This window comes from Ochotona princeps, chromosome 17 (assembly GCF_030435755.1).
Source record: "Ochotona princeps isolate mOchPri1 chromosome 17, mOchPri1.hap1, whole genome shotgun sequence".
In the NCBI taxonomy this organism is placed as follows: domain Eukaryota; kingdom Metazoa; phylum Chordata; class Mammalia; order Lagomorpha; family Ochotonidae; genus Ochotona; species Ochotona princeps.
In genome coordinates, this window is record NC_080848.1 from 17,958,117 (window position 1) to 18,081,261 (window position 123,145).

The following is a 123,145-nucleotide window of genomic DNA, read 5'->3' on the forward strand; positions in this document are numbered from 1 at the left end:
GGCCAGAGGGGTGGAGAGTGGTAATCCCAGGATGGCACTGAGACCTACGCTGAGTGCCAGCACTGACTTATTAACACCGCCTGCCGTTACACTGAGAGCGCATGAGGCTCTCCAGACCCTGCAGGAGAGAGAGCCATGATGGATGACCCTGCCTGCCCATGGGTGCAGGATGAAGGAGTACAGCCAAGGATTTGCCATTTTTGGTATGTGTCACCGGTCTAACTTTTACAGTCTGGTGAGTTTGCTTCCAGGTGGGGACCATCCTGAGCAGAACTGGGGTGAGGAGGCTTGCTATCACCGTGATTTGTGTTGCAATCCCAAGTCACAAACTCTCTGTTGCCACCAGCATCTTGCCGCAGCTCAGGGGATGCCTGCTTCTCTGGTTTCACCTAAAACATCCTTTACCCATTCCCTCCTTCCACAATCACTGGGCTCTCCTCCCCCAGCTCATCCTCACTGCCATCACCAGCACTATCCGGTCACCAGTAGCATCTTGTGCATTCCGTGTTAATGACCATCATGAGCCTGGGTTTTACCCTTGGATTTCTGCTTAAAAGTGACAGAGCTGGGCCTGCATGATAGCCTAGTGGCTAAATCCTAGCCTTACATCTACCAGGATCCCATGTAGGTGCTGGTTTTTATCCCAGCAGCTCCCTTTCCCATCCAGCTCCCTGCCTGTGGCCTGGGAAAGCAGTAGATGATGACCCAAAGCCTTGGGACCCTGCACCTGTGTGGGAGACCTGGAAGAAGCTCTTGGCTCCTGGTTTTGCATCAGCTCAGCTCCAGCCATTGCAGCCACTTGGGGAGTGAACCAGCAGATGGAAGATCTTTCTCTCTGTATCTCCCTCTCTCTGTAGATCTTCTTTTCCAATTAGAAAAATAAATAAGTCTATAATATAAAAAATGGCAGAGCTGTCTTAGTTGTTTCTCCGTGTTGAAATCTCATTAAATGACAACACAGCAATAAAAAGGGGTCAAGGATGAGAAGAATGTGATAGCAGGTAAGGAATTTTTTCCTTAAAAAAACCTTTTTTATTGTGTTTTTTTTTGTTTTCTTTTTTGTTTATTTAGTAGGTAAGAAATTTTAATACCTTGGAAGCTAAGGGGACAGGCTGAAATGTAGAGAGGAGCAAGAGAGATTTGTTTTCATTTTAAACCTTTCACTTCTATTGTGTGATTTTAAAGGAAGTGTAACTAAATAGGCATGGTAGCCTAGTGGCTAAGTCTTCACATGGGTATCCCATATGGGTGCTGGTTTGTGTCTCTGCAGCCCTTCTTCCCACTCAGGTCCCTTCTTCCCATCCAGCTCCCCGCTTGTGGCTTGGGAAAGCAGTCGACGATGGTCTAAAGCCTTGGGACCCTGCACATGTGTGGGAGACCAGGAAGAAGTTCCTGGTTCCTGGCTTTGGATCAGCTCAGCTCTGGCCATTGTGGCCACTTGGGGAGTGAATCATTGGACAGAATATCTTCCTTTCTGTCTCCCTCCTTTTTTTTTTACATCTACCTTTCCAATAGAAACAAACAAGCAAAAATCTAAGAAAAGAAAAAAAAAATAGGTACTTGTTATAAAAGCATTTCAAACATGTCCTAGATATAATGGTAAAAGTTACAGTGCTTTGTAACCTTCAGTGTCTTTCTGGAGACCTAGAGAGGGGAAGTGAAATATTAGTATACTGAAGTAATTTTGACCTAAGTGAGGGGAGGGGGTGGATTTGTATTTGCAAATCCAGGCAACCTGGGGCTTCTATTTGATGAGCTTCATAGATTGGTGGTTCCAGAAGTCTAGACCAAGGACCAACCTATCCAGGGTGGGGAGTCCAATAAAATGAGGCCTTCCCTGTATTAAGTGGTAATCTCAAAGGGCTCCCCTATCAGAGTAAGGGAGAATTGGCAGTAAGCCCACAGCTCTTAGCCAATCCCCAGGGGATTGCAGGGAGGACTTGCTTGGCACTGAGTTAAGAAGTTAACCAACAGAAACCATGACCACAGCCCAATCTTCTCACAGAACCTCGTCTGTGTTTGCATCATCTGAACGTTTCAAGGATTTATGAATTGTGGACTTGGCTGGTGGGATTCTCAAATTGTCTTCCCAGATGCCTGTCAGAAACAGACACAAATCATCTTTGTAAGGAGTCATCTGCATTCCCACAATTTTGTTTAATTAGGCAAAAGAAATTAAGCTTTACTAGTAATTAGTGAGTGGCTTAAGTCATATATATTCTATATACATGATGTCAGCATATTGGTGGTATGTGCTTAAAATCCATTTCTCTTTTAAAATTCTATTTACTTAGGATGGCCCAAGGACTTGGGACCCTGCACCTGTGTGGGAGACCCAGAGGAAGCTCCTGGCTCCTGGCTTCAGATTGATGCAGCTCCGCCCATTGTTGTGACTTGGGGAGTGAATCATCGGATGGAAGATCTTCCTCTCTGTCTCTCCTCCTCTCTCTATATATCTGCCTTTCCAATAAAAATAAATAAATCTTTTTTAAAAATTCTATTTACTTGAGAGGGAGATGTACAAACACAGGATTCCTACCCACCAGCTCACTCTCCAAATGTCCATGGCAGCTAGAGCTGGAATGGGTTGTGACCATTCCTACAATGTTTTTAAAAAAGATTTATTTATTTTTATTGGAAAGTCAGATTTACAAAGAAAAGAAGAAACAGAGAGAAAGATCTTCCATCTGCTGGTTCACTCCCCAAGTGGCTACAATGGCCAGAGCTGAAGCCAGGAGCCAGGATCCCAAAGCTTTGGGTCATCCTTGACTGCTTTCCCAGGCCACAAGCAGGGAGCTGGATGGGAAGTGGTGCAGGCAGGACACGAACTGGCACCTGTATGGGATCCTGGTGGATGCAAGGCGAGGATCTTAAGCACCAGGCTACTGTGCTGGGCTAATATATATATATATATATATATATATATATATATATATATATATATATATATTTAAAATTTGTTTTTTTAATTGGGAAGACAGATTTACAGAGAGAAGGAGAGACAGAAAGAAAAAAATCTTCCGTTTGCTGGTTCACTCCTCAAGTAGCCACAACAGCTGGAGCTGAACCGATCTGGAGCCAGGAACAACTTCTGGGTTTCCAATGCAGGTATAGGGCCCAAGGCTTTGGGCCATTCTCTACTGCCTTCCCAGGCTACAGCAAGGAGCTGGAAGGGAAGTGGAGTAGTCAAGAACCAATCCGGTGCCCATATGGGATCCTGGCGATTACAAGGTGAGAATTTAGCTACCAGGCCAATGCACCAGACCCCATTTCCATAATTTTTGAAGGACAATTGAGTGGTAGCTACCAGTAAAAAAATCAAAAACCAAACCAAACTCTAGGAGATTTTTTAACTTAACAACAACAACAAAAAAGTCTGCAAAGGCTCGGCAGCGTGGCCTAGTGGCTAAGGTCCTCGCCTTGATCCCATATGGCTGCTGGTCTAATCCCAGCAGCTCCACTTCTTCTCTGTCTCTCCTCCTCTCAGCATATCTGACTTTGTAATAAAAATAAAATAAATCTTAAAAAAAAAAAAGTCTGCAAAAGAGCGTACGATATCCTACCTCGGGGGAAGAAACTGGATGCCTTCCCTCTAAGATTAGGAACTAGGTAAGGAGGTCTTCTCTAACCATTCTTATTTAACATTGGACAGAGTCCTTAACTGATGCATTAAGAAAAGAAAAACAATATACAGATCGGGAAGGAAGTAGTAAAACTGTCTTTGTTCACAGATGGCATGATTGTTCATATAGAAAATTCCAAGGAACTGAAACATTCCTGGGACTAGTAGTGATTAGTATGGACACAGAATATAAGTTAATATATATAAGCCCAATTCTCTCCTTACATACCAGTAATAAACATTTAGAATTTGAAATTAAACCCACAATATCATTTGCATTAGCACTAAAACATCAAATTGAGAGTATACTTGCAAGCTCTGTATGAGGAAAATAATTAATTTTCACTGATGGGAAGATTTTAAATTGCTGTCAGTTCTCTGCACACAACTTGACCTAGAGAGTCAACGCAAGCCCTGTCCGATTGGCTGCACTCCTTTCTGGGGACCGACAGACTGAGTCTGAATTTGCATGGAGATGTGAAGACCCACGATAATGCGCACTTTCCTACATAACAAGTTAAAGGACTGACACTGGCTATCCATGACAAACCGCAAGACCTCGTTGCCAGGACAGCACATGGCTGGTAGAGGCCTGTAGCCGCAATCGACGAGGCCCCAAACAACCGCAGTCTTGGCTCTTTCACAGAGAAGCAAAGACCATCTCACAGAGGAAGGACAAAGCTCACCAACAAATGGACATTCATGTGTGAAAAAAGGAGTCTGGACACACAACATTTAAATGAACTCAGAATGGATCTTACATGTAAACATAAAACACCAAATGCACGGCTTCTAGAATGCACTATTGAGGGGACTGCAGATCTGGTGATCAGTTTTCAGACACCAAAAGAAAGAAAAAAGATAAGTATATTGGACTTTATTAAAATGAAGATCTGCTCTGTAAGATACACTGTTGCAATGTTAAAGGAATGGAGATCTAAAGAAAAGAAGTATCTAAAGAAAAAACTTGAATCTGGAGGTCATCTTTGTGGCATGGGGTTAAGCCACTTCCTGTGAAGTAAGTGTCCGGTTTGATCTCTGACTGCTTCACCTTTTTTTTTTTTTTTTTTTTAAGATTTATTTATTTTTAGGCCCAGTGTGGTGGCCTAGTAGCTAAAGTCCTTGCCTTGAACGCACCAGGATGCCATGTGGGCGCCGGTTCTGATCCTAGCGGCCCAGCTTCCCATCCAGCTCCCAGCTTGTGGCCTGGGAAAGCAGTGGAAGATGACCCAAAGCCTTGGGACCCTGCACCCACGTGGGAGACCTGGAAGAGGCTCCTGGCTTCGGATTGGCTCAGAATTGGCCATTGCGGCCTCTTGTGGAGTGAATCATCAGATGGAGGATCTGTCTCTCCTCCTCTATGTATATATCTGACTTTGCAATAAAAAAAATCTTTTAAAAAATTTATTTATTTTTATTTGAAAAGCAGAGTTGCGGAGAGAAAAGGAGACACAGGGAGAAATATTCCATCTTTTCCCCAAATGATCAGAGTTGGGAAGCAGAGGGCTAGGAGGTTCTTCTGAGTTTCCCACATGGGTGCAGGGGCCCAAGGCCTTAGGTCATCCTCTGCTGCTTTCCCAGGCTATCTGCAGAGAGCTGGATTGGAAGTGGAGCAGCTGGGACTTGAACTGATGCCCATATGGGATGCTGGTGCCGCAGGCACAGACGCAGCCTAATACACCATAGTTCTGGTCTCTGCTCCATTTTGGATCCATCTCCCTGCTAACATACTGGAAAAGCAGCAGAAGATGGTCTGAGTCTTTGGGCCCCATATCCATATTGGGAAGGGCTTTGGCCTGATCCAGCCCTGGCAGTTGTAGTTGTTAGGGAAGTGAACCAGCAGATGGAAGCTTTTTCTCTCTGTCTCTCCTCTTTATAATTCTGTTGTTCAAATAAATAAGTAAATATTCTTAAAAAGTCCAAAATATACAAAAGCACGTAGAACTCAACAATAATAAATAATACAAGTAAAAATTGGTAAAATATAGGGACAGCGCCCAATCATATAAAAAGACATTCAATATCAGATGTCATTAGAGAAGTGCAAATTAAAACAACAATAAACTATACTATATACTTACTAGAATGGCCAAGATCCAAAAAACTGACAATAACAAATGCTGGGCAGGATGAGGGCCAAAAAGAACACTATTTGTTGCTGATAGGAATGCAAAATGGCAAGCTACTTTGAAAGATCATTTCTTGGTTTCTTACAAAACATAGTCTTACCACATTCCTAGGTATTCACCCAACTAAGCTAAAAAGTTATGTCCACACAAAAACCTATACACACAGGGCCCGGAGGCGTGGCTTAGCGGCTAAAGTCCTCGCCTTGAATGCCCCGGGATCCCATATGGGCGCCGGTTCTAATCCCGGCAGCTTCACTTCCCATCCAGCTCCCTGCTTGTGGCTGGGAAAGCAGTTGAAGACGGCCCAATGCATTGGGACACTGCACCCGCGTGGGAGACCCGGAAGGGGTTCTAGGTTCCCGGCTTCGGATCGGCGCAGCACCGGCCTGTTGCGGCTCACTTGGGGAGTGACTCATCGGACGGAAGATCTTCCTCTCTGTTTCTCCTCCTCTCTGTATATCTGACTTTGTAATAAACTGAATAAATCTTTAAAAAAAAAAAACCTATACACACAGGTCGGTAGCACCATATTCTTCAAAAATTGGAAGCAGGTAGGATTCCCTCATGGGGGAATGGATAAACTCTACGATGTATCCTCACAACAGAATATGATTCAGTACTAAAGAAAAGTGAGCTACAAGTCAGAAAAAGAGAGACAGAACTTAAAAACATATTGCTACATGAAAGAAGCCAGCCTGAACGTCTACATAGGAGGAAACTCCAAGTACACGGCATTGAGTAAAAGACAAAACCAGAGAGCAGAGTAATCAGTGGTGGCCACAGACCCCAGGAGGGAGGGATGCAGAGGTGAAACATGGGAAGTTTATGAGGTGGTGAAGTTATTCTGTATGAAATTGTAATGGTGGACTTGTGACGTTTCACCTTGGTGGAAATCAACAGTGTGTGTGTGGGGTGGGGGGCAGCCCTGTAGCACAGTGCATTAAGCCTCCACTTCTGATTCTGGCATCCTGCATCGAAGTACCAATATCCCATATTGGGGTTCAAGTTTGCATCCTGACTGCTTCAGTTCCGATCTAGCACCCTGCTAATGTGCCTGGGAATGCAATGGAAGATGGCCCAAGTATTTGGACCCTTGCTACTTATGTGGGAGCCTTGGATGGAATTCCAGGTTCTTGGATTCTATCTGGCTTGGCCTCTGTCACTGTGGACGTTCAGGGAATGAACTAGCTATGTAAGATATCTTTGTCTCTTTCTCCCTGTTCCTCTGCCTATCAAATAAAATTCTTTCTAAAAAATAGAATCTCACTACATGGAGAATGAAACTTAATGTAAACTAAGGACTATAGTTAATAATAATGTATCAATATTATTTCATTACTTGTAACAAATGTGCTACAGTGTGCAAGATGTTACTAACAGGAAACTATAGGGAAGGATAATTGTGTGTGTGGGGGGTGGGTACACGGAACACTGTTATCTGTTTAATTATTCTATAAACCTAAACCTATACTAAAACAGTCTATTAATTATTCAAAAAGAAAGAAAAACAAAAAATAGTTTTGTTCTAGTTATGAAAGTGATACATATGTCTTTATGTAAGTGATTTCAAACAAATTATTATATGGAAAATACAGAATTTTTATTATATTTTGCTACTCTTCTTGACCTTAATATAATCTTAGGTACAGATTCAGTTTGTAAATAACAAAACATGTTTCATTAAATATCACCCATTAATAGATTTTCCTTGGTTCACTGGAGATATTGCATTCAGTAACTTCTTAGAAATACCATGCCAACTTTTTTTTAAACGCATGTTTCTAAAACGCACGTTTTCTCATTTTTTTGGTCTTGTTGATCTTACCCAATGGAACTAACTGTCCATGATGCTCTGAAACTTGAACAGTCATCATAGGTCATCCCTCTCCACAGCAGGCCAGTGACAATGCCTTCCACTCGCATCTTCGGATGACTGATTTCTGGGTGGAGTCTATGGGCAAGATTTAGCTCCATAGAAATGGACAGAAACACAGGTCTGACAAGTAACGTCAGCGTCAGGGCTAAAGGTGCCAGGACTGCAAACCACTGCAGAGGAAAACACAGGTAACAGATGGTTACAAGCAAGTGGTATTTTATACCAGTAATAAAAATCTGCCTTCACCGTCACACTGTTTCTATTTGCTTTTGGAGTAGTGCTCAGCCAATTAAATTCTGCAAGATTGATTATGAATTTCAAACTTTGTAATAGGATGATCTTAAAGATAGCAGAAAGCTAGAATCCTAACTCTTTTTAACTTTAGTAACAGCATTTGTAGTATCTTTTACTATGCCCCATTTCCGCGTTCCTATTTTTTTTTTAAAGATTTATTTTTATTACAAAGTCAGATATACACAGAGGAGGAGAGACAGAGAGGAAGATCTTCCGTCCGATGATTCACTCCCCAAGTGAGCCACAACGGGCCGATGCGCGCCGATCCGAAGCCGGGAACCAGGAACCCCTTCCAGGTCTCCCACGCGGGTGCAGTGTCCCAATGCATTGGGCCATCCTCAACTGCTTTCCCAGCCACAAGCAGGGAGCTGGATGGGAAGTGGAGCTGCCGGGATTAGAACCGGTGCCCATATGGGATCCCGGGGCGTTCAAGGCGAGGACTTTAGCCGCTAAACCACGCCGCCGGGCCCCGTTCCTATTTCTTTGTTCTCTGTGTGATCTTTTGGTTTTCTCTCATAGAAGCTTAAACCATAACACTATAAGAAATATTCTATAAAACAAGAGGGCATGTTAAGTAGAATTAATATACATTAAAATAATTATATTTAAAACATGAACTTTGAATTTTATTTCCTTTTCCTAAATATTTTTACTAAGAATATCAGTATAAATACTCAAGAATCATGAATTATACATCTATTCTTCTGATGTTATATTTAAATATTTATATTCTATAATTACCGCAACAGCTAGCGCAATTACTGTGTAGACCTTCATTTTTTCCAAAGCCTGGTCGACAGCTATCCATACGTACTACTTGAAAACTGTGGTCTACAAAATGCATGGCTGGTACAGTCTCATTAAAGTGATGATAGAAAATATATGCTTGACTTCGAAAAAATTCTTCTATACGATCTCTTGCCTGAGATTTAAAAATACCAGAGGAAAGTGCAATTACTAAACCGTGAATCAAATCTCCCCTCCTGATCAGAAGCCATGGGATGTAGTACAAGCAGCCATGCTTCAAGTAACACATGAATTCCTGAAAACTCGTTATTACCTCTGAAGTTATTCTAACCTTGACTTCATTAACTATGGTCAGTTCACATGTACAACGGTGACAAACAAAGCAAAAGGACTCACATGGGAGGTAGGATCTCAAGTCCTCGAGCATCACCTGCTGCCTCCCTGGTGCATTCTCAGGGAGCTGGATTGGACGCAGAGTTCCAACCTGTGCTCAGATATGGGATATCAGTGTCCCAGGCGGCAGCTTAGCCCATTGTGCCACAATGCCCTGTTTTGTTTTTTTGAGCATAGAGTCTAATAATAGCATGAACTGAGCACTTTCCATAAGCCAAATAAAACACCAAAGGCAGGAAGTAGATCAGGAGAGCCAAGTTCTCAGCTCCAGGGGAACAGCAGAGAAGAAAGCAACCATTAGGATCAGTACAGACATAATTTCAGAAGGACCAGCGGCTTAACCTAGAATGACATGATAAGTGAGGTTGTTTTTTTCCCAGCTACTTGATCATTGTTTGGGGGGGAAAATCAGGATTCTATCTTTACAATCTAGCTAAAAATGCATAATAGCAACCTGAGGAGTGATAGCAGTCCAGATGTATCACTCCGAGGTGAACATCTTCGTATAGCTAAGACTCTCACAATCTTAGCTTAATTTACTGCAACAACAACAAAAAATCAATGACACTTTCAAAGATTTTTTCAAGTACATGTATTTCTTTTTTTTTTTTTAAAGATTTATTCATTTTATTTCAGCCAGAGATACACAGAGGAGGAGAGAGAGAGAGGAAGAGCTTCCATCCGATGATTCACTCCCCAAGTGAGCCACACGGGCCGATGCGCGCCGATCCGAAGCCGGGAACCAGGAACCCCCTCCGGGTCTCCCACACGGGTGCAGTGTCCCAATGCATTGGGCTGTCCTCAACTGCTTTCCCAGGGCACAAGCAGGGAGCTGGATGGGAAGTGGAGCTGCCGGGATTAGAACCGGTGCCCATATGGGATCCCGGGGCGTTCAAGGTGAGGACTTTTAGCCGCTAGGCCACGCCGCCGGGCCTAAGTAAATGTATTTCTTAAGAAATGTTTTTTAAAAGATTTATTTTTATTGGAAAGTCAGAGTTACAGAGAAAAGGTAGCGAGACAGAGCAAAAGAGAGAGTGAGCGAGCGAGAGAGAGAGATCAGAGAGAGGCCCAAGGACTTGGGCCATTCTTTGCTGCCTTCCTGGGCCAAAGCAGGGAGTTGGATTGGAAGTGGAGTAGCGGGGACTCAAACCAGTGCCCTTATGGGATGCTGACACTGCAGGAGGCTTTAGCCACTGTGCCAGCCTGAGAAATGTTTTTATTACTGATATATATATTTACAACATAAATACATTCTTAAAGAAATTTTAGTGAGATGAAGTATTTAAAAAAATTCAAATAGCCTTTTTGACTGCAAGTACTTTTATCTTAAAATGGGATTCTCACCTGGAGGATGTTATGATTCGTGGTCTCTTCACAGTCATTGGATGTGTTACATGCACCTCTCCACCCTGGTGCAAAGGGATTAACTGGAGAGGAAGAAAAGATGGACTTACACGGGATTAAATAAACACTGAACTAAAGCTCCAAATGCCCAAAGTTAGTATATATGTGTGCTTCATCTCGCTCTCCTAAAAACAAAGGTGCACAGTTTAAATGACTTCTGCATCATGACTTTACTCCACCTGGGGGCTAATGGAAGTAACTACAAGGTTTAAAATTAATACAGGTACAGTAAAATGTGGTTTAGTTACTTGCTTTTGTTCAGTTCTTAAAAATGCAATTTGAAATTTTATGATATGTCGTAAGTGGAACATTACCTGCTTAGATGCTAAATTATGAAAGCAATATTGACTTCTAAGTTATAAGCAACCAACAACATGTCATATTTAATTAGTGTGTTAATTTTTAAAACCACAATCAGGCTAATAAAACTAATAATAAATCTACTATTTATATCATATCAATGATAAATAATTTCATAACATAATTTCATTAACAGCTTAGGACTACATCCATAACATTTTTTAAAAAGCTACAGGTTTTTTTTGTTTTGTTTTGTTTTTTTTTTTTTTACCTTGAAAGGCTATAAACAGTTCATGTATGAGGTCACGTTCTGGAGTTTTAACATAATGGCACTTATATGATGGTTTTACGACATGACATGACAAATCAGAGATTAAATTATCCAAGATTTTCTTTAGTACTCTGAAGAGCAGGTCATTGTATCTTCCTACACAAGACTTGGTGGTAAAACGTACAGCCATCTGATATGAATAGTCAGGCTCCCGATAGGCTTAAAAAAGAATAAAAACAACTTGTTTCTACCAGTAATTTCTTTTACCAATGTTCAAATAACACGTCATACTAAATCCTATCAACTTTGCCAATCAGCATAGACTTTTCACTTATCTAGTAAAATGATCTGCAGTTCGTCTTTACAAAAATACACAAAGCTAATAACATGAATGAAAACATGTTATTTTTTTACCTGATACATTTTCTACCCAGAGTAGGCATGGGGAATGTTTTTTTCTGCCAAGGCCTTCTTAGATATTTAGAACATTATTTGAGGGCCAAACAAAATTATCAGCTTAAGGATCAGCTTGCTAGAGTATATAGACTTACTGAGTTTTGAGTTCTACCTGCAGTTGTCTTGGCAGGGCCAGACTTACCTAGTGGGCCTGATCTAATGCAATTGCAAACGGTTATATGCACTGGCTAAACAGGTAACACTGCTAAGAAAAACATAAGTTTTTGAGGAGCTTTTTTGGTCTGTTTTTGTTTTTAAAAGACACATATAAATTAGTTAAAAGGTAGATTTACAGAGAAAGGAGAAACGGATATCTTCTATCTGCTAATTCACTCCCTGAACAACTGGGGCTGAGTTGATGTGAAGCCAGGAGCCAAGAGCTTCCTCTGGATCGGCCACATGTCCAGGGTCCCTAGGACCTCAGTTATCCTCCACTGCTTTCCCAGGCAGTAAGCAGGGAGCTGGATCTAAAGTGGAGCAGCTGGGACACAAACTGGTTCCTGTATGGGATGCTGGGGCTTCAAGCATAGGATAAGCCTTAAATGCTGACGTGCCAGCTCCTAACGGGGGGTTTTAATTTGCAGAAAGTGTCACATTGCTGCTGGGACAGTCCTAGTGGGCAAGTTATTAATTTGCTTTTACATATACTTGGCAAACTGGTGATAAAAAAGATTATACTTGCATATGGAGAAGAGGAAAGTGGAGAGTTGAAGAAATTATTTAAGGTCAACGATCTGGTGCCAATTAAAGAGTCTGCTTAGTCAAACACAAAAATACTCTTTATTTTTGGGGTTTTTTAATTTTAAAAATTAACCTATTTACTACAGGCTATTTGATGTCTGCAAGATGGCACCTGTCCTGGCCTTTCAATTCTTTGTGACTGTGCAAGTGGTGTTTACACCCAGGCACCGCCAGCTACTGTTTTTCTGCAGGAACCACAGTGCCAGATGCCCACACATGCCTCTCCATCTTGGTTTTGCCACAGAAGGAGCAGGTGTACTTGGCATGCTGGCTGATTTCAATCCATCTTCTCCATCTTCTGGAGGGAGGTCCTGCCATAGCAGTCTCATGCTTTCTCAGCATCCCGACCTTCCTGCTGCATTCAGCCAATTACCACCACCCAGGTATGAGCCCACAGAAACTCCATAGGTTCTAAGGATCATCTCTAAAAGACTCATTTTCATTAAAGAAGGAACCTGATGCTTCATTCTAATCCAAACTAAAGGTATGTGTTGACATTCTTACCAAATATCATAAAATCATATCTCTTCTTTATTACAGTTTCTTCTTGGGTTTCTACTTTAACAGTCTTATAAGAAAGAGTGCATGTGTAAAGTCCAGACAAGGTCTCCATAAAATCTTTCACCATCAATGTTCCTGTTGCTGTTATATTTGTCCTATTATTTCCTAAACAGAAATGGGTTATTTGGTTATTTAACACAAAATGATTTAAAACACTAATTTCAACCTTATTTAAAATTAAAAATAGACAAAAAAGTTTAAAAATTATTATTTCAACTTCAAGAATACAGGAAAATCTTAAACATTTAATTTTATTGGAAAGTCAGATTTACAGAGAGGAGGAGAGACAGAAAGATCTGTCTGCTGGTTCACTCCCCAAGTGACCCCAACAGCAAGAGCTAAGTCATCTGAAGCCAGGAGCCAGGAGCTTCTTCTGAGTCTCCCATGCAGGTTCAGGGTCCTAAGAGTTTGGGTCATCCTCGACTGCTTTCCCAGGCCAAAGCAGGGAGTTGGATGCGAAGTAGAGCAGCTGGGGCATGAACCAGCACCCATATGGGATCCTGGCAGATGCAAGATGAGTATTTAGCTACTAGGCTATTACACCGGGCCCTACAAGAAAAATCTTAATTCTGTGATATTATTAGATGGTAACTCACAAAAGTACAGTTTTGAAACACATGTTTGATTTTTTTAAATTGTTTTTCTGGCATCTAGTTTTGACTAGTTTATACCAGTATCCAGTAAATGAAATTGCACTGCCCTCTATTACCATTTTTCTTGACATAAAGCAGAAATGAATAATGCTTACATTTCAAAGCACTCCTGTAACAATCATGAAAAATTACACGATGGGTATTTCATCTCATGTTACTAGTGCTATGAGGTTGAGTTTTAGGTTTTACAAAGGCTGTTGAACTAATATATCTAATATATTCAGCTTTGGGCAGTAGTGGACAAAAACTACTGCTTGTTTTTGAATAATGAGAAAATAAGACACAGACCAAACTATAACATTCATTGCCTAAGTATAGGGCAAGTAAAACTGCAGTTAAAATTCAAGTTCACGTTGTTCTTTCCAGTAAATTATGGCACCTTTCTTTAAAAAAAAAACAAAAGTTTACATCATTAAAAAAGAATGACAATCGAACATTTTACCTGTTAATGTCTTTTCATTAGGCCCAACCCATAAGTAGGTGGGATCCACTGTTTCTTTTCTAGAACGTACAAAATCCATACAGATAAGGACTGGGCTGTTTTGATGTAATTTTACATATATTTTCACTGTGACAAAATAAAATTTATACATTCATTAAACAGCAAATTAAATGAAGACACAACCCCCAGCCTTTCTGTCCCAATGGTACTAATTAGTTATTTTTGGGGTTTGCTATTTCAAAAATAAATACTTGGAACCGAAGTCCTTCTTGCTTCTTACAGTATGTTTTAAACCTTTAGGCTGCTAGTCATTTTTTTCTGTGATATTACAGTGTTACCAAAATGTATGTAATAGAAGTTCATTTTAATGTACAGATTTAGACCTCAAATCATACTCTTTTTTTTTTGAGGTCTTGGTTGTGACCCCTGTAAAGTTTAGAAAAGGACTTGAGTGTGGTGGCAAAGTGTCAGTATCTCCAAGTTGACGATGCTCATCGCAAAGTAATTTAGTATTTTAACTGTAGACTTCCTCTGCTTGAAGTCTATCTACACGGCGTGGGCTAGGAGACAGGGCTGCAACGACCTGTTCTTTCAGATTTGGTGGCAGCTGCCCCTGGAGGCTTGGAGCCAAACGTAGTCCGACAAGTCACCGATCTGAAAGAGTTCTGAGCACCAAGCCTACAATTCGGTGGGGACAGGGTCGCAAACGTGGCAGGATCTCAAACATGACTAAGGCTAAGTGGCTGGAAGCTATCCAAGGTGACTAAGGCTGTAAAGTGGCTGGAAGCTATCCAAGGTGACGCGTGTTCTAAGCACATGACCTGCTTTCCTGGGAGGAGTGGACTAAGCCCCAGACGCCGAGGGACGGAGGCCTCCCCACCAAGGGGCCTCGGCGTGAGCAACCTCCCTTGCAAAGCCACGGAACCACCTACAAGGGAGGGGACACAGGAAGGAGAGACCCGGCTTGTATCCCACTGGGTGGCAGGAGGCGAGGCGATTCGACTAGGCCTAGGGTGGCTCTGCGGGATAACAGCATGCAACATTCGGCCGGTGGCCAAGCACACAGCAGGCATTCAGAAACCTTAGCCAATCCACGACGTCCCAGCTCTGCCGGCAAGGTCCTGCGTGGGAAGAGGACCTCATTACCTGGCTGTCCTGTCTTGCCATAAATGAAGCCTTTCTTACTGAGTAAGGAAGAACGCGGCCATCCATCTGCGGGAGGAAAAGAAACCACCGAGTTTTTAAAGTCACCAGAGGGGCCGGGCGGGAAGGAAGAGGAGGAGGAAGTGAAGAAGGAGGAGGAGGAGGCTGGAAAGGGAAGCCCCAAGCAGAGGGGAGAAGCCTGGGACCACGCAAGAGGAGCCGCACTTCCTGTGAGGTACCAGAGCACCACGGAGACAAGGACCCACGCTCGCATCACGGCTCAGGAGCTACCGTCGTGGGCCGGGCCCCTACCGGTCCATCGCTACTCCGCTACTCCGGGAGAACGCAGGCGTGCCCCGAATTCGCGCGCGTGCGCGCGGCCAACGCCGTGAGCCGTGCGCATGCTTCGCGCCTTGCGCCGGGCGCCATTTTCTCTCGTTGCTGGCGGCTTCGTCATCTGCTGGGAAGGAAGCAGGGCGGCAAGGACAGGAAGGCAGGGGTTGGAGTGCCGAGTTTTCCTTAGGCCAGGGGCTCAGTTGGCTGGCGGGCAGACACAAGGACCGCAGTGAGGGTGGCGGTTGCGGAGCGAGGCGATGAGGATAGGAGGAAGGGATTTCTCACGTGAAGTGGGGCGCCCCACGAGAGACTTGTTTAAGCCTTGCTTGGCGTGAACTCAGAAACCATGTGTCTAAACGCCTTGTAACTGGAAACACCCAAAACTATTTTTAACCTGATTGGATTAATCTTTTCTTAAAACCGAACCCCTGACGAACCTCTCTAGTAGCACCCTCAGGTTTCCTTAGCCCCTAAAAGAATTTTGGATTATCTTTTTTCTTTTAAATTTTTATCTTTTTTTTTTCTCGAAGTATAATTTTACACAGAGAAGAAGATACAGAGAATGACCGCTATGGCCAGGGCTGAGCTGAACTGAAACCAGGAGCCTTTTCCTGGTCGCTCACGTGGGTGCAGAGGGGCCCGAGAACTTGGGTCATCCCTCACTGCTTTCCCAGTCACTTTAGCAGGAAATTGGATCAGAAATGGAGAAGCCAGGACATAAACTGGTATCCATATAGGGTGCTGGCGCCACAGGGTGGAGGATTAGTCTGTTGAGCCACAGCACTGGCCCCTGAATTACAGTTTTTATCAGTTTCACCGCAAATTGATCTGGGCTGTTGAAGTAACCTTGCTTTAGAAAATGGATTCCACCGAAAGACAAGAGCCCAAGATGGCTTTTCCCGTGGGATAGCTGATCAGGCAAGCACCGAGTGCTCGAAGAGAGAGGGGCACGTCGCTGTGTTGGCTACTGGTTGGGTAGCCTGCAGCACACAGGGCAGCCCGTGTGTTGTCTAGCTCTTTGCAGCGGGACAGCACCCGCAGTTCAGTAGTGGTTTTGAGTAGGTTGGGAGACAAAGCCCAAGGTTCAGACAGGGTGTAGAATGGTTATTTAGGGTGAGATCTAGAGTTTTCGGTTTTAATTTCCTTTGAGCCTCGTCAGTACTTGGACAATCTCACATGGTCCAGGAGCAACCTTTGTCAGTAATTTCATTTTGAGTCACTGTTAATTTTGCCTATGTAGCATAAACCATAAAGTGCGATTCAGTGACTCAGATCCACCCATTAGCAGTTGCCATGCCTAGATTCTTGGTTTAGCCTTAACTGGTTCCCTTCTTGAGGTGATGATAATGAAGACAAATTTAGGCATTATCTTCAATTCCCTAGAAGCATGTCATTCCAGTTTTAGTCAGAGTACATTTTTTTTTTTTAAGTCTACAGCATGTTTTTGGGCTTCCCAGGAATTGTTACATACTAGATTCTGGTAAGTCTTCAAGTGATAAACTGAATCCTGCAAGAATTAACCAAATGACTAAATAGCTATATCTTGAAAGTATGTATCCATTGTTTTAAAATAAGTCTTTGAGTTTAAGTTTCAGATTTACAGAAAAATGTCAGTACATGTAGACTCTTACGACTTTTTCCTCTAAATGACATTTTTAAAAAGATTTTTTTTTTTGATTTTTTATTTGAAAGGCAGATTTACAGAGAGGAGAGACAGAAAGATATTTTGTCTGTTGGTTCACTCCCCAAGTTGCCCCAATGGCAGGAGCTGAGCTGAGCAGGAGCCAGGAGCCTCTTCCGGGTCTCCCATCTGGGTGCAGGGTCCCGAGGCTTTGGGGTGTCCTTGACTGCTTTCCCAGGCCACAAGCAGGATGCTGGATGGGAAGTGGGGCCGCTGGGACAGGAACCGGTGCCCACATGGGGTTTCGGTGCTTGCTTGGAGGATTTAGCCACTGAGGCATAGCACCAGGTCCAACATTACATTTTTCACAAACACTGATGCATTACTATTTTGAATTCTATGCTTTAATCAGATTTCATTAGCTTTTAGCTATTGTCTGTTTTCTGTGCCAGGGTCTCAGCAAGATTGCCTTATTATATTTAGTCGTCATACCTCCTTAGAATATTCTTGATTTTGACAACTACTTAGACTTTTCTTGTTTGCGGGAACTTTGGCCTGGTCTCATGTGGTCAGGTGTTTTGTAGAATGCCTCTAATGGAATTTGATGTTTTTCTCATTATTAGACTAGGGTTGTGGGTTTGGGGGAGAAAGACCACAGAGATAAAATGACATTTTCATCACATCACGTAGTGGGTCTGTCCACTATAAAGTATCCCCCACCGCTTCTTTGAAAGAGTTGTGCTGTTTGAAAGAAAGTTACTGTGTGCAGCCCACAAGGTAGGGGTTTTAAGCTCCTCCTTTTTGAAGACAGAATAGTTGAGTTAGTTGCTTTTGTTTCACTCTTTTGCTTTTTCATCTATTCCCCTATGCGTCACTCTATGGAGCCTGAGATACCATAGAATTATAGGCAGAGTAAATATGGAAAAAATTTGTAGAAGATAATAAAGTTTTTTTATAGCTTTTTAATAATCAAATTGCTATTAATCCTCACACCATCCCTGTGAAAGTTTACAGTTCCTCTTCTGCTTCATTTGATGTGCTATTTTTGCTTTCAGAAACTAACAAACAACAAATTTCCCCTTTCAGTACCAAAATTAGACCTAGTATTTAGAGTATTTCTCTGAAATTAATACTATCCTGTGGGACTCCCAACTCACACAGTTATAGAGCTGCTGTTTTGGTTCTGTGATCTTAAAAACAAAGCCAGTGCAAGTTAGGCACTCAGTCAAAACTACCTGCGGCAGATGCTAGTGTATTACACAGACTGGCTGTACCAAGGCACTGGCTAACATAATTCACTCAATCACAGCATGCATTCTTTAACCTGTAAGCATGGTTCCTTGTGATGTGGTCAGCTGGTGCCCAAACTCTCAATCTTCAGTCTGAAATATATTTGTGTACACTTAATGATGTACTTTTATGTTGTTTATGTAAGTTTCTATGAAGCTGTAACTTTCCAACCAAAGTAACAGTGTCATCATTGATACACTGACCCCTTCAACACATGGGGTATCTTGAGGCCTCTCTCAGATCTCCATGGAAAGAAGAAATTCTGCTTTGAAAAATTGTTTTGTGGTCACACTGCCCTTTCCCTGCAATTAAATGTATATGTCTCCTCTATACACTGGAGAGGGTGTTGGATAAAGATGTCAACTGGTCTCCTCTTCGTACATACATGTTGTATGTTAATTTTCTCTTGACTACCCCTGCCCCCTTGACTCTGCTGACTGACTTGCTCTTAAGGACTATATCAGCTTATGCATTGTTTTAAGGTGTCCTGGTTGAAAAAAAAAAAAAGCAAAATAGAAGAAAAATAAACGCAGAGTAGCATTTTGTGAGTAATGGCAAGTAAATTAGACAGTTCCAGAAGGGAAAAAACACATGAGATGGCTTCCAAAAATTAAAAGTTTGAATGGACGAAAGTGCCAAAAGTCTTGAAAAATAAGAACCAAGAACTTTTTACCCCTTGAAATCAAAGAGCTGAAAAAAAAAAAAAAAAGGCGCACAAACGCTGTTTCAAATGAAGTGAGTTCTCATTGATGTGTACTCATTGATGATTTCCATGGCCATCATTCCAGAATCCTGACAGAAACTTCCAGGTCTTGCTCAAATTAAGACCTCTTTTAACTTTGCTGCCACCTTTCCCTTGCCACTCCCGTCTCCGTGATAGTTTCTCTCTCTCTCTCACATCCATCATCCTTTTAAAACAGACATTCTGAGGCAATTTTCTGATGCGCCATTTCCACCTTATCGGGGTTCCTCGGGTTTGACATTCAAAAGGGGTCTGAAGGCGCGGAACCTGCGGCGATCCGCAGCGAGCGTCCTTCAGAGCAGCCGCCAGCCAGTGCCGCTATAACCCCGTGCACCCGCAGGTCGCCGCTCCTGCCCCTTGCAGTCTGCGCCGACGCGGCGGCCGGATCCCGGGGAGTCCCCGCGCCGGGAATCTCCCGCCAGCTGGGCGCTGGGTCCCGGCGACGACAGGAGCACGTGGATCGGCAGGGCAGGCAGCGCGGCAGCTCCAGCCCAGGCCGGCGGCGATATGGAAGGTGAGCCTGCAGCCCGTTTCTTTTCTTGATGGGGTCTTTGAGAAGCTCAACGGGTGCGCACAGCAGAGTTCTTTTGAATCTCGGTTTTGCTTCTATTTATTTCTTTAGTCAAAACTACGTAGGTATTTCTGAGGACAGAACACGCTGGCTCTCATTTATCCACCCCCCCCCCCAACTTTGAAAAGTGATAACTTCTCCCAAATTTTATTTCTTCGGGGTTGTTAGACATGCGGGCAACCCTAAGTCTGCAGAGGAGGAACACGTATAGGTTGTCCCTGAGTGGCGACAAACCTGGGTGGAAAACCTCGTCCTCTGGGATTTGGGGAGGGGGTCTATGCCTCCATGTCCTTCGATATTAGGCTAATCTGAGTGACTTGTTTTGATGGAAAAGTGGCTACTCTTTTCTTCTAAGGGTATATGCAGTCATACCGGAAAGGTGGATTTTGAAGAGGTTAGCGTTTGCAGTTCCCTTGGAACTTCATCTAACAAAGCTTCTTTACCCAGAACCTCGCTAAAACAAATCATTTGGATTAATTTTTGAGAGTTATAAAATTAACATTCTCAAAAGTTTTTCATTTGATATTTCACTGGGATAATTAAAATTTCACTTTGCTATAGTAAATTGTTTAGTAGTTTTTTTCAACAAGTGTTTCTAAAACTTTGAAAAATGGCAGATACATCTCAGTGTGGCAGAGGAGGTCGCATTTAGAAAGTAGAAATTTATGAGAAACATTCGTTCTACTAAAAGATGACATACCGACACCTGACTCATTAAAATACTGGTTTGATAAAGACAGTGGATGTTTTCCTCTTAACAATCAAAGGAACTTCCATGACAATGAATCTCAATCTTCAGCAGCTTCAAAAATTCTAGTCTATGAAATTAGCAAAACATGGTTAGGTACTTTGGTACACAGATAAATATGGTAAAACTTTTGTTTGGTAATACAACTGAATGCAATAATGCCGCCTAAACCCTCAATTTGTATATGGATATGCTTGTAAGTTTTTTTTCATACCTTGACCTGTATGAACATTTCTCTCAGGAAAGCTCTGAATGAGAAGTCAATCATATGTATTTATTAAATAGACACTTTTAAATGGTCACTACTTAAGAGTGTTTCATTTGTTTTCTCATCTGAGAAACTATACCTTTAATATTTAATCAAGGTTTTTTTTTAAATATGTAGTTTGAAATTAAATAATAGCTTATGAAATTTTACTTTTAACATGTAAGGGTTTCTTGGCCAAGAACAGAAAAGATAATTTTTTAAAGTTCTCATGTTTCAATTATTGCAAATATTTAAATTTTTATGAAGTCACAAATAATATTGTGGTAAAGTCATAGAACCTGTAGTGTTTTCTCTGTAAATGCTATTGCTTAAAAAGAAAAAAATGCCCACAACCAACTACTACCTTTTAGCACATTAGTGTCTTAATAGACTTAGATAAGACTGCGTGAAGGCACTCTGCAGAAGAAATGAATGGAAAGTTGAGTACAATTTCATTCAGAATGCATGAGTGTACAGATTATACATGGAAAGGGATTGTAAATCAGTGATTTTAAAAGTTGTGAGTTTAGATGACTAGATTAAATTTATAGGCCCATAAAAATAGATGTTATATACAATGTTTAGTGCAAAAACTTCAGCATTTAAGTTAAAATGGAAAGGTTAAAATATGAGTTTGGTTATTCTAACATCAAGTACTTGAGGCCAGAATATTTGATGTTGTATAACATCTAGTTCTTTATAATCATCCATGATTGACTAATAAAGCGTTCTTCTAATGTGTTGATATTTTGATCTCAGTCTAGGATAGATATTTGATTGATACTGTATACTGCTGCTGGCAATGTAAGAAGTAGACTATTACATAGAGTAACTTTATTTTCTGCCTAATATGAGGGTCAGATTAATGCATTGTAGTTCATTGTGACATGTGAGGTAATGTGGTCGGTCATTCTTTCAGCATGTATGATAGAAATCTTGTCACATAAAATGAAGTTAATAAGTGATAAATATGATAATTATAAATCATAAGATAGACTTTTCTTATGATCTATGACCCTAGATATTTTGTATGCAAAGACTGTGTATTGCTGAATTTTTATTATTTGTGCTGTAAGAACATCTCCTCTAACTGGTGTGATTGGGAAGTGAGGTGGTTCAGAGGTGATGGGTGGGTTTCTCATTTAATATGAACCCGTTTTCTGTTAATATTGGACAGATTTTTTCCCTAAGTTTCTATTATACAGTCCTCTGATTTATAAGCAAGTTACACAAGAGGTATCTTTATCTTAGTGACTATTTTGCTTATCAGGTAATGTATTATTCTGTTGTATCATCTCACAGGGAGTTTTAAACTGTGAAGAACTAAATGCCCCTACCTAAGTATTCCCAGGTTGTTTTGCAGTTTTTGTCTTTTTTAATATCAGCTTCTACTTTCACCACAAATTTTGTAATAATCATTTTTGGTTTTCAGGTTCCTTTCCATGTTCTGGCTGGTTAATAGAGAAATAACCTCCAGATGGTGTTTACTTGCTCTCTCTTCTGAGAGGAGGGAGCATGAAATGGTAACGTTTTGAGGAGAACAAAAGCCACAGAAAGACCTTGGATGGTGCTGGGATAGAAGTTCTCAGAATTCCTGTTTATGGCTCTCATAGTCCAGTTTGCTATCTCACGCTTGTGTGTGTACACAAATGTTTTCAGCCTGGTCTGCCTGGCCGTGCCTACTTACCATCTAAGTCTCTACTCAGGCGTCCTCACAGGGTTCCATGGAAGAGCTCCACCTGATGCCTGTCTCTTTCCGCTTGCTCTCTGAAGATCACCCTTTCCCAGTAGCCACCTCCCTCCCCATAGCGGAGGGATTCTACTGTCGGGGTATACTTCTACTGCACTGTATTCAAATTATATATTGATTTAGGTGTTTATTTTCCTTCTGGTCTTTACACTTCTATTGCTTTTTTTTTTTGTTTTTAAATGTTCTGTGTCGTATAAGGCCCTAGGAGTTTAGGAAATAATACTGAAAAGTATTCTTCATTATACATTTTAACCTAAATATCTTTTGTGGTTAGAGATTGGTGCTAGCAATTGTTTGATAAAACTCAGTAATTTTAAAAAAGTGCTTAAACGATATAATTGAAAAAAGAAGCTTGGGAAACAAAAATCTTACTGAATTTTTTTTTTTTTTTTTTGTTTAGGCTTTCATTTAAAACCAAATCTTATGAAATTTACATGAGCAGATTTCAGGATCACATATTAATCCTTTAAAAATGCATTGAATATGAGCAGTAAAATATGAATGTGCACAAAATTAGTGTTAACTTTTCTAGTGCTACTTTTTAAATACGTTACTTATTGAACATCTGTAATTTGAAAATCTGAAACGCAAAATATGCCAAAGTCTTAAAACTTTCTGAGTGCTAATGTGATGCTCCATGTGGAAAGTTCCATTTGTGATTGTGTGGTAGGTTTCTTCTTAAACCCAGGTATACTAAAAATAATGCGTCCAATTACCTTCAGTCCATATGTATAGGGTACTTATGAAACATTGGTGAACTTCATGTTTAAGCTTGGGTCCTGTTACCAAGCTATCTCATTTATATGAAAATATTCCAGAAACTAAAAACAAAGTCCAAAACATTTCTGATCCCAAGTATTTTAAATTTTTATATTCAGTCTTTAGTGACATTGAAACTGATTAATTTTGCTAGCTGACTTGTCAAGGGTGCTATAGAAAATATTGGATGGGCATTGATGAAGTGGTTAAGATGCTGCCTGGGCTGCCTACATCCCAAATTGGAGTGCCTGAGTTTGAGGGCTGGTTCTGCTCCCAATTCAGACTCCCTTCTGTGATGGAGTTCCAGGCTCCCAGCTTTTTGTTTGGCCTAACTTTAATAACTGGAGACAATTTGGGGGGCACAGGACAGATAGTGAACCAGCAAGTAGGAACTTACTCTCCCTCCCTCTCTGGGTTTCCCTCTCTCTGCTTTTTCAAATAAAATATTGTAGTAATAGCTAAGTCCAATATGATGAGTACTACCAGCTTTTTCAATTTAATATTGGCCTCACTCTAGAAAAAAATATTACAGGGCCTTCTAACTTTTGGATTTGTTAAATGGCACTTTAACATTTTGGTAATACAGTATAATTTCCACAATAAATTATTTCTTCACAGCAGCACATGTTTAAATTCTTAAAATTGCTGAGAAAAACTTATTTCACTTAATTTCTTTATCACAGCAGTATTAAGTCATTTGAGGAGCCCTATGTATTTCAGAGACTATTAAGCTACCACCATATTTGGTTCCACAGAACAATTTCCTGTAGTAGTATTCAAAGGATATCCAGCGCTGTGGTGTAGCATGCTATACCGCTGCCTTTGGTGTCAGCATTCCATCTGGGCACTGGTTCTAGGGTTAACACTGTTTATACTCAAATAATTTTAGATGGCAAATATGCACATAAGGAAAAAGATCAGTGCAGAATCAACATGTTAAGTCACATTTAAACATTATTAAAATACTTATTTTTATTTGAAGGGTGAAGTTAGAGAGAAGAGACTGAGAAACCTTCCAGCCACTGGTTTACTCCCCAAAATGGTTGAAATGGCTGGGGCCGGGCTGGTTTGAAACCAGGAGTCAGGAGCTTCTTCCAGGTTTTCTGCATGGGTGCATGGGCTGCATGGGCTCACGGACCTCTGCCACTTCCCAGGCCAGAAACAGGAACCTGGATCAGAAATGAAGCAGCCAGGACTTGAATTGGTGCCCATTGAGATGGTGGCACTGCAGGTGGAGGCCTAGCTTGCTATGTCACTGCGCCTACCGTAACATTTCTAGCATTTGTTTATTAAGATAACCTTCTATTTCTCACTGTTTGTCTTTGAAAGGCAAATTTTACAGAGAGAATAGGATGGAGAAAGTCTTCCATTCTCTGGTTCACGCCCCAAATGGCCACAATGGGAACAGCTGAGCTGATCCAAAACTGGGAACCAGGAGCCTCCTACAGGTCTCCCAGGTAGTTGCAGGGTCCCAAGGACTTGGGCCATTTTCTGCTGCTTTCCCAGCCCACACGCAGGGAGGTGAATGAGAAGTAGAGCAGCTGGGACATGAACCGGCACCTGTATGGGATGCTGGCACCACAGGGTGGAGGATTAGTCTCTTATACCACCATGCCAACTACAGTAATTATTATTTATTTTAAAGTATTACCTCTTTACCTAGTAGTACTTCATGTAAAGTTTTATATGAAATGCTCTTTGAATAAAAGTTTAAAACTATTGATATAGAAACAGATGGTTTCCTACTAGGTAGTCAGTTTATGGGAACCAGTATTGTCTAAAATTCAGCAAGTTCTGCAGAGATTATAACTCTTCCCATGTTATGGTCTTGCCAGAGCTTCTGGTTTCATTTGGATACCATTGATGTTTTCTGTACTATTCAGACTTTGAGAAATAGATGGAACAATAGCTTACAGGAAATATTTGTTTTGTAAATATTCCTTCAAGAAGTATGTGTACTAATGGATTCAAAAGGCCAAATGAGAGAAATTATCTGTAATTGGTAGAATCCACTGGTTCTTCACCTCTTGGTTTGTGAATCACTTCAGTAAGAAAGGAAAAAAAAAAACCTTAAAGATCTTCCTAACCAACACACTTCTGCTTGCTACTGCAAAAGCAAAACCACCTAGAATTAGGGAGAGTATTTTTGTCAGTGAATGAAAGAATTACAATTAATATATCATTGAAACTTTTTCTGCGTTCTAAAAACAATTGTGAACTTCCTTAGCAAACAAGAATTCAATATATAACAGACCTTTGATATTTATGAATGTACTGTTTTTCTTGTCAAAGACCCTGAAAAACTTAATATTAAATGGTAATTCATAAATGTTAATAACATATGTTAAGATTTAAAATTTTGTCTAAAATTTTTAGTTTTTGAGAGAGACAGAGGGATAGAGATCTTTCATCCATACTTGAAATGCCTGGAACAATTGAAACTGGGCCAGGAGCCTAGAACTGAGTCTCACACATGGGTGACTCTAACTCAAGTACTTGAGCCATCACTTGCCCACTTCCTGGGTGAACATTGTCAGGAATCTGGAATCTGGAGTGGAACTAGGCCTGGAACCCAGGGACTTCCATAGGAAATGCAAATGTCCTGCGTGGGATATTAACAGTGGGCCAAACGCCCCACCCTAGATTTAAATAGGGTATTTTATATAAGATTCCTAGTACAATTTGAATTAATATGTCTTGAAGACCAGAGTGCATAAGCAAATACACAGCTGCTATGCACAGCTTCTATGTATGCCAAGCCAACAACAGCATGCTGATCCCACTAAAAGATGTTTTTCAAAGGACTCCCACAGACACTGTTTCAGCTATCAGTGACTGGATGTGAGGGCGATCTGGCTGCGACATCTGTCACCCCATTGATCGCCAGGGCTGATTAGGCTAATCTGGCTGGCTAGGTGGGTGTCCCCTTCCTCCCTCACCATTCCATGTGCGTCCCTCCCAAAGCTGTGCGCTCGGTCGGAGAGGATGACTGTCCCCACTAGAGGAGGACAGGTGTTTGGTCAAGGGTCTACAAGTAGCTGCGCTCCTCTCCTAGACCCTCCAAACAAGCTCTCAAATATCAATGACTTACTGGGGTCTGAATTGTTTCACACCTAATCAACTAGAAAATTTTTAAGGGTAATCTAATTTGGAGACGGATGTAAAATTTTTATAATAGGACACATAATGATTAAACAGGTTGGTATTAAGAACTCATATAATGCTTATAGATTTGCCCAAAATATCAAATTATACCCCTACACGAAAACCCTTCTAAGTGTTTCCTAGTCTAACAATTAACTCATGTCCAACCCAAATAAACTTTCCCTGATTTCCTAGCATTCCCGGTTGAAATCCTCATTCAGTCTATTACGATCCACTTCCTTTGTCATTTGTTTTAGAAGGAATCTTTCCCTTTTCGAAACTTAGTGACATTTAGTGTCTTTATGGTGACTTCTAGATTCTGCCTTTCATTTTACGTTTAGAATATTTTGTGTGATTTTTTAATACGATCTATGCTGTGTAGGATTGCAAATATTATGTAAATTGAGGATGATTTTTGTTGTCAGTTCAGAACCTGTACTCTTACTATACCAGGGTAGCTGGTAATCTCTGCATTTAGGTGTTTCATTTGTGGTAATACTACAGAGACACCTGACTACCATGTTCTGCCTTCAAGGATATTTGTGCTAATACATTTTACATCTTGAAATACAGATTATGCATTATCATTTGTTTTGCATGTACATTTAAGTCAGAGCTTTAGTTTGAAAAGTGTGGATTAGGCTATATTTGAGTTCTGATTGTGAAAGATGTAGATGCTATTAATCTATTATAAAAGGCATGTTATAAAATAATTTTGTAAACAGTTTTGATAAAAATGAGAACCACTCTCATTTTTTAGATAAACAGGCATTTATAGTAAATGTACCAAATAGCAGCTTAACTAAGATACTATGTATCAAGTCACCTTTGCCCAACACTAGATTCAGGGTGCGAGTCCAACTGCTCAGGGCAGTTCATGGGACACTTGCACAGATCATTCTTAGATTCCTTGCTGATTTGGATGTTGCCTGGGGATCAGCCATGTCGGCACCAGTTATAACACTGGGAATGGTTACAAACACAGAATCTCTGGTGAGACTGGCCAAATCAAAAATCTGCATTTTTCACCGTAACCCCAGGGAATTCCTGTACACACTGCAATTTGACAAGCCTTGCCCATAGTTTGAACATCCTCAGAACCTGGTGTCACTCTTATAGCATTTATGGTGTTTTATAATCTTCATATATGTGCTTTAGCACATGTTTTTGTCTAAATGAAAATGAAGGGCCTGGCACGATAGCCTAGTAGCTAAATTCCTCACCTTGAATGTGCCGGGATCCCATATGGGCACCGGTTCATATCCCAGCTGCTCCACTTCCCTTCCAGCTCCCTGCTTGTGGCCTGGGAAAACAGTCAAGGACGGCCCAAAGCCTTGGGACCCTCCACCCATGTGGGAGACCCAGAAGAAGCTCCTGGCTCCTGGCTTCAGATCAGGTCAGCTCCTGCCACTGTGGCCACTTGGGGAGTGATCTAGCAGATGGAAGATCTCTGTCTCTCCTCCTCTCTGTAAATCTGACTTTCCAATAATAATAATAAATCTAAAAAAGTTCATTAAAAACCAAAATGCTTATGTTAAAAGTTGAACAATGAAAGCTTTTATAAAGTTAATTCTGACTCATCTTGGAGAACATTTATTACAGATTACAATTTAAAAGAAACTTTCTTTTTGAAAAGATTTATTTATTTATTTATTTTTAAAGATTTACTTTTATTACAAAGTCAGATATACAGAGAGAGGAGGAGAGACAGAGAGAGGAAGATCTTCCGTCCGATGATTCACTCCCCAAGTGAGCCGCAACGGGCCGATGCGCGCTGATCTGAAGCCAGGAACCAGGAACCTCTTCCAGGTCTCCCACGCGGGTGCAGGGTCCCAATGCATTGGGCCGTCCTCAACTGCTTTCCCAGGCCACAAGCAGGGAGCTGGAAGGGAAGTGGAGCTGCTGGGATTAGAACCGGCGCCCATATGGGATCCCGGGGCTTTCAAGGTGAGGACTTTTGCCGCTAGGCTATGCCACCGGGCCCTGATTTATTTATTTTTATTGGAAAGGCAGATTTATAGGGAGGAGAGACAGAGAGAAAGATCTTCCATCCGCTGGTTCATCCCCCGCCCCCCAAGTGACTGCAACAGCCAGAGCTGAGCTGATTCCTATGGGTCTCTTATGTGGGCGGAGGGTCCCAAGGCATTCGACCATCCTTCGCTGCTTTCCCAGGCCACATGCAGGGAACTTCTTTATGTGAAAGAATATTTCTTTTTTAAAATTATTTGTTTTTATTGGAAAATTATATATACAAAGAGGAGGAGAGACAGAGAGGGAGATCTTCCGTCCATGGTTCGCTCCCCAGTTGGCCGCAATGGCCAGAGCTGAGCCTATCTGAAGCCAGGAGCCAGGAGCTTCTTCCAGATCTTCCATGTGAATGCAGGGTCCCAAGGTTTTGGGCCGTCCTCAACTGCTTTCCCAGGCCACAAGTAGGGAGCTGGATGGGAAGCTGGGCTGTCGGGGTTAGAACCAGCGCCCATATGGGATCCCAGGGTGTGCAAGGTGAGGACTTCAACTGCTATGCTATTGCTCTGGGCCCAAAAGAATATTTCTTAGTTGCCTGTTATGTGCCATGCTTGCAAAAATATTGGCAATACCGTGAACAAGACAGAACTTTGACACTCGTGGAATTTAGTTCAGGAAAACTGATGAAAAAACAAAAATTAAAAATGAGATAATTGAAATAATGACAAATGCCACAAAATAAATAAAAAGAGCACCAAAATGGAGAATAGTGTTAGACTTCTAAAGAAGAAATTTGACTAGAAATAGAAATTTGGTCATCCCCCGTAAATAAATATTTACAGCCAACTGAGTAAATATAAATGACTACATTAAGAGGAGGGGCTTGAAACAGGAGCTCTGAGAAACACCTTAGTTAGACAGCGGGTGGATGACAAGTAAGAAAGCAGCAAACTACACAGCAGGAGGCCCAGCGGAGTGTGCTGTGGTGGAGTTCGAGAAAGGAGAGTGTTTCATGAAGAATGGGTGATCAGCTGTCCTGAATGTGACTGGAAAGTCAACCAAGAGGAAGACAGAAAGTGTACGTTGGTTGCCAATGACCTTGACAAAAGCGGTTTTTGAGGAGTGGTGAGATGGAAACTTGAAGTCAAATTGATCTGAGTAGGAATGGGAAAAGAGAAACAAGTGTTAACAGGCTGATTTCCTCCAGAAGTTTAGCTGTGAGGGAAAGAAGTCAGTGGGGTATTGCTAAGGGGAAATGTAGATCAAAAAATATTTCTTGTTTTACTTTATAAAGATGAATGACATTTGCATTAGCTATATGAGATTTAGAAATTATAATTATCAGGGAAGTTTGAGGAATTAGCTATCATAATGTGTGAATCAATTTCTGCAGTGTAAGAAATTTTGTGTGGAGCCCATTTAGTAGCTGATTGGTATATAAAATACAGATCCTATAGCAGAGCCATTAGACCCTTGAAAGTCGTTATATTTATTAGTTTATTCTCTTATTGCTTTAAAGTATGAATGAATATCCCATAATTTCTTCAATCTGATGAACTTTTGATTGTTTCTAAAGTGTTTGGCTACATCCAAACATTTTTATGCATATCTTTTGGTAGACATATATATGCATGACTCTGGAATTTATACCTCAGATTAGCATACACTGGGTGTATGTTTAGCTTTGACACATACTGCCCGTTGCCTAAGTGGTTGAATGAGTTTGTCCTCAGGAGAGCAATGTTCGAGATTCCATCTAGTCACAAACTATCAGCACTTGGTATTTTCTATCATTTCTAGTTTCAATCACTCTGGAGGGTGGTTAGCAATATTTGTGGCTTTAATTTGTGTTTTTCTGACAAATAAGGATGTTGAGTATTTTCCTTTATGTTTCTTTATGTTTTCTTATACCTTTCCGTTTGTATATCCTCTTTCCCAAACTTCCCAGAGACTTCTGAGTATTTGTTTTTCTTTTTTTACTTTAATTTTTAAAATTTGGAATGTCTTATTTAAAAACTAATTTTGCAGAGCTGGTATAGTGGGATACAGGCATAACAGGCTCATCTTTCACCTGCAGTGCTGGCGTCTCTTATGGGCACCAGCTGGAGTCCCTGCTCCACATCCAACCCTGCTCCCTGCTGATGGAGAGGATGGCTCAAGTGCCTGGGCCCCTGCAGCCATGTGGAAGAGCCAGAAGAAGCTCCTGGCTCCTGGTTTCTCTCTGACCCAGACCTTCTGTTGCAGTCATTTGGGGTGTGCACAAGCAGATGGAAAATGTTTGTCTCTGACTCTCCCTCTCTGTAATTCTGACTTTTAAACACATTCTTAAGAAAGTAGAATGACATTAAGTGCCTGATTTTCCTTTTCTTTCTGTATGTTTGGTTGCGTGTGATATTCAAGATAAAATAGACATATGTTAATTTTCCTATAACTTTAGTGTAACTGACCTTTGAAGGAAAATAACCCCAGATATTGAATTTGTTGAATTAGCTACCAATGTCAGTAAGTCACCTGCTCCACAGTCTGTAATTTCCTCATTAGGTACTTAATCTAGAGGGAAAAGTTAATACTTTATTGAAAAAAAAAGAAGAAGAAAGGGTAAGGAGAACTGGAATGCTAACATGGGCTATAGTTGATGTGGTATCCTTAGGCAAGACAAGTGTTGATGTTTCTTTTTTTTTTTTTTTTAAAGATTTTATTATTATTGGAAAGCCGGATATACAGAGAGGAGGAGAGACAGAGAGGAACATCTTCCATCCGATGATTCACTCCCCAAGTGAGCCGCAACGGGCCGGTACGCGCCAATCCGATGCCGGGAACCAGGAACCTCTTCCAGGTCTCCCACGCGGGTGCAGGGTCCCAAAGCTTTGGGCCGTCCTCGACTGCCCTCCCAGGCCACAAGCAGGGAGCTGGATGGGAAGTGGAGCTGCCGGGATTAGAACCGGTGCCCATATGGGATCCCAGGGCTTTCAAGGCGAGGACTTTAGCCACGAGGCCACGCCGCCGGGCCCGTCTTGATGTTTCTTAACCTTCACCTCCTCCACGGAAGTAGGGAAGCATGTATGCTGGTGAGATGACTTGCTTTCAAGGCATGGTCTTTGGTTCCTTTTTGTATGTTTGTTTTTAATCGTCCTTTCCTGTCAATCTACAATAATGCATGAAACTTGTCAGTTGAAGTGTTTGAAATTAATTGGGTCTAAAATATTTTCTAAGCTACCCTTCTGGGATCTGTAATCTACATAGAAAGATATTGTAAAACATAATTTAAGTCCTCTGAAACAATGACAAAACTCAAAATATTCTTGTTTCCCTTCTTCACTGACATTGTATCCTTGGTCATACTTTTTTTTTGTAATTATGTCTTGCATCATGTCTGTACAAAGGGGGAATAATAAATAGTATTGCTTCTGTTTATCTTCCAGGATTACTAGTAGATAAAAAGGAGTCTCAGTACACTACTGGGCTGAGTATTTGGTGGCATATTTTTGTACAACAACTAGCAAATATTTTTGGATTTAGAAGAAACTCTTGTTATAGTCAGGGAACTGAATGGTGGCATCCAGTAATCAAATAAACTGTGTCTTTCCAGAGAGGTGAACTAAGGACTTAACATTTCAGGAAATGTGAGTTCAGCTACATTTAAGAAAATTTTTGTGCTGTTTTTATTTTTTCATTTTTTATTTTAAATTTTGAAGTTTATGGTATAATTCTGTATAGTCTGGCGTTCTCTTCCCCACAATTCCCACCTCTGACTGATTTTCCCCATGTTGTCACAACAGTATTCTTTCATAAGGAGTCACAATTCAACCATCAGAGTTTTAGAGTTTTTCAACCATTAGAGTTCTTCCAAAATGTAAAGGGATAATTTTTCTATCCCTTTTGTATAATTGGGAATGCCTAAGCAGAGGCTGTACAGTAGGGAAGTGTTAGAGGAAATTCAAACATGTGGCAGGGAAAGAGTAGTAAGCTCAGGAAGACATATACATACATTAAGTGAATATATTAATATTACATTAGAATATCTACTTATTTTCCTAGTACTTTAATTGCATTGGTAATAATGGTCACTTAAAAAATATTTATTTGAAAGACACAGTGCAAGAGGAGGAGAGAAAGAGAGAGATCTTCCATTTGCTGATCTACTCCTTAAATATCGGCAATAGCCAGGTCTGGGTCAGCTTAAGTCAGATGCCAGGAACTCCATTTGGGTCTCTAATGAAGGTGGCTAGAACCCAAATACTTGGGCCATCATGTGCTGTTTCCGAGATGCATTGGTGCTAGATCAAAAGTGTGGAGTAGTCAAACCCTCAAACCATCCGAATATGGAATGCAGGTAACCCAAGTGACAGCTTAACCACTATGCCAACAGTACCTGTCCCAAGGATTAGTTTTAATTATGCAAAACTGTTCTTGTAATGGAATCCCAGTAATGTATGTGATAGTGCTAAAAACAATTAGTAAAGAACTTCTCAGAAATATTAGGTAACACTTCTCTGCCATGTGTATGTACTCCCAAATGTTAATGTAATTGTGAAAGCATTTTGTAATTTGTGCCTCAATTTCCAAAGCTTTTAGTTAAAAAAGCAAAACTAGGAAATTTAGATAAGCTAATTTTAAATAAGAGGAAGGAGGATAAGGAATTCAATATACTATTATGAAGAGAAAAAAAGACTGTCAACATTCAGAGACAGCTCTCTGGCAGCTGCCAGGCATCAGAGCTGTTGGCAGCTGCTGAATTTAGGAGAGTTTTCTTTTGGAAATTTGACATTTTTCTCACCTTTGGTTCCTAAACTTTCTACTGGGTAAACAGACAAGAAAGTAGAAATTGGAGTTTTAAAATGAATAGGGGAATTTGTTAGCTAGTACTCTTAATTGAATGAAATATCATTTTTTAAGGTTTATTTTATTTATTTGAGTGAGCAAGACCAAGATTTTCCATTCCTCTATTTATTCTCTAAATGGATGCAGTGGTTGGGGTCGGACCAGGCTGAAGCCAGGAACCGAGAACTCCAATGTAGCCTCCCATTTGGATGGCCGAGATCCATGCACTTGGACTGTTACCCGCTGCTTTCCCAGACACATTAACAAGGAGCTGGATTGAAGGTAGAGTATCTGGGACTTCAACTGGTGCTCCAATATAGAGTACTAGCATTGCAGGTGGTGGCTTAACCCATCACTCAACAATGCTGACCTGAATGAAATTATTATTAGAAATAAATTGCATTAAAAACAAAGGCAAGTTTATGATCATTTTAGTTAAAAGTATTGTTACAGGAGCTGGCACCATGGCATAGCACTCTGTGCCTTCACCTGTGGCAGCAGCATCTCATATGGGCACCAATTCAAGTTCCAGTGGCTTCACTTCTGATTCAGCTCTCTGCTAATGATCTGGGAAGACAGTGGATGACAGCCCAAGTCCTTGGACCCTGTACCCACACAGGAAACCTAGAAGAATATCCTGGAAGAAGAATCCTGGCTTCTGACCAGCCCAACTCTGGCTGTTGTGGCCATTTTGGGAATGAACCAGCAAATGGAGGATCTCTGTAATTCCACCTTTCAAATAAAAATAAATATTTTTAAAGTATGTAGTTACAAGTGTTCTTGCTAATGTAAATATTTAGTTTTATTCATAATTTTTAGAACAGAAATAAAACTATTCTCCTCTGTTTCTGTGACATAATTGTTTTAGATCCCATGTATAGATGAGACCATGCACTATTTGCCTTTCTTTTTTTGTTTGTTTTTATTTAAAAGGTGAGGAGATCACAGATGTGTATGGAGCATGTACAAGCATGGAGTGGGCTGTGAGGGCAAATGTGGGGTAGAGGGAGATGTTTCTGCCTTCCATTCTGTGTCTGCAGGAAGACATAGATTGCTCCTGCATGTTGCCAATCTTCAAGTACTCTGGGGAAAGGGAGCGATTTCATGATACTACCTCATGTCCCCCATGAGGGGAAGTATATCCTGGGGGAGGGGTTGTTTTACTTACAGATAGGCAGGAGGGATTTACACAGATCAGGGGTGTGACTTCCAGCTTGTGACCCTAAGCTAGCTACCTACCTGGCCCATTTCATTTCCCTCCACAGAGATTTCTGACTCTTAATCTAAGGGTTGCTGAAAGGTGCATATTCATCCTATCTTCTATATTACTTCTTGCTGATCAGGGGCATAGGGCTTGCAACTCTGTCTCACCTATAGGATCCCCTTCATGAGCCAGAGTGCTGTGTGCCCTATGTCTTCATCAATGCTTTGAGATGTTGACTCATTTCTATAGGAGTTAGGTATGTAGGTGGTCTAATCAAGCACCATATGTGCTGAGGCCAGACCATACACTCGTGGATTCTGGTTCCTGACGTTGGAGATCCTAACGTGTCTGAAGTCACCATGAGGTGAAAGGGTTGAGTGTTTGCTGACACCCAGAGCCATTGGTGGACCTCCCCTATAGCAGTTGCAGTGGCCTGGCTTAGAGAGCCATGATGCACTGGCTCTTCAGGCCCCTGTCCTGTCTTGTGCCCTGCCTCTTGCACACATCAGCAGGTGCAATGGCCTGGCCCATGGAGGCCCAAGTATTTGCCTTTCTGTGCCTAACTTGTTTCACTTGACGACATCCAGGCTCATCCATGGTTTCACAAAAAGCATGATGTCCTTCTTTTTAAAGGCTGAGTAGTATTCCATTGTGTACTGATACAGAATTCATTTTAGCCATTCCTTTGTTGATGAACACTTAAGTTAATTTCATATCTTGGCTATTATGAATAATGCTGTATTAATTGAGATTTTAAATAGTTATTTTAAATAAACAGCTTTGCAGTAGAACTAAACATCATTTAGATTCTTAGATTCTAGAATCCAGAGTAGTTCTGTTCAGTAGAACTTTGTGCAGTGATGGCAGTGTCCTTTTTATGCACTGAACAATGTAGCAGCCACTATCCATGAGTCCTTGAAATATGGCTGGTGTGACTAAAGCAATAAACCTTAAATTTACATAGTTACATGTGACTAGTGACTACTGTATTGGACAATATATTAGTTGTAGTAGCAGCAGATATAGAACACAGCTCCACAAAGTTGTTTTTTCTAATAAACAAGATGGTGAATATTTTAGGCTTTGAGAATCATTTAATCTTTGCTTCAGCTACTCAATCTGCCTTTGTATGAAAGCTGTCATAGATAGTACATAGATGGCCTGATTATATTCCACTGAGCCTTTATGGATGGATACTATAATGTGATTTAATTTCACTTTTTAACAACAGTTTTATGAATTGTATTTGAAAGGCAGAGATACAGAGAGAGAGGGAGAGAGGGAAATAGAGAGAGAGAGAAACCTATTTTCTGAGCCACTCCCCAAATGACAGCAACAGCTAGAGCTGGGCCAGGCTGAAGCCAAGATTTCTTAGGTGGGTGGCAGGGGCTCAAGTACTTGGGCCATCTTCTGTTGCTTTCCCAGGCACATTCACCAGGAGTTGGATTTGAAGTGCAACAGCTGGGATTTGAAACAGTGCCCATATGCTGGCATTGCAGGTAGTATCTTAACTCAATATGCTGTAGTGCCAGTCCTAATGTAATTTACAAATGTCATGAAATAAAATTATTATGACTTTTTTCAATACTTAAAAAATTTAAAAACCATTCTTAGCTCACAGGCCATGCAAAAGTAAACGATGAGCCATAATTTGACAAACCTTGCTTTTGAATTAAGAGGGATCAACGATAACGATGTAAACGTTTGTGTGTTCATTCAGCAATTATTTATTGAGTGTTCATCATGAAGAAGCACTGTTTGAGAGAAGCAACAGTACCGAAGAGACACAATCCCTATTTTCATGGCACTTACCCTGTGGTGGGGAGAGAGAGAAAAAAATATGAACAATGGTGGTAATGAAATTTTTTGAAGAAAAACAGAATAAGAGATAGAAGAGTGACAATGGAGGGTGACATATAGAATAGTTATTTAAAGCTCTGATGAAGTTACTTTTGAAAAGACACATTAATAAAGAGAGGAAGTAAGCTAAGTGATTATGGAAGAACATTAAAGTCAATGGAAAGAGCAAATAGAAAGGACCCAGAGCAGAAGCAGTTGTTACCTGTTTGAGTAACAGGAGAAAATTCAAAAGATTTCTATTTCAACAACAGCAATCCACTTCAAGCTTATTTCATCGTTTGTACTAGGTATCTCTGAATATTAGTATAGGAAACTGTTTTCTTCTCCCCTCCTCTCTCCCTTCCCTCTCTCCCTCTCTGCCTCACTTTCTTCCTTCCTTTTTCCCTTCCATGAGATAGAGTGCACAAGCATCCCCATCTACTGGTTCACTTGCTAAATACCCACAGCAGCTGCAGCTGGAACAAGGCTGGGTCAGGGCCAAAGCCAGGAGTTGAGAACTCAGCTCAAGAATCCAATACTTGAGTCATTACTGCTGTTTTCTAGAGTCTGCATTGGCAGGAAGCTGAAACCAAAATCTAGATGTGGATATTGAATCCAAGCACTGTGAGGAGGGATACAGGCATATTAACAAATGTCTTAGCCATTAATCCATACACCTGCCTTTAAGAAATTAATTCTATAAAAAGTAATATAGGGATTCTTCCTACTTAGCTTTCTAGAGCCTCATTAAGGAAAATATTTTAAAACTGTGTCTGTTACTTACACATGAGAAAGATCCCAATAGGCTCTGTCAAGTGGTCAGTTTTTCATGTTTTTGTGGAGTGGGGGTGTGGTGCCAAAGTGTAAGGAGATTTAAAAATTATTAAAAGCTAAAAGGTGTTGCTATACACAGAGGTGTTTATCAAGCTTTGGTTTTTATTTGGGAATTCCTTCACCATCTGTCTAATATCAGTTTAATGGGCTTCATGTTCTAATAGTGACCTCTAAGTTTTGGGGGAAATGTACCTCAGTCTATTTTGTCCTTGTGTTTTAAGTACTTTTTAGTACCTAAGTGAAATATTCACGCAACCTGGGTATAGAAGGTTTTAATGTCTCTTAAGGTGTTAGTTACAGTACACAAAAGGTACTTGAAAAAGTAAGAGCTATTTAGATGTCACTATCAGATTTAAAAGGACTTTTGCCTTTAGGTCACCAAACGAAAAACCACGTTGCTGTGCAGTAACTAAAGGATATTCCCACATGAAGGTTGCTCATGTGAAACCTTTGTGCTAGTTTTCTTTCTTTTTTTCTGTTAAGAATTCTTTCAGTATGCAGTTGAAAGTTGCATAGTTAGCTTTTTCATTTTCAATTAAAAAACACTAAACAACTTGCAGAAAAGTTGATAACAGTACAAAAATCTATCTTTTCTGGAAATTTCGAAAATGAACTGCTGACATGATGCTCTGTCATTGTCTAATATATGGTATGTTTGTCCTTCCTTCTACAAAAACGCAACACACCAATCAACCCAGGAAATGAATGCTATTACGAGGGTATTTACTCCTCACACCCCTTCTAGTTTTCTCCAAGGATTCAGGTCAGAAAGACACATTGCATTTAGTTGTTGTGTCTTCAGTTTTTCAGTTTAGTTTTTGTGACCTTAATACTTTTGAGGGGGTTATAAGCCAGTCGCTTCATATACTATACTTCAGGTAAAATGAGTTTGCTTTTTGCTAGTTTGATGTGTGATATGGGCATGTATTTGGAAAGGAATGTCCCAGAAGTGATTCTGTGTTCTTATCAATCAGCACATGTCCCCTGTGTGTCCCATTCATGTTGATAATCACATGTAGCTTTGCTCAGCTGTAACAGTGTCAACCATCCATCAGCACCATCAAGTTGCTGTTTCATCTTTGTAATTTATAGGTATTTTTGAAATAAGCATTTTATACCAATGTAAATATCCCATTTGTTATCAAATGTTCAATCTATTTGCTTATTGACAAGGGGGCCAGCCAGCACTGTGGTAAAGCCACCATCTCTGGAACTGGCATACCATTATGGTCCCCCGTTCAAGTCCTGGCTGATTCACACTTCCTCCTGGCCAGCTCCTTGCTAATGCTCCTGGGAAAGCAGTGGAAGGTAGCCCAAATCTTTGAGCCCCTGCATCCATGTAAGAGACTCAGAAAGCTACTTGCTGGCTCCGTCAGTCCAGCTCTGGTTGTTGCAGCCATTTGGGGAGTAAACCAGTGTATTTAAATAAATAAATCTTAAAAGAAAAAAGAAAAGGCAGACCCAGAAGGAGAAGGAGTTCCTGGCTCCTGGCTTCAGATCAGCTCAGCTCTGGGTGGCCATTTGGGGAGTGAATCAGTGGACAGAAGATGTTCTTACTGTCTCTCCTTCTTTCTGTGTATTTGTCTTTCCAATATAAATAAAGAATTTTTTAAAAAGTCTTGCCAAAGATGATCATACCTGTCTAATCACAAGAAACAAATCCTAATTGGAAGGCATTCTACAAAATAAACTTCTCAAATTATAAAGATAATCCAAAGGGAGAAAGAATGTCTAAGGAAACTGTCACAACTAGGAGCTCAAGGAAGCTTTATGTCTGAATATAATGTGAAACACAAAAAGAGCATTAGGTAAAACTAAGGAAATCTGAAAGAGTAGTTGTTTAGCCTAAGGTTAAGATCCTTACACCCTTACACCTGAGTATCTGGGTTTGCTTCTCAGCCCCTGTCCTCAACAGTCTAGTTTCCTAGTACAGACCCAGGGAGGGAGCAGTGATGGCTCAAATAACTGACTTCCTGGTGTCTACAAGGGAGGCATGGATTGGGTCTGGAGTGTTATCTTCAGCCCAGTGCAATCCTGACCATTGTGAGTATTTAGACAGTAACGCAGACACATGTATATTCTCTCAATTAGTAGAACTTTAAGGAAGATGGAATTAAAAGGAGACCTGAATACTTAAATAGTAACAATATCAATATTTGTTAGCTAATTGTCATCAAAGTGGCATACTAATGTATCAGTAGAGGAAACTGATATGAGGTGTATGGAACTCTGTAGTATTTTGTAGTTTCTCTATAATTTAAAACTATTCTAGTGCCCAGTAGCTCGATTGGCTAGCTCTCTGCCTTGCAAGCGTCAGGATCCCACATGGGTTCTGGATTGTGTCTGGCTATTCCACTTCCCGTCCAGCTCCCTGCCTGTGAAAGACAGCCTGAAGCCTTGGGACCATGTGGGAGACCCAGAAGAAGCTCCTGGCCTCAGATTGACTCAACTCCAGCTGTTGCGGCTTCTTGAGGAGCAGCAGATGGAAGATCTTTCTATCTCTCCTTCTCTCTGTAAATCTGCCTTTCCAATAAAAATAATTAAATCTCTAAAAGAAACAAAACTACTCTACAGTTTAAAAATTTATTTTTAGAGAGTCGTAGTAGTAGTGATATTCATAACAGCAAAAACTAGAAACAGTCTAGATGTCCATCAAAAGGAAAATGGTTAAGCAAACTTGGATAGTTATACCCTGAAGTACTAGTTAGCAGTAAAAAAATAATTAACTACTGGTTGAAAATGACACAAAACAGATGTATCTGAGAAACAGTGAAAGAAGCCTCAGACAAAAGAGCTTATACCATGTGTCTTCCCATTTCACTGAGTTTCTATAATAGACTAATTTATTGGAAACAAACAGAAACCCAGAGTGGTTGTCTTTGAAGCATGTGGGACACTATATCCCTGGAATATCTTGACTAGGAAGGGACTGGAGGGAACTTTTCTGGCTAATTGTAATGTTCTGTCTTAAGAGGGAATTTCATTACATGAGGATATACAATTTTGAAAATCAATTGAATGCTGCACTTATGATCTCTAAAATCTTGTACATGAGTGTTTGATTCTAGTTAATAATATACATGCTGTAGGCCTGGCATGATAGCCTTAGTGGCTAAAATCCCCGCTTTGAATGCTCCAGGATCCCATAAAGGTGCTGATTCTAATCCTGACTGCTCCACTTGCCATCCAGCTCCCTACTTGTGGCCTGGGAAAGAAGCTGAGGACAGCCCAAAGCCTTGGGACCTTGCACCCACGTAGGAGACCTGGAAGAAGCTCCTGGCTCCAGGCTTCAGATTGGCTCAGCTCTGACTGTTGAGGCCACTTGGGGAGTGAACCAGCAGATAGAAGATGTATCTCCTCTCTGTACATCTGACTTTCCAATAAAAATAATCTTAAAAATTAATATGCATGCTGAAGTGGTAAGAATGATGTATATTTATATATGCAACTTATTTTGAAATATATTTAAAAGTCAGTGGGTAGATAAATTGAATGAGGAATAGGAGAAAAGATACATATCAAAGCAAAATCAAAATGTTAACCATAGAATCTAGTTGCTATGAAGTTGTTGTTCACTGTACAAACCCTCTTTTTAAAGAAAGATGTATTTATTTTTACTTGAAAAGCAGATTAACAGAGAGAACTAGAGACAGGGAGAGGGAAAGACAGGAGAGAAAGGTCTTCCATCTGTTGATTCATCCCCCAAATGGCTGTAATAGCTACAGCTGAGCTGGTCCAGAACCTGGAGCCAGGAGCCAGGATTCTTTTGGGTCTCCCAGGTGGGTGCAGGAGTCCAAGGACTTAGGCCTTTCTTTACTGCTTTCCCAAACCACAATCAGGGAAGCAGAGCAATTGGGACATGAACCAGCACCCATATGGAATGCTAGTACTTGGAAGTGGAGGATTCAGCTGTTGAGCCCCAGTGCCGGCCCCATCACTGCAGACCTTAACTTTTATTTCCATGTGCTTGAAAATGTTTGTTATAGAATGGAGGGAAAAAATAAAGATTATCAGATTCTGTCTGTTGGGATCTACTGTTTTGTTCATTGTTGTTGGTATAAGTTGACACAAAGTTCTCAGTGTGACATTTTGCTGTGACAGTGCCTCATTTTCATTCTCTTTGAAACTCTTTTAGGGATGTCATAAGGGAATAGTCCTGCTTTGAAAGAGGGATTCTGCTGCTCAGGTTTCCAAAGGGATAGCTTTTTTAAACAAGTCTAAGAGATATATCCTAAGAGTTAATATTTTTTATAACTCATTTTTTTCAGATATACAAGCAAATGCAGACCTGAAAAGCACTCAGGAGCAGTCTGTGCCTGCAGGTAACATCACATTTGTAGATGTGCACCTTTACTGAAAAGACCCCAAAAAGAGAAATGTTCTTGTTCTGGCTGCAATAAAAATACTTATGGAACTGTGTATGTGTGTGTGCATATAGGTTTTTTTTTTTAAGGTTTGTTTGTTTGTTTGTTTGTTTATTTTAAAACCAGAAGCCACAAGGAGAGACAGAAAGAGGAAGTGACAATGGAGAGAGAGAGAGAGTGTGAGAGAGAGAGATGTCTTATATCCTCTGATTCTCTGAAATATATGCAACAATCAGGGTAGGAGCAGACCAAACCCAGGAGCCAGGAAGTCCATGCTGGTCTCCCTGCGTGCCTGCAGGGCTCCAGGTACTGGGATCACCTTTCATTGCCTTCCCAGGTGCATCAGCAAGATGCTGCATCCAAAGCGGAATAGCCAGAATTCTAACCAGCGATCTGATATGGGATTCAGGAATTGCAAGTGGTGACTTAATCTGATGTGCCATACCAGTCTTAGAAATGTAGTTTTTAAAAAAATACTGTTTTCTCCTGCTGTTAAAAAAATTGTCCATCTTAGATTATACAAGTTTTTAGGATTATAGGATCAAATCATACCCTATGTAATGTTGATCAATTTTTTTTTTAAAGATTTATTCATTTTATTACAGCCAGATATACACAGAGGAGGAGAGACAGAGAGGAAGATCTTCCATCCGATGATTCATTCCCCAAGTGAGCCGCAACAGGCCAGTGCGCCCCGATCCGAAGCCGGGAACCTGGAACCTCTTCCAGGTCTTCCACATGGGTGCAGGGTCCCAAAGCTTTGGGCCGTCCTCAACTGCCTTCCCAGGCCACAGGCAGGGAGCTGGATGGGAAGTGGAGCTGCCGGGATTAGAACCAGCACCCATATGGGATCCCGGGGCTTTCAAGGCGAGGACTTTAGCCACTAGGCCACGCCGCCGGGCCCGATCAATATTTTTAAAATTCTTTTTAAAAAATTTCAACTGATTGGCTCGGATGTAGACATTTTTTGTTGAATAATATAGGGGCCTGTGTTTATATGATTTGTGTGTTTCACACTAGAATACTGATTAGTAAATTTCTTTGCTAAGGACCAAAACAGAGACGTTTTAGATTTTGCAGGTCATATGTAGTCTCTATCACATATTCCTCTTTGTATTTCTATACAAGCTATTAGAATGCAATAACATCTCCCTCCTAGGCCTATTACAGAAACAGGCCATGATCAGACTTAACTCTTGGGCTGTCATTGGCTGGTCTCTGTTCTAGGATGAGTTATAAACATTTAAAATAAAACATTAAAATAAACCAATGCTTTCTCCATTGGTTCACTTGTTTTGTTTGAGTCAAAGCTTATGTTGTTACAAAATTTATTACTTAAGTGCCTTTCTGTGTTACTGTGAGTTGTAATGTCATATTTCATTGACCCTGAAGCTCATAATGATTATTTAGGTATACGTTATATTTAGTCATTTTGGCTTGAGAAAAGTGGACCATTTTTTAGAACAGTATCACAGAAGATTTTGTATTGTGCAGAAATTAGAAACCTTAGGCATTTATAAACCAGAAAGTAACTCCACAGTCATCACATTTGCAGTGTTCTTAGTCATAGATGTTATAAAATAGGTTTCCATTTTAGTTCCACATTCCAGTAAATGCCCTGCTCCATGTGTTTGGTCATGGAATAAATGTTGCTGTAGAGTTTCTGGTTACCTCTCCTACTTTAGATCAGTCTAAATGCTAGAGGAGTTAATTAGACTGGTTCATATTTTATTGAGCACTGCAAAGGAGCTTGGTAGGAAACAGTGAATTTTCAGTTCATTGTTCTGCTGTTATCTTTTTATTAGGTTACTATCCTTTTTATGTAGTGCTCGCTTTGGCAGCACAAAATAATTGCATTGTTCCTTTTTCTTACTTTTGGTATTATCAATATTTATTGTACAAAGCTGTATTTTCCTTAAGCCTGATTTTTTTAGGCAAATTTGCTGCTTGTTTAAACATGCTTCTCTTATATCTATTTTCTTTTACTTAATTAGCTGCAAAATACTGTGTATTTCTTTTAATCCCTTCTCTGTCTCTGCATTATAATTGAGGTCTTTTGTCCATATTTGCTAAATATAAGCTCAATGTGAACAGACATTATATAGTTATATATCCTTGTTAGCATGTAGTAAATGTTCAAAGAAATAAAGGAACTTTAATTTGGCTCCTAATGTGTTTTCCACAGAATCACATTTCTGATGTGAACAAGAGGGAAGAGATAGAATTTTGAATACAGAAGCTTACTGGCTTTCACTTAGGAAAGCAGTCTTCCCAAATCTAATTATGCCATTGTTTTCAGACATAATATTTCTCAAGCTAAAATTAATAATACATCTTAGGCATAAATAATGGTGACGCTAAATATCTTGATATATCTCAACAGAGACAGAATTTCTCTCCAGAAAGAATATAGTGTGTTTAAAAAAATGTTTATTTTCACCTACTTAAAAGGCAGAGTAGGGCCCGGCAGCGTGGCCTAGCGGCTAAAGTCCTCGCCTTGAGCTCCATATGGGCGCCGGTTCTAATCCCGGCAGCTCCACTTCCCATCCAGCTCCCTGCTTGTGGCCTGGGAAAGCAGTCGAGGACTGCCCAGGGCCTTGGGACCCTGCACCCACGTGGGACACCTGGAAGAGGTTCCTGGTTCCCAGCTTCGGATCAGCGCGCACTGGCCGTTGCGCTCACTTGGGGAATGAATCAGTGGACGGAAGATCTTCCTCTCTGTCTCTCCTCCTCTCTGTATGTCTGACTTTGTAATAAAATAAATAAATATTTTTAAAAAAAAAAGGGCAGAGTGAGAGTAACAATGAGAGTGAGCAAAAAGAGAGAGCTCTTCCATTTGTTGGTTCATTCCCCAAAAGCCCACAGTACCCACGGCAAGACTGGGCCAGACCAGAATCAAGAGTTAGAAACTCTGGCTCTCCACAAGTGAGTAGCAGGGATCTAAGCATGTAAACCATGACCATTGCCTCCAGGGACTCACAGGAGTAAGCTGCATCAGAAGTGGAGCAGCTAGGGCTTGAACTGACACTCGTGTATTGGATGTGAGTATCCAGAGAGGCATCTTAGCCATTGTGCCACAGTTCTCGTGCCCATAAGTGCATTTTTTACTTGAGTGAAAGAAATACACAACTTGTGTGTAATGAAAAGACACATGAACCCTGAGCACAGTTGCAAATCTTAACAAGTTTTTGTATGTCCCTCTTGGGTGTGAAGGGGCTGCTTTTAACCACTAGGGGATTATATAGAATTTAACATTAAATGGAAGTCTACTTAATACTTATACATACTTCTAAATATTTCTTAAAGTTGACTGCATATGTAAAACTTTTTGTCTTTTAGAAAGTCCAGCAGCTTTGAATGACTATAACTTAACCAAATGTCATGAAATAGAAAATGTGGACAGTGCAGAAGGCCCAGCCAATGAAGATGAAGATACAGGAGGTGAGCTGTGGTGGATAAACTAAAACCTAATGGTTGTAGGTGTGGTAAGTTTTGGTGTGAAGAAGAAATTAGTTCTTTAAGGAAAACTTGCTTTTATGGACTTCTTAGAACTGATAGGTTTTATTATTTCGTGAATATTTGAATTTAGCAGCTTGTTATAGAATATTAACAAATATTGAGAATTTAAGATGCTTATATTATGTTCAAATTATATTTCTTTTTTTCAAATATTTATTTATTTGTATTTTCTCTTGGCCAAGATCTCAGTCCAGCAGTCCAATTTGTGAGTCCTTTGAGAAACCCTAAGTTCCCCTATAAGACCCATTCCCAGCCCTGGATCCCACATATGCCATTGGGTGCTGCTGCCCGAATTGATATGGCTGGGCCCCAGTATTGATACTCACCAATGGATGCTACAGCCTAGCCCAGCCTGGTCTACTCCAAGACCTAGCTCTCATGTGACACAGCAGGTACCACAGCCTAGCCTGGCCTGTCCCACACTCATTCTGACTCTCACAAGCATCAGCAGGTGCTGGAACTTAGCCCAGTTTGGCTCAGGCCAGGCTGTCTTGCCTGGCCTGGCCTGGCCTGTCTGCCTGCCAACCCTGACTCCCATGCTCCCCAGAGGGAGCTGCAGACTAGTTGGGGAGTTCCCCAAGTTCTTATACCAGACCTGCTCCCAGCTCCAGATCTCACATGTGCCAGTGGGAGTAACAGTTCTGCTTGGCATGGTCTGTCCTCAGTCCTAGCCCTTGCATGCGCCATTAGGTGCTGCAGCCTGGTCCCACCCAGCCTTCTCTCAGCCCCAGCTCCTGTGAATGTCGGGTAGTTTCCTGTCAGGTGAGTTCCATGGTCCAGCCTGGCCCGACCCACCACTGCTCCCCAACGCTCCACATAAACTGGCAGATTCTACAGTTCCACAGAAGTGAACCTGCAGTTATCTCACAGAATCTGTTACTAGATCCTGCTGTTTCGTGATCTTGTGGATGCTGTGGCTCAATCTGACATGGTCTACCCCCTGCTCTGACACTCACGGGCAGGTACTGCAGCCTGGCCTAGCCAGGCATGCACCTAGCCTCAGCTTTGCTGAATGCCAGTGAGCGGCAGGTGATGCTATTTAGACCAGCCCAGGTTTCCCACGTGGGTGATGCCTTGGCCGACCTAGACATGCCGTCTGGTTTCCTCCTCTAAACTGCTGAATCTAAGCTTCCTTGCTTACCTGTAAGTGCAGAAACCTGATCCATGGAAGACCTAAGAAATCATTCCTTCCTTGTTAAACATGCCCTCAGCCATGTAGGCTGATCTACCCCATCGTGCCCCCAGAACTCTTTCCTGGGCAATGTGCAACCCCCTAACCTGGAGGCCAGAGTGGCATGTCCTGAGGTGCCTGGAGTTCCCTGCCTTTCCTTTTTATCTTGAAAAAAAAAAAGTGGGGGTGGGGTGGGGTGGGTGGGTAGTGTGATGGCTCAGTGGCTAAATCCTTGCCTTGCACATGCTGGGATTTGCCTTGCACATGCCTTACACATGTTCCCGTATGGGTACTGGTTCGTGCCCTGGCAGCTCCACTTCCCATCTAGCTGCCTGCTTGTGGCCTGGGAAAACAGTGGTGGATGGCCCAAAGCCTTGGGACTCTGCTCCTTCGTGGGGGACCCAGAAGAATCTCCTGGCTTCTGGTCTCAAATTGGCTCAGCTCTGGCCGTTGCGGGCACTTAGGGAATGATTAACCAGACAGAATATCTTTCTTTCATATCTCCTTCTCTCTGTAAATCTGCCTTTCCAATAAAAATAAATGAATTAAAAAAAAAAAAAAAAACAGGGCCTGGTGGCGTGGCCTAGCGGCAAAAGTCCTCGCCTTGAAAGCCCTGGGATCCCATATGGGCGCCAGTTCTAATCCCAGCAGCTCCACTTCCCATCCAGCTCCCTGCTTGTGGCCTGGGAAAGCAGTTGAGGACGGCCCAAAGCTTTGGGACCCTGCACCCGCGTGGGAGACCTGGAAGAGGTTCCTGGTTCCCGGCATCGGACCGGCGCGCACCGGCCTGTTGCGGCTCACTTGGGGAGTGAATCATCAGATGGAAGATCTTCCTCTCTGTCTCTCCTCCTCTCTGTATATCTGGCTTTCCAATAATAATAAATCTTTAAAAAAAAAAAAAAAAGAGGAAGCAACTCCATTGGCATACTGGTATAATAAACACAAATTTGGCAGTAACCAGGTTCAGAATACCTGCAAGCTAATGGCTGTTTTTTTCCTAGTAGTGCAGCACTTGCCTAGGCACAAGGCAGCCTAGGCAGTTGCTTATAGCCGGGATGATTCATTTTCAAATGGCCACAGTGGCCAGAGCAGACCTACTCTAGAGCCAGGAGGCAGGAGCCAGGAAACAGGAACTTCTTTTTGGGTCTACCGTGTAGGTGCATGGGCCCCAAGGACTTGAGCCATCCTCCATGCAAGCAGGGAGTTGGGTCAGATGTGGAGCAGGTGGGACAAAGTGGGGCCCATACAGGCTGTTGGCATGCAGGTAGAGGATTAGTATGCTACACCACCATTCCACACCCCCAACATGTAAATTGTTAAATATATATATATATGCTTTATATATTTATATATATATATAATTGGAAAGGCAATATACAGACAGAAAAATCTTCTATCTGCTGGTTCCCTCCCCAAGTGACCACAATGGCCAGAACTGAGGTAATCTAAAGCTGGGAGCCAGGAACTTCTTCCGGGTTTCCCATGCGGGTGCATGGTCCCAAGGCTTTTGGCTATCTTCTATAACCCTCCCAGGCCACAAACAGAAAGCTGGATGGGAAGCGGGGCAGCCAGGAGCACAAACTGGTGCCCATATGGGATCCTGTCACTTGTAAGGTGAGGATTTAGCCACTGGGTTATTGTGCCAGGTCCTTAGCAGGCTAATTTTTAAGTAGATAATTTTGCATGGCCTGCAAATGATGTTGTAAGTATCCAAATGACTCCTCACAAAAAAAAAGTTCCCCACTCCTGCTGTATAGCCATCTGTATTGTTCCACCGTGAGCTGTAGATCAACCTAAACATGTTGTCACACTCCTCAGCATTTGAAAACTTAAATGCCACTCCTAAATTCTCAAAATCCATTTTAGTCAAAATTTTTAAGAAAGCTGATTATAGGGCCCGGTGCTGTAGCCTAGTGGCTAAAGTCCTTGTCTTTCATCTGCTGGAATCCCATATGGGCACCAGTTAGTGTCCTGGCTGCTCCACTTCCCACCTAGCTCCCTGCTTGTGGCCTGGGAAAGCAGTCAAGGATGACCCAGGATTTTGGGATCCTTCACTCATGTGGGAGACCCGGAAGAAGCTCCTGGCTCCTGGCTTTGGATCAGCTCAGCTCCAGCTATTGCGGCCACTTGGAAAGTAAACCAGTGGACAGAAGATCTTTGTCTCTCCTTTTCTCTGTAAATCTACCTTCCTAATAAAAAATAAAATACATCTTTTTTTAAAAGAAAGCTGATTATACAGTTCTATAACAGACAGTAAATCATTTACACTGTAATCTCTGGTTTCAGTTGTTTCTTGGTTTTCTCCTCTCAAATTGGACCACCTTTTTGGTGACCGGAGATCTCGTAGTTATTCGTTGTTGTTCCCACACAATGCTTTGCTTTGAGTCTAGTATACAAAGTTCAGTCCAGCTGGGATCTGAACTTGGTCCAGCATCAAGATCCAGTAAAACACTCTTCTAATTTCATTTTAACTACTTTTTTAAAAGATTTGTTTTATTTTCATTACAAAGTCAGATATATAGAGAGGAGGAGAGACAGAGAGGAAGATCTTCTGTCCAATGATTCACTCCTCAAGTGGCTGCAATGGCCGATGCTGTACCGATCCAAAGCCAGGAGCCAGGAACCTCTTCCAGGTCTCCCACACGGGTGCAGGGTCCCAAGGCTTTGGGCCATCCTCTACTGCTTTCCCAGGCCACAAGCAGGGACTTGGATGGGAAGTGGAGCTGCCGGGATTAGAACCGGCGCCCATAGGGGATCCTGGCACATTCAAGGTGAGGACTTCAGCCGCTAGGCCACGGCGCCGGGCCCTTCATTTTAACTATTACTGTTAAGAGTAACCAAGAGATTGGATATTTCACTATTTTCTTATTAGTTTTTGTTTCCTTGTATGTACAACAAACCATATATCTGGGAGTTGTCTGTCTCCAAATTTGACTGATGAACTCTCTCTTTTTATGTATATATAAAAATGAAGCTATAGCGTCCAGTGTGGTAGTCTGTTGGCTAGAGTCCTCGCCTTGCATGTGCCAGGATCCCATATGGGTGCCGGTTTGTGTCCCAGCTGCTCCACTTCCCATCCTACTCGCTGCTTGTGGCCTGGGAAAGCAGTAAAGGATGGCCCAAAGCCTTGGAACCCTGCACCCACGTGGGAGACCCAGAAGAAGCTCCTGGCTCCTGGCTTTGGATTGGCCCAGCTCCGGTCATTGCAGCCACTTGGGGAATAAACCAGTGGACAGAAGTTCTTTCTGTCTGTCTTTCCTTCTCTCTGTAAATCTGCCTTTCCACTAAAAATAAATAAATCTTAAGAAAAATTAGGCTATAATACCAGAAGTTATCATCACTTTTTAAAGAGTTATTTGTTTTGATTGTAAAGGCAGATTTACAGAAAAAAGGAGAGAGAGAGAGAAAGATCTTGCATCTGCTGATTCACTCCACCGGTGGCCTGAATGGCCAGAACGAGGCTGAATCAGGAGCTTCCTCTGGGTCTCCCACGCAGCTGCAACCAGTGCCTATATGAGTTGCTGGCACTTACAGGTGAAGGATTAACCTGTTGAACTATTGCTTTGGCCCCTAAATTTTCTTCTAGTAATTTGCGGCAGTACAGCTGCTACTCTTTGTCATGGGGGCTCATATTGCCACTTAGGAGTCAGAGTTTCCTCATTCCCTACCTTTGAACTTTTTTCTGACAAAATCATGTTTCTGTAAGTCAGAGATGGTATAGCAAATCCCACTTTTGACATTAATTCCAGGTTTTTTGAATTTTTTTTTTCACAATTTGTAAGGGTACAAGAGCAAGACAGAAATGAGACGATACAATACAAAAAAAGAGACCACACATTCAGCCAGTTCATATTTATTCAAACTTGAGAGGCACCCACTACCCATGAGGATAGAGAGTGCAGGTTAGAGAGCACACTGTTAGACACATGGGATGATGACTGAGCTCTTCAGACAGTGGTGTGGCTGTGTGGCAGCCTCATCCTGTTTGCGGTCCAGCACCAGTAAGCGTGTCTGCAGACTGCAGATCACTGTGGAGTCCAACAATTCAATTTAATTTTAAGACCAATTCCTGGAGTTAGTACAGACCTCACAAGTTAAGATCTTAGACCCCCTAAGACTGTTTGCCCTTTGGATGTCAGTCACCAGAACCAAGTCTAGATTACTTGTCTTTCCTGTCAATCTGGGGTTCTCACAACTTTCTTCATGGTTGATAATTTGCTAGAATGATTCACAGAACTTAGGACACTACTTTACCTACCGTTACTGGTTTATGATCTGGGATAAAATTCAGGAGCAGCCAAACGGAAGAGCTGCATAAGGTGAGGTACGGCAAAGAGGAGGTCAGCGCTTACCCCTGCGAAAGGCACCCTCACCGTCCCCACGTGTTCACCAGCTACCCTATACTGAGGCTCTCTGGAGGCCCCATGCTAAGTCACCTCATTAGCATAAGTTCAGATGCTATTGACCGGAGCTTGGACAAGCATTGTGGCACTGCTTCCTGGAAAACTCATATGCCATGTCAAAGTGCTCGCTAAAGTCCCCCTCTTCTGATCTGACTTCCTACTAATGAACCTGGGAGCCAGATGATGGTGACCCAGTGACTGTGGTTCTTTCTCTTTATTTCTTTTTAAATATTTGCTTTTTAATTTGTGTTGAAGAGTTATACAGAGAGAGGAAGAGTGAGACTGAAGGAGAGAGAGAAATCTTTCATCCAGTGGTTCACTCCTCAAATGGCCGCAATGGATGGGGCTGGGTCAGGCTAAAACCAGGAGTCTGGAATTCTATCTGATGCTCCCATGTCAATGGAAGCGGTCCAAGCATTTGGGCCATCTTCTGTTGCTTTCCTAGGTGTATGAGCAGGGAGCTAGATTGGAAGTGGAGCAGCCAGAATTCAAACCAGTGATCTAATATGGGATGCTGTGTTGCAGGTGGTTGTAGCTTAACCCAATGTGCCAGGATACCAGCCTCTGCTTTGGTTTTTGCACGCCTTTGGGGAGACCTGAATGAAGTTCCTAACTCCTGGGTTTGGCTTGGCCTAGCCCAAGCTGTTGAAAAAATTAGAGAGTGAATCAGAACTGAAAGCTGAAAGATTCTCTCTCTCGCTCTACCTTCTAAATAGATAAGTGAATCTTTAAAAGCGGGGGAGCTTGTTATGAGTGATACAAGATGTCCCAGCATTTAAGAAGTTCCAGGAGGTCTTAGGAGCTTTGTGCCCAGAAGGGGAACAGAAGCAAAGACCAGTTGGGAAAGTTCACTGACATAGTAAGAAATGAGAAAAATCCACCTTTATCCTACGACCCAAAGATAGTCTTTATCAACTTTATGGACTACTTACATCCAGACCTTTTTTTGGTGCATTTTAAAAACTCTCCTTATTATTAACGTTACGTTTCATGCTAATATTTATGTTGATAAGCTTTATGAGATCTTGCCACCCAGATTGTATCTTAAATGTCATTTCTGCAGAGTGTTTCTTTGACAACCCAGTCACTATTTTAACAGTTTCCTGTTTTAATTATTTATATTACACTTATCACAGATAATTTTGGAGTTTTATTTATTTATTATCCCTCTTCTGTCCTTCATTAGTCAGGATGTTGGGCTGTCTTTTTCACTGGTAGGTATTTATGGCACCTAGAACAGTACTTGGCCCATGGTAGGTACACAGTAAATACTTACTGAGGAAGTGACTATATGAAAGCTTATATGTTAACTATATGTTAATTATATATGTTTATATGTGTTTTTCTTTCTTTTTTTATTTTAAGATTTATTCACTTTATTTGAAAGAGAGAGAGGGAGATCTTATACCACTGTTTTGCTCTCCAAATGGTTACAACTGCTAGGGCTGGGCCAGGTCAAAGCAATGAGTCAGGAACTTCTGGATCTCCTGCATGAGTGCAGGAGCCCAAGGACTTGAGCCACCCTCTGCTGCTTTCTCAGGCATATTAGCAAGGAGCTTGATCAGAAGTGGAGCAGCCAGGGCCTGACGCAGTACTAGCAGCTAAAGTCCTTGCCTTGAACACACTGGGATCCCAAAGGGGCGCTGGTTCAAATCCTGGCAGTCCCACTTCCCATCCAGCTCCCTGCTCGTGGCCTGGGAAAGCAGTAGAGGACAGCCCAAAGCCTTGGGACCTTGCACCCGTGTGGGAGACCTGGAAGAAGCTCCTGGTTCCTGGCTTCAGATCGGCACAGCTCTGGCCATTGCGGCTGCTTGGGGAGTGAACCAGCGGACAGAAGATCTTCCTCTCTGTCTCTCCTCCTCTCTATATATGACTTACCAAGAAAAATAAATAAATCTTTAAAAAAAAAAGTGGAGAAGCCGGGACTGAAACAGTGCCCATATGGAATGCTGGTACTGCAAGTAGTAACTTTATCCACTGTGCCACAGCATCTTCACCTCTAGATTTCTTAAGGGACCAAAAAACAGAGTTACTTGCCTAAAACTTCTGAGATTCAAATCACAGCTTTAACTAACATTCCAACGCTGCCAAGCTATACATGAATTTGTACCAGTTTTTAACCACAGAGACAGAAAAATGCCATGTGGCACAGGATGTGGTCATTTGTGCTGAGGAAAGACATTTGGTATACGAGTCTTCTCTTCTGCAGCTTCTTGAGAGTGACATCCATGGAGTCATGCTCAGAGTGGGGCAAATGATAGCTGTCTGAGTTAGAATCTCTGACTTGTGGTAGGTCATACCATTAAGTTTGTATTAAACTTAATCGTGATCCTTATACAACGGTTGTTTTGGTAATTACAATTTATGTTGGAATCTTCTTTGGGTTCAAAAGTAGGCTATGAGTTTTATGTTTTCAAATAGTTGAGGGGAAAAAAAGGAAAAATTAAATACCTAAGTGTAAACAAGAAACCAAAGTAATTTCTATTTAACAATAGGCATTTCAAACAAATACTGTTAAAACCCACGTGATGTAGTATTTCCTTGGGAATCCATACAGAAGTCTCTACACCTCTGTGCATTTTGACTCGGCTTAAGGACTGACCCTGTTTATATGTTACCAAGAGAAAAAAAAAGGCGGAGATTGTTCATGCAGTTTGGGTCTTCTTTGACTAATGTAGCTGCATTTGCCATGCCAACCACCTTGCCTCCGACTGCATGGCAATACCAGAATGGAACATGTGTGTATGACCATTGTTCTTCCCAATTGCTGGTAGTCTTGAAATGTCATGTAGTTCCTGATGAAGACTAGAAGGTATTAATAATTGGAAAAGGAAAGAACAGTTCTTTCTTCTAAGATTATGTAGAAAGAAATGAGCGGTCTCTAACCTAATGCTGAAAAATTATTTCATTATTTTATGATTAACCTCAAAACTGGTTATTGTACTATTAATGTTAACACTTAATCTGGGTCATTTATCTTTGGAAAAAGCACTTACCAGGACCCTGGTTCTTAAAAAATATATAATATGCCATATAGGCATTGGTTCGAGACCCAGCTGCTTTACTTCTTTTTTTTTTTTAAAGATTTTATTATTATTATTGGAAAGTCAGATATACAGAGAGGAGGAGAGACAGAGAGGAAGATCTTCCATCCGATGTTTCACTCCCCAAGTGAGTCGCAACGGGCCGGTACGCGCCAATCCGATGCCGGGAACCCGGAACCTCCTCCGGGTCTCCCACGCGGGTGCAGTGTCCCAATGCATTGGGCCGTCCTCAACTGCCTTCCCAGGCCACAAGCAGGGAGCTGGATGGGAAGTGGAGCTGCCGGGATTAGAACCGGCGCCCATATGGGATCCCGGGGCGTTCAAGGCGAGGACTTTTGCCGCTAGCCCACGCCGCCGGGCCCGAGCTGCTTTACTTCTGATGCAGTTCCCTGTTAATGTGCCAGCAGACAATGGCCCAGGTGCCTGGGCGCCTAAATACATGTGGAAGACTCAGGAGAAGCTCTGGATTCCTGGCTTTTGCCTAGCACAGCCTTAGCCACTGTAGCCATTTGGGGAGTGAAACAGAAGCTCTCTCTCTCTCTCTTTGTTTCTCTCTCTCTCTTTCTCTTGCGTTATTTGTGTAATTCTCCTCCAAATAAAATTTTTAAATATTTACTTATTTTTATTTAAAAGACAGATTTTACAGAGAGAGAGGAGAGACAGAAAGATCTTCCATTGGGTTTACTTCCCAAATGGCTGCAACGACCACAGCTGAATCTATTCAAAGCCGGAATCCAAAAGCTGCTTCCATGTTTTCTACATTGGTGCAGGGTCCCAAGGCTTTGAGCCGTCTTCTGCTGCTTTCCTTCCCAGGCCACAAGTAAGGAGATGAACAGAAAGCAGAGCACCTAAGACATGAACCGGTGCCCATGTGGGATGCTGCTGATTGCAGGCGGAGGATAGCTGATCGAGCTACTGTGCCAGCTTTTCAAATAATTTTTTTTTTAAAGAAAGAAGATAATCCTATTGCATAATAAAGTACTTTGGCCAAATGTAACACAGGGAAACATTAAGACTAAAATTAGAATTATATTTTAAAAAGTTATTAGTGGAATTTAGCTGTAATGGAATAGCTAATTAAAAGCTAATTTCCATTTTTATTGAAAAGTCAGATATACAGAGAGGAGGAGAGACAGGAAGATTCCCCCATCTGATGATTCACTCCCCAAGCTGCTGCAATGGCCGGAGCTGAGCCAATCCGAAACCAGGAACCCAGAGCCTCTACCGGATCTCCCACATGGGTACAAGGTCCCAAGGCTTTGGTCTGTCCTCCACTGCTTTCCCAGGCCACAAGCAGGGAGCTGGATGGGAAGTGGGGTTGCTGGGATATGAACTGGCATCCATATGGGATCCTGATGTGTTCAAGGCAAGGACTTTAGCTCGAGGCTACCGTGCCAGGCTCCTCTATGTAAAGTTAATGGAGGCGTTGATTTATTTGAAAGACTGAATGACAGAGAAAGAGGACGAGACAGATCTCCCATCCACTGGTTTACTCCCGCAAACTTAACAGGCCAAAGCATCGGTGATATTTATATGAACATAAGTTTATTTCTATCATGATGCCTTCTTACACTATCCCAGCTCCCAAACTGTCATATTAGAGCTGAGTTTGTAATCATATTGTATTTAGAGATTGCTTTTGCATAACAAGTTTTCACTCTTTTACACTATATGCTTTTTGTAAAATGGAAAAAAAAATTACAGATACCCCACATGTACACCTTTCTCAAAATGCTTACCTGTGAAGTAATATAATTCTATTGGATAGTAAAGTGTAAGACATAAAAAGATTTGAAGTTCTTTTGCCAGCCTGACTGCTGACTTTTATGAACAATTTTTGTTTCTGCTGTTCCTAGTAACCAGCTACAACTGTCTTGTCACAGATCTTGAGCAGCAGGAAAGAACCTAGGAGTGCTGAACTGTTAGGTTTGTTTGGCATCCAATGACTGCTGGAGTACTGCAGCCACTTGACTGAATATAAAGTGTACTGGGACTTTCTTGGATCTAAAATGTCAGCGAGATCCTGTGATGTCAAAAGCAGAAGTTAAAACCGTGTAGCTTCTAAGAAACAAGATCCCTAGTGTTCATATCTAGCATGTTGTCGCAGACATACAATAAAAATAAAGGGCTGTGGATATCAGGGCCAGAGGCAAGATGGGCTTAACTTTAGTGCACCTTGGTATGTAACTAGGTAGAAATGAGACGTGAGATTGTAGAATGTCATCATGATATCCCTATAGGAAAGACATGAGTGAAGGGGGAAATAAGGCAGGTAGAACCCCCACAGCTCTGTTTCAGTCTTACTTTCTCTGATATTAGTTACCTATCTTGACCATTTCCATTTAGAGACTGGAAGGAAAGCTTCTTCAATGAGCAGGTGTTTTAGAAGGTTGTGATTCTGCAAGAATTTGCCAATAGCATTATTTTATCCCCTTGGAATAATTAAGTGATATAAGCTTGTCTATCCGCGTCTTGCATTTAATGCTTTGCTGGCTCTCAGTTTTCAGCAGTCTCTGTCATCCACCATCTCTATATTGACATCAGCCCTTTGTTCTAGAATTATTTTAGGGGCAAAAAGTACACAATGTGCCTCAATTCACATCACATCAGCTGTTTATCCTACTTATGCTGCACTTTTACTGTTGGTATTGGTTTTCCAAGGGTTTTGTAACATGTAAACTGAGTGGCTCAACACAACACATTTCTTCTCTCACCATTCTAGAGATTAGAAAGTATTGGCTGGACCATCCTCCCCTTCAAGGCTCTAGGAGAGAATGCTTCCTCACCTCTTCAATGTTTGTGCTGGCTCCTGGCAATCCTCAGTGTTCCTTGGGTTTTGGTAGTGTGATTGACATGTTTGTCTCTGTGGTCACGTGATTTTCTTCCCAGTGTGTATCTGTGTGTGTGCTTTCATATTTTACATATATATATATCTCTATATACATAGAGAGATATATATAGATAGATAGATAGATATAGATATATTTTTTGTCCTTTCATCTTAAAAAGATTTCAGTATCAGATTTAGGGCCCACTGTAATCCAATGTTACCTTATCCTAAGGAATAACATTTTTTTCCAAATAAAGTCAACATTCTGAGGTTCCGGGCAGGTGTGAATTTTGGAGGGAAGCTATTCATCTGCTGACTCTTGACAGCCAAATATCAAACATCTGACTCACATTATGAAATGGATTTCAATTGATCATATGGTGGTGGAACTGCCTTTGTGGGTAGCAGATAAAGTCACTGCCTGTGACAGTGGCTTGGGTGCCTGCTTGAGTCCTGGCTGCTCCTCTTCTGATCCAGTTCCTTACTTATGGCCTGGGAAAGCAATGAAGGATGGCCAAACTGCCTGGGCCCCTGCACCCACATGGTAGACCTGAAAGGAAGTTCCTGAACACTGGCTTTGGACTGACCAAAAGTTCCTGAACACTGGCTTTGGACTGTTGCAACCATTTGGGAGTAAACCAGTGGATAGAAGATTTCTCTCTTTTTCCCTTTATGTGTGTGTGTGTGTCTCCATTTTTCTCTCTCTCTGCAACTCTACCTTTTCAATAAATAAGACTTTAAAAATATTATACAATGATGATTAATCAATGTATTTAATTATTTCAATTGTATAAGAATTATACCTGACTTAAAGAAAAAAAGAATTTGATATTTTGAGTGACACCTTGTGCAATATAGGTGCTTTGATAGACAATAACAACTTGAATGAGAAACTGCTGAGAATAAAAAGCTCTTCTTAGGAGATACAGCTTCTATATTCAGTAGTTTTCCATATTTAGCTTCTGTCCTTTTTGCGATGTACAACTTTTTTGTGTTTGTGAGAAGTACAGACTATTTTGATGCTTCTTAAAGGGGAAAAAAAACAAGCCACATTTGTGGTTCATGGATGCTAATTCTGCTACATCTAGATGTGTGAAGGAGGGTAGCTGGAGTGAGCTGGGAGAGACCAAATCAGCTTCACCTCGGCACTCACTGAGGTTCCAGTGGTACTGTTCAACACACGCAAGTACATGCTTCAAAAGGAAGTGCCGTTTTTTATCAAAATATTACATCTCTCAAGCCCAGATCAAGACCTGTTGCTCATGGGATGCAAGGGTTATCTTACAAAATCAGCAGTGTTTTGCTGCAGAAGTTCACTCACAGGGGATTTCTGTAAGTGATCACCATGGGCAGCGCTTTACAGTTTCTCTGTAAAGCTGGTAAATTCTGTTGATGATAAAACCAAGACATGCCTCCTTGAATCTTTAAGAAAAACATCTCTGAGTGGGGTTTTTTTAGCCAATTGTGTAGCACAATAAACTAAAAGGGATATATAGGAAGGTATTTGGAATCTGCAAAAGAGGAAGAATTGTTATGACTCACAGGAAAGTGGGTCTGCCCGCTGTCCTTAGTGAGTTTTAAAAGCTTGTTTATGATTTTATTATTATGATGAAGTAAATCATATCACTAGTATTTATATCCTGTTAGACACATTTGGGAGGGGATAGTAATAACTTAGATCATCAATATTTAAACTAGAGATGATATTTTTATTTAAAAATATTTAAGCATGGAGAAAATTATAGGTGTAAATATCCTCCTAGTGTCTACTATTGATAAGGGAAAAACATCATTACTCAAAATTGTTTTAAGAGTACTTGAGGAAAAAGTTTGAATGGTGGTTGCCCTTATGCGAAGTGTAGCCACCATAGCACAGAAGCGACTTGAGCTTCAGCCTGAGCCAGTAAGGGGCTGGGGCAGGGATTCTCAGCCTGAGGCCTCCTAGTAGTGTGGAGAATGTGTTTATAGTCACACATGCATTTTCTGTGCAGAGAGACAGTCCTCAAAGAGATACACAAATCCAGGAAAGAAGAAACAGATCTCACCAAAATGTAAAAGGTCTGAAGGCCCTGGACTTTGCTGCTTCCATATTGTCTCCTGTATACTCATTGATATGTGGGATTGTTTACAATGCAAACAATTTTGACTCAGTTCTGTTTGTGTATAAACTAATACACACTTAAGTTATAAAATGGGCACAACTCCCTTTCTTTTGCACTGTCCTGAAACCAACTCTAGGACAAACTTACATGTATGTATACATTTGAGAGACACAAGACACAAAGAGAGGAAGAGAATTCCCATCTCCTATTTTACTCCTCAAGTGCCCACGATAGCTTGGGCTGGGCAAGGGACAGAGCCAGGATTTAGGAAAGGAGGTAGGTGGGAGATACTGCTATCACTGCTGCCCCCCAAGATCTGCATTGGCAGGAAGCTGGAGGGGGACTGAACAAAGACACTCTAATGCTTTAACACTAAACTGAACTCCCACGCCCAACAATCGGCTTTTACTCCTTGCCGACTCAAAAGTTTGTGCCTCTTTTTAAATTTGATGGGGGAAGATTACAGGTGTTTCATCCATAGATATACTGAATGGAAATTTGGGAAACAAAATTTAAAAAATAATATTTAAAAATATTATCTTCCCTTGTCAGTTCTGCTATGTGATTTCTTACAGCATCTAATCAGCATATAACAGTAGGATGACACAGTGTACAGGCTTAGAATTAGGAAAACGGAGTTGGTATTATGACACAGCAAGTTACACTGCTGCTTGGGACATACCTATCCCACACCAGAGCACCAGTTTGAGTCCCAGTACCTCCGCTTTTAGTCCATCTGCCTGCTTATACCTCCTGGAAAGCAACAGATGATGGCTCAATTCTTGGGGCCCTGCCATGCACATGGGAGCCCCTGGTATAGTTCTGAGCTCTTGACTTCAGCTTGGCCCAATCCTGGCTGTTGTAGGCAATTGTGGAGTGAACCAGTGGATGAAGATCTCTTTCTCTGTGTTCTTCTCTGTCACTCCGCTTCTCAAATAAATAAAAACAGCGGCAACAAAAAGAATTAGTAAAATTACATTTGGAAGTAACTGACAACACAGTTTTACAGCTTTGGATATCTTAAGGTGTTACACACTCACAGGAGATAAATGAAGATATCTGAGGCAAGCTTAAAGGAGAACCCTGGTAATCCAGCCCTTGGTGTATAACCTTCAAACACCAATAAACAAGATTATCTGGATTTAACATGTGACCTTTCTCATTACGACTGGTAGGTCCAGATGTTTTCTCATTCAGTTGCCTGGTTGAAGTCTGCAGTTGGATCTAGATTTGAGGTTGCAGGAATGACAGTCTTGAAAACTACATTCTGCAGTGGGTGATGCTGTCTAAACAGTAACATATGGAGACCCATGGTTTAATAATTAAAAATAATTTGTGACCTTACCCTTAATAGATTTGTTAATTATGTCAACTGAAAAAAGTGAAAGTGGGATCATGGCAGCTATTTCATTCTATTCATCAGTCTGGTGGCATTAAAGACACTGACAAGATTTGTTAGAACCGGGCTTTTGTGCACCTGCGTCTACAGGAGCAGAAATCCCAGCCATGCCTTTGTTATTCTTAGTCACTGCTCCAGGAAGTTCATCTCAGCCCCAGAGAAAGCAGGAAAGGCTTTTTATTAACTTCTGTCAGTCTAAGCTTATGGCCATGCTTCCCATTCACCAAAATCTGGAGACACCTTAGTTGTCCTTTAGTACTTCTTTTCGTAATTTAAAACTCAGAACTCCCTCTGTCATTTTTACATGACCTGTTCCTCACTCGCCATCGGGTTGATTTTCCAGTTCTAGCCCTTCAGGTTGTACGAGTTCTCTAACACAGTGCAATTCTTCTTTTCTTCTGTCTGGCGAGAGAGCTGAGCACACACATCCCTGAGGGTTTCTCAGTGTGCATTTATAGCGCTGTTGTACTGTGGGTCAGAGGTAGTGCTCCTTGACTGGTTCATATTCGCAGCCTGCTAGTGCCCCTACATTATTAACAGAATAGACAATGCAGTCCCTACAAGCACAATATGTAGCAAAGAAGTCATACAATTAGAAAGTCTTTGTGAAGTTTAGCACAATTTAAAAGAGCAAAAATCAGTGTGTATACACTTATCTGAACTTGGTAATAAAATGACTAAGTAAGAGATATTCTGTCAGATCAACTTTTTTTCACAGTTGATTGTTACAACCTCCTTTTCTACTGCTAGGTAACTCACAAACTTTCTTTTTTAACCATTTATTCATGTTATTTGTTGAAACTGTGATTAAAACCATGGTACAGGAAGAAAAGGAGTTAAAATGTAGTTTTATGAGGATTTGTCTTACGGAATTAGACACAGTTTAGGAACTACACTATAAATATATACAAAGTGTCAAAAAATATTTTTGTCATGTTTCTAGTAGTAGTTGGTGAATGGATAGCCAAAATTTCTCCTTTTGAGTCAGTGCCAGGGCAACAACTGTTAGTTTTATCAATATGTTTCTCTTCAAAACAGCTTTAGTGTGGTTATAATTTGCACATACCTTTAAGTAATCAATTTGATCAATTTTAAATAAATGTGTATAATTGTGCAGTTAGCATCCATCATGTTTCAGAATATGTCCACCACCTTAAAAAGACTCTTGTGCCTCTTTGCAGTCCATCCGCGTTCTTATCTCAAATTCAACAGGCAGTGATTTGCGGCTTCTTTCACTTAGCATCATGGTGTTGAATTTGGTTCATGATATTACATTTACTAGCAGTTTGTTTCTTGTTAGTTCTGTTCTGTTGTAGTAACATAGTGCACCTCATTTATCAGTTCCCAAGTTAATGGACATTCATGTTACTTGCTTGTTTTGACTGTTAAGAATAATCCTGCGATGAGCTTTTCTGTGTACAAATCTTTATGTGGATATGTTTTCATTCTCTTGAGTGGGTACCTAGAGCTGGTATTGCTTGGTTGTATGGTAAATTTATGTTTAATTTTATAAGAAATCACCTACATTTGGTAACGATTGCTCTGCAATAAATCACCACAGATTTTAATTTAGAAAAATATGTGTTGGCTATCTCATAAAATGCGCACACAGCTTGCGGGAGCCCACTGCTTCCACATAGTTCCCAAGGCTGCTGTCAGGGTACTGCTGACCTGCACTGGGGGAGGCAGGGGAAGAGACATTTGAAGGCCTGACCAGGGAGGGGTCAGCCTCCAAATTCCTTTTTTTAGAGTTGTTAGACTCAAGGTCGGATACCGCCTACAGTTCTTTACCATGTGGGCTTTCTAGCTTGCTTTATCAGAGATGAATACATGAAGCAGAACAGAAGGAGGATTCTGGAAGTCAGCATCCTTCATAACCTAATCACAGAAGTGGCACTTTCCATCCCTTTTGCCGTGTTGCTTTGTTTTTCTTTTAGTTTAATTTTTAATATTATTTACATAGTTGAGAGTGATACACACTCATGTGGGCCTCTAATTAGGGTGGGGAGGGTTGAAGAATGGAGGAAGGTAGGTGGGACAAGTGTATCAATTTTTTTCTTCTATATCCACAGTGGAAGAAGGGGAAGAAGAGGAGGGGATCACTTCTTGCTGTCAAATTATATAAGCACCCAAGGAGAAGAGACCATTCTTTGATGATGCCTTAGAGATCCCAATGTGGGGAAGAGTGTCCCAAGGCTGTTTCTTGAGTGTTTTGATACTTCTGAAACCTTGCCCAGCTTCATTGCACCAGACTGAGAAAATCTTTCCAAGGTCTGTCGGCTGACCAAGTCTACCATGTTCATCCCCAGGCCCAGGAACATGTTGCAAAACTTGGCCAGCGGAGTGGTCCAACCTGCTCTGTTTTTCATCCTCTGACAGCCCCTGCTGGGCTAGATGAGGTGGCTATCATGTCCCCTGTGTGCATCTGGGCATGTTGTCTACTGCACAGGCATCAGCAACTGAGAAGGCCCAGTCCTTCTAAGTCCACATGCACTCTAAGATTGTATCACATATATTGCGATTTTCCCTGTGGCCAGGGTTTGAGTCCAGCCATCTAGATGGGGAGTCCCCCAAGAAACCTCGCTTGAGGTGACTTCAGATTTGACTCTTGTGTGCACCAGCCGGTGCAGGATCAAATGTGGTCTGTCACCTGCACCAACCAGTGTACACACTGGTGGGTGCAGCTGCCTGATGAGTTCTACCCCAGCCTCGCTGCTCACGCAAACCCACGGGTGCTGTGGCCCAGTCCAGCCTGTCTGCCACAGACCTGATCCTCACGCATACCTAATCAGGGCGACCCCCAATAACTCCCATCAGGCCCACCCCAGCCCTGGGTTTTGCATGTGCCAGCCTCTGCTGCGGCCTAGCCTGGCCCTGCCCACATCCCATCTGGCTCTTATGCACACCCATGGGTGCTGCGGCTAAGCTCAACCCAGCCTACCACAGGCCTGATCTTCATGCATTCCAGTGGGTGTTGTGTTTTGCCATGTTTTATTAGTTAGAAGCAAGTCCCCTGGGCCCATTAAATACTCGAGAGAAGTTAATACAAATATTTGAATACTTGGAGACAGAGATCATTGGGAGCTGTTTTAGAAAGCTGCCTACCAAAGTGCCAAACTGTTTTTCAAGTGGCTGCACTATTTTACATTCCTACCAGCAGAAATGCAGTGGAGTTCCTCTTTCTTCACATCCTTGCCAAAGCTCATCTTTTTTTTAATAATAGCAGGTGTGAAATGATGGCTCATTACGGATTTTACTTGCATTTCTCTGGTAACTGATGCTGTTGAGCATCTTTTTGTTAACCTATTGTCCAGTTGTATGATTTCCTTGGTTACATAAATGCCAATTCAAATATTTTGTGTCCTAAAAAATTTAATTTATTGTTTATTTCATGTTTTTATTTAAGACGTAGAAAGAAGGAGACATAGAGAAAATCTTTCTTTCACAGTTGTATTCCCTAAATGCTCACAACAGGTGGGGGCTGGGCCAGGCTACAGCCAGGAGCCCTAAATACAGTGTGGGTCTCCCTTGTGGGTGTCAGAGATACTGTACTTGAGCTATCATCTAGCGCTTCACAGGGTGCACATCACTGGGAAGCTAGAATTGGAAGAGAGCAGGGATTGAAACTGGAGGAACTCTGATGTGGGATGTGAGTATCTCAAATATGGCAAGTGGCATCCTAACCACTGCAGCAAACGTCTTCCTCTTTTAACACATTTTATTACATAGTAATACAATTTTTCACTCATTAATTTTATCTTTGGTGTCATGTTTATGAAATCTTTGCCTAGTTCAACATCATGAATGTTATATTCATCAGATACTATGCCACCTAGGTCTTATATACATGGTTTTGCTTAACTTCATTACTGCAACAACCTTGTTAGGAAAGTTCACAGAGGTCAAGCAACTTGCTGAGGTCATATAGCTAGTTGGTACAGTTTGAACCTAGATCTATGTTCCAAAACTCATGCTATTTTATCACAAAATTTCTAAAAAGATACTCAACTCTATTTTCAATAGGAAAGTAAGAATTAACTATCATATTGCCTTTCCCTATAGCTGAATTGTATGACTATTATTGGTAGAAACCTCTACTTTTAAGCATTATATGCTTCCATATGAAGTAGAGGGACATGTGCTCCGGTATATTGGTAGACTCTATTCTAGTTTTATTCTGACAGATAATATTCCCTCCGCAGCTTCTGGAAAAGCTAGGCTACCACTTTGCCTACAGCCTTGAAGAGCATCCAGGGCATCTGCTAAGCAGTTGTTACACTTCACCTCTAGGGATGAGCATGTTCCAAGAGCAAGCTCACTTCTTCTCTGTGGTGCCCTTAATATTGTATACTCTAAGACAAGTCAGTGCTGAGTTTCTTCCATGTTTCCCAGTGCTCTGATTCCATTATTTGAAAACCAAAAACAAACAAACACATGGGAAACAGAGAGTAATAAAAGTCTGAATATCATGTTAGATGGTGTATTTTAAATTATCTTTACATACTATATTGTAATTGATGTTAAAAAGAGCAAAAATATCCTAATTGTGTTTAAATTAAGATTTAGTATTCATTTTTATTAGAAAGGCAGATTTACAGAGAGAAGGAGATATAGAGAGGAAAATCTTCTGTCCCTCTGATTCACTCCCAATTGGCCACAATAACCAGAGCTAAGCTGATCAGAAGCCAGGAGCCAGAGCTGTCTCTGAGTCTCCCAGATAGGTACAGGGTCCTAAGGGTTTAAGCCATCCTCTTTGCTTTCCCAGACTACAAGCAGGGACCTGGATAGGAAGTGGAACAGCTGGGACTCTGATTGGTGCCCATATAGGATCCCAATGCATACAAGGCGAGGATTTAGTCATTGAGCCATTGTGTCAGACCCTAATTATTTCTTTTTTTTTTTAAGAATATTTTTTTTGTTTGTAAAAAGCTACAGAGAGATAAAGAAAGATCCTCCATTAATTTGTTCATATCCTGGCTGACCACAATGGCCAGGGTTGGACCAAGAGTTTCTTTTGGGTCTCCTAAACGGACACAGGGCCATAACATTTTGACCGTTCTTTGCTGCTTTTGTCATATCATTATAAGGAAGCTGAATTGGAAGTGGTACAGCTGGGACATGAACTGGTGCCATATGGGATGCTGGAGTAAAAGGTGGTGACTTTACGCAGTGCACCACGACACTGGCCCCAAGAATCTTCTAATTCCTAAACCTTACACTCATTTTCCTATCCTCCAAATGTCCTTTATACCCTTTGTATATTATTGTATACAGTATCTTAAATTAGAAATACAATTTATTATTTCCCTTGACTCTGGGTTAATGTGTTGGCTTTAGGCAAAATTGCAATCTGTGAAATTTTTAAAAACAACATCAACCCTAATTTTGCACTTGAAGCAAAGAACAGAATCATTATTCACTCCTTTCTTTATTCTCACTTTCCTTCCTTCCTTCTGTTCGTTTGGTGAGCAGTCACCGAGCTTTGCACCAAGCACATTGCCAGCTCCTGAGGGTACTAGCAGAATGATGTATAGACACTGACATCAAGAAGCCATAATTGGAGAAGGGGAAACAGAATATTCTAAGAAGAGTAGGTCTGGAAAGGCGGAAGAAAGGAGAAAGGTGATGAGCTAAACATGAGTCTGAAACAAGAATAGAAAACTCAGGAAGTAATTGCAGGTGTGTGTCTGTGGCTCAGCATGGAGGTATACTGGGAATATAGGTTTGAGATTCATCAGCGATTGAAAAAAAAAAAAGAATTATGAGGCAAGCATTTAGTGCAAACATTGACACACTATTTTGGATGCCCAAATCCCGTATTGAGGTTCCTGGGTTCAGTTTCTCCACTTCTGATCTTTCTACTGATGCACAACCTGGGAGACAGCAGATGATGGTTTAAGTACATGGATACCTGCCACCCAAGGGGGAGACCTGGATATAGTTCTGGGGTCCTGGTATCTGCCAGCCAGTCGTTTAGGAAGTAAACCAGCAAATGGATGATATATCTCTCTGTCTCTGTATCTCTCTGTCTCTGTATCTCTCTCTCTCTCTCTCTGCCTCTAAGATAAAATGAAAATACATAAATAAAATTGTTTTAAATTACATCAGGAAGGATATATAAAGTAAAAAGACAAAGAAATAAACACTCTGCAGACTATTCACATCTAAGAGACAGAAAGCAGAATAAACAGAAAAAAAATAATAACTGAAATAGGAATAGAATGAGAAAAGAGACATAGGCCTCATGGGGTTCTATGGCAAAGGAAAGAGAGAAATCAGACCAGTATGGGTTTAAAAACAAAAAAGTCACTGGAGAACTGATGATCTCTGTGCAGTTTGGACCTTATTCTGATGTATTATGGGAAGAAACATCCCTTAATGTAAAACCCAAATTCTCCAGAATCCAAAACCTTTTGAGCTCTGACATTACACCATTGAGTGCAAAATTCCACATCTGACCTCATGTAGTGGGTTACAGATAACATCCAGCGTACTAAAAATATCATACAAGAGACTGGGAATTTATCACAGCAGTTAAGTCACTACAATGGGATACCCACATCTTATATGGGAGTGCTTGACTTCAAGTGCTAGCTCCACAAGCAATTCCAGCTCTCTGCCAATACATACCATGGAAGGCAGCAGGTTACACAAGTGGCTAGGTCGCTGTCACCTGCATGGGGGAGACTCAGACTGAGTCCTGGGCTTTTGGCTTCAGCGTGATCCAGCCCTGGCTATTGTGAGCATTTGGGAAGTAAATGAGAGATGGGAAATTCTCTCTCTCTTTCCCTTCCTTTGCCTCTGTCCATCTTCTTTTCTCTTTCTCTCTGGTCTTTCAGATAAATGCGCTATGTTGCAACAAATTACTTTCATACTATTCATATAAAGTGTATGTGGAACGAAATAATCACCTCACCAGACATGGGTCCCATGTCAAGGTATTATTTTGTGCATATTGCAAATATTACACAATCCGAAAAATTCTAAAATCAAAAAAACTCAAAGAGCCCAAGAATTTCATGTAAGGAATATTCAACTTGTACATGTCAGCTTCAGGGTAGTGTTGACAAATTAGGAGTTTATTGTCTTAATTGATTTAGTACTTCTTCCCTGCCTGGGCTGGTTATTAACATTAAATTTGTGCCTAAAGAGTTAATTCATTATTCATTCAATTCCTGAAGTACCTGGGCTGTCTAGCAGGCTCTAGGGATGCCTGGTCTCTAGCTTAAAGATACACCCAGCCTATACGGGAGATAAACATGTTAACTATAATATGACACTACACATGCTGTGTACACCAAGAACTACTTATGCTTTGGATATAGAAGACCTTTGTGTCTTTCCTTACTTGTGATCCTGAGTTTGGTATTGTGACAGAGTCAGAATGTGTTTAGCTAATTTAATTTTGCTGGAATGATAATCTTTGAATTTTTCTAAGAATTCTATCTTAACACACTACAAACTTTTTAAAATTAAAAATTTTTTTAATCTACTTCTTTGGAAGGTAGAGGAATAAAAGAGAAAGACATCTTCTATCTGTTGACTCAACTCCACAAATGCCTACAGCAGACTAGGGACCAGACTGAAGCCAGGAGCTTGGAACTCAGGCTGGGTCTCCCATGCAAGTAGCAGGGATACAACTATTTGAGCAGTCACAGGTGCCTCACAGGATATCCATTAGCAAGAAGCTGGATGGGAACAGACTTGGAACTTGAACCAGAATTAAGAAATGCAAGCATCCCAAGTGGTGACACATGCCACCCCCTAGACTTATTTTTATTAACTGCCATTTCTTTAAAAAAAAAAAAAAGTGGTGAGGAAGATAAAATAAGCATTCTATGCAAGAGAACTCTGAATGGCAAGAATTTGTTTCCTGATTTTATGAGTGAATTTCTGCTAGATATATGCTTTGATCAGGTGGTCTAAAATCTCAACCTGAAAATTGTACTTTCAGTCACTATTTCTTAATGAATAGCAATTATAGCTGAGAAATATAAATATAAGTATAAATAATATAGAGGTTAAAAATAAATCAGTATATGGTTGCATTGTGTACCTGTATTCCTTGAGTGCAGATTGGAATCCCAGCTGTCCAACTTCCCATCCAGCTCCTTGCCTGGAAAAGCAATGGAGATGGCCTAAGTACTTGGGTCCCTACCACTCACATAGCAGACATGGGTGGAGCTCCAGGTTCCCGGCTTCAGTCTGGCCCAGCCCTAGCTATTATGGCCATTTGAGAAGCAAACCAACAAATCAAAGATTCTAAGTGTGTGTGTATCCCTCTCTTTGTAACTCTGCCTTTCACACAAATGAGTCCTTATTTAAAATGAGTCACCAAACTTATCATAAAGCAAAAATATTATTTTTTAATCAATAGAAGAAATTAATAGAATGAACAGAAATGAAGCAGTGCTTTGTGGTTTGCTTTGTAGTATAGGAAATACTCTCGCACATTGTGTTCTTCAATTCTAAATAAAGAATTGTTCTGCTAGTGGGTGTTTAACCTAACAAAACATCAGGGACCACTGTTTGTGACTCAGCTGGCATTTCATATGGAAGCCGGTTTGAGTCCTGGCTACTCCACTTTGGATCCAACTCCTTGTTAATGTACCTGGGAAAATAGCAGAGGATAGCATAAGTGCTCCCTGCACCCACATAGGAGACCCGAAAGAAGCAGCTTCTGGCTCCTGACTTCAGACCAGCTCAATTCCGTTGTGGCTGCTTGGGGAATGACCACAATCAGCTCCAACTTCCTGCCCATGCAGACTGCAAGAGGCAGAAGTGATGACTCAACTAATTGGGTGCTTACTATCCACTTGGGAAACCTAACCTGTGCTTATAAGTTCTTGCTCCTCCCCAAAACCAAGCCCTGCCACTGCAGTTATGTGGGGAATGAACCAGAAGTTAGGAGTGCTCTTCCTAGCTCTGTCACTAAGTCCAGCTGAACAGCTGGAGCTTTAGCTATTACTGATGTGTTCTTGTTAAAAATAGTAAATTCCTAATGGGGAAAAAATTATACTAAAATTATGAAGTAAAGTTAGTATTATGCCAATGAATAAGATAATAAAACCAAGATTAATGTTAACAGTAAAATTGAGGGTGATTTGTTCCTTTACAACTGAAACATTTTTTCATGTTTCATGCAAATGCTATTGCATTTGCAGAGACATGACTTACTGGCTACCAGTTTGGATAAATTTGAAAATCTGATGAGAAGGTGTCTAATTGAGAATGTAAACCAACCCAATGTTATTCAAACCTGCCCTCTTGTTTTGCTGCTATTGAAATATTGATATTTCATCTCTTATTCATCTGATTCACCTTTCCTACCCTTCCTCCCTAATTTAAAAATAAGGGATAGAGCCTGGAGTGGTAGCCCAGCGGCTAAAGTCCTCACCTTGAATGTGCCAGGATCCCATATGGCCACCGGTTCTAATCCCGACAGCCCGTTTCCCATTCAGCTCCCTGCTTTTGGCCTGGGAAAGCAGTCAAGGACAGCCCAAAGATTTGGGACCCTGCACCCATGTGGGAAACCCGGAAGAGGCTCCAGGCTTCTGGTTTTGGATAGGCACAGCTCCAGCCGTTGTGGCCAATTGGGGAATGAATCAATGGACGAAAGATCTTCCTCTCTGTCTCTCCTCCTCTCTGGATATCTGACTATGCAATAAAAAATAATCTTTTTTTAAAAAGTGCTTAAAAACAGCTAGATACATATCCTTTTAAATTTGATAAGAGGGAAAAAAGAAAACATAAATGATTCTTTTAACTCGAAGCCAAAAATTTAGTTTGCATTGAAATTTTCAAATTTTACTGGTTTACAAATGCTAAAGCCTCTCTTTACTTTATAGTTTGCCATAATACGTTTTTGTCTCATTGCTACATACACAAATGCATAAATTCGAATGTGAAATGACCCATCATTGTTCGATGTGCTTGTCCCTGGTATAAAGAGGCCATTATGGAAAAGACGTAAAGACACTAAATTTATAAGGGAAACCGTTCTAGTTCATCTGTGATAGATTGTGTGATAGCAACTAACTCTGTAGACTAAATACCTACAATACATATATATCTCCCATTTTGCTCTTTAGTGCTTCAAACTTCTAAATCCTATTAACAGCTGTCAAAACCTGGTAAACTATTTAGATGCTTTCACAATTTGTTTAATTGGATAGTTAGAAAATGGCATGCTAAAAAAGCCCACCACTCCCCCCTTCCTTTTAGCCTGACTGAACATCTGTAGCATTAGGGCCTCATTATCTCTGAATTGGCATAGCAAATCAGTGGCATCATTAAAATGCCACATTAAGATGATTAAGCTTCTTTGTTATCCAGTTGACTTTTGCATGTGCTGAGGATTTCACAGTTATGACCCTCGATCCTTGTAAAACATTTAAACAACATCACACTTTTGTGTTTTGTCTGACAGCCTCCTACCTTGTTTTGTCCCTTTTCAAAATATCCCTGGCAAACTTGAGTCTATTACTTTAAACACATGGTCCTTCCTGGAGTTGGATTCTGGATTTCCATAGTTCAGTGTGGAATTTCAGGACCCCCTGTTTACCCTGAGGAATTCCTAGTGAGAGCCTGCCCGTCCAGGGCACCTTACCCTGAGGAATTCCTAGTGAGAGCCTGCCCGTCCAGGGCACCTTACCCTGAGGAATTCCTAGTGAGAGCCTGCCCGTCCAGGGCACCTTACCCTGAGGAATTCCTAGTGAGAGCCTGCCCGTCCAGGGCACCCACGTTGCCTGTTCTTTTTGCCATTTTTGAAAGGTTTTTCTCTCCAACCGAGCATTTTATACGCCTGTAAAAACAAACCGAGGCACAGTTGGCTGAGACTGCTATTGCCCCTGAAGGATTTAGATGTTGGATCCTTTCCAGGACCCATTGTTTTTGCAGTGTCTCAGGTGAAACCAAAAATGTCTACTCTGGAGTGCAAGCCTTTCAAGTGATAACCATCACCCCAGGAAATGAAACCATGTGCATCAGCCCCAGTGAGCCAAACCTTTGTTCTCTTCAGCCTACAAAATTCTTTCTGGGGGGTATGTGTTAGTCTGTGTCATCTTCCTAAGAGACCTCCAAAACATAGACATAGATGGGAACAACTGTGCCCTAGAGCAGCTCCTGTAGAAGGTTTAGTTTAATCTGATTTCCTTTGGGTTAGATTCAATTTATACATCTTACACACACACACACACACACACACACACACACATATACACATCACCACCACCCAGCCTCTGGGAATGTACAACAATTACCTTTATCAGCAATTTGTGGTTTGGTATGTTCTTTTATAACAAGTTCAATTATAAAAAATTTACTCAGAAGTCTTTAACATTTTTTTAATGAAATAGGTCATACATACAAAAAGGCAAATATAATTACATACATAATTTAAATCACAAAGCAAACATCTATAGGCCTACCACTGACTTAAGAAATAAAATTTGGGTAATGCTGGGATTAACTTGAATAGTCTTTTCCTTATTTTTCTTCCTCTCTCTCTCTCACTTTCTCTCTCTCTCTCTCTCATTTTCTATAGGAAAGGCAGATTTTTCCAGAGGAAAGGAAGGACAGAGAGAGAAAGATCTTCCATCTGCTGGTTCATTCTTCCAAATGGCCACAGCTAAGTCAATGCAAAGCCAGGAGCCTGGAGCTTCCTCTGGGTCTCCCACATAGGTGCAGAGTCCCAAGACTTTGTGCTGTCCTTGACTGCTTTCCCAGGCCACAAGCAGGGAGCTGAGTGGGAAGTGGAGCAACCGGAACATGAACTGGTGCTCATATGGGATGTCTGCGCTTGCCTGGTGGATTAGCCTTGAATAGTCTTTTTAAGTGTGAATTTCTGTTATGTGTCTAAGAAACCCGATATGTATTATAATTGTAGTTTACAAAACCAGAATGGGAGAGTTAGTCACATCACACACACACACACACACACACACACACACACAGAGGCAATTCACTTTACCAGAAGACTTCAGAATACTATAGACAGTTCCTCCAGTACTTGGATATTCAAATATTTGCAATATCTCTAATATTTTCTGCCTTTATTACATAGCTCAGGTGTGCCAGTCACTGATAACTGAAAATCAGTGAAAAATGAAGTTAAACATTTCTGAGTCTATAATATAAACCAGGAAACCAATGTTAATGGTTTCACATGGAACATTTCAGTTCATTGAATGATTAAATTTGCTTGTTTATCTACTTGAAAGAAAGACACACACAGAGAGAGAGACTGACCTTGCATCTGCTGGTTCATTCCCCAAATGCCCAAAACAGCCAAGGCTAGACTATACCAAAGCCAGAAGCCTGAAATTTCATGTGGGTCTCCCACTGGGTGGCAGGGACCCAAGCACATTGACCATCATCTGCCGCCTCCCAGGATACAAGGATACATTAACGGGAAGCTGGATCAGAAAAGGAAGGGCTAGAACTATAACCAGCTCTCTGATATGGGATGTGTGAAATCCCAACCAACAGTACAATAACTGCCCTTATTTTTTAAATGAGTTTCTTCACCATCATTAGGGTATGTTCACATGGTTTTTGCTTGTTGTCATTGTTTAAAAGACAGAGACAATTCCCATTAGCTGATTCAGTCTACTAATAGTTGGGGTCAAACCAGGCCAAAACCAGGACTCAGGAACTCAATCCAGTTCTCCCATGTGGCTGCCAGGACCCAGCTACCTGAACCATCATCTGCTGCTTCTCAGGTTGCATGTTAGCTGGAAGCTGCAATTAAAGCATAACTAAAGCTTGAATACAGATACTCTGATACCTCCTGGGAGGATGCCAGCTGGCATCTTAAATACTAAGCCAATACCCGTCTTGATATTTTGTGAATATATTGACTATATAAAGATGAATTTGTCAGAATTAGTCACATCATGCTAAAAAGCAAAATGAGATTAGGTATATGAAAACAAAGAAACAAAAGAGGTTACTGCACCATGGCTCAGTGGCTGAATCCTCAGCATTCAAGCACTGGGATCCTGTTTGGGCACCAGTTCAAATCCAGGAGCTCCACTTCTCATTCAGCTCCTTGCTAATAAACCTGGGAAAGCAGTAGAGGATAGCCCAAAGCCTTGGGACCCTGCACCCATGTAGGAGACCTGGAAAACTCTCCTAGCTTTGGATCAGCTCAGCTCTGGCCATTGCAGCCACTTGGAGAGTGAACCAGCACATGGAAGATCTTGCTGTATCTCCTCTGTATAAATCTGTCTTTCCAATAAAAATAAATATTTTTTAAAAAATATTCTAGGAGCGCATTCTAGGTGTGGCAAAAGCTTTGAAGAATCATGGTTAGTCAGATGACTATTGTACTTCTCAAACTCTAATAGGCATGAGAATCTTCTAAGGATCTTGTTTAAATGCAAATTCTGATTCTGTAGGTCTGTTGTGAGGCCTGAGCATCTGTATTTTTAACAACCTCTTAGAGGATGCTGGAACTGCTGAATCTAGGACCTCAGTTTGAGTAACAAGGTTCTACAATGTAAAGAAAGATGACCCAAAATGGAACATTTCAATTCACTGAATGATTAGGTTTGCTTGTTTACCTACTTGAAAGAATGACAGAGAAAGAGAGAGAGACCTTGCATTGGAGTGGGTGTTTGGCACAATAGTTGGAGTGTCTTAATCCATTATCAGGGTGTCTCAGCTTGAGTCCCAGCTCTACTTCCAATTCCAGCTTCCCCGTAAAAGGCACCCTGAGAAGTAGTAGGTGGTGGCTTAAGTATTTAAATTCTTAGGAAGATCCAGATTAACTCCTGACTTTGACCTGACCCAGCTCTAGCTATAGCACACATTTTGGAATTGAATGAGCAGATGAAAGATATCTCTCTCTCTGTCTCTCTCTCTCTGTTTTTCTGCCTTCAAAATAAAAATTGTTAGAGAAAAAGACTGAGAAATGAGATGTTCAGTCATGCCAGAGGTAGGTTCTGGACCAGCCCCTGAATGCTTCACTGAAGAGTTTGAACTATTCTGTAAGTAAAATGAAATCATGGACAGGCTGTAAACAAGGATTCCATTGCTGTGGAATGGCTAACCAGTGATAGGATGTAGTAGAAAGACATCAATACTTTAGGAAGTTAATGCAATTGTTTACTCCTGTACCAGGAATTTACTGGATATCTACTTTCTGTAAGGTATTGTGTTAAACTCTAATGCCATGGTTCTCAAACTCCACTGTGCAAAAGGTTTACCTGGAGAGCATGTTTTCAAATGCCTATTTCTACTCCCCCTAGATTAATCTATGATGATAGCCCCCAAATTTCTATTTTTAATACCACACCACTCTGTTCTTATAGATCCAGGGTAAGTAGCATATAGGGAAAACAGAATACAACACATACATGCACACAGATGCACACAGAACATACACATAAGGTTGTTCCCTCAGCTAACTCACCTGTCGGTGGGGAAGATGAAGTGAGGTTAGAAGTGATGCAGAGGAAAGAAGAACAGGTTATTTTCTAGCTGGTAAAGTCAGGGAAGAGATAGGATGGTGGAGATAGCAAGTTAGTCTGGCCTTAAAGTTGAGTGAGATTTGGACCTAAGACAAAGATGAAGAAAAAATCTTTTAGGCAATGGAAATAATAATCAAAACCAGGAGTTCTTAGAATTTCTTTTAGTTTAATTAAGGATTGAATAATCCAAATCAATATTACAAGTATGGAGTCCAGATATCAGAAGACATTTGTTGTTTCTGAATTTGGACTTTATTTTCTTGGTAGTAACTTATTTATTTTCTTTGTAAAATGCAAGATGAGTTTGAAAGGTAAGAGAAGTAGGTAGGGAGAGCAATGCTGAGACCATAAGAAAGGTGATAGGATCTGAAAGTTAGGATAAAGACCATGAAGAGGTGGGTGGAAAAACAGAGTGGGAATTGGATACAAAATAAAACCAATGAATGGTAACCATGGAACACAAATGAGAAAGAGGAAGGATTGTAGCCTCTGCATATGGCACTATTATCCCATTTTAGGATGCTAGTTCAAGTGCTGGCTGCTCTGCTTCTGATCCAACTAACTGTTAATATTTCTGGGAAAGCAGCACAAGATGGCCTAAGTATTACCTCAATATGAGAGACCCCAAAGGAGCTCGAGACTGTAGTGTCACGTGACCCAGAATTGGCCATTAAAGCCATTTCGGGGGCCCGGCACAGTGGCCTAGCACTTAAAGTCCTCGCCTTGAACATGCCAGGATCCCATATGGGCACCGGTTCTAATCCTGGCAGCTCCACTTCCCATTCAGCCCCCTGCTTGTGGCCTGGGAAAGCAGTCAAGGACAGCACAAGGCCTTGGGACCCTGCACCCATGTGGGAGAACTGGAGGAAGTTCCTGGCTCCTGGCTTCGGATCAGCGCAGCACAGGCTGTTGTGGTCACTTAGGGAGTGGATCATCAGATGGAAAATCCTCCTCTCTGTCTCTCCTCCTCTCTGTATATCTGACTTTGTAATGAAAATAAATATTAAAAAAAACAATAAAAATAAATAATTTTTTTAAAAAGTCATTTGGGCATTGAATCAGTGGTTGAAAAATTTCTCTCTTGCCCTACCCCTTCTCTGTCACTCTGCCTTTCAAATAAATAAATATTTTAAAAGAGTAGAAAATTTACCATGTATCTTTTAAAAATAAATATATATGTAGATAGGTATAGGAAGATATAAAAAGGAGCTACAGTTTCATTGAAGAAACAGGAGTACAGAAAACCAAGGAAAGGGGAAAACATTGTGGCATTGCTGATTGGCCATCACCTGTGATGCCAGAATCACATATCGGTGCTAGCTGAAGACTCAGCTGCTCCACTATGGATCCAATCCCCTGCTAATGTACCTGGGAAAGTAGCAGAGGATGGCCTAAGTGCTTGGGCCCCTGAATCCACATGGGAGACTTGGAAGAAGCTTCAGGTTCCTGGCTGCCATCTAGGGAATGAGCCAGCAGATAGAAGATTTCCCCCCCACCGCCCTTCTCTTTTTCCTCTAGCCCTGCCTTTCAACTAAATCTTTGAAAAAAGAACAGGGAGGGCCCAGCGCAGTAGTTTAGTGGCTAAAGTCCTTGCCTTGCATGTGCTGGGATCCCATATGGCTGCCGGTTCTAATTGCGGCAGCCCTGCTTTCCCATCCAGTTCCCTGCTTGTGGCCTCGGAAAGCAGTTGAGGATGGCAGAAGGCTTTGGGACCCTGCACCTGGGTGGGAGACCCGGAAGAAACTCCTGGTTCGGATTGGCTCAGCTCCAGCTGTTGCGGCCATTTGGGGAGTGAGCCATCAGACGGAAGATCTTCCTCTCTGTATTTCCTTCTCTCTGTAGATCTGCTTTTCCAATAAAAAAAATAAATAAATCTTTAAAAACAAAAGAAAGATAAGGAACAAGGAGTGGTGGTAAATAGTGTCAAGGACAACAGAGAAGGTGGGGATACTGGCATCGAAAAAGACATTGGATTTAGGAATCAGAATATTATTGACAAATTTAAGGAAGCAAATTGAATGAATTGTAAGGCAGAAACCATATTATCAACAGTTTTGAGTCAGTGCTGAGGCTGTAGAGGCAATAAGCATATCACCTTTATAGTAAATGTATAGAAAGGGATGCAGCAAGAGGATGAGCTCAAGTCTGCTGTGAGGAGATGCTAAACTAACAGAAAAAGGAGAAGAGGAGTTGGCATCTACAAAGCTGAAAGTTGATAGATCTTAAAGACTGACCAATAAAAAGATTGAAAAGGGAAGGGTCCCCAGAGTCTGGAAGTATGGATAGTCATGAACATAAATATGTCAGGAATTAGAAGGAAGTTTGAGCTCAAGGATGACAAGCTCGATAGACATGCTTACATTTTCTGGGGTTACTAAGTAGAATTTCCCCTTTCCTCTGCTCCAGTGAATCTTTCTCCCAAGGAATGCTGAGGAGCTCTTCATTCGAATGGACAGACGCCTTTCCTGATTGTTTTGGTCTTTGCAGTCTGGCTGCTAAGCCTGATAATTCCTCAGTAGTCCTCTTTGTACCTTATATTTTCATTTACCCTGACCCCATTCATCTCTGTTAACCTTTATATGGGAAACCATTATAAATTGCTGATTCACAATAACCATTCAGAGACACCATCCAGGTTGTTTATCTGAAATAGGTAAAACTCTAAAGGCAAACAAACAACTACACCAGAAATATTTTTGGTTCAATTAGTCTAAATGACTCCCCTAATGTGACTCTTAGAACACTTTCTCTTACGGCCTTGCCGGAAGAGAATACCATCTTCCTTGTTCTACAGGCAAGTTGTAAAGGACTAAAGCTAAGACTTGAGGTTGAGCCAGGCTTAATAAGTATTGACTCCCAGGGCAAACCTATTCAAGGCCAACATTCTGAGGAAAACAGCAGATCTTCTGTCCCGTTTTCAGAGAGAGCTTACACTTCAGTCTGGAGTGTTTCCTAATGTATACTGACCATGAAGTGACCTGAGCCTGGTTAGATTTACATCTTAGCAAAATGAAAAGGATCCTTTTTGCTGTTGGCCCTTTCAATCTGCTGTTTTTGGTTTTCAGTAGTCAAGTTTTTCCGTTGAGGTTCTTTTCAAACGCCTACATGCAAACCGAAGAGCACTCAAGCTTTGGTGGGATAGCACCCACAGCTGGAGTGATGGAGGAAGAGAGGAGTATACAAGCCTCAGGTGCATCCTTCTCTTTAAAAAAAAAAAAATGTTTAAAAATAAAAACCACTTAGGCAAACCGATTCCATCTGAAACCGGGCAAGACCTGTCCAGAGAAAAAAAGAAATGACCCTCATGGATAGTAATGCATGTGCAACTCCAACGCATAAGTCAACCCTGTTGACTTGTCCCACAGCCTTATATCTCTGCTGGTCAGTGAAAGGATGTGAACCATGAAGTGTGGAGAGAGGCAGGGGAACAGTGTTATAACTGTGGCTCCTTTGTTGGTAGTTAGGCCCTGTCTTGCTCTGTTAAGCAAACATTGTTAATACAGATGAAAGGTAACCTTGATAGAAGTGAAAATTGAAACTTGGGCTGAAGGTAGCAAGCCAAGCCCAGCTGCAGTTGTACTTCCTCCTGGGTGGCAACAGGAACAACACTTATTGATGTTTTTTTGGAAGGGATGTCATTTTTAAGATATCTTTTTTTAAAGAATGTTTTGATGTTAACATCTCCACCACTGATGGGAGGATGTAGTGTATAGTTTGTAAGAAACCACTTAGACCTTATCCATCAAGTTTTTGAAATCACATACAAGTAACTGATAGTTCAGAGTCAAGTGTGGTGCCCTAATCACACCTCTGCTAGTAATTGTCTAACTTGTATAATAAGCTTGGACAGATCACTGAAAACACATCTGCTACCTGATTTACCCATCAGAGAACAAGAATGAGATGATCTATCAATTCCCTTCCAACTTTAAATCTCATTGGTTTATGATCAAAATTCTTTTTCCTAAGAATCAGTATTTGAAGAAGATTTATGTTACTGATCTTATATGTGCAAATCCTTTTACAAATGTTTATGGTTATTATATCAAGTGAATGTTTAGGTTATTATTCCTATCCAGTGCATACATTTGCCTTCTTCATTGTTTCAAAGATTTGTTTATTTTACTTGAAAGAGTTACAGAAAAAGAGAGAAAGAGAATCTTTTATGCACTAATTCATTCCCCAAAAGGATGCAAAGGCTGGAGCTGGGGCAGTCTGAAACTGGGAGCCAGGAGCATCTTCCACGTCTCTGTTACGGGTGCAGAAGCCCAAGGTCCCTGCTGCTTTCCCTTGCCATAAGCAGAGACTGGAAGTGGAGCAGCCAGGACATGAACCCATGCCTATCTGGGATGCTGGCACCTCAGGTGAAACACTTAGCTTGCTGTAACAACCACTCCGCCTCCTTCATTGGCTATGCCTTTCCCTAGAGGAGTGCTGTAGCTCTTTCAGAGATAGTACTTGGTGGGCCAACTCATCTGAGCTAGTTCTTCCCCCAGCAAGTACTGCAATCCTGGAGTCTTGACTTGAGCTCTCCCTGTCTTTGGTATGAATTCCTTTCCCCCTTGCTCAGCTTGAACCATATTTACTAGTGGCGTGTTAGCAGTTCCTTAGGTTATGTTAGGGAATGATTTCTCCTTTTATTTCAGCACTGTTTCACTAGTAATGATGACTTCCTTTACATTCAGTGTTGCGTCTTTATCTGTTCCGAGAGAGAGAGAGAGAGAGAGAGAGAGAGAGAGAGAGAGAGAGAGAGATAGGGAGATGAGAAGAGACTTAGTAGCTCATATGCATACAAAAGAAAAAAGGCTTAAGAGTCAGAAGAGACATACTGACTATTCAGTTCTCAATCCTGCTAGCTTCAATTAGACGCATTTGACAGTAACTTTCTCCTTGAAACCTAAGAGCACCTTGCCTTTTGCCTTCAGTCACACAAAAAGGCACTAGGTTTAAGAACCTTTCTTCTGCCCCTGGACTAGGGACGAATCGTTCAAAATGTTTGTTTTGGGGCTGGCGCAATGGCTCAATTGACTAATCCTCCATCTGAAAGCACCAGTTTGTGTCCCAGCTGCTTCGCTTCCCATCCAGTTTTCTGCTTGTGGCCTGGGAAAGCAGTAGAGGACAACCCAAAGCCTTAGGATCCTGTGTCTGTGTAGGGGACTCAGAAGAATCTCTTAACTTTGGATAAGCTCAGCTGCAGTCGTTACAGCCATTTGGGAAGTGAACCAGCGTATGGAAGATATTTTTTCAATGTCTTTCATACACTGCATAAATCTGCCTTTCCTATATATATATATATATATATATATATATATATATATATATATTTAATCTGGATGATTTTTTTTCTTTTCTTCAAAGATTTGTTTTTATTGGACAGTCAGATATACAGAGAGAAGGAGAGAGAGAGGAAGATCTTCTGTTCGATGATTCACTCCCTAAGTGGCTGCAACGGCTGGAGCTGAGCCAACCTGAAGCCAGAAGCCAGGGGCCTCTTCCAGATCTCCCACATGGGTGAAGGATCCCAAGACCCTGGGCTGTCCTTGACTGCTTTCCCAGGCCACAAGCAGGGAGCTGGATGGGAAGCGAGGCTGCCAGTTGAGAATCAGTTTCTATATGGATCTGGCACGTGCGAGGCGAGGACTTTAGCCACTAGGCTATTGCACAGGGCCCAATAAATATATATATATATTTTTAAATGTTTGTTTCATGGTTGCTTTGAATGGTCATAGCTAAAAGAAAACTTGAGTTAATGAACTCAAGTTTTCTGAATAGCCCCAAACATTTTCATCCATGTTTAAGTATATCAGTCTGTGTGTTTTCCTTTCACTATGATTCTGAATTCAAATACTGAATGATGATTCTAATGGTATTTCCTTGTCTTGTGAATGTACAATTATTGCTTTATTTGATATTTGGTTCAGTCATGAACCTCTGCTTTTTGAGCTGGTCTGACATTGTTCCCTTCTTGTGTTTCCTTCCCTGCAGATGATTCGATGAAAGTGAAAGATGAATACAGCGAAAGAGATGAAAATGTTCTAAAGCCAGAGCCTATAGGGCATGTGGAAGAGCCTGAAATGCCTTACGGCTATTCAAGAGAATATAATGAATATGAAAACATTAAGTTGGAGAGGCATGTTGTCTCATATGATAGCAGCAGGCCAACCACTGGGAAGATGAATTGCGACGTGTGTGGGTTATCGTGCATTAGCTTCAATGTCTTAATGGTACACAAGCGGAGCCACACTGGTAATCACCCTCCTTTCTCCTTTCTTCTGAGCAAATGCAGTCACATGAGAAGTGAAGTGGTGGGACTTGGCACTTCTGATTATTTCATTGATTTTTGCTATCACATGATGTATCTCTCCCCATCTGCACTGCTATGATCCAGTGATTTTTATCCCTTCCTTACCATGCATTTGGCAAACCTTGTAAATGCTTTGAAACAAAGACTTCAGGGAGCCCAGTGTTTTAAGTTAGCCAAATAATTTGTGTTCAGCTAATAAGTAGGGGTTGAATTGTATTATTCTTAGAAATGTTGCATGGATTTTTTACGTAACACTTTTTCCTTTTTTTAAGATTTATTTTATAAATAAATCAGATATACAGAGAGGAGGAGAAACAGAGGGGATGGTCTTCTGCTCTTTGATTTACTCCCCAAGTGACCTCAATGGTTGGAGCTGAGCCTATCCAAAGCCAGGAGCCGAGAGCCTTCTCTGGGTCTCCCATGCGGTTGCAGGGTCCCAAGGCTTTGGGCCGTCCTAGACTGCTTTCCCAGGCCACAAGCAGAGAGCCTGGGGGCTGCTTGGATTAGAACCAGCACCCATATGGGATCTCAGCACGTGCAAGGCGAGGAATTTAGATGCTAGGCTACAGCGCCAGGCCCCACTTTTTATTTGAAAGGGTTACAGAGAAAAAGAGAGATGGAGGGACAGAGAGCTAGATTTTTCTTTCACTGCATTCACTAATCCCCAAAATGGAACAGCCAGAGCCAGTCCAGGCCAAAGCCAGGAGCTTCGTCTGGGTCTCGCCTCTGGATGCAGGGGCCCAGGGACTTGGATCTTCCTCCTCTGCTTTCCCAGGTGCTTTCGCTAGGAGTTGGATTGGAAAAGGATCAGCCAGAACTCAAACCGGTACCCCATATGGATTGCTGACAATACAGATGGCCACTTTACCCAATGCGCTATTAGGCTGGCCGCTGCGTAACACTTTTTTTGTTTTTGCATAGCACTTTTAATAAAAGATCTCCTTGTTGTACTGTGTTTGTTAGATGAAAGGGGACAGTTTTTATTACTAATTTTAAAGAATTTCTTTTCAGACAATAAAAAGGCAGTTGGTTGGAACGCACACAAACATAGTAATCACTCCAAACCAAGAATTCATCTGACACCTCACCTAAAGGTTTTAGGGAAAAAATAAAACAAAACTCTTGCCCTTAACATCTTATTAAGACTTAAGTCTGTAACTTTTTTTAGAGATTGCATTGAAGAGAAATGCTAAGTAAAAACTGGTATCTAGAGGGCCATCACAATGGCATAGCACATTAAGCCTCTGCCCACGGCACTAGCATCCCATGTGGACACCTATTTGAGTCCCAGCTTCTAATCCAGCTCCTGGTGAAGCAGCAGAGGACAGCCCAAATGCTTGGGCTCCTACTTCTCATGTGGGAGACATGTTAGAAGCTCCAGGCTCCTGGCTTCAAGACCGACCCAGGTCTCGCTGGTCATTGTGACCATTTGGGGAGTGAACCAGCAAATGGAAGATCTCTCTCTTTTTCATTCTCTCCCTGTCTCTCCCTCTCTTTAACTCTGCCTTTCAGATAAAAAGGCAAAATAAATCTTGAAAAAAAAAAAAAATCCAGGGGCCTGGCAGCGTAGCTTAGCGGTTAAAGTCCTCGCCTTGAATGCCCTGGGATCCATATGGGCGCCGGTTCTAATCCGGGCAGCTCCACTTCCCTTCCAGCTCCCTGCTTGTGGCCTGGAAAAGCAGTCGAGGACGGCCCAAAGCTTTGGGACCCTGCACCCATGTGGGAGAACCGGAAGAGGTTCCTGGTTCCCGGCACCAGATCGGCGCGCACTGGCCCGTTGCGGCTCACTTGGGGAGTGAATCATCGGACGGAAGATCTTCCTTTCTATATATCCTCCTCTCTGTATATCTGACTTTGTAATAAAAATAAATAAAATCTTTAAAAAAAAAGAAAGAAAGAAAAAAAAAATCCAGGAAACACTTCCAGAACTGCTCTTGTTTCTTGCTCTGATTGAAGGCAAGATGATCCCTAATATAGTCTTGCTAGGTGGGTCTTATTTCCTCCCATAAGTAATACCTAAAACTTAATGCACCTCATAAATAATCCCATTATGGAAAGAAATGGTCTAAGATATGAATTTTACCATCAGCACCTAATCTATGTGTATGCTTCTCCACTCACCTAATGATCAGAAATCTCCTTTTCTGTCCTTTTTAAAGGTGAACGCCCATTCCAGTGTAATCAGTGTGGGGCGTCTTTTACTCAGAAAGGTAACCTCCTCCGCCACATTAAACTGCACACAGGGGAAAAACCTTTTAAGTGCCACCTCTGCAACTATGCCTGCCAGAGAAGAGATGCGCTCACAGGGCATCTTAGGACACATTCTGGTAAGTGACAGGGCAAGCACCCCACATCTCTCAGCTGTGGGCTCCTGCGAGCCCAGTGTGGCGACTGGGAAGAGTTAACCAGGGAGGTTGAATCTGTCATTCCGGTTCTGAAGGGTAGCAGCCGCAGAGACCTCTAGGGCTAATGACGCTTCCATTAGCGCTGTCCTTGCTCTCCGTCTGCCTCTGTAGGGGTGATCTGCAGCGTCTTGGCTTCCCGGGAGAATAACACAGACATGAAGAGCTGCCTTACACAAAGGCCATTTTCATTTTTGTGAGAAAATTACAGTCATCTGTATTTTCTCACGGTAAACTTTGTGAAAAGACAATTTTCCTAACATGTGCACGTAAGCATGTATGCACACACTCTCCCTTCAAAAGACTAGCCAAGCAAATAATGTGCAATTAGTAAACTATAAAAAATTGTAAGCAGATAAATCTCTGTTTGAGGATTCCTTTTTTGGCCATTCTGAGCTAAATTTCCTCTTAATCAGCGTAACCTGTTGTTAATCTCTGAAAGATGACCAGTGATAAGAATTCATTAAAAGCTATGAGTTCTCTTGATGCTTTGACTCCTTATTTTGAGCAAGAGAATAATACTTAAAAAAAAAAAAAAAAACAGAACTTCCCTCCCAGAAAAATGAGACTCAGTATATTTCAAATTTGGGACCTCATGTTCTTGATGTTATCTGACAAAATTTTCATTGTTAAAAAAAGCAGAGGTTGTTTTCATACAGTCCACATCTACTGCTTTGACTAAAGCTTAGCCCCAAACTGGTCACATTTCAGACACTAGGATTAAATAAAGCAGCCCCAACAAAACCCACCAAAAGGGTATCTTTCATTTACAGATCCTTTTTCAAGGTAATGAGTTAAGGATGGGTTTGGTTCACTAAATGTGAGTAGTTCTCTTGTGTTGCCTTTTTCAAATAAAAAAAATACTAGTCATAGGTATTTATGGGACAGATTTTAGAGATCCCCAATTTACATAGAACTCTATCATTTTTAACGCTAGCAAGCCTGCAGTTATCTTAATCTGGGACTCCACAGCAGTCACTTAGTGACTCCAAGTTTGTTTTAAACAGAGACAAAGTTATGATACATTTATGAACAAATCAGAAAGCCTAACCTTGCACTCGGAGAGCTAAAGCTATTACATATTCCAAATATAAACCATTTGGGAGAGTTGAGAAGACAAAGGTTGCCTGAATTGTTTGGGTGAAACTTTTAAAGAAATTTTTGCTTCATCTTAGAAATTAAAATGAGATGATTGTTGTAATTCACTCTTAATTCTATTATTAGTTAGTTCATTAGTTCAGTTTTTATTATTTTAGCCCATGCTTTGTTCTAGCCATTTGAAAAGCATAAACTCAATTCATCCAATTAGGTCAGTGTTCTAAAAAGGCCGTCAGGGGCTGGATAGATGCTGACTACTCTAGAACTTCAGAATTCTTTTACTAAGCCAGATGGGTGTCACAAAATAAGGACTCTTATCCAATTTCATCCTTGTACCATCCTAACCTCCTTGAGGTTGGTGAAGGAAAAAAGAAAAACACCTTGTTAAGGTTAGTAATATTAGCAATAAAAAGGCCCTTTCGTTTTTCCTAAAAAACAGGAGTTTCCCTGAAGCCCAAATGCTAAGATTAATCATTAAATTCAAATCCTTTAATTTATGACAGGATGTGAGCCTTTCAAAGAATAATCTTGATATAATAACCAATTGTAGGTGATAACCATATTTCAGCTCACTAGAAAGTACTGTAGATTCAGAAGTATCCAACCACTCTGTTTTCCTTAGTGCAGTTTTCAGAGCCCCGTTCTTCTCCCTATCTGGCACCGCTATTGCCCTGAGGGTTGCTGAATACCCCATGTGCTCTTCTTCCAGTTGAGAAGCCTTACAAATGTGAGTTTTGTGGACGGAGTTACAAGCAGAGAAGTTCCCTTGAGGAGCACAAGGAGCGCTGCCGCACATTCCTTCAGAGCTCGGATCCCGGAGACGCCGGTGAGTTCAGGCGGCACTGGTTCCCTGCACGCTTAGGGAGCATCGAATGTTCTGGGTGGTGAGATCCTAGAGTGAGTAGGAAATCCTGCCCTGTGGAGTCCGTGTTTTGATGAGGGCAGGAAATAATGGACAAAGTCAGAAGCAAACTATATGAGAAGGTTAGAAGGTTGTAAGTGCTGTTGAAAAAAAAAAAAAGCAGAGATTGAGGAATGTAAATCAGGGAAGGTTCTACAAGGTAATATTTTAACAGACTTAGATGGGTGATGAGTGAACCCTGCAATTAACCAGGCCCTGTATTCTGCAAGTACAGAGGTCCTGGGATTCAAATGTAAAGCCCTGTGCTGTGCGGTGGGTGTGGGAGCAGGTGTTGCAGCACCATGAGTTGAGCCATCACTTGCAACACCAGCAAATGATATCATAGTGTTGGTTCCAGCTCCTGCTACTCTGTTTCAGATCCAACTTCCTACCAATGTTACTGGGAAGTTAGCAGATGGACCAAGTGCTTAAGCAACTGCCAGGCACATGGGAGATCAGAAAGGGGTTCTTGGTCCCTGGCTTTAGGTCTGGCTATTGCGACCATTTGAAGAGTGAATCAGTAAATGGAAGATTTCTGTGTACTTAAATGATTTATTGTGGTGCTTATATTATCTTTGGGGATTTCCTGTTTTATTCAGTTATTTGAATTAGATGCCTGTTTGTTTATTGGTTGAACTACTAGATTTCTTTCCATATCTCAATTACAGTCTTATTTCCTTTTCCTTCTTTGCTTGAGACAGCCTGAAATATTTTCATGTCGCATTTCTGCAGTTGTCTTTTATCCTGTCCCATCAATTCAATCAGCCTGATTTTGCAGCTTGAGTTTTCTGACATTTTTATTTGGTTGCTTGAACCAGGTGATTCTTTAGATTAGGTATAAATTATCCTGGGGTTTGGACTTCAACAAGAGTAGTTGCAGTAGAATCAGCTGAACAGCTTAAAGCAGAAAGTCTTCAAAAATATAGCAGAAATAATGAGAAATAATTGGAAAAATTAGGATGGGAATCATGAGAATGTATGCTATTCCTGTGTTGGATGTTTTTAGTTTAGTGGGTGAACTATTGATTCATCCCATGTTGGAGACCTGGTTTGAGTCCCAGATACTTTGCTTCTAACTGAGCTTCCTGCTAATACACCGAGGTGATGGCTGTGGTGTTTGGGTCCCTGCCACCTACCTGGGAGACACAAATGGAGTTTCAGGCTTCTGACTTCAAATGGGCCTACCTGTGCCTGTTGTGAGCACTCTCTCTCTTTCTCTCTTTTCTTTTCCCTTTCTCTCTCCCCCACTCCTGCCCTCCTTCTCCATTTCTCTGCCACTCTTTCAAATAAAAATAAATAAATAAACATTTAAAAAATTAAGCTGAATGGGAGAAAACGTGTGCTTCATGTTCAAGCCTGTTTTAGAGTGTTCAGAGCTGCCCAGCTGCATCCCACAGGTTCGTACTACTTCTGCTTTTTATCCTTATGGCGTCTTCAGTTTTATCAAAGGGTTGATTTGCCTCTCTATTTCTTAAAAGAAATGTTTACTCCCTGGAGGAAAAAAAAACTGAAGCTTGAAAGTGGCCATTTTAAGTCAGACAGTGCTTACTTATCCAAGGACAGAATATGGGCATTTTATTCTTGCAGTCCTATATGTTAGAAAACAGAAAAGCTGTTACTATGAGAAATTCCTAATTTATGAAAAATGTGCTGGATGCCAAGTAAAATCATTAATATTTCAAGTTAGGAGGATGAAGGAGAGAATCTAATTCTTCCTCTTCATTTTAGAGGTGAGGAAATGAAGGCATCTCAAAATTCAATGACTGACTTAAACATCTCTACAACTTTACTTGTGATTTGCCATATAATCTATTTTTTAAGAAACTCAAAATGCAATTCTACTATAGAAGCCACTTTTTTAAACTGTACAGCTGAATAGTTTCAGTATGTTCCTGAAGTTAGACAGGCATTACCCTGATAGAACTTTTCCACCAGACCTAGAGAAAAATTCTGTTTCCTTAGCAAATAATTCCCATTCCCACTCCTGCCCCTGGAAGCCACTAATCTATGTCCTATCTCTACGGATTTGCCTTTTCCAAACATTGCTACATAAGTGGAATCATACGGAAGGTGGCCTTTTATGTCTGAAATCTTTTATTTAGTGTGTGTTCGAGCTTCATCCATGTTGAAATTTGTATCACCTGTGTATACCTCTTATGGCTGCATAAAAGTTCATTCTGTAGATTTACTATGTTCTATTGACCTATCATGGCGGTTAATGGAATGGACATTGGGTGTGTTTTCTCTACTTTTTGGCTTGATTAGTTACATTTTTTCCTAAAAATAGTATGCATGGAGGAATCAAATTATACTTCAGGTTCAAAATTTCTAATTTTGAAATAAGGTCACCATCTTACTCTATTCTTACAAATTTTTTTTAAAATTTAATTTATTTTTATTGGAAAGTCAGATATAGAGAGAGGAGGATATACAGAGAGGGAGATCTTCCGTCCGATAATTCACTCCCCAAGCGAGCCGCAATGGCCAGTGCGCGCCGATCCGAAACCGGGAACCAGGAACCTCTTCCGGGTCTCCCATGCGGGTGCAGGGTCCCAATGCATTGGGCCGTCCTCGACTGCTTTCCCAGGCCACAAGCAGGGAGCTGGATGGGAAGTGGAGCTGCTGGGATTAGAACCGGCGCCCATATGGGATCCCGGGGGGGTTTCAAGGCGAGGACTTTAGCTGCTAGGCCACGCCTCCGGGCCCTATTACAACTTTTTAATGAATTTTAAATTAGAGGACATATTAAATAAGAAATATTTAAGCTGTCTCCAGGGGTGTTAGGTGATTCAGGAAATGCTGAAACACAGAAGCTGAGTTCATTTGCATTTCATACAGTGGTTTGATGGATACGTACAACATACTTTAAGTCTCAGCAAAAAAAAGAAAATATAAGGTTAAAGAAGTCAGCAAATTTTGATTTTTTTTTGACAAATATGTTGTAATGGTGGTTTCAGTTTACAAAATTTGTAGAGTCACAGCTTCATCGAATATAAATACTGCGTGTCACTCAATGTATTACTCTTATGTTTCAAATAGTCCCCATGATGTTCCTGAGATCCCAACTATAAAGGCTGTTCAATGCTACGTAAGCCAGGATTTTAATTCTTGCCACTGCTTTTTACATGGCTTTTATTTTTTTTCCTTAAAATGGAGAATCCTGTGTGAACCGATGCTCTGTCCTAGCCTGAGCATACAGTACACCTTATACCTGCCTCCCTCACCTTCAGAGTGATAATGCTGAGGTCCCACCGTGAAGGCAGCACTTACTCATCAAATCCTTATTGTAAATTGAAGTGTGGCATCCTGTGAGCACCAAGCCTTGTGACAAATCGTTCTGGAAGCAGAGTAAACAGGAAAGCCCAGACTGTTCTATGAAAGAAGGCAGGTGATGGACACCAGCGTTTCTGGCCTTGATATTCATTTTCTTTTATTGAGATAGTGTCTGTGGGGTTTGCTGTGTGCTGAGCTCTTTTCAGAGCTGTGTAACTCACCATCCAGCAAGATTCATGATGTATCGACACAATGCGAAGACTTAACAGAAACACATGGATGTTGTTGTCAGATATGATGACATTAAAACCTCTGCTATCTCAATGGGCTACCTCTGTTAAGAGGAAAAATGTAGAAGACATGAACTTCATCTTATTAACTCGGTCCTTATTCCAGAGAGAGACTAGGAGCTGCTACATAAGTTGATTTCGCCTCACTTCACACCTATTATAAATAATTGCAGCAGGACTTAATTTTGTATAACTGATTTCTAAAAAGATTTTTAAAATATTGAATAATTATATTTGTTAGAACCTTTTATCTTCATTTTCATTGGTTCAGTTGAGCTAATGTGAGCATGATGGTTTTAGAACAAAGCTGTTTTAACAACTTGTGTTTTTGCCAAAGGGAAAATTAAGAAAAAAAAAAGTTTGTTTATTTTCCTAGTTAATGTAAGATGTGACATTCATTTTCCTTGCTCCAAAAGTCAACGGTTTTATGCAAGCTTTTTTGTTATAGCCTGCCTTCATCTCTGATAACTATCTCTTGTTAGACAATTCTCATTGCACAAGAACACCCCTTTGTTCCACTCTATTAGCTACTGGCTGACCACACCAGAGAGAAGGCAGGAAGCAAAGCCTCTTATTTAAGCTCCATTTAACACCTCAAGATCTAATGAAGGATTTTGAACAAAAACAAATGCACAATACATTACATAGTTAAACCTACAGCCACAGTTTGAGGTAGAAATTGCATCATGGAAATAATAACTAAAAAAACCATACTTGTGCAGAGAATAAAGGTGGAAACCTATTTTGTGATTTTGATTTTGTATTACATTTTATTATTTTTCTGCATATCTTTAAAATCTCTTTGCTAAGGAATTGGTACACTTACTGCATAGCAAGCTAGTGACACAAAGGGAAAATAGATTCAAAAGTACAATGTTATACTTCTATGCTTTCTTGTCAACCAAATTTGCAAATTGTTCCTTGCCACATCCCATATTCCGCACACCCGCCCCTTGCAACATTAAACCGCTGAACAACACCCAGGAACGGATTTCCTATTTCATCATGTAAACCCATTATCTTGTTCCCTGAGTATCTTGCCAAACTGGTTTTCCTCTGCTTGCATTTCTGAGACGTGATGTAACAAGATAACAAGTCTAGACTGTAGAGATAGTTGGGCCCTAAAGTTAGGACAAAGGACCAAAAACTTAACAGTCCCCTATTTTTTTTCTTTTCTATGCATTACTTAAATTACGCTGTGATCCCAAAGAGACTGTCCAACTGCTAAGTGACTATGTGGTTTTGTTTTTTAAGATTTATTCATTTTTGTTGTAAAGTTAGATATACAGAGAGGAGGAGAGACAGAGAGGAAGATCTTCCGTCCACTGATTCACTCCCCAAGCAGCCGCAACATTTGGAGCTGAGTCAATCCGAAGCTGGGAACCTGGAGCCTATCCAGGTCTCCCACACAGGTACAGGGTCTCAAGGCTTTAGTCTGTCCTCAGCTGCTTTCCCAGGCCACAAGCAGGGAGCTGGTTGAGAAGTGGGGCTGCCAGGATTAGAACCAGCACCCATATGGTTTCCTGGCGCGTGCAAAGTGAGAACTTAAGCTGCTAAGTTACCATGCTGGACCCAGTGACTGTGTTTTAAAGTACTGCAAGTTGACTGCAAACAATTGCAAGGTAAAAGACTAGCAGATTAGGAGACAGAACAAGAGTGCCTCATATTCACTTGAAAATGAGTCTTTGCCTAGCTTGGCAATTAGAAAATGATTAATTCAGTGCAGGTGAGCTCCGTCTCAGCACATGTCCACTTGTACAATGTTGGCTGCTGGAGTTGATATTTTGAGTGAACCAGGAAAAGGGACCGATAAATGGTAGGCCCTTGGGTTAGTTTAGAGGATTTCTTTGCATCTAACTAGAATTATACAAATAGGAACATCTCCAATCATGTCTCAGAATTGCCTGTCCATCAATGAACTCTCTGAAATTTTTAATTGTACAGATGTTAGGCATTTGGTTGCTGACTTTTCTGGTAAGAATTATCTGGAAATTACTGTCAAGAACAGCTTGGTGGGTAACCAGGAATAAAAGATGATGTTATCTCGAAGGCCACCACGTCGTGGCATGCCCTCATTTCAGTTATTTAGGTCACTGTGTCCATGCGGCAGCATCCACAGGAGTGTAGAGGATGTTGATTATGTGTCCTCAGGAAGCTGCTTGTTGTCACTGATAGTGACTTTGGTAAAATATAGATGGTGGCTGCTAAGAAACTAGTGGGAAAGCTAGACCTGCAGGATATATTGCTTGGGTAAGTCCTAGGTAATGATTTGGCCACAAGAGCCAAAAGATGAGCAAGTAGTGATAAAATGGAAATAAAAGGTAACAATTCCTAAAGTTCTGGTTTTTATTCTCACTTCACTATAGATCATTTTGGTGATACATACAGGGTGGAAGAAACTTCATTTGGATTTTAGTCCTCTTAGAATTGCTCCAATACGCATGAGTGTTCCGGGTCAGAGCACAGACCTCACTGCCTTGCCCTGCTTCTAAAAACCCTCCTAGTGACACCCTCAGAAACTTCAGATTCCAGCCCCTGCCTTTCATCTCTCTGCCCTCAGGTTTTGGGTAGTGCCACATCTGCTGGTGGTTTGTGTGAAAGGAAATAATATATATATAATAGTTTCCTGTTTGGTCATTTAAACCTGTCCTCTTGCTGGGCAGCATTTGTCCCACTTCACTCAGAAGCATTGTTCTGTCACTAAAATGTGCTGAAGTTGCAATATTCTACTAGTCCAAAAACTACCCAGGCCCTTTATTCTGCCTTAATAGCTGTTAACAGCGTAGACTAAAGGCTCTGATTTGTTTTGTTAAAGCCTAGAATTTTTTTATTATTCTTTTTTTTTTTTAAGTTTTTTTTTTTTTTTATCGGAAAGGCAGATTTATAGAAAGGAGAGACAGAACTCTTCCATCTGCTGTTTCACTCCCCAAATGGGCACAATGGCTGGAGCTGAGCCAATCTAAAGCCAGGAGCTAAAAACCTTTTCCAGTTCCCTCACTTGGGTTCAGGGTCCCTAGGACTAGGGCCACCCTCCGCGACTTTCCTGGGCCATAAACAGAGAGTTAGATTGGAAGTGAAGCAGTCAGGACACTTACTGGAGCCCAAATGGGATGGCGGTGCTTGCAGATGGTGGATTAACGTGATGAACCACCACATCAGTCCCTCCTAGGATTATTTTTTTTTTTTTAAAGATTTATTCATTTTATTACAGTCAGATATACAGAGAGGAGAGACAGAGAGGAAGATCTTCCGTCCGATGATTCACTCCCCAAGTGAGCCGCAACGGACCGGTGCGCGCCAATCCGAAGCCGGGAACCTGGAACCTGGAACCTCTTCCAAGTTTCCCACGCGGGTGCAGTGTCCCAAAGCTTTGGACCGTCCTCGACTGCCTTCCCAGGGCACAAGCAGGGAGCTGGATGGGAAGTGGAGCTGCCGGGATTAGAACCGGTGCCCATATGGGATCCGGGGCGTTCAAGGCGAGGACTTTAGCCGCTAGGCCACGCCTCCGGGCCCTCCTAGGATTATTTTTGACAAGTCTAGTAAGTGTTATTACTATCCCCATCCTCTTCTACTCATTATTTTTGAAGCCAATTTTCATTTTATTCTTCAATTTAGAAAAAAACTGAATTTGAGGGATAGTGTTAAGACATTACAGTTAAACCCACTGCATGCAACATCAGCATCCCTTGCCGCCACTGATTTGAGACCTGGCTGCTCCACTTTCAATCCAGCTGCTTGCAAATGTGCCTGGGAAAGCAGCAGAAGATGGTCCGAGGGCTTGGGCCCTGCCACCATGCGAGAGACTCAAAAGAAACTCCTGGCTCCTGGCTTTGGACCAACCCAGATCTGCCTTGCAACCATTTGGAGAGTGACCCAGCAGGTGGAAGATCTCTGTCCCTCCCCTTCTCTCTGTAACTCTATCTTCCAACAAATAAAATAAATAAATCTTAAAAGAAAACAAGCTGAGCTTTATAATGTATTGTGTAATGGCCGACTTAGCATTTTCATTTTTTTAATGTTTGCAGCAAGATGAAAAAACATTTAATACTTTGTATTATTTTCTAATTCAGGTTGAGTTCCCATCCTGGCCATACATGACGTCTGTCCATGAGGTCTTCCCCTTCATTCCTTTCCTTTAAAGGCTGCCAGCTCTTTTGCACTCGTGTCCATCTGTGGTTCTTGTCTGAGGAACCATGAACTAGTGATATTATTTCTTTGTATCAAAATCTCTTCACACCATGCCATCAGCTACATAATGAGCACTTTTAACTCCCAAACCTGCATATATATGAGTGTTTGGGGTGGGAGGGAGGTGGAATCAATTCTGTAATTATTGCTGGCTTTGTTCTGTAAACTGATATCATTTGTTTAGCAGCATTGTAAAGGTTTGGAAACAGAGAGAAAAGTTCATAACACCACAATATGTTTGCTCAGGGAATGGGAGAGTAATCCAGACCCTCAGGCAGGGTTTTATCTTACTGAAAGGTGTGAAGCAGAATAAAAAATAAATAAATAAATAAAGGACAGAGACTGCATGTGTCTCACAAATTTCAAATATTAACTATTTGACCCTTTAAAAAGCAGTTTACTGGTGGGAGGGTTTGGGGAGGGGTGGGGAGAATCCAAGTACCTATGAAACTGTGTCACATAATACAATGTAATTAATGAATTAAAAATAATAAATAAATTTTAAAAAAAGAAAAAAAAAAGCAGTTTACTAATCCTTGGCTCAGACTAGCTTCAAGTGTTAAAGTTTCAAACTGTAGAATGGTTGATTTCTCTTTGAATTTTAGACGTGAGAACATAGTGGATATTGTCTGCTACACCAAGGAAAACTGTGCTATACATTTTTAATTTTTGCTTCATTTGAAAGGGAGAGATGGGGAGAGATCTTCCATCTGCTGCTTCACTCAGATGTTGGGAAAAAAAGGACGGGGGAGAGACAGGACCAGGCTAAAGCCAAAACCTCAGAATTCCATCCAGGTTTCCAGTGTGGGTACAGGTGGCAGGGACTGAAGAACCTGTACCAACATATGCTGCATCTCAGAATACTCGTTAGTGGGAAGTTGGACCTGCACAGGAGAGATAGAGTAGCCAAGGTGCAAACCAAACACTCTGATATAGCCCACCTCAAATTATATTCTATTTAGGGGCCAGCATCATGGCACAGTGGATTAAACCACTGCCTGCAACGTCAGCATCCCATATTGCAGTGCCCATTCAAGTCCCTGTTTCCCTACTTCCGGGTCCAGCTCCCTGTGCCTGAGAAAGCAGTGGAAGATGGTCTAAGTACTCGAACCCTTGCCACCCACATGGAAGACCCACATGGAGTGCCAATCTCTTGGCTTCAGCCTGGCCCAGCCCTGGCCCCTGCAGCCATTTTGGGGAATGAATCAGCAGTAATAGAAGACCTGTTTATGTCTCTCTTCCTCTTTCTCTGTCACTCTTTCATTAAAAAAAAAATCTTTAAAAATAAATAAACATTATATAGATGAATTCCAGCTTACTAATTTAGTTGATGAGATATTGGTGCTATTCATGTATTTTTCTAATGAGTCTCAGTTCTGGTTGCATTTTACAATCATCTGGGGAATTTTGAAAATACGGTTGCCCAGGCCTCTGTATCCATGATCCTGATTTCACTGATCTGAAACAGGGAGCCCGGGCATAGGTATTTCTTACTTATTCTTCAGTTGATTCTAATGTGCAGCCAGGTGTGAGGACTATGGCCCACAGCACCCAAAGATCTTTTCCAGGACTGACAATTGAGCCCATATTCTTAGGCAATTTTTATTCACATTTTTCATCAGAAAAATAATAGCAGTGCATTATACAAATTGCTCTTTAATTTCAAGACAGAAGTGTTGCTCAGGGAAATTTTAACTCAGACATTTTTGAAATGAGACAAGCATATGAAACAGATAGTGCAGAGCCCAGAGAAACAGAATATGAAAGATAGGATCTGAGGAGCATGCTGACAAAAAAAAAAAAAAAGAAAGAAAGAAAGAAAGAAAGAAAGAAAAGAAAGAAAGAAAGAAAGAAAGAAAGAAAGAAAGAAAGAAAGAGAAAGAAAAGAAACTGTCAGAATTTCAATACTCAAATCACTGAGTAGATTTCTTGCTACCTGGCTGAGTGTGTCTATTTTCAAAAGTGTTATTAACATAAACAGAGCAGTCGATCTGGGGCAACGTCTCCCTCTCTCTTTTTTTTTTTTTTTTTTCAAAGTTGTTAAGAATTATGTCAGTCTGCAGGTGTCCTACACAGTTACTCAGAATCAGAAAGAAGGCTGAGGGGTTAGAAGATCTCCAACTATCTTTTTGCAACCAACCACGTCCAGGCTATTTATTTAATACTTCCTCTTGCTAATGAAGGTACTAGTCGGGGGATGGGTTGGGCTTTCCCATCTCTGCATAAGACTGCAAGATTTGAATGTGCCCTGTTGTGGACTGCACTGACCACAGCAGGTACCCAGGCAAGAATCTGAGCGCATCCACAGGTAACCGCGACAGATCGCGCAGGAGACCTCCCTCGGACACTTATCTTTCCAGTTTATTTCCTTTGTTCCCCATTTACCAACGTGTTTGTTTCCCTCTTCTTTTTACATTTTTCCAAACCAGCAAGTGTGGAGGCGAGACACATCAAAGCAGAGATGGGAAGTGAAAGAGCTCTCGTTCTGGACAGATTAGCAAGCAATGTGGCAAAACGAAAAAGCTCAATGCCTCAGAAATTCATTGGTAAGAATACAAGCCTTTTTCCTGCTGCTGTTCACAGATAGTGTGCATGAGATAACATAGCTTTCTTACTGCCCAGGCCCTGACTAGCTTAAGCTCTGTTAAAATAAGGTAATTGGCATTCTCTGGTGCTTTTCTTTTTTGTGGTTCATGTTGATAACTCTAACAAATAGAATAAAAATGTTAATTAAGGAATCTTAATAACAGAAGATGGGAACATAGGGTATCCAATTTCCTAAATGCAGAGTGGGTTTAAGATGCTGTTCCTTCCTCTTTATTCTGAATGACATGTGTTACATGAGACAGTTTTTGCAATATACACCAGGAAGATGTTTGAGATAGTGCTTTTGTAATCTTTTGTAATTACATTGTACAAGTTGATTCTGCTAGTATGCTGAAACTTTCTTCATGCTCTAAAATACTGCCTTATTTTTCTTGAATTCGATTGAGAATTGGCTCTAAGGGAAAGTGGTTTGGGAGACAGATTTAAATAACAATGTTTGATTTAATTATTTGTCTTATTGGAGTCATTTTTTATGCCATTGGTCTTTACATTGTATAAAAATAAAGCAGTGAGATGACTAAAACGTGATTATGTTCATTAAAGTGTCAAGACTTCCAAATGGCAGATATTTTGCTGAATTCTCCCAGATGTTTCCATACATGTGACGGTGATGTTTAAAATAGGTTTTTATTAGTAAAGAAAGCAGCTAAATTGAATGTTTCAGTTTTGTTATAAATGGAAAGATATTTAGCAAAAATAATTATCACATGAAAATCTACCTCCTTCAGCGCGAAAACATTTCAGAAGCCTGCCGTCTCCTTTTCCAGAGCTGCTTGCCTGCTGCTGATTCCTCTCATCAGTCTTTTGGTGGTTATTCTCTTCAATAGCCTTTAGAGATATTAAGTGCTTGATTGTTAAGTCTAGCTAAATTTTGTTCTGGTTGGGATATTGTTACAGCAGATATTCTGTGTGAATTACAGAGATATGTTAAAAGAATCCGAAATAATTTCAAAGTTGTCTAACTTGGTGTTTCTACTTACTTATTTTCTTTTACTTAACTGAAAGATCTTGACACATCTTACTCACTTTATGCATGAATGTGTCAGACTAAAGTTGGCAGATTTCAGCTTAGGGAAACCCCCTGTTTGTTATCCCCTTCATCATAATGAAGAACATCGTGAGGCTTGTAATGACTCCCATTTGGAGTTTAGGTACAGTGGACCAACTGTGATTCCAAGACTTTGTCCTAAAACATTATCCATATTATATATAGAAGCATTACTTATGTGAAGGCTGGAGTTCACAAGAAAGCTTGGATCAATATTCTGTGCTATGATTGTATGTTAATTTAACTTTTGCCTCTAAAGGTGATTTAGAGAGAAACAAAGGGACAGATGGGCAAGAAAAACAAATTTAAAGTGACTTAATCTTAATCCAGTTATGATCAAGGTATTTTGATATAAGTGAACTGAAATTCAGAAGAAGGTACTTAGATCTTATAGTTGCCCCAAACCTGTTGTAAGTAGTAAAAAACTCTACTTACTATAATAAAAGTTGCCTGGCATATTCATGTGTTTAAATATGTTTCATATATACAGATCCATCTCATATTCCCTGTTGCCTCAGGGATCCATTCCATTCGTTTTTATTGAGACAGTGAAATGTTTCATTCTGCATTCCAGATTCATGAGGGACACTGATTTTGTAGGTTATAATTTTTCTTTTTATTTTTCTTCTTTAAGATTTATTTATTTTTATTGGAAAGGCAGAGTTGCAGAGAGAGAAGGAGAGACAGAGATAGAGATCTCCCATCTGCTGTTTCACTGCCCAAATGACTGCAATAGCTGGAGCTGGGCTAGTCCAAAGCCAGCAGCTAGGAGTTTCTTCTGAGTCGGCCGTGGGGGTACAGGGGCCCAAGGACTGGAACCCTGTTCCACTGCTTTCCCAGGCTGTTAGCAAGGAGCTGAATCAGAAGTGGAGCAGCCAGGACACAAACTGGTGTCTGTATGGGATGCCAGTACCTCAGGAAGAAACTTAATGTACTACGTCTCAGCGCCAGCTCCGAGATAATTTTTCTTATCTTTGGAACCATTGTGTTCTCTTTGTGCTGGTCATAGAACCCTACAAAGAGTTAGTTCTTCTGAACTGAGGTAGCAAATTTGGGGCTTGAAGACACAGAATGATTGAAGGTATTTTATTTTATTTTGATTAATTTGATTCATTTATTTTGATTAATCAGACCGAGGTTCTGATTCTGTCATTCTGAACATTCTGCACTCTGAACACATCACCTTTCTGGACCACTATCAGTACTCATCTGTGATATGAGGAGACTAAATAAATGATGAAGTGACCAGGAAGTGTTCTCCCATCTACAGGTCTGTGAGAGGGCTAAGAAAACACATCTGAGATAACAGCTAGAAACACCACAGTATGTTTTTTTCTTAACATCCATGTGCATAGTGCAATACACTTTTTCCCAAGGCTGGTACAGTGTTTATATTATAAACCATATCTCATATTTTAGGGATTTTTTTTCCAAGAGAGAGGTTTTTAAATCTGTACATCTGGAAAAAAGAAAAAAGAAAGCCAGTCAAAGAGCAGGCATTTAGTACCTGGCACCTGCAGGTCCTGGGAAGTAGCAGTGATGGCTTTCTGATTCCACATGGAAGACCTTGATTGTGTTCCCAATTCCCAGTCCCATCCCTGACCTGACCCTGTTTGTTGAGAGTGAATGAAAGTGAACCAACAGATAGGAGCTTTCTCTCCCAGTCCTTATTTATGTCTCTCTGCCTGTCAAATAAATAAGTAAATGAATTAAAAAAAAAACTTGTATTAGTGCAATATCCATCTATTTTACTGAGGGAAGTGCTGTTCATTTACTGTTTCATCCACTGGTTCATCCTGTGAATGGCTAACAGCTCCTGTTATAAACTCTTCTTGTTCATGGGCACTAACTTATGTACTAAATTTGTTGAGGTATTTTGTTTTTAATTGGTAAGGCAGATCAGATTTGCGGAGAAAAGGAGAGACAGAGAGAATGAGCTTCCATACACTGGTTCACACCCCAAGTGGCCCCAGTGGCTGGAGCTGAGCCAAACCAAAGCCAGGAACCAAGAGCTTCTTACGGATCTCCCACGCAGGTGCAGGGTCCCAAGACTTTGAGCCATCCTCTACCGCTTTCCTAGGCCACAAGCAGGGAACTGGATGGAAAGTGGAGCAGCCGGATGCTGGCACTTACAAGGTGAGGATTTAGGCACTGAGTCATCACACCAGGCCCAAAGTATTTTCTTAAATTAAAGACAATTGCTTGAATCTTTAAACTGATCAATTTTTGTCATAAAAAATAGTAACATTAAGAGAAGGTAAAATATATTACTGTGTAGGGTATGGGCTAAATTAATAGAAACCATGTGTGAGCACAGTCCACATCAGGGTGAAAATAATAAGTTTTCATCAATGCGAAGTTAACAGCCATGATACTAAAATAAAAATGCATCACGAGAGTGGTGAAAACAGGAATGCAAAACCTTCTTGTAGGAAGAGATGCCAGTGCGTGACTCTTGTAGCACTGGAGGAGTTACAATTAACAACTAGAACTTCATTACTCGTGATATGTTGCAAAACAATGTTGAAATGGACATTTACAATCTTAAGTGTTTACAAGCAGTCCATCTCTTACGGATGATCAATGCAGGAATCACAAGAACTTATTGGGAGAGATACAGATAAGTAGGAAGTGCAAAAAGGAAAGGGCCACTGCAAAAATAATTAGATTTAACTCTTGATCATAACTGGATTAAGATTAAGCTGCGTATTGAAACAAGCAAGAGCCATTCCAAAAGATGAGCAAAACAACCACTCGCCATACCAGCTTTGAGATTTTTGATGGAAGTTATCTTATATTAGCGCAAACATGTGGTATCTGACCTTTTGGGATTGGCTCATTGCCATTAGCATAATGGTATCCTTTATAATAGAAAATAGTAACATCAAGAGAAGGGGAAATATATTACTATGTATGGTATGGGATGAATTAATAGAAATCATGTGTGGCCACTGTTTCTCCGCCCACTTCCCTCTCCTCATTTCTTCCCTCTCCTTCTTTAAGGCATCATTTTCTGAAAAAGATGTGACCACCAGGGAAATAGTGAGTAATGTATGAGGAAAAAGTGGGCCACGCCCTTTAAAATGGCTGACATCTACACAGCACTCAAACCAGCCTTGGCTTTCCTGACCTCTTTTTTTTTTTTTTTTTTAAGATTTATTTTTTGGGCCCGGTGACATGGCCTAGTGGCTAAAGTCCTCGCCTTGAATGCCCCGGGATCCCATATGGGCGCCGGTTCTAATCCCAGCAGCTCCACTTCCCATCCAGCTCCCTGTTTGTGGCCTGGGAAAACAGTGGTGGACGGCCCAATGCATTGGGACCCTGCACCCACGTGGGAGACCTGGAGAAGGTTCCTGGTTTCCAGCTCCAGATCAACGCAGCACCAGCCCGTTGTGGCTCACGTGGGGAGTGAATCATCGGATGGAGGATCTTCCTCTCTGTCTCTCCTCCTCTCTGTATATCTGACTTTGTAATAAAAATAAATAAATCTTTTTAAAATTTTTTTATTACAGAGAGGAGGAGAGACAGAGAAGATCTCCCGTTCAGTGTTTCACTCCCCAAGTGTGCCGCAACAGTCGGTGCGTGCTGATCTGAAACCGGGAACCAGGAACCTCTTCCAGGTCTCCCACGCGGGTGCAGGGTCCCAAAGCATTGGGCCGTCCTCGACTGCTTTCCCAGGCCACAAGCAGGGAGCTGGATGGGAAGTGGAGCTGCCGGGATTAGAACCAGCGCCCATATGGGATCCTGGCGCATTCAAGGCGAGGACTTTAGCCGCTAGGCCACGCCTCCGGGCCTGGCTTCCTTGACCTCTTAAACTGTGAAGGTGGAAGGGAAATTGTACCATCAGGTCTGCTTTTCCTGGTGAGTTTAGAGAACATAATCAAGTAGCATTTGTCATCTGTTAGAAATGAACTGAGGAAGAGTAATAGATTGGAGTAAGTGTGAATGCATTTACAAAAGCAAAAGTGTCCTTTTACTAAAAAGAAAAGCTAAATAATTGTTCAAGAAGAAGAAAAGTAAGCTTTTCTAATTCTTTAAGACATTTTTGGGGCCCAGCACGGTAGCCTAACAGCTAAAGTCCTCATCTTGCATGCGCCAGGATCCCATATGGGCACTGGTTATAATCCTAGCAACCCTGCTTCCCATCCAGCTCCCTACTTATGGCCTGGGAAAGCAGTCGTGGACGGCCCAAAGCCTTGAGACCCAGAGAGGCTAGCTCTGGCCGTTGAGGCCGCTTGGGGAGTGAGTCATTGGTCAGAGGAACTTCCTCTCTATCTCTCCTCCTCTCTATAATATGACTTTGCAATAAAAAAAATAAAGAAATCTTTAAAAAAAAAAAAAAGAAGAAGATATTTTATATTGCTTTGTGTCACATGGGAAATAAATGGCCATCTATTCATCAGAAATCAGTATCTTCACATCATGAAAATAATTGTTGAGACACCACATGGAAAGTCCACATCCATATCAAAGTGCCTGGATTCAAATCCTGTCCTGCTTCCAACTCCAGCTTCCTGCTAATGTGGACCTTGAGAAGCAGCAGGTGTTGGCTGAAGTGACAGGGTCCCTGCCACTCATGTGGGAGACCTGGATTGAATTCCCAGCTCTTGGCTTTGGCCTGGCCTAGCCAGTTTGGAGCAGCTGGGGAATGAACCAGTGGATGGACGGTCTCTGTCTGCTGATCAAATAAATTTAAAAATATATATATTAGGGTGGGGGGGGGTGGCACAGTAGGCTAGCAGCTAAAGCCCTCGCCTTACAAACACCGGGATCCCATATGGGTGCCGGTTTGTATCCCGGTGGCCCCACTTCCCATCCAGCTCCCTGCCTGTGGCCTGGGAAAGCAGTCAAGAACAGCCCCAAAGACTTGGGACCCAGTACCCCTGCGGGAAACCCAGAAGAAGTTCCAGGCTTCTGGCTTCGGATTGGCTCAGCCATTGTAGCCACTTGGGGAGTGAATATATATATATGTATTTATGTATGTATTTTTAAATTTGCATTCATGTCAAAAGATAAGACTTTTTAGCATTCCAAGCGTTTTAAGTGTTTTTCCTTTCTCAGAATCCTATCCTTCCATTGTAAACTTGTTTGTTCTTCAAGCTAAGCCGCCCTCAAAGGCCTGGCTCAAAATGGAGCCCAGATTTCTCCACCAGAGGGAGGAGAAAATGTATTGCATTTCTAAATATTTTCATCCTTTTCCCCAGAACAGATAGGACCAAAGTAGTTACCACAGCATCTCCTCAACTTCTTATTTTATATATCAATTCATTAAAGGAAGTTTGAAGGTGGAGAAGAATATGAGAAAAAAGTCTCACTCACCCCTAGTAAAGACGTCAGTGAGGTTTTGACACTTCACAAGCGCTGTTGCTTCTCAATGACGTAGCTAATAAGAAATAGGGTGCTTTGGTTAACAGACTGACAGGAAGCCGTCTGAGTACTGATGTCTAAGAGCATGAAGGACCTTCTCCCACTCTTTCCCAAAAACCTGTTGCTAAGGCCTGGCATTTTCCGGTTATTAGGAACCATCTGGGAAGCCCCTCTGCAGAGAATGGCAGGAGGAGTGAAGCGATTAAGACTCACAGCTGGTATGCGACAGAGCAGAGCTAGACTCATGTGCAGAAGGGACGGCAGCCAGGAGGGAGTACCCAGAGCAGCATGTGCGTGTGCCACAGGGGGCGGCCTTTCAGTCGCCAGGGAGCCCTACCAGAAACCCCACTGCAACGACCCTGTCCTTCCTCCCGGGCTTGCTTCCTTGAGGAGGAACTCTCCTCCCCTGTGATGCCCTTGGCCAGCACGCCACAGTGTCTCGCAATGGATAAGGACTTCTGCACTCTGGCCTCCAGCTCATGTTCCCTGCTGCACGGGACTGCTTGCTTCTCTTGCTCCTCCTCCTTACTGCTTCATGCTCTCCAGCTCCTGCTGTTTTCCTCCTGGAGATGATTTCATAATTGAGCACCACACAAATGGAAACCAGAGCCATCTTGATTGTTGGATGTTTCATTGCCACTGCTTACCTGCCTGTGGGGAAGGGGAGAGGTTGTGATATGTGCTCTCAATGAAGATAAGTGGTGATTTATGCAGGAAACTATATGGAGTAACAGCCAACACATTTAAGTGATTTGATGAACTCAAAGACTTACAGAAACCTGAATATTTCACATTACCTCGTCATGATGATAATAGTATTGAATTTTTGGTTTTTTCTAAAGGTCAAATCAGTTTATCCCTTCTTCAAAAAAATTGTTTAAAGACTCCTCAATGCAGTGAAACACTCAGGCATTCTGAACCTTCCACAACTTCTTTCCCGTCTGTGTTAGTTTTAGCAGTACTAGTAGACAGAACTCCCATCTGCTGATTGATTCCCCCAAAAGCAAGCAACGGTTGAATCTGAACTGACCCAAAGCCAGAAACTAAGGCCCCAGTTCAGGCCTCACACATGGGTGGCAGCGACCCTAGTCCTCGAGCCATCACTTGCTCTGTACTAGTGTCTGCATTTGCAGGAAGCTGGAGGCCAGAATCAGGATTCCAAGCTAGGCACTCCAATATGGAATGCACACAATATAATCAACTTCTTAATTTTTGGCAAAAATGCCAATTTCTGTCTTTTCTAATTTTACTACTTCAGCCGACTAGACCTTTATGTCAACCACAATGATCTAGTCCTTCCACTTCTATGTAATATTTTCCCACTTGGGTGTAATTGTTCTTTCCAGATTCTCACTCTAGATCCCCTCCCTCACAGCTGCCTTGAAAGTTCACGTTTTCCATGTCCCCTCCCCATGGGCTGTCTGCTCCCTTTTCTCTCTGCCTTCCTGACACATTTAATCATCAGTTCCTTGTTCATAGATACGACAATCGGTATCGCAGTCACTGCCGCCACCACCTGTTATTACAAGGAGATTAAAAAAAAGCAGATTAATATTTGCCCATGTTATGTGTAGCATATTTGAAGACTGGCCCATAATTCTCTTTCTGCTTTCTTGGCTGCTCTATTCTACCACACAGCATTAAGGATACTGATTTGTAATGAAATTGTGTAAATGCTGTTTGTCCTCTATTAGATTACAATTATGTTTGTATTCCTTAAAGCATCTAATATGGTGCTGAGCCTATAATTAAAATAGTTCTCTTGCTTTTTAAGTGCTTATGTGTGTCAAGTACTCTGTTAAGCATTTTATGGGTGTCACAGCAGCTACAGACATCAGAGGCTCTTCTTGAAAGCTCATGCTGGTCCGTGTGGGGAAAGTGTGGCAGGCGCCACTAAGACCCCTTTTGATTGCTGGGTTATGAAAACCACCCCACTGGAGAATCTGAAGTCATTGCCTGTGGAGGCTCAGTGTAGCCGTGGGCAGAATAACAGTCAGGAAGTGACAGTGAACACATATGTATGCACACACATACATATACATACATGTGCATGCAGAAGCACACATATACGCTGAGGTATGTGGGTTCTTAGATTGAATCCTAGCTCTCCATTCTCCAGTGGGTGACTTTGGAAAGGGAATCAGATTGATTGTGCGTTGGGTTCTTCATCTGACTGAGAGATAAGAATTTGCACCTGGAAAGGACTAATCAAATGAGTCAATCTCTGTATAGAGAAGCTGTTCTCATTAGTGATTTTTTTTTTAGATTTTATTTTCTTTTAATTGGAAAGGCAGATATGCAGAAACAAAGAGAGACAGAGAGAAAGATCTTCCATCCACTGGTTCCACTCCCTAAAGGACTACAATATCCAGAACTGAGCCCATCCAATCAGGAGCCAGGAGCTTCTTCTGGGTCTCCCACATGGGTATAGGGTTCCAAGGTTTTGAACCATCTCTATTGTTTTCCCAGGCCACAGGCAGGGAGCCGAATAGAAAGTGGAGCAGCTGGGACACAGATTTGCACCCATATGGGATGCCAGAGTCACCGTGCCAACTCATTACAGATAGACTTACCGCCCACCGTAAGGCTACTGTAAAGTTAAAGACCTCATTAGGGTGGTAGATCTTGACCCTTTATGCCAAAGACAGATGTGAGTTCACATGCTCAATTAAAGTCCATTTTGGTTACTTGTCTGTGATTCTGTGCTTCCAAGTTGGCAGTCAGAAGCCAACAACTGCATGCCTTCACCACATTACATCAACTTCAGGCAAGTGGCTGCTCTGTTTAGAGTCATCCATGCCAAGATATTGGAGATTATTATTATTTTAATCACAGGTAGGGAATAGTCCAACCAAGCAGTCGTGATCTCTAAACTCAGAACTCATTGTTTTATTTTCATTGGAAGAAGACCTCAATTCAGCCTGAAGCTGGTATAACGAAACATTCAAAGGTGTGATGTGTGTGATTTGACTAGAAGCTGGACCAGAGGCGCTGTGCAAGTTGGGAAGCAGTTACACTCTTGTGGTTTGACTAACCTTTTTTATGAGTGTGTGACTAAAGAAACGTGAGCTGTTGGCTTTTCAATTACTGTAGCTTACCCCTTCCGAGTTTCATACACATTGAGTCATCGTGTCTACAGGTGACTGATAATCATCTGCCACGCTCAAGTTACCGTAACTGAGATGAGGGGATGTGATGATGGCGAGCTGCAGGCACGTGAAGTTCGGAGGCTCGCCCATCTCCTCAACAATGAACGATGGTCTGTGTTAACCGCAGAACTCAGTCACATAGTTCCAGTCATCCAAGAGTTTATTTCCCTCTGAATGTCTGCCTCTCACAGCTTTCACATTCAGCTGCTTTCTGACAGATGCTGCAGATGGCATAGATTGTGAAATTGTAGGCCTGGCTAAGGAAAGCAAACTCTTAGGAGAAAGTATAAAAACAGTTTTCTGAACTGGCACTGTGGCATAACGGGCTAAGCTGCTGCGTGCAATGCCTGCCCCCCATATGGATACTAGTTCGAAGCTTGGCTGCCCTGCCAAATGCACCTGGGAAAGCAGGTGAATCTTCTGGCTTTGATCTAACCCAGCCCCAGCAATTGCAGCCATTTGGGGAGTCGCCAACTGATAAAAGACCTCTCTCTCTCTCTCTCTCTCTTTCTCCTGTTCTTATTCTCACTTTAACTCTGTCTTTTAAATAAGTGAAATAATCTTTAAAAAGAAAAAAGCAAGTCTAGAGTACTGGAAAGCCATCCAGTGGCCACTAAAGTACAAGGGGAACAGAGAGGAAGCGAGCGTGAAGGATGATGTTGGGCTGAGGGCCCTGGGACTATATCAAAAAAAGAGAAAAAAAGTCTTCTGTTATGCCTACCCCACCCCGGAAGCTTTCTGGAGGCTCTGGGTTAGGTAAAAAGATGAAAAGATTGTCAAGGACACCTGGTATTTAGGGAGTTGACTAGAACCAGCCACAGTGGAAAGGAAAAAAAAAAAAAAAAACAAAAGCAGCCAAAGTACATCTGTGTCACTTTGAGGGTAATGAATGTTTGGTGCTTAAGTTGGCTTTTCTGACATCGTTCTTCCAGATGACCTTGTCAAAGATATAGCCAAACTGGAAATTGAAAATAAGAGCCACTGATGACTTTGGCAAAAGTCTATATTTCTGTTATTTCTTACTGAGCTGCTAAGAAGGGTGATTTTCTAGGTGCATGTTTTCCTCTTGGAAATTTGTCAGGAAGCTATCAAGTTGGCCCTTAACTTAGGGTTTGGGGAAGGGTGGATACAAGACAAATCCATCTTATTGGATTAAATCTTTTAGTTGGTTTTCTGGCATCAATTTCTCAGTCTCTTGGTCTATCTTACAACTTGTTATATTGACAATTAGCCTCTCTCTCAAGGCCGTATGTTTACTTTGTTCAAATCCAAATCCTACGATTGGTCATTCAGAATGCATATAATTTGATTTCAACAGATATTTTTCGTTTTCTATAGTTATCAAAATGTATGATGGAAACCTTCAGAAGGAACATAGGGCACGTAAAGATCTTAAATCACATGACAAGAAAATAACTTTCTTGGAGGCCAGCACTAGAGCATCACAGCTAAAGTTGCCTCCTGTGGCACCAGTCCAAGTCCTGTCTGCACCACTTCTAATACAGCTTCCTGCTTATGCACCTAGGAAAGCAGCAGAAGAGGGCCCCTGTGTTGGTTCCCTGCACTCATATGGAATGACCCAGGAGAAGCTCCTGGCTCCTGGCTCAGTGCACCTCTGGCCATTGCGACCATCTGGGGAGTGAACCAACACTCCCCAGAGAATAGAAGATCCTCTTTCTCTTCTCTCTCTCTCTCTGATTCTACCTTTCAAATAAATAAATCTTTTTTAAAAATCATTTTCTTTTCAGTTCTCCTTCAGTCTCCATAATGACACTAAGGAGAGACTTAGGCTGTGTTTGATGCCAGCTGTCTCTACAACCCACCTCATACTGGATACCTCTCTGCTTTGAATACACAGAGATGGGGATCTTAATCTCCAAAAAGTCACTGTAACATATGATCAAAATTTAGCGACTTGCTGTTTCATTGTCTTTCTTTTTCTGTTGCTAAGATGTATTTTTTTTTTTTGAAAGAGTTACAGAAGGGGGAAAGAGAGAGCCAGAGAGAGTGAAAAAGCTAGTGAGAGAGAGAGCACTCTTCCATCCCCTGGTTCACTCCCCAAGTATCCAAGGCTGGGCGAAGCTGAAGGAGCTTCATCTGGATCTCCAAAATGGGCGGCCAAGGCTCAAGTACTTGGGCCATCTTCAGCTGTCCCACCAGGCGCATGAGCAGGGAGCTGGATCAGAGCAGAGCAGCCAAAATGCAAACCCATTACACCACAATGCCAGCCCCAGTTGTCTTTATTTTTCATAGCTATCTTCTCTTTGTGGCAAGTGATTCTGGTTTTCCATTTATGTCAGTGATAGAAAGTTTCCTTAAAAAACAACTTATTTTAGGAAAGAAAAAAAAGACATGAATTGATTCAAAGAAAGAATAAAACCATTAGCACTTACCAAGTGTTTTCTATGAACCAGACACTGTTCTAAGCACTTTACAGTGACCCTGTAAGGTGGATACAATTATGATCTCCATCTTACAGGAGGCTAGACAGGCGAATGGCCCAATCACGCACCTAGTAACCGATGGAGCCAGCATCAGACCCGGTCTCTGGTGTATGGATATTACAGGGTACGAAGGCACAATGAAGTCTCAGAAATATTGTATGTCATGCCTCTTGATATGCTTTAGTCCATCTTCCCCATGCACAGTGTATGCAGTCTGCTTTCCTGCCTCCATTCATGCTCCCCTCTCGTTAGGACATCTGCTCCTACATCTCTGAAAACTCAGATCCTACTAGTTCATCCAGATCCTTATCAAATGCAGATTTTTTTCCCCAGAAATGCTTTCCCTTCCCCAAGTACTCCTGAAGTTTTTGCATTCCCTTAGCTCTTAAATGTACAATGTATACCAAACAGCCTTGTCTTTGCCTCAACTTTACCTTACAGTTATTTTTAGAGAAGACAAGTTACTCCCCCACTTCAGTGCTTCAAATGTGGCACTCAGAATAAGATCAAAGTCGTCCCTAGAGCAAAGCAAGCCTGGCACAACTTCTCATTTGTCCCAATTCCTCCAATTCCATACACATAGATTGATTCATCTCCCACTAGGATGAAGACACCTTCAAAGAATACCTTCAAGAGAACCTTCTAATATTTTCCTTGTCCTGTTTTTTTTTCTTTTGTCTGATGACTAAATCCTTTACTGTGTGGCAGTGACAAATTTTGGAATTATAACCTGCTTAGGAGATGTTGCAAAAGAGAAAAATAGGGTTCAGCAGATCCTTCTATAATCCAGTGTCAACAGAATGAAAACGCAGTAACCACCGTGGTCTCCCTTTCAACACGTCTCATCTCCCATGTTTTCTCTTCCTTGTCTGGCCCCTCACCACTGAGCACATCTCTATGGACTCTGTCCCTACCTCCTCCGTGGCCAGAAAACCTGTTTTCTAACACATGCCACCCACTCACCCTCATCCTGGCTAAACTCTTCTTTCAGAATTTATCAGCAGTCTGACCTGAGAAGTAGGAGAGGGCGACCACAGATACATTTTGGTCAGTTAGGTGTGAGATGGGTCTTAATGATCACGTGTGTACCAATGATACACTTTTTTGAGCAAAGGGAGAATAACACGCTTGAGGGAAGATCTGGTCATCCTGATTGCCCCTCAAGAAAGCGTTTCTAAAACCTTCTGCCTTTGAAACTCATTTTCTTAAATCTCAGTGAGTCAGGTGACTTGTAAACGGGGGGAGTAGCAAGTTGGAATTTTGGGGGCTATTTTCTCTACCCCTATAGCTATTTAAAGAGCTGCTGGTGGAGGCTCTAAGCATCCCCACTTTGTAGCACTTCCGTCCCCCTAACCACCTGATAGCAAAAGCAAAAAATAACCAGCCAAGTAGAATAAGCATTTGGAAGCTGACAGTGTCTATACTATTTCCCAAGCAATACAAACACAGAGGCCTGGCATGTCTGACCCCTCCTAGCCCTGTCCTGGGTCCTTTTGCTTCTCTAGGGTTCCCCCCTGACACCACCCCCATGCCCCCACTGACTAGTAGTGGAAGTATCTCCCAGCACAGCTCCTACATCTTGTTCTTGCTGCCCCTACCTCTCACCTTTCAGCTTTACTTTGACCATCCAAGTATATGTATTCCCCGGTCCCAGCATTCCTTGGGACTTCAACACAGTAGGAGCCATTCTGCAAGGATGCCCAGCATGCAACTTATATTGCCTCGATTATTTTTTGAGGATTCTGAAAAATAATTTGACAAATCCTATGGCCTTTGTGTTGTTCCTTTGGTAATCCTTTCTTCCTTTGCCCCAGGTGAGAAACGTCACTGCTTTGACGTCAACTATAATTCCAGCTACATGTACGAGAAAGAGAGTGAGATGATACAGACACGGATGATGGACCAAGCCATCAATAACGCCATCAGCTACCTGGGCGCTGAAGCCCTGCGCCCCTTAGTGCAGACGCCGCCTGCCCCCACCTCGGAGATGGTCCCAGTTATCAGCAGCATGTATCCCATAGCCCTCACTCGGGCTGAAATGCCAAATGGTGCTCCCCAGGAGTTGGAAAAGAAGAGCATCCACCTTTCAGAGAAGAGCCTGCCTTCCGAAAGAGGTCTGTCCCCCAACAACAGTGGCCAAGACTCCACGGACACTGACAGCAACCATGAAGAACGCCAGAATCACCTCTACCAGCAAAACCATGTGGTCCTTCCTCGGGCACGCAATGGGATGCCACTTCTGAAGGAGGTGCCCCGCTCCTATGAACTCCTCAAACCCCCACCCATCTGCCCAAGAGACTCCATCAAAGTCATCAACAAAGAAGGGGAGGTGATGGATGTGTATCGATGTGACCACTGTCGAGTCCTCTTCCTGGATTATGTGATGTTCACCATTCACATGGGTTGCCATGGCTTTCGCGACCCTTTTGAGTGTAACATGTGTGGCTATCGAAGCCATGATAGATATGAGTTCTCCTCTCACATAGCTAGAGGAGAGCACAGAGCCATGCTGAAGTGAATGTCCAGCCCCAGAGCCTGTGCCTGAGTTGGCAGCATTGTCTTAAAAAAAAAAAAAAGACAAATGAACCCTACCTAACCGATTGCTCATGAAGCACACTGCGTCCCAAATGCCTTTCTATAGCGCTTTCCTATGCAAGGGGTCGTATTCACATGGAGAGCCTGAGAAACACTGTCTTCATTCAGAGATTGTTTGCATCCAGATCTATTATGTTGTTACTTTTGTTTTTCCCATCAGGGGCCTGAAATGTGCGGGATTTAAAAGCCAAAGAAGTGTTTGGTGATTTTCTTTTGCAGCCATAAAACAGGTCACCCACTGGAGTTTGTTGCAATTGGAACAGTCCCTAGTTGTGCCACATGAGACATTCTTCCTGGGCGACATCATGCAGATGTGGAAAAAGCCTCTCAATCACAGCCAAAATCCACAAGAGTGAAGAGCCAGCCTTGCCGGGAAGCACCGCCCTTCTGCACTTGACACTTGACACAAGGCTGCCGTGTCCAGGTGTGCCCGCTACCCCACTTCTATCCCACTATGGTCCACGGGCAAGAAAAGGGCAACAGCAAGCAGGATCTGTCACCAACCCCTGAAGACCTCGTTCCCCGAGCTCCAGCTGCACCTGCCCACGTTGTCCTGGGAGGCCTAGGCTTCTGCAGTGTGTGCTCCTCACCCCGTCTCCAGTGCCAAGTCAGGCTGCTTTGGATTCAGCTGTCTCCAGGAGAGAATCTACCAGAGGAGCTGGTGGTTTTCAATCCAGACCATCACTGCGACTCCAGAAAGTTGGCCACTGAGGATGACGGTATCTCTGTCCTTTGACCAGCACTGGCAGAGCAGGGATCTGCGGGAAGAAGTCTTGGCAGCTGCTTGGAAGCCCTAGTGGCCTTCATGAGTATCGGCAGACAGACCCAGAGCAAACTTGTCAGTGATTTCTTTTCTTTCTTTTTTCTTTTTGCATAAAAAATGTCAAAGACTCCCAAAAGTGTAGCTTAGCTTCCTCCCGACAGGTCTGAGCTGAACATGGAAATGAGGAAGGTGTGAGAAGACACCTCCGTAAACTGGCTCTCCCTGATGAGGTGGGTTTGGACTCTTCCCTTCCCCCATCCCCCTCCCCCGCTGCCCATTTTTAGTGGAGTGGCTAAATTCTATGAAAATCCCTCAAAATATGATCTTGGTTGTACAGGTACATCAGTTATCTTTCTAACAATGGGGACATACCCTAAGGAGAAGTGCTGTGATAACTGTAAAAATAGCACCAGTGTTGGAGTCGCTCAAAACCCTTTTGCTAATTCCGTATTTGCCAGTAATTAGCTATGTGATTTTAAGCAAATTACTTAACTTAAAACTATGTCTCCCCCAACTATAAAATAAGAGTGGAATCAAGATTTTTCCTAAGGTCCCTTCCAATTATAGATGTGCATGCAGTAACCTCAAGTCATTTTTTAAACCTCTTCATGTATGAGTATTAAGCAGAAAAGTATATATATGAATATGTTTCACATCTCTTTGATGTGCAAATGTTAGTGTGTTAAGTTTTTCCTTTAACCACCGAGTTGTGAATGTGAAGAAGATGATAAGGGAGAAACAAAAAACAGGAAGGTATTCTGATCTTACCCCAAACTATATACACAAATTGGCACCTGCAGCTGCTCGCCAAAGCCCACACCACAATCCACCCCTTTTTCTTTTACTTTTTTAAAAACTTGTATTAGGGAAAATAAATTCTGCTTCCAGAGACAACTTTATGGCACCTATTTACAAATTAAGAACCAGCTTTGTGAATATTTCTACCAGAGCTTAGAATTCCAAATTCCTGGTAGACGAGTGTTTTATTTCCATAGGGCTTATGTGTTCGGCTCAAAGTCAACTAACGTGTGAGCTGCCAGGAATGAACATGTTCCACCTCAGACTGCACACATGGCTTGGGCTTCTCTGTGGCACGGAGTCCGTCTCAGGGAAAAAGGTTTTCTGAAATTCCATGGCAACAGTCCCAACATGTTTGAGACTTCAGTTAAAGGACTAGATGTATTTTGGTGTGTAGCCTTTGCTGGATCACTGTATTTTCACAATACTAGACTCCAAACCATGCCAGATTGCTTCCACCCACTGTGAAAGAGGTAGAGTCTTGAAATAGCACACATCTTACTGACTCTTCAAGGGACAAGAGAGAATTTGGGGGTAGGGATTAGTAGGAAAGAAAGCCAGGGACAGGGAGCATTCAAGTCTTCACGTCTCAAGACTGACAAAGGCCCTCGGAATGTGTTTGGCAGCAGGTCCCACTCTGTTCTCCTTTTTCCTATGAATAGATTTGCTGAATTATTTTCGTGCCTCTGAGGTCAACTTTCCGAGTAGGGTGTCCACGCATACAAGCTACTCCTTCACTGTCATATTCTGAGCCTAGATGGGGGCCCACCCATTGGAGGGAACATGTCTATGCGGAAGTTCCACATTCTTGAAGTTGCAGCAGGTGGCATAACATGGTTAATATCACCCAGGAAAACTCTCCCTCCTGTAGACATTTCTTTCACTAAGCAACCCGCCACCTTGCCAGGGTAAGGGTGAAGGAGACATAGCAGGATACCCAAAGGGAAGGGTGGGGCCTGGATGCACACCTGCCACTGCTGGGCAGGAAAGTCTTGCGGCAGCAACCCGCAGCACATTTGCTTCTGCACACAGAGTCCTTGTGAGTATGCGCTCTGAAGGTCTTCTCGCTCCCTCATTTCCACCAGCCCTCTTTTGGGCAGACCACACCACACACACACCCCCAGGGAGCCACAATCTGAGCAACAGGCAAACCCTTGCAGCCAGGGTGACAGAATCAGAGAGAAGGAGGAAAAGAACCAGAACCAGCTCATGGGATGTCCCTCCTCATGATCTGAGGTGCTAAGTAGATTATTTCCCACTTGCAGAGGGCAGAGCAGATGTGTGTGTCCCATTATTGCTCACCATCACTGCTACCAAAGGGAAGGCAGGCAAAAGGTTATCAGTAAATCCCCAGTCCTTAAATGTCTTTGTCTCCAAAAAAGACATGTGCCTTGGCACAGTTAAGCCAGCCAATCATCTGCGTTGTTACCCATTCTGAGCCTTGCCTGACTCGGCTTCTGACATTGGCAGTGACAAAATTCCTCACCTTTTAAATGCAGTGCCATAACATTCTGTTAGGCCTCATCCCACAGTGACCCAGACAGAAAATGACCTCAGATCTCTTTTGCATAGAGGACTGCTTCAAAACACAACATCTTACTCAGATGACTTTTTAGCACATCTCACATCCACATGAAGTTTTTCCCAGTAGTATCCGTGTCACTCTTCTCTACCCTCCTTGGCTTTTGTCTTCCTTCTGCTGAAGCTGAGGTTTAGAACATCTTAAGGCAAAAAGCAGCACTTTTGGGATACATCCAAGGCAGATGATAAAACCAGATAAGAATGTTTCTCTAATGTTCTAACCTGAAAATATAGCCCACTGTAGCCCACTGTGAGCTGGTGTGTTGGTCTGCAGTGGAGCTTTGTGGATATGCTTGGCTATCTTTGAGGACTCAGACCAAGAATGAAGATGGCATGAGCTCAAGAACAGCAAAGAAGGGAGTGACAATTGTGTGTGTGTGTGTGTGTGTGTGTGTGTGTGTGTGTGTGTATCAAGAACAGAAGAGGATAAGTGAGTATGGTGATATTGCCTTTAAAGAATTGGAAGCTGTTCTTGTGGTCACTCAGAAAGAGTAATCCAGAAAACCCTTCCACAGACGTCAGACCAGCAGCATGCTTTGGAACACAAGTGCCTGTAAAGAAAACCATTTTGACTTTATACCAAAGGCTAGTCTTGGGCCACCCTGGGGAAAGAACTCTGTCCTCAAAGATGACAGGACTGAGTGGCTCTGAGAATGACCAGGGAACCCCAAGATGGGGACTTCTCAGGGCTACAGACTGGAAGGGAACTAGAGAGTTCTGTGCTGGAATTTGTGTGCCCTCATACAGTAATGTTAGACTGCCTCTATAATTCACTCCGTTGTATGCAGTCTGTGCCTCACCATGCATGCCATCCGTGTGTCAAGCACGGGCGCGCACTTTGAAGAAGCCGGACCCAAGTTCCCGCTAAGTATGACCATAGTGAACCAACTCACACATGGATGCCGACTGAATTGCTACAAGAAGTTGGGATGTTTGTGTTTGTACTAAAAATGCAGTGACCTAACAATAGCTCTCTTCCAAGGATGGTGTGAGGTTTTATATAATTTTGTTTATAGGAAAAATATTCCCTTTTTTTGTTGTTGTTTTTCTCGTAGAGGTTGGTACAGGTTATATCAGATGGTTCCAAAGTATCTGCTCTATGTACTGTGTGGGATTAGAGATGTGAAAAATGTCCTCAAGACCAAGCAGCAAAATAGCAATTCTCTTGTAAATGGAGGCAGCTGATCACTAACGCCGTCCCCTTCACCTCACTTCAGTACAGAAGGGTGAGACCGTTATGCGCCTTGGCATCCGAGTGAGGTAGCCACGTGTCACAGATCCTTCACGCACCCCGGCAAGCAGAGCAGCTCTGTTCCCTGACCATCCAGGAGCCCTGGATCACTGCTTTCCCCCAGGAACATAGAGTTTTCACCAGTGGTTCTCACTGTCCTGCCTCTCAACAGACTCTGCTCCAGAAACCCCCACCAGGCTGCCTGCCTTCTCCCACACCTCTGTCCACCTCTGTGCTGTGGAGCCTGTTGCACCTGCTGCATCCATGAAGTTTGCTTTTCTCTCTCCTGTAAAGACTGAGCACACACACTTGACAATGAGGCAGCCTTTAAAAAGACCTATCCAGCTGCCATTGACTCATTTATTCAAGAACTTTTCCAGGTTAGCAGACAAGGCTCTTTTCGGTGGGCCCTGTGTCTGTGGGTTCCCAGAAACCAAACTACTGTGGGCTGCAAAGTGTTAGCAGGTCACTTAAACAGCAGACGCCCCTTCACCCAGACTGCGGTTTTGCATGCTCAGGTTCTCAGTCTGTGCGAGCTTTTTGGTGAAGGATCATTTTGGCTGCTGGAAAAACCATAGCTTATTTTTAACTTCTGGTTGCCAAAGTCACCACACGTGCGGTCTTGAATGACCCTTGTCTGCAGAACAAAACGGGGGAAAAACAGAAGGTAGCCTGGGACACGGGCTGGCCTGGCCCCTCCATCAGTCGGACTCAGAATGGGCCTAGTGCCTATTCATACACGTTTCTCAGAAATGCCTCCCAGCCACATTGTAACTCTCCCTCTTCAGTCCTCCTTGGAAGTCCCACCTCATGCCTAGCCAGTCAGAACACTGAAAAGCACCTTGTGCCTCTGTAAAGACTCCAAGACAGGCAGCTGCTGAGCTGCAGCCGCGCCCACCCCACTCTGGCCACCGTGTCAGGAACACCTGCTGACCCTTGGCAAAATTTATCATGTGTGGTTTTAACCCTGAAAAATAAATCCTGGTGTGTGACAGTCAGTCCTTGTGTGCCTGTCATCTGTAGCTGCTGTCAGAGAACACGAGGGACTAGTTCTGCCCCCCAGGAATATTTCCTTCTGGCTCTTCTTAAAGTCCTGCTATCACGATAAATGGAATTATCACCACCATAAGGTATCTCCAGCACCCCTTCTCGAGCCTGCTGCTGGCCTCTGTGGACCCGTGGTGAGGTGTTGGTCCCATTGGTCCTTGCCCTACTAAGGGAACAGAGACAGCTGAGGGCTTGGACTTAGCATGATCAACACACAGAACACAAAGTCTCCCTATCCTAGCTCGGTGCTGTACCCTCCCACCTCCCAACAGACTGGTAAACCCTGACTTTGTCCTCTGTGGAGTCTCATCAACATTCAATTTGGGAAACCCAAATTGTAGCCATTGAACTTGGCTACGTCTCAATTACAGCTGAAGCCTTCAGCGTGGACAGGAAACTGGGAGAACGGACTAGGATCAGGCAGCCTCGTCCTGTCCTGGCACCTCACATTCTCTGTTTGAGCAGAGTCTGGTTTTCCACTGGCTTCAGCCATAGCACGCTGCATTGTCTCTTGTGCGGAAGAGGAAGGACATGGGTTCTAAAGTCTGAGATGAGCCAGGGGCCAGGGTGGCAGCCACTTGCTCTGGGTCCGTGTGTGTAGCACCATCTCACTGCAACATCAGCCTTCCAGCCCCTACTAATGGGAAGAGATGACTGGAAGAGCTGCCTCTCTGCAGGGCAGAACCTCATGTCTGCTCCCAAGCTGGTTTTCAGCTCTGGAGAAAGTGAGGCACCCACCTCCTCCCACCTTCACACTCCCTTCTCAAAGCAGAAGCATCCCAGAGGGAAAGGGAGCCCTGATCCCAACAGGGCCAACCCTTTATGGAGTGGTGGGCCTGGGAGAAGAGACTGCCTCACAGCTGCACCTGCTCCTCCTCCTCCTTCCCCCCCCCCATCACCCACTCACACAGGCTGGGAATCGGGGGTGGGCACCTAAACCTCCAGCTGCAGGCAACTGTCATAAGGGCAGGCAGCCTGGCTCGCTCCCTCGTTCCCAACCCTCAGAGTGCAGAGTCCAAGCAAGAGTGGAGGGAGCACTCAGGGGCTGCCAAGCAGTGCTGGCCTGAGGGACAGGTGGCCAAGGGGCAGGTGGAGGGGCCCAGGGGGCCTAAGCCACAAGTTCTGGCTGTGGAGCATTCCCGGGTCAGACGGTTGTTTGCATAAAAGCCAAAAGCCACTGCACCTGGGGTGGGGAGGCCCTCTGGGGAGGTGCTCCCTGGCCATGGGGGAGAGGGGAAGGAAAGCGTCATGGAAAGTCCCTGAAGGACACGGGGTGTTGAGTTTGCCGCGGTTTTCTGTTTAACCCTGTCCTGACCTGTGGAGTAGGCAACTGCCTTCAACGCCCCACCCCCAACCATAACAGCCTTCTTCCCCGCCATGTCCCTGCACCCGCCCCCCAGAACAGCATGCACTAGCCAGGGAAAGACCATGCAAAGGAAAGAATGGAGGTTAGGAGGCCTCAGAATAAGGGGCCTACACCCCTTCCCCAGAGGTGAGAGGCAGGAAGCCTCAGCACAGCCTCTTCTCATCTCCTCTCCCCTGGCAGCCCCCCCCCAACCCCCATTAGGGCCCCCCTGGCCCAGAAGAGCTGCCTAGTCAAATAAACCACAGCCCTGGGGGTGGTTGGTGGAAGGGAATCAAGGGGGCAGGTGTCACCTCCTCCCCCCCCAGGCTTCTCCTGCCACCAGCTCAGTCCACGGCCCACCCCCAGTGGAATGTGACATCTCTCTCTCTCTCTCTCTCTCTCTCTCTCTCTCTCTCTCTCTCTCTCTCTCTCGGAGACCCACTGTCGGGGGCCTTCAGGAGGTTCAGGGTGACTCCAGCAAAGCTCTGAACCCTCAAGCAGCAGCCAGCTTGGTGCAGCCTCCTGCCAGAACTGGAGCCCTGGGTGCCAATCCCAGCCATGCCACTCTCTGGGCCACCTCAGACACTTGGGGAGTCCAGAGCATCCTCACAGCAGGGCCTCTAAGCCTGGCTGGGGCCCACTGCTTGGCAGCCTCCAGATGGGCAGAAGCAAACCCAGGCCCCGAGTGGTCCATCTCTTGCCCTCTTCTGCTGATGCACAGAGGGAGGCGTGGCTGCAGGAAGCCCGGGCCTTTCCCCAGGGGTCCTTTTCTTCCTTGTTGTTTGAAACTCAACCCTGGCCTGAGGGGTGGGAGGACGACAAGCAAAGGACAAGCTCCTGTCTCCTCACCCGTGAGATTTGAAGAGGGGTGCGCTGAATTAGACCTACGGCTGGATCCGAACCCCGGCCCTTCCTCATTGGAGGGTGGGAGAGGGCCTCCTCTTCATTCAGAGCCTATGCAGACCCCGATTCCTAACCAGGGATGCCTGGGAGAGGAAAACGCGACGGCGCGGAGTTGGGGGGTTGGGGGGGAGGGTGCGGGCGGCAAGGTGGGAGCGCAGCGGGTGTGAGAGGAGGGGTGGCTGCACTTCTGAGAAACAGCTCGGCTCTGCACAGCCCGCAGCCTGCGGCTTCACAGCTTGCTCCTCCTGCCGCCCACGCCGCTCGGGGCCTCTCCGGGGGTCGGCAGCCCCCGCGGGGGCGGCGGCGGTGGCTCCGGGGACAGCGGAGTGGAACCAAGGGAGGGTGGGGGTGGAAAACGCAGGAAGGCGTGGGTCGCGTGACACCCGCGAGTAAAAGCAATCCCTCAGCCGGGGTCCCGCGCACGGGAGCTCGACCCTGCAGCCCTCACCCGAGAGGCCCTCCCGGCACCACCGAACAGGACCCAGAAGTGAAACTTGCCAGGGTCACAGCCCAGCGCCCCGCCCCGCCCTTCCGGGCACCGCAGCCGGCCAGGATCTCCCAAGGCTCGGCTTACCGCCCAGGGAGGAAACGGGGGCAGGGAAGGGAAGTGCCCCGCGGGCAGCCTGCAGCGCGCGCCCGCGCTCCTCCGGGGTGCCCTCCCGGAACCACGTGTGGGAACCTCGAGGGGCGCCCGCACTTCCCGCGGCGGCAGCTGGGTGTCGCTGCAGGCGCACGGCTGAGCCGGCCCGGCAGGCGCTGTCCGAGTGTGTGCGCGTCGACGCGGGGTGCTGGGGTCCCTGGCAGCGACTGCAGGCCCCGCGAGGCGTGAAGATCGTCACGTACAGAACACAACACGTGCTCGTAGGGAAGACTGGACTGACCGCAGCGGCCCCTTCCCGCCCGCCCGGGCACCGACGGCGCGTACCCAGAGGCCTGGCCGCACCGAAGCGCGTCCCCTGACGAGGCAGACAGGCCTTGCCTGGGCAGAGGCTCCCCGGTCGCTCCAGGTTGGCTGGGTTGAGGCGGGCAGACAGGTGCGCAGGTGCCTGGCTCGCCAGCCCACCGCAGTCTCGCCAGAAACGTCTTGGTCTCACACTTTTCTCACCCATTGCTCCAAAACCCAAGCCCTGAGTTGTGTGCGGCAGGGTGGCTTTCTTGTAAAGGGGAACTCAAAGATGGGAGACCCATGTCGGGACGGGCAGATGCGAGAGAGCTGGCTGGGTGGGCCCAGGCTGAAGAGAGGAGCCCGCTGGAGTCCATTGGGAGATTGATGGGATGCCCAGTAGGAACGCCAGCTTCTGTGTTCCTTAGAGGATCTGAGTGAGCCACAGATTAGTAAGTAACCTTGTCCTAGGGTCGCAGGTGTAAAAATACAGGAGACACCCCGCAAGCCCCAGGGTCCCACAGCCCAGTTCCCCTACAGGACCTAAAGGGTATTTACGTCGTGCCCTAAATGGGTTCTTTGCCCTCTCCATCTCCCTCAGCCTTCACTGAAACACCCCAAGACCCAATGCAAGTAGGAACAAACCGAACCACAAAAATACAGCCTTGGTGTACAGTGTGTGTTGGCAGCTTAGCTGCTTCTGGGGGTGCCCATGTCCCACGTCCAGGTGCCTGGGGGCTTGAGGCTTGTTCCCACTCTGCATTGCAACTCCCTGTTACAGCACACCCTGGGAGGCAGCGGGGTGACAGGTCCCTGACACTCCTGCGTGGGAGACCTGGAACAAGCTGTGCGTTCCTGACCCAGTCCTGATTGCTCCTGGGAGCACTTGGGAACTGAACCAGTGCTTGGGGAATGACAGCCCAGGAGAGAAAACACACACACACACAAACACACACACACACACACCCCGCAGTGGCTCTGCCAGGGGACGCAAGCCACCTTCCCAACTCAGCCCACACACCCATTAGGAAGGAGAAGCACAGCTCTACTCAGCCCAGGTAGTGTACCCACTTCCCAGCACCCCTTCCTTCCTGGGACTCTTCTGGGGCACCCCAAGCCCAGCCTCAGCCACAGGGTTACCCCAAGGCTCCAGGGGGAAGCCACATGGCAACCTCCAACTCCCACAGGATCCCAGCCCCTCTTCCCTCCTATCGCTCACCCTGCCTCAGCACAAAGTCTCCAGGCTTACAAGCTGACTCGTTGCTACACACACACTCCCTCTCCCCAAGTCCCAAAGCTGGGATTTTCTGGCAGTACCACCAGGAAAGCGTCTGTCCACACCCTGGTCCCCCAGCTCTTGGGCTGCCTTTTCTGACTTCTGCACTGTGGTGGAAGCTTTTTCTGAAAACATGCAAAGCCTACACCCCTAGGTCGGAGGCTAGTGAGTCCCCAGTGCCCCTCTGCCCTGTCTTCCGGGCCCCAGCTGAACCCTTGGACTCTAAGGAGCAAAGAACTGCTTGAGCGGACAGCTCAGAAGGCGGGGTCCTTCCAAATGGCCTTGGCTGTCCTGCTGTGTCCTGCTGTGCCCTGTCCTTCCTCCATTTCCTCCTCCAGAGCCTGGGGAAGAGGCCAAGTGAGGTCCCTGATTTGCGTTTGAACCCCCAGCCCCACACCAGGAAGCCCTCGCCCCTTGCACACATTGGAAGCCATGTGCATGGGGGACAGGGAGAGCATGAGTAAGCCAGACCCTGGTCTGCCTGTTCCACATGAGGAGGGGTCCCAAGGGTCATGCCCAGCTGTGTTCCACGGTGCAGAAAGCTGCATGTCCCCTGGGCCCCAGCCTGCAACCACAGCATTCACTGGACACAGGGAGGCATCTCCTCAGGGCACCCGGGCACCTCCCTCCAGCCCTGGGAGCTCCCAAGGGGGCTGCCACGTGTCCGGGCCAGGCTCCAGCAGCCATGCCGACCTTTGGAAGTGGATCCCTGTAGGCCCCTTAGGGCCAGCTGCCCAGGCAGGAGCCCTGCATTCCCCTTCCCATGCCTGGCTCCTCAATATGGGGAGATTCTAGCAATTTACTTTTTTTTTCTTTTTGGTCCAGTCCAATGCTGATTCCTGAAATATTCTTTAATAAGCATACATGGAAATATGGAAAAGACAGCCCCTGGGGTTCCAGCACTACCAGGAGCATCCACAGCACAAGTTCCTGCAGCTGTCTGTCCCAGGAAGTCATGCTGGTTTTGAGGGGGGTGGGTCAGCTTCCTCCTCATAACCTCAAGCTGCAGACTGGGGCCCAGGGTCTGCCTGAGCTGTGGCCCTGAGCCCCCCCCTCACTCCACTTTGGTTCCTGACACTCCCGGCTGCTGACACCTCCTTCAAGTAGCAGCAGATCCCAGCTACTGGGCAGCCTCGCCCCTCCAGCCCAGGGCCCGGGGGCGGGGGGCACCCCCGTCTAAGCTCCCCAGGGACCCAGACCCTGCACAGCGGCCAGCGTTGAAGGGGCAGGGGCCAAGAACAAAGGGCAGAGAGGGCCACATCCCTCCCATCCCCCACCCCTGCCACCCAGGCTGACTGTGGCCTCGGTCCCCAACTCCCCACCCCAAGGGACCCCTTTTTCTTTGAGCTCTTCAGTTTGTCATTAATAAAATGGAGAAGCTGTGTCTCCGGACACTCCCAGTAGCTGATGGACATAAAAGGGCTTTGTCCCCTACCCAGTGCCTCAGGCTACCAGGGGACATCTTGGTGGTGGGGTGGGGTGTGGGGGGGGAGATTAACCCCCTGGACATGTTTAAAATGTGATTCCCCCTGACTCCTACACTCTTGCCCCAGCAGGCATACCTCAGCAGGGTCCTGGCCATCGGTGGCCTGGCTGTGTGGCCACACTAACCATCTGGATGCCAAAGGAGCAGCAAGCACAGGAGAAGGCTCCGGAGCACACACAGGTGAGCCAGCATTGGTTGGCAGTCCTCCAGCAGAGAAGCAAGCTTGACCACCCCCAAGGGGATGCCCCTGGGCCACGGCTGAGTTCTCAGGGCAGATCCCCACAAGGTTGCAGGCTGGAATGGTGCAGATGAGGACTCTGAGCCCACCTCTGCCTCCCAGACAGCTCCAAGCCCACCAGCCTGCAATCAGCCAAGCAAGGGGGTGCGTTGGTCACACAAGTGGCTACTCAGTTGGCAGGTCTGGCCCAGGGGATGTTGCAGTCGCTGAATCTTTTCAAGGTCACCCCAGGACAGCTCTCTCAGCAGCAGATCAGGCCTACTGAGAAGGGGGGGACGGCTCCCCAGGGGAGGACACCCTTTCAAGCCACTGCTGATCCCAGTTGTGGCTTCAGAATGCCACCTGGAAGCCCACCAGGCAAAAGGGGAGGGGATCATATCCCAGCCTGACCTGCAGACCCAGGCTGAGGTACTGGCCTTCTCTCTGTCCTGTCCCAGATCAGACTTGGTAGGGGAGCCATGGTTCAACCAGGCCAACAGGGGAAGGGGGATGGGGGAGCCTAGAAAGTGGGTTCACTCCACTTCACACCAAGCAGTATCAACAACTTGGGATTGTTAGAGGGTCTCCAATTAAGTCAGAAAAGATTATGATCAATTTACAAAAGAAACAGAGCGTAACTTAAACCCTCATGTACCTTTCAACTTTAACCAGTATCAACTCACAGCCAACCCACAACCATACCCCACCCTCTCCCTTAATCACTGATTATTATTTCTTTTTCTCAAAAAAAAAAAATTTTATTTAAAAGACAGGATGGCAATAAAACAGGGGGAGACAGAGAGGGAGGAAGGTCTTCCATTCCCTGGTTAACTCCCCCTACATGGCTGCAACTGTCAGGACTGGGCCAGGCTGAAGCCAGGAGCCAAGAGCTCCATCATCCAAGGGCCCAAGCACTTGGATCACCTTTCACTGCTTTCACAGGAGCATTAGCAGGGAGCTGGATCAGAAGTGGAGCATCCAGGACTCGAACCAATGCTCGTATGGAATCCCGGTGTCACAAGTGGGAGCTTAATTTGCTGTGCCACAATGCCAGCCCCAATCACTGGCTTGCTTCTCAAAGCTGAGCTAGCATGCCGTTTTGCCTGTAAATACTTCAAAATGAATGGCTTCAATGAACAGCACCCTAACCATAACACCATTTCTACAACTCAGCAAGCTCCTCGGATCCTTAACATCATCAATGTCTCACCAGAGGCTGTGTCTACCCCAGATGCTCATAAATGCATTTTGCAGTTTGGATTTGAATCAAATCAGGTCAGTACATCACATTCGATCGACACATGTGCATAAGTTTCTTGAAATCTAGAGATTCCTCATCTTTTCCTGTAATTGTATCACTGTTGAAGAGACCCAGTTATCTGCTCTGTGGTTTCCCAATCTGGCTTTTGCTCATTGTGCCCCGATGTGTCATTTTTCATGCTCCTCTGTTCCTTGCATTTCAGGTGAACTAGGAGTGGAGATCCAAGGGTTCAGATTCAGCTGTGAGGTTTTGGCCCCAACTAAGCCACGGGCAATACTGGCATTCCCTGCTGGCACTCCAGTTGGGGTCCCAGCTGCTTCACTTCTGATCCAGCTCCCTGCTACTGCACCTAGAAAAGCAGCAGAGGACGCCCCAAGCCCTTGGGCCTCTTCACCCACGTCAGAGGCCAGAAAGACGCTCCTGACTGCTGTGCCTTATTGAGCCTGGCCCAGCAGTGGTCTCATGACCATGTGGGAGCG

The 123,145-nt window shown here is 42.8% G+C and overlaps 2 protein-coding genes across 5 annotated transcripts; one reads left to right on the forward strand and one right to left on the reverse strand.

The window, feature by feature from the left end:
- Window positions 1-7,326: 7,326 nt before the first annotated feature.
- ZPBP2 (zona pellucida binding protein 2) lies at window positions 7,327-15,356 on the reverse strand. The gene is made up of 8 exons (XM_012928665.2): window positions 15,258-15,356; window positions 15,036-15,101; window positions 13,890-14,015; window positions 12,738-12,899; window positions 11,037-11,255; window positions 10,406-10,488; window positions 8,663-8,843; window positions 7,327-7,797 (listed from the first exon to the last, which is right to left on the reverse strand). Exons 1-8 carry the CDS (start codon window positions 15,304-15,306, stop codon window positions 7,703-7,705), a joined length of 981 nt encoding a protein of 326 aa, XP_012784119.1. The 5' UTR covers window positions 15,307-15,356; the 3' UTR covers window positions 7,327-7,702.
- Window positions 15,357-16,305: 949 nt separating this feature from the next.
- IKZF3 (IKAROS family zinc finger 3) lies at window positions 16,306-110,799 on the forward strand. Of its 4 annotated transcripts, none has more exons than XM_058676597.1 (8): window positions 16,306-16,848; window positions 41,172-41,225; window positions 44,607-44,708; window positions 80,195-80,455; window positions 82,673-82,840; window positions 84,723-84,839; window positions 95,095-95,211; window positions 109,095-110,799. In XM_058676597.1, the coding sequence occupies exons 4-8, from the start codon at window positions 80,203-80,205 to the stop codon at window positions 109,796-109,798; spliced, it is 1,359 nt and encodes a 452-aa protein (XP_058532580.1). In that variant the 5' UTR covers window positions 16,306-16,848; window positions 41,172-41,225; window positions 44,607-44,708; window positions 80,195-80,202; the 3' UTR covers window positions 109,799-110,799. The 4 variants fall into 4 exon arrangements, with proteins under 4 accessions (XP_058532580.1, XP_004591208.2, XP_058532581.1 ...); XM_004591151.2 differs by lacking the exon at window positions 16,306-16,848 and adding an exon at window positions 19,131-19,535; XM_058676598.1 differs by lacking the exons at window positions 16,306-16,848; window positions 41,172-41,225; window positions 44,607-44,708; ... (1 more) ...; window positions 82,673-82,840; window positions 84,723-84,839 and adding an exon at window positions 94,563-94,973.
- The last annotated feature ends 12,346 nt before the right edge of the window (window positions 110,800-123,145 follow it).

Excerpts from the sequence above, each read along its gene's own strand:
- ZPBP2 (XM_012928665.2), bottom strand. The coding sequence starts at position 15,306 with ATGCGAGCGTGGGTCCTTGTCTCCGTGGTGCTCTGGTACCTCACAGGA. Across the intron at positions 8,844-10,405 it reads CGAATCATAACATCCTCCAG|GCAAGAGATCGTATAGAAGA; the intron begins GTGAGAATCCCA and ends TTTAAATCTCAG. Across the intron at positions 7,798-8,662 it reads TAATTGCGCTAGCTGTTGCG|TGGTTTGCAGTCCTGGCACC; the intron begins GTAATTATAGAA and ends TTTCCTCTGCAG.
- IKZF3 (XM_004591151.2), top strand. Across the intron at positions 80,456-82,672 it reads ACACAAGCGGAGCCACACTG|GTGAACGCCCATTCCAGTGT; the intron begins GTAATCACCCTC and ends TCCTTTTTAAAG. Across the intron at positions 82,841-84,722 it reads GCATCTTAGGACACATTCTG|TTGAGAAGCCTTACAAATGT; the intron begins GTAAGTGACAGG and ends CTCTTCTTCCAG.